Genomic DNA, 144,179 nt, shown 5'->3' with positions numbered 1-144,179 from the left:
GTAGGGGCAAATATTGTAAAAATTTGAATTATCACAACTTTCGTGCCGAAAATGTAAGGGCCGGGGTGGTTCAGCATTTTGGAGGAAAATATTATATTTTTGAATAGGCTAGTTTCCCCACAATGAATGTACATACATGCCATTAGATGGATCCTGACCCCCATATCCCTTTGAAAGGGGCGTAGGGCAAATATTGTAAAAATTTGAATTATCACAATTTCGGCCGAAATTAGAAGGGCCGGGGTGGTTCAGCATTTTGGAGGAAAATATATTTTTTTAATAGGCTAGTTTCCCCACAATGAATGTCCATACATGCCATTAGATGGATCCTGACCCCCATATCCCTTTGAAAGGGGCGTAGGGGCAAATATTGTAAAAATTTGAATTATCACAACTTTCGGGCCGAAATGGTAAGGGCCGGGGTGGTTCAGCATTTTGGAGGAAAAATATATTTTTTTAATAGGCTAGTTTCCCCACAATGAATGTACATACATGCCATTAGATGGATCTTGACCCCCATATCCCTTTGAAAGGGGCGTAGGGGCAAATATTGTGATAATTTGAATAAACACCAATTTCAGGCCGAAATGGTAAGGGCCGGGGTGGTTCAGCATTTTGGAGGAAAAATTATATTTTTGAATAGGCTAGTTTCCCCACAATGAATGTACATACATGCCATTAGATGGATCCTGACCCCCATATCCCTTTGAAAGGGGCGTAGGGGCAAATATTGTGATAATTTGAATAAACACAATTTCAGGCCGAAATGGTAAGGGCCGGGGTGGTTCAGCATTTTGGAGGAAATATTTTTTTTTTTAATAGGCTAGTTTCCCCACAATGAATGTACATACATGCCATTAGATGGATCCTGACCCCCATATCCCTTTGAAAGGGGCGTAGGGGCAAATATTGTAAAAATTTGAATTATCACAACTTTCGGGCCGAAATTAGAAGGTCCGGGGTGGTTCAGCATTTTGGAGGAAAATATATATATTTTTTTAATAGGCTAGTTTCCCCACAATGAATGTACATACATGCCATTAGATGGATCCTGACCCCCATATCCCTTTGAAAGGGGCGTAGGGGCAAATATTGTAAAAATTTGAATTATCACAACTTTCGTGCCGAAATTGTAAGGGCCGGGGTGGTTCAGCATTTTGGAGGAAAATATTTTTTTTTTTAATAGGCTAGTTTCCCCACAATGAATGTACATACATGCCATTAGATGGATCCTGACCCCCATATCCCTTTGAAAGGGGCGTAGGGGCAAATATTGTAAAATTTGAATTATCACAACTTTCGGCCGAAATTGTAAGGGCCGGGGTGGTTCAGCATTTTGGAGGAAAATATTTTTTTTTTTAATAGGCTAGTTTCCCACAATGAATGTACATACATGCCATTAGATGGATCCTGACCCCCATATCCCTTTGAAAGGGGCGTAGGGGCAAATATTGTAAAAATTTGAATTATCACAACTTTCGGGCCGAAATTAGAAGGTCCGGGGTGGTTCAGCATTTTGGAGGAAAATATATATTTTTTTAATAGGTTAGTTTCCCCACAATGAATGTACATACATGCCATTAGATGGATCCTGACCCCCATATCCCTTTGAAAGGGGCGTAGGGGCAAATATTGTAAAAATTTGAATTATCACAACTTTCGTGCCGAAATGGTAAGGGCCGGGGTGGTTCAGCATTTTGGAGGAAAATATTTTTTTTTTTAATAGGCTAGTTTCCCCACAATGAATGTACCTACATGCCATTAGATGGATCCTGACCCCCATATCCCTTTGAAAGGGGCGTAGGGGCAAATATTGTGATAATTTGAATAAACACCAATTTCAGGCCAAAATGGTAAGGGCCGGGTGGTTCAGCATTTTGGAGGAAAAAATTATATTTTTGAATAGGCTAGTTTCCCCACAATGAATGTACATACATGCCATTAGATGGATCCTGACCCCCATATCCCTTTGAAAGGGGCGTAGGGGCAAATATTGTGATAATTTGAATAAACACCAATTTCAGGCCGAAATGGTAAGGGCCGGGTGGTTCAGCATTTTGGAGGAAAATTATATTTTTTGAATAGGCTAGTTTCCCCACAATGAATGTACATACATGCCATTAGATGGATCCTGACCCCCATATCCCTTTGAAAGGGGCGTAGGGGCAAATATTGTAAAAATTTGAATTATCACAACTTTCGGCCGAAATTGTAAGGGCCGGGGTGGTTCAGCATTTTGGAGGAAAATATTTTTTTTTTTAATAGGCTAGTTTCCCCACAATGAATGTACCTACATGCCATTAGATGGATCCTGACCCCCATATCCCTTTGAAAGGGGCGTAGGGGCAAATATTGTGATAATTTGAATAATAAACACCAATTTCAGGCCGAAATGGTAAGGGCCGGGTGGTTCAGCATTTTGGAGGAAAATATTATATTTTTTGAATAGGCTAGTTTCCCCACAATGAATGTACATACATGCCATTAGATGGATCCTGACCCCCATATCCCTTTGAAAGGGGCGTAGGGGCAAATATTGTGATAATTTGAATAAACACCAATTTCAGGCCGAAATGGTAAGGGCCGGGGTGGTTCAGCATTTTGGAGGAAAATATTATATTTTTTGAATAGGCTAGTTTCCCCCACAATGAATGTACATACATGCCATTAGATGGATCCTGACCCCCATATCCCTTTGAAAGGGGCGTAGGGGCAAATATTGTGATAATTTGAATAAACAACAATTTCAGGCCGAAATGGTAAGGGCCGGGGTGGTTCAGCATTTTGGAGGAAAATAATTTTTTTTTTAATAGGCTAGTTTTCCACAATGAATGTACTACATGCCATTAGATGGATCCTGACCCCCATATCCCTTTGAAAGGGGCGTAGGGGCAAATATTGTGAAAATTTGAATAAACACCAATTTCAGGCCGAAATGGTAAGGGCCGGGGTGGTTCAGCATTTTGGAGGAAAAATTATATTTTTTGAATAGGCTAGTTTCCCCACAATGAATGTACATACATGCCATTAGATGGATCCTGACCCCCATACCTTTGAAAGGGGCGTAGGGGCAAATATTGTGATAATTTGAATAAACACCAATTTCAGGCCGAAATGGTAAGGGCCGGGGTGGTTCAGCATTTTGGAGGAAAATATTATTTTTTTGAATAGGCTAGTTTCCCCACAATGAATGTACATACATGCCATTAGATGGATCCTGACCCCCATATCCCTTTGGAAGGGGCGTAGTAGGGGCAAATATTGTAAAAATTTGAATTATCACAACTTTCGGGCCGAAATAGAAGGTTCGGGGTGGTTCAGCATTTTGGAGGAAAATATATTTTTATTGCCTCCGCCACCGAAGTGTGGTGCCGGAGGCATTATGTTTCGGGTGTCCGTCGTACATCCGTCCGTAGTCCGTCCCGTTTGACCGTTATCACAATATCTCAAGAACCATTTAGATTTAACTTAAGACTCGGGAATAGTATTTATCACCATAGGAAGACGATCTGATTAGATTTTGGAGTACGTAGGTCAAAGGTCACAGGTCACAGAGGTCAACTTATGAAATTCCTTGTATTGAGTTGTTAGCGCGATATCTCAAGAACCATGAGATTTGAACTTCAAACTTAAGGATAGTATGTATCACATAGGAAGACGATCTGATTAGATTTTGGAGCACGTTTGTCAAAGGTCAAGGGTCACAGAGGTCAACTTATGAAATTCCATACATTGAGATTGTTATCATGATATCTCAAGAACCACTGGAGATTTAAACTTCAACTTAGTGATAGTGTGTATCACTATAGGAAAACAATCTCATTACATTTTGGAGCACGTAGGTCAAGGTCAAGGGTCATAGAGGTCAACTTATGAAATTCCATACATTGAGATGTTTTATGATATCTCAAGAACCACTGGAGATGTAAAACTTCAAACTTAAGGATAGTATGTATTACCATAGGAAGACGATCTGATTAGATTTTGGAGCACGTAGGTCAAAGGTCAAGGGTCACAGAGGTCAACTCATGAAATTCCATACATTGAGATTGTTATCATAATATCTCAAGAACCACTGGAGATTTAAACTTTAAACTTAATGATAGTGTGTATCACCATAGGAAGACAATCTGATTAGATTTTGGAGCACGTAGGTCAAAGGTCAAGGGTCACAGAGGTCAACTTATGAAATTCCATACATTGAGATTGTTATCATGATATCTCAAGAACCACTGGAGATTTAAACTCCAAACTTGTTTAAATTGCTCTATGGCGGAGGCATCATTTTCGACTGCGCGCAGTCAAAATTCCATCTAGTTTAATAATAATATAATAATTATAATAATAATATAATGATTATAATAATAATGTGTCTTGGTCAACCAGTGCAGCCTCATCAGTATCAATACTCTTCTCACTGACGACCCTGCATTCATATTAGTCGAGCAAACTTTCTGTACCAAACTTGATCAAGTCCTGATTCGCACTTGTCCAAGTTTATGGCATGCTTTGTTGTTTGCAATGTTTTGTGACTACATATTATGGGGGGTGTTCACAAAGATCCTAAGTTATACCTTACTCTAAGTTGGACTTTAACATTATGGAGAGCCATTTGTAGCCTTACAATAGAATATATTCAAACTATATGCAAAAATTCAAGTATTTTAGACTTTTCATAAATTCCACACCAAGAACATGAAATCTCCTTGATAATAGAAAATATGAATGATTTGAATCAACATTTTATGCCTTTTAAAATAACTTTATATTTTAAAGATGCTAACAACTTTTCATAATTGTTAAGTCCAACTTAGAGGTAAGCAATGGGATCTTTGTGAAACACTCCCCTGATTCTACACTTGTACAAGTCTACATGTATGGCAAGCTTTGTAGCTTGCAATGCTCTATAACAATGCACCCTGACTCTCTTTTACAGCCAAAGAGCAGCTGCAGGAGAAGCCTTGTGGAATGCATGTCCAGCATCAACCACATGTATGACAGCTCTCAAGATGTGAGAGATGAAGATGATGATGGAGAGGAGAACGATGGAAGAGAGGTGGAAGAGGAGGAGGAGGAGGAGGAGGAGGAGGAGGGGGGTAGACTACCGGCCACACCTGCTCTGACCACCGAGATGATGACTTCCCAGATGTCCACATGGAGTACTCCGGGGAGTGGCACCAGGACACCCAGAACACCAAAGGTAGGTCATAATCAATGTAAGAGATATGAGTTCTGCAAGAGAGTGCAGAATGATGGAAGGGAGGAGGAGGAGGAGGAGGGTAGACTGCGGCCACGCCCGCTCTGACCATAGAGATGATGACTTCCCAGATGTCCACATGGAGTACTCCGGGGAGTGGCACCAGGACACCCAGAACACCAAAGGTAGGTCATAATCAATGTAAGAGATATGAGTTCTGCAAGAGAGTGCAGAATGATGGTAGAGAGGAGGAGGAGGAGGAGGGTAGACTGCCGGCCACGCCCGCTCTGACCATAGAGATGATGACTTCCCAGATGTCCACATGGAGTACTCTGGGGAGTGGCACCAGGACACCCAGAACACCAAAGGTAGGTCATAATCAATGTAAGAGATATGAGTTCAGCAAGAGAGTGCAGAATGATGGAAGGGAGGAGGAGGAGGAGGAGGAGGGTAGACTGCCGGCCACGCCCGCTCTGACCATCGAGATGATGACTTCCCAGATGTCCACATGGAGTACTCCGGGGAGTGGCACCAGGACACCCAGAACACCAAAGGTAGGTCATAATCAATGTAAGAGATATGAGTTCTGCAAGAGAGTGCAGAATGATGGAAGGGAGGAGGAGGAGGGTAGACTGCCGGCCACGCTCGCTCTGACCATAGAGATGATGACTTCCCAGATGTCCACATGGAGTACTCCAGGGAGTGGCACAAGGACACCCAGAACACCAAAGGTAGGTAATCAATGTAAGAGATATGAGTTCTGCAAGAGAGTGCAGAATGATGGTAGAGAGGAGGAGGAGGAGGAGGAGGGTAGACTGCTGGCCACGCCTGCTCTGACCATCGAGATGATGACTTCCCAGATGTCCACATGGAGTACTCCAGGGAGTGGCACAAGGACACCCAGAACACCAAAGGTAGGTCATAATCAATGTAAGAGATATGAGTTCTGCAAGAGAGTGCAGAATGATGGAAGGGAGGAGGAGGAGGAGGGTAGACTGCCGGCCACGCCCGCTCTGACCATCGAGATGATGACTTCCCAGATGTCCACATGGAGTACTCCAGGGAGTGGCACAAGGACACCCAGAACACCATAGGTAGGTCATAATCAATGTAAGAGATATGAGTTCTGCAAGAGAGTGCAGAATGATGGAAGGGAGGAGGAGGAGGAGGAGGGTAGACTGCCGGCCACGCCTGCTCTGACCATAGAGATGATGACTTCCCAGATGTCCACATGGAGTACTCCGGGGAGTGGCACAAGGACACCCAGAACACCAAAGGTAGGTCATAATCAATGTAAGAGATATGAGTTCTGCAAGAGAGTGCAGAATGATGGAAGGGAGGAGGAGGAGGGTAGACTGCCGGCCACGCCTGCTCTGACCATCGAGATGATGACTTCCCAGATGTCCACATGGAGTACTCCGGGGAGTGGCACAAGGACACCCAGAACACCAAAGGTAGGTCATAATCAATGTAAGAGATATGAGTTCTGCAAGAGAGTGCAGAATGATGGTAGAGAGGAGGAGGAGGAGGAGGAGGGTAGACTGCTGGCCACGCCTGCTCTGACCATCGAGATGATGACTTCCCAGATGTCCACATGGAGTACTCCAGGGAGTGGCACAAGGACACCCAGAACACCAAAGGTAGGTCATAATCAATGTAAGAGATATGAGTTCTGCAAGAGAGTGCAGAATGATGGAAGGGAGGAGGAGGAGGAGGAGGGTAGACTGCCGGCCACGCCCCGCTCTGACCATAGAGATGATGACTTCCCAGATGTCCACATGGAGTACTCCGGGGAGTGGCACCAGGACACCCAGAACACCAAAGGTAGGTCATAATCAATGTAAGAGATATGAGTTCTGCAAGAGAGTGCAGAATGATGGAAGGGAGGAGGAGGAGGAGGACGAGGAGGAGGAGGGTAGACTGCCGGCCACGCCCGCTCTGACCATCGAGATGATGACTTCCCAGATGTCCATACTGATTCAACATGTTATACACATGTAAATTATTTTGCAAAACAGTTCTAATTGCTGGTTCTTAGAAAAAAACAATGAGGGTGGAGAACAGGTGTTTCTAGCTACTGTAATTAAGTCATACTTAGAGCTGTTGAGGAGGGCTTGTCCAATGTCTTGATGAACTATAGCCTGATAGATAGATAGATAGATAGGTAGAGCTGTTGATTTAACTGAATTAAGGGGAGGGATGTTGGAGCAGTCACATTTGGGTAATTCCATAAATTAGGGACCCTTTGTGACATTTTTGGTGTCCCACTTACATAAGTAACCAAGACGTATTTGTGGCCCTGAGTAAAGACTTAGATAATGGAGCGAGATTGTTAAGTGATTCTATGTATGAGGATGCATTATTATGCTTGGAAAATCACTTTGCAATCTGTGATTTGGAATTCGTTACCAAAATATATTCTGCTTTGCAATAACCAAGATTATTCAAAAAATATCTGAAAATGTATTATTTGTCCAAATACTGACATAAAACATAACCATATTTTAGACTTTGCTGTTCCTCTGGCTTTTGTTGTTGTTTTTTTTTTTTTTTTTTTTAAATTTTTTATCCAGTGTTTGTTTTAAAATTTGTTTACATGTCTTTCAGTAACAGAATAAGTTGAAAAACCAAATGTTAATTTATACTTTTAGGGAATTTTTTTACAAGGCCCTTTGGGCTTATTTTAGTTCCCCTTTTCTCATTTCCGACTAGTAAATTCAGTATTTTTGATACTGTTAAGTTGTATGATTGCATGTAAGTTTTTATATAATGTATATTGTTGTTATGATCTTTGTTTTTATGGATATGGAAATAAATGAACAAATGAAAATGAAAATCTTACTCCACTATGTAAGTCTTAAATCAAGCCACAAATATGTGTGGGTTCCTTATGTAAGTGGGACACCAAAAATGTCACAAAGTGGGCCCCTAATTTATGGAATTACCCATTTATCTTGTTTATTCTTGTTATTGCAATATTTCAACAAAATTGGAGCCTTGAATTTAGGAATAGGCAAAGTGGATATGCTTGTTTTTTCTCTAAATTACGTCACTGTGATTGCAATTTTCAACATGTTCATTCATGTTAGTACCAGCATATCATTGCAAGGTTACTATAATCATTTTAATCACTCTTTATTCAAAGAAAACACATAACTGACTCTGATCAAGTCTAATTTTAGACGTAATGACTCTACATGGCCTCTACATGTACATCTAGATTTTGCTTGAATGTGAATTCCTCTTGCATGTGCATGTGCAGTGTCCATTTCCTTGTTTCATTCTAATAAATGTACATGTATGTGTAAATGGACACTCGTACCTATCTTTTGAGACCACACAGGGGAAGCGGAGAGACATGGCCACTGTGAACATGTGGCCTTAAAGAGAAGGTTGAGTTCTGGGAAGAGGTGAAAAATGATTTGTGAGCGTTATCATAGTTATTATGCAAGTGTGGAAGAATTACATCAGATAAATCATGTTCCCTGCAAAACATAGCTCTTTAACTACCTCAATATTTTAAGTATGGTATGTAACAGCATCAAATCGGGACAGAATTTTATGCCACATGTCCATGTAGGCCCATATACATCTCTCTGTGTACAGTGATTGTAACTTTACCAAGACTGGGGCCAAATTTCTGATCATTTTGATGATTCCAGAACCTTGATGTACACACCAATGCTTATATGCTAGATGATCAACCTTGATTGATTCCACACCGTTTCTTTACTATGCAATCGCATGACCAGAACTCAACTTTATCTTTAATAGAGAGGTTCTACAATACATATTTGAGTAAATACCAGTTCTTTTACCAATTGTTTACAGATATTGGTTAGTTTTTTTTGTCTCCTCTTTTTCCATTCCAACTGACATGCACGTGCACATAAACATGCTACATTTACTCTTGCTTGTAAAGATGCAAATTCATTTTTATGCCAACCACACAATGTAGGTATAAACTGTAAGTGTACCTACATGTATTTCTATTTTCTTGTTTTCTGCGTAGATGTAAATTCCTTGTGATAATAATAAAAATATGCAACAAAACTTTTATAGCACATACTAATACCATGTTTCTAAAGTGCATATTAAGATAATGGGAGTGAAAGGGAAAGGGAGGCGGGGGGGGGGGGGGGGGGGGGGGGGGGGGTGGGGGGGGGGGGGAAGAGAGAGAGAGAGAGAGAGAGAGGGAGGGAGGAAGGGAGAAAGGGAGATCATTAACCATACCCAAATTTCTACCATTATGTCTTTAAATAAATATTAGAAAGAGACATTGATGAACTCATTATTGGATGACAGAAATATCAAAGTATGTACATTGTAATCTTATGACATGATTAATAATATTAGAGCTACCGTATATGTTTGTTTGTTAGGGTACATATCCCTTGTGGAGAGCCAGGAGGGCGTTTACTCCACGTTAAAGTATATGAGATAATGCCCTTCTGGCTCCAAACAGATGATATGTTATGAATATTGTTCTTTATTTGTGGGAAAGCCCCCTCCCCTCCCCTTCCTTAGAAGCAGAAAACAATGATAACTAGATTTGTAATACTTGTTTGGTACAAGTATAGGTGGGCTGGTCCAGCTAACATTTTAGACAAAATGAAGGGCACATTTGAGATAGCTAATTGTCTCAGCTACATCATACTCGAAGTTCAGCGTAAATGAAGCTAAAATGACGTAGATGTTGCCCGCGAAAGACGGGAATGTAGAATCGAGTTTTGAGAAAAAGTCATGTCCCATAGAGAATACACGCAAAATGTGAAAAATTGACATGCCTCCTTTTTATCGCAAAAATACGCCATGATACCTTTGTCAAAATGAAGAATAGTACTGACTGCATTTGTAGAAATTTGTCTCAGCTAGAACATATTAAAATTTGGAAGAAAATTGATCAATATTTACAGAGATACAATCAATTTTCCATAAATATGCTGACGTCATAATATGCAAATTGGAATTTTGAGTTCGGAGGCCATTATGATGACGTCATGAGTTAATTGAGGGTCAAATGAGACATGAAACAATATTTCCGAATCATACTCTTTTAAAATATGAAAACAAATTGGGGTCACCTTGCATCCTAAAGAGCTACAATGGATTTTGTATAGGCGTGTTTTTGCCCATATATGCTATGTATTACAAGAGCTCGCGCGCATGGAGATTTATGTTAAACGGTCGATCATTCCGTTATTAATAGTCATAAAGAGACAAACATGGTATCAATATGTTTGTAAATATATGTGGTATATTATGAAAGAAAAAAAAAAGGCAATTCAATTTGTGCAAAAGTTTTACGCGCGAAAACGCGCGCGCATGCTCGTACGCGCGATTTTTTATAAAATGCTTAGAATGGCCTAAAACGTATGCAAAATGATTTTCAGACGATTTTGAGCATTTCAAAATTTTGCGCGCGCATTGACGCGCGGACGTACGCGCACACGCGCGCGTTATTTGACCTTTTATTGACCGGACGGATATTGACCTTGATCATGATAAATATGAACGAGAAATACCTTTTGGTTATGAAGATATGATCATGAGTTGATTTTCGTAAAATTTTACAAAATGGCGCCTAGATGACGTCATCAGTGAAGGTCAATGTTGAAAACGTTATTGTGCTTTGTACATATGTCTATACATATGTGTGCCAAATTTCTAGGCATTTGATTGAGCCATTTCCAAGTTATCTTGTTCACAAAAAAGTGGTTAGAAATAAGAAAAATATATAATAAATAAAGGCAATTCTAACGAAATTATAAGGTGGTCTGTACGTTATACAGCCCACCTGAAAATTGTCGGTCGCACTGAAAAGCACCATTTTTGATGCACATTTGACAATGTTTTTGTCTTTCCTTTTATATTTTCAGCAAGTTTCGTTTGTTGACGAGCTGGAAAGTTTGGGATCTGAAAGAGAAGGAGACTTTGAGATGGAATGTCCAGTTTCAGGTATCTAATTGCACATTTTTGGCTGCCCCCAAGCAGCCTGCTTCTGCCATTGACAATATGTAGCTTTTATGGACTCCTTGTGGGCAGCCAACAATATATTCAAATTTTTCTAATTAATTTACCCTAATGCATACCTGCCAACCCTTCCGAATAATCCAGAATATTCTGTTTTTCTGGATTTTTAGGACCCCAAAATCCAAAATTTCGATTTTTTTTTTTTCTTCTTCATGTTGTTGTTGCTTAAACCAAATTAAGCATGTTTTATCATATGCCGCGATGTGAGAGTTCACATATTGCGTGCGTTGAAGGGCTGCATGATTGAGCAGCGAATTTGTATTCGCTTTTTTGCACAGATTTACCGCATATTGCCAGTTACACTGCCGCTGCCTGATAAGGGTACATTTCTTATTTTCGAAGACATACCGTACTAAAAATTCTTAATTCTCATTTTCAAATGTTGGCAGGTATGTTAATGTTTGTCCAGTTTTAGGCATCTGATGATTATGATGATGATGATGATGGTGGTGATGACAATGATGATGATGATGATGATGGTGATGATGGTGATGATGATGATGATGATGGTGATGATGGTGATGATGGTGATGATGATGGTGATGATGGTGATGATGATGATGATGATGATGATGGTGATGATGGTGATGATGATGATGATGATGATGATGGTGATGATGGTGATGATGATGATGATGATGATGATGATGGTGATGATGGTGATGATGATGATGATGATGGTGATGATGATGATGGTGATGATGATGGTGATGATGATGATGATGATGATGATAAAAACACCAAGAACAACAAGAAAGATGACACTAACAACAACAGTAACAAAACAACAACAAAAACAACAATCATAACATTTATATAGCACTTGATATAATATTTAAGTTTCTGAGTGCTTTACTATTACTATCCCGGCATTAATTGAGCTACTCTAATAAGGTGCTCTTATATTCATGGAATTTTTTCCTACTGGGCACCCATTTACATCACCTGGTTTGAGAGTGGCGTATGTAGATTAATGTCTGATATAAAAATTGCTCGCATCATAGTTCCATAAATTTGGGCCATTCATCTGTTGCATAGCAAGTCCATGTCATGATAGCTCATATCAGGTAGTGTCTATGGGTAATGTGAGTTATACAAAACTAAACTATTATCAACCGGTTAAAATTACATCTGGCCCTGAAGGCTCGGATTGGGTTAGATACACCGAATCCCAATGATATTTATTATGGTCTACATGTAAGCTACGAAGAGAAAAAAAAAAGAAAAGAAAAGAAAAACATATTTGGACTTGATGAGGAACTAGGATCGAAGAAAACCAGTCATGAAAAAGCTCATCCATTTCTATTAGGAGCTTTGTGGCATTATTCAGTAGGTACCAGTTACAATCCCAAATTGTCTACATATGTCTACTTGATTGCAGTGTGGGTGTCAATCTAGCCGTCTAGATTGAAAGTGGAATTGATAGTCAGGTTGTGGTTTTCAACCCATATGAAACTGATACTGGATGTAAATTCCACAGGGTGTATTAAATGCCCAGGTCAGTGTTCATTACCAGGGCTTGTATGTACAAGGGACATACCATCTTTCCTGGATATACCTGGTATGTGTATCCAGGGTGCCATAAATTTCAAGGGCATGCAGGTAATGGTATTCTTACTTAACCCATTCCATGCCGTGAGTGTCAAATATCTCCCCAGAATTTTAGTGTTGAACTAAGAGGTTCGTGGTCCAGTGGTTTAAGTACATGACTTGAAAGTCAAAGGCTGTGGGTTTGTTCTCCTACACAGCACTGATATCATTTGGAAAGGCATTTATCTGCATTTGCCACCCAGGAGAGAAACGAGGACCTGGTAGGATGACGAAAGTCTTTGTGTTGGTAATTGCCATATATGCCCTCAAGGTGACCAAAAAGTAGGAATAATCCCCAGGGAGTGGAGATGGTGCACACTGTGAGTGCACGGATCCGATGACTGGGTAATAGTATCTGTAAAGCATTTAGAGACAGTATTTCATATTAAGTGCTATATAAATCCAGATACTTAATACTATTATTATTATCATATATGTTTGGACTATAGAGCGCTTTTTTTCTTTCAGAAAAAGAACAAAGGTTCATAATATTACGTCAGTCTATGGAGACTCAACTAATTACACGTTATGAAACGATGGATTGTTTAACTCATCTGGAAGTTAATTCCCATGCAGTATATTTTTTGCCCAATTTAAAGTGAGACAAAGTGTTTTTTATGTCAAAATCTAACTCGTTAAGTTAATCTATGATCATTGCCCCCCCCCCCCCCCCTCAACATGAAAAAAGGAAAAAAGGAAAAAAATTGAAAGGGCATTAGATAACCATTTTTATTTATCATATGACGTGTTTACAGGTCCATCTAAGAGTATAAGACCATCTGAATCCTCTCTGAAAAGGAAGTATGCCAACCTTCTCTTAGATGAAGACGATGATGAGGACAATGATGAGGATGTCGATCTCGAGGACGATGAGGAGGAGGAGGAGGATGCTGTTGTTGATCAAGGGGATGGCCAAAGAAGTAAGGACAAGCAGCGTGGATTGAATCTAAGCTTAGGACAGACCTCCTTCCTGGAACCCACAGTACTGTTCAAGGCTAATGAACCAAAAGGTAATTCTTTTTTACTGGCTTTTGTTATAATTTCAGCGCATAAATTTGTCTTGGTTTCATACCCCTGATATGGAATGGTGCAATCATTTAGAAGCTCTAGACTGCATGGATCCCATGATTCATTACACCATGTGATTTGTGTTCACCTGTTATCTTAGGCATGTTGTCAGACAAAGAGTCTTGTAGATATTCTCCCTCATTCATTCAAGTCCCTCTGCAAGTAAGACTCAAATCTGTAACACTGTTATCTTAATATATTATACACAGGTACAGCAATAAAGTAGGCCGGATATGAGTGATAAGATGTGGTTTGTTTATTTTACCTGACTGCTATTAAATAAAGCATGTGTATGCTTGGAAGTAAGTAAGTAACCAGGGGGCAGAAGACTTTAAGTCCTTTCCAAGTGATTTGGTAATGGGGATTAATGCCTTACTTAAGGGCACTACCGCATCAACTTGGTTACGAACCCAAGACCTCCCGGTTATGAGACCACTGCTCGCTACCTCTGAGCTATCGCTCCTCAAGGTTGTAAGGTGCTAGGATAAGAATGTACTAATTTTCATAAGGCCATGTGAACTATTTCTCATCACAAGATGTACTATGATCCAACCAATTGTATTAAATTCTTTTTCATGACAGATATGCAGTGAATCTTGATTATAAATACTAACAAGAAGGGTGTGTTTTATCTTATAGGTCTATGGTATTCATGTACACTGTACATGTATTAATGAGAAACAGGGCAAGGGAAGCATTACAGAATGTAGCCTTTACTGTACAGATCAGTGGTCCTTTCATACAGGTGGTTGCTGAAGCAGATTAGACTGTTTGACTGCTTTCATCTTATCCTAATCTTGTCCCATTCTCACTACAATTGATGATGGAGGCACGATAGCTCAGTCGGTAGAGTAGTGGTCTCGTAATACGGCGACCCAGTTTCGAAATCAAGTCGATGTGCTAGTATCCTTTGGTAAGGCATTAATCCTCATTACCAGGTCCCTCGGAGAGGACCTAAAGCCATCGGTCCTCTTGTTGATTACTAACAAGCATTTATGCTTTCTTAGCAGTCAGGTAAAATAACCACCACTACTACTAATTTGTCACAGGTGAAGCAGAGCTAAGTGAACACTCTGGTGAGGATGGCATCAGTGATCATTCATCTCATCTTAATCTTGTCCCATTCTCACTACTATTATTCACAGGTGAAGCAGAGCTAAGTGAACACTCTGGTGAGGATGGCATCAGTGATCATCCATCTCATCTTAATCTTGTCCCATTCTCACTACTATTTGTCACAGGTGAAGCAGAGCTGAGTGAACACTCCGGTGAGGATGGCATCAGTGATCATTCCATCTCATCGTCCTGGGGTCACAACATGGACTTCCCTGCCATGCAGATGCCTGAAATGTTTGGATTCATGAGAAACAGACTCAAGCAAAAGATGATGGTAAAGTTTGTACAAAGTGCTCTTGAATGATAGTGGTGGTGGTGATGTTGGTGGTTGAGATGGTGGTGGTGATGGTGATGGTGATGGTGATGGTGATGGTGAACTGATGGTGATGGTGATGGTGATGATGATGATGATGACGATGATGATGATGACGATGGTAATGGCAATGGCGATGATGATATTGGTGATGATGATGATGATGACGATGACGATGGTAATGGCAATGGTGATGATAGTGATGTTGAAGATGATGATTATGATTATGATTATGATGATGATGAAAATTATAATGATGGTGATGTTGTTGGTTGAGATGGTGATGATGATGATGATGATGATGTTAATGGTAATGGTTTCTTTCGCGGCCTGTCTGTCAATCAAATGGTGATGATAACAATGGAGAGGATGAAAACAGTGAACATGATATTGATGGTAATGAAAGCAGATGAAGGGAAGGATAATAATGATGATGCTGATGCTAATGATGGGTGGTGATGATTATGATGGTAACATAATTATTTATCATTGATAACAAATATATGCACTTTGTGTTTCTTATTTTATCAGGAGAAGAGAAACCAATCTCAGCAGCTCACAGAGTCTGCTATTCAATCAACTCAAAACCAGATGAACAAACTCTTTTTGGAACTCCACAAAGCAAGGTAAATCAAAATAAATATTTGATTCACTGATTTTCCATAATATATCATTGTATTTGAACTAGTTATTCAATCAGGAAGAAATTCCTTGAATGCTTAAGAACCTTTTCACGGTAGTTTGGCTAAAGCTGGGGTAATAATATGATTGCAGGGCCCTCAGGGAGAACAATATTAATACTGATGAGGCTACCCTGGATAAACAATTCATGGTATTATTATCAGCATAGATTTGTTTGCCGACCTGATTTTGAGATGTATATAAATTCTGCTCAAATTAAATACGAGGTGTGAAACAAAAATAGCAACTGCCGAAGGTGCTGCTGGTGTCCCTTGTACCTATGGTGTAAATACTTGGCCGGTGATACAACGGGTTCTAGGTTCAAGTCCTAGCAATTATTGTACTTGATGCTGATAATTTGCTCAAAACTCTTTGGAAACACACAAGGATAATGATAATAATAATAATATGGATATTTATATAGCGCCCGTATCCGCCAGGCTCTGAAGCTCTTGGTGCTTTACACATATTACCCTGGTTGTAGCTGAGCTGCCAAAGAAACTAGCACTTAAGCATATCAGGTACCAATCCACACCTGTGTGGAGAGTGGCAAATGTAGATTAAGGTCTTGCCAAAGGACATTAGTGCTGCGGCAGGGCTTGAACCTTGTACCTTGTGATCTGCAGTCGGGTGACTTATCCACCAGACCACAATACCTCTACAACGTGAAACAATCTCTATATGCACAGAATATTGTTGGTATTATCATTATGATTATTATCATTAAACATTTTTCTTAAATCAGACAAAGGAGCCAGAATGCGTTCCAGGACAAGCTGCTGACAGAGTTGGTCGGCATGGAGAGAAATCTGGAGAAACTCGACAAGATTCAAGCCCAGAATGAACAAATCCTCAAACAATACGCCAAGAAGTCCACGCAACACGTAGAACAGCAGTAAGTATATTGTTTAGATTGCTTAGGGTAGCTGCATGAAACATAGTGGTTTGCAGAGTTGGTAAATACATGTACTATCTCGATTAGGCTTAATTTTATGTAAATTTTCTTCAAGATGTGTCTGTATGTCATAAGATATAGAAAGGTTTCATTTTATTCATCTACATCAGTGGTTTTTAAGGTTGTTTACCTCAAAATGTAAGAACAAGGCTTTATATGCACTTCATGTAAATTGGATTGTGTAGAAAATTTAAAAGTCAACCTCCCAGTAATGTAAGAAATTTCTTATAACTTTAGAAATTGTTCAATCTTGCAGCTTGGTTAGGGAGTATGATCCATAAATGGAGAAACATCCTATTTACAGTACAAAAGAATCTAAGCTCATAACTCTTAGACTTTGATTTAAAAAAAAATTGGTTGTGAGATTGGTTTTATTGTAGAAATGAAAAAGGTTACGATTTTGTTTTAATTGAAAAATTCTGCATGATCTATTTATTTTCCCTACATTATGTAGCTGTCAAAATTGTTCTAACCGACTCCCACTCCATACTTGATCTAATTTTATTCCCTCAATGCCATAGCTGTCTAAAAGGTGTTATTAGGTCAACCACTAATCAATCCATTTGACACATGGTATCTATTCAATAACTAGCCCCTCCTTGTTTCAACTCCATCAATCAATATTCCTAGCATGACAGCTAAGCTGTAGGCCTTAACGCTTTAAAGATAAAGCTGAGTTCGTCATGCAATTGCATTGTGAAAGAAACGGTGTTGAATCGATCAGAAAAGGTTGATCATCTAGCACATAAGTATTGGTGTGTACTGCACGGTTCTAGAATCATCAAAATGATAAGAAATTTGGCCCAGTCTTGGTAAAGAAACTGTACACAGAAATATGTAAATGGGACTACATGAACATGTGGCATAAAATCCATCCCAATTCTTATGCTATATCACATGCCAAATTTAGAATATTAAGGCATTTGAAGAGCCATGCTTTTCAGGGAACAATTTTGTATCTGAAGTTCTTCCACACTTAATAAAAACAATGAAAACGCTCACAAATTATTTTTCACCTCTTCCCAGAACTCAACCTCGTCTTTAAATGCCACCCAAATAAGCACTGTGCCGCATAGAATTTTTCATGGGATAGATGAACCAAAGGCTTCAAGATTGTTTTACTGTTTCTAGTGCTAGATCAATCTGTAATGGTGGCGTAGAACTGGAACACTAATTATTCATTTCATTTCATTTCATTTCATTTCATTTTATTTCTTTCGTCATATAAAAAACATACATGATTATAACATTGATATTTACAGATAAGTAAAGAACATACAAATAACATAACGAAAGACAAACATAAAATAGAAATATATATACAAATGAGGAACCAGCAAGAAAGAACAAATAAGTCTTGTGTGGGGCTGGTCCCTAGCGACAATTTTAACCTATAACACTTAACACCTAACACCTAACAACTAACACCTAACATCTAACATCTAACACCTGATTGCATATATAAAAAAATTACCGGGTTATTTTTATGTCCAGTGAGCATAAAAAGAAAATATATATTTGCTTTGCTTACTTGTATTTGCAAAATGTCTAACTTCAAAGCAAGATCCAAACCAATGTCTACCCCTATGCCCAAACTAAGCCAAAGCTCAAACCACATAAAGCAAAGGTTGTCAAGAGTAGTTTCCAGATCATCTAACAAGGTGTTCAAAGAATATGTTATGCAGTGACTCTATATGTGTTGTAGGTCCTACTTGTATTGACCTTCATACAAGTATAAATTTTCAGCTTTTTCAAAACATTCTTCATAGCGAGGAGAGAGCTGATAGTACAATAGAGAATTCAATGGAATATCTTCAACAGGTTGTTAAAAACACAATAAAGAGCTTTTATAACACTGTTTTTACATCTACTGTAGAACTTAATCGTGATGACTTTCATCCATGTTTAAATCGTAAAGATCTTGAAAGTATCATTCCTGTAGAGGGCTGATATTGTTGAAGACAATGTGATAGCTTCCCTTTAAGCAGTCATTAATTAGGAGATAAGATATTTTGGGGGTGTTTTTACATCTTCTATAGATCATTGTCATGCAGATTTTGTTTCAATTTTCAGTTTGTCAAAATTTGGTGATTAAAATGCAGCCTTTCTTGAGAAGGGTGATATTTTATGAGAGAACTTGATATATTTTCTTTAACAGCTCATTAATTAAGAGATAAAGAACATTTTGTTGAGTTGTTTTATATCTTTAGATCATCATTCTATCGATCTTCATGTATTTTACTATTTAGCTTGTCCAGAGTTGAGGAGTTACATGTACATGCAGTTTTTCTTATGAAGGGTGATAATCTAGGAGAGAATGTGATAGATTCTCTTCAACAGCTCATTAATAAGGAGATGAGGAGACATATTGTTGGGTTGTTCTACATCTTCTTTAGATCTTCATTTTATAAATTTTCATGTATTTTAATATTTAGCTTGTTCAGAGTTAAGGAGTTACATGCAGCCTTTCTTTAAAAGGGTGATAGTATAAGAAAGAATGTTATAGATTGTCTTCAAAAGGTCAGATGATGAACAATCTATTAGGTTGCTTTACATCTTCTTTGGATCATCATTCTATCAATCTTCATCTATTTTACCTTTAAGCTTGTCCAGAGTGGAGGAGTTGCATGCAGGGTTCCTGGAGAAGAGTGCCTGCCTAGGAGAGAATGTTGTAGAATCTCTCCAGCACGTTGTAAATAAGGAGATGAAGAACATGCTCAAGAAAATGATGCAAGATATGGTAAGAGACAGTCAAGTCCAAGATATGAAATCTTTTTTTCTCCCTTTTTGTATACAGAGTAGTGCAAATGAAATGAAAATAAAACTGTTATTTAGTGTCATTCCAACTTTAATATCGGAGGCTGTCAACATGATACATGCAGAACCATTGGATATTTGTTAATCTATATTTGCCACTCTCCACCCAGGTGTAAATGGGTACCTGATATGAGCACTAGTTACTTTGGCAGCTCTGCTACAACCAGGGTTATATGTGTAAAGCGCCATGAGCCAATTATCTCAATTGTTCAGCAATGTGTGTAACTGGACGAAGGTGTTATCAAATTGGATAACGAATATATTCCAAATGATATATTTTTTTTCAAGTAAAATGGAATCTTGTGAAACAGCAATAAAGAAAAAAAAACATAAACAGCACAAAAAACAAAGCAACAACAGTACATGAAGATATTCTGATTTTGGTTTAACCAGTTTTTAACAGACAGTTTTCTTTTTGTTCCTATCTAGCAACAAGAACAGATGAAGAAAACCATGCAGTCTCTCTTTCTCTTGCGATGATCAGCAGCTGATGATATCAATACTTAACACCTTAGGAGGTATCTCTCTCTTCCTGTGTTCATAACGTTCCAACCTGATTCATTTCATCGCACAAATCAATGCACATTCATTTGAAGACGGTTGATTATATCTAGAGTATTTGCTTGTTTAAAGCTTCTAAATTTTGAATGAATTTGTATCTGCTTGTGTTATGATTTGAATTGAATGACAATGAAGTTGAAACACAGTCTTTCTTTCACCAGCGATGATCAAAAGCTAACGATATCAATGCTTTATATTTGACAAGTATTTTCCCTTTTTTTAATTGCTGAAGCAGCATCAAAATTGAAACCAGATTTATTTTCATCACTGTAAAAAATGGATGTACAGTCATATAAAGATAGTTTATTATACCTAGAGAATTTCTTTGTTTGATGCTTCTAAAGCAACTTTTTATGCCTCCGCCACCGAAGGTGGTGCCGGAGGCATCATGTTTTCGGGTTGTCCGTCCGTACGTCCGTCCGTCCGTCGTACCGTACGTCCGTCCGTACGTCCGTCCCGTTTGACCGTTATCACAATATCTCAAGAACCATTTAAGATTTAAACTTAAGACTCGGGAATAGTATTTATCACCATAGGAAGACGATCTGATTAGATTTTGGAGTACGTAGGTCAAAGGTCACAGGTCACAGAGGTCAACTTATGAAATTCCTTGTATTGAGATTGTTATCATGATATCTCAAGAACCACTGGAGATTTAAACTTCAAACTTAGTGATAGTGTGTATCACTATAGGAAAACAATCTGATTAGATTTTGGAGCACGTATGTCAAAGGTCAAGGGTCACAGAGGTCAACTTATGAAATTCCATACATTGAGATTGTTATCATGATATCTCAAGAACCACTGGAGATTTAATTTCAAACTTAGTGATAGTGTGTATCACTATAGGAAAACAATCTGATTAGATTTTGGAGCACGTAGGTCAAAGGTCAAGGGTCACAGAGGTCAACTTATGAAATTCCATACATTGAGATTGTTATCATGATATCTCAAGAACCACTGGAGATGTAAAAACTTCAAACTAAATGATAGTGTGTATCACCATAGGAAGACAATCTGATTAGATTTTGGAGCACGTAGGTCAAAGGTCAAAGGCTACAGCGCACATTATGAATGCAAAAACAGCTTGTGATCGCGTTATCTCAAGAACAGATTGATGGATTCATGCCAAAATTAGGTCATGTTTGTTACTTGCAGAGCCAATGAACTGAGTAGATTCTTGGTTCATAAGGTCAAAGGTCAAAGGTCATGGGCCCATTATGTATGCAAAAATAGCTTGTGAACGCATTCTCATTAGAACTGACAGATGGATTACTATTTAACTCAGAACATCTTGCAGAGCCAATGAACTGAGTAGATTTTATGGTCATGAGGTCAAAGATCAAAGGGTCATATATGTATATGAGAAATTGCTTGTAATCACAATATTCTGAGAACCTGTCAATGGATTACCATTGAACGTGAATTCAATTTTTTTTTTCTGTTTTGGTTTGTAAAATTGCTCTTTAACGGAGGCATCATTTTCGACTGCGCGCAGTCGAATTCCATCTAGTTTTCTTCTACTTGCATGGTGATTTGAATTTAAAGAAAATAGCAATAACCATGCAGTCCTCTTTCTTGTTCGATGATCAACAGCCGTAGATATGGACTCTTTCATGTCGAATTTGCACTGTTGATTTGTAGTTGTACTATCAACATTTCCTAACCTTCATTAATTTCATCACTGAAATAATTTAGTATATACATGTATATAGATGGTAAATTGTATCTTGACCTTGTAAATGTTTCTTTTCTTGTTTGAAGCTTCGTTTACTGTGTTATTCAATTCTAGCAACATTTCAAACTTAAAGTTTATTCATTTCATCACTGAAACTTATTATAAACATGTGTGATTATATAAGATAAACAAAATTACTATGTATTTTCTTGTTTGAACCTCCGTTTACTATACATACATTGTATCTAAATTTAAGTGGACATTCCAAAAGATACCAAGAAATCCTGAAAATTGCTGGTACCTGTGTGACATGATATCATTATGTCATAAGTACTTTAACCTTGGAATCAGGAACCTGTAGAAGTGGGTACTTTTTTCCCTTTACATGTCTTTATATAGCAATGGCATACATCTCTGATTCTTGTTTATGTTTATATTTTCATTGTTTGTTACAAATACCTGTATATGAAACTTTGATATATGTGGACGTTTTCATTGTTGCCTACAGATATCTATTTATGAAAAAGTTATCAATCTAAATATATATTATGAATTTGACAAATATTTATTACTTTGAAGTGATGGTACATGAAGTATTCTTTTGTACAGCTCTTTGAGAATTGAAATAATATAAATTGGCCAATGTGAGATATATATATGAAGATATAGTTATGCACAACCTTACCTATAGAGTTTTGAAGCTTATTTATTTTACAAGCAATATAGTTGGACGGGTTCATACAAGTGTATATTTTCGTTTCAAATACATAATTTATAATAATATATAGTTATAGTAATATATTATAATCTATAAATTGAGAAATATGGGAAATCCATAGATGTATTTATTACTTTAAATCGTTGCTGTATATTTCTGTACGTACACCTATATTTATGGCATGCTACATGTTTATGTATGTGGTCTTATACGAAGTGGCATCATATAATGTAGATTGATGAGGAATGCCTGAAGAAAATTACATGATTTTTGAAAATCCCTTTTCAATTACAGGGAGGCAGAAATACATGAACCGTGTGAGTCAAAAAAAAATTACACCTAGAAAATTGCTAATTATTAAAAAAGAATCATCTATGAACAGTAAACTATTATACATCTTATGAAAGAGTGTCGCAAACCTATGCCCCCTGTTCATCCAAGCGTGAACAAATACCACACAAATTGGTACTAAATAATTCGGGATTTAATTTTTTACTCGCGCTGTATAATAAAGATCTAGAGCTATGATATGTATCTATAGAGGCGTTGTAGTTCAAGCACTTGACTTGAAATGTAAAGGTCCTAGGTTCAATCCCTGACATTGCACTAATTTCTTTTAGCAAGGCACTAATCTATATTTGCCACTCAACACCCAAGAGAAACTAATTTATTTTACAAGCTGCAATATAGTTTTGATGGGTCCGTACATACATAGAGAAATGGGGACCTGGTAGGTATAATTGCCATATGCGCTCACGGTGACCATATGGTAGGAATACTCCCCAGGGTTGGATTGCACGATGAAGGTCCAGGTAAGCCTATTCAAGTGCAATGGGGATGTGAATCCAGGAGGAGGAGGGGGGGGGGGGGGGGGGGGGGGTGGTGTTTCACAAAGATCCTAAGATCGACTTTAAGTTAGACTTGACTATAGCAGGCCGTTCATGCCACTGGTTGCTGTCACAATGATGATCCTCAGATATTTTTTCCTGCAATAATAAATTATCAAAAAAGCTGAATTCTGTTGATAAATAATTACAGTGCTTATATAGCGCCTAACACTTACTGTGTCAGAAGTCTCTAAGCGCTCTACAATAATGCAGCATAATTACCCCGGCTGTGTGACCATGATTTGTACGTCCCTCGAGAGACCAATGCCAGGATTGATGAGAGCAACCAGTGGCATGAACAGCCTGACATAGTTAAGTCCAACTTAAAATCGATCTTAGTCTTTGTGAAACACCACCCAGGAGTTATGAGATGTGGGGTCATGATATATTGTATATAGTGTTATTTTCTATGGTAACGTTATGTGTTCTGGTTACAAAATATTTCAAAATTCAGTGTTAGTTCAACATTTTTGAATACTTTAAGTTCTTTGAGTTAACGAAAGATGCGATATTGGGGGATGATACATTTTAGGGTTGTGCTGTTGATGTGTAAAATCTGTGGATAAAATACATGTCTTCATTGAGTTCATGAAAGGTGAGAAAGTTAGGGTCATATGATGTAAATTGTTTTGTTGATAACCTTGCATTAAGTTCACCCAGTTTATGATATAAGTGGTTATTACTACATAAATCATTAGTTTCAATACCGGTACTTTAAAAATTCTGGCGGGTAAGGTTAGGGACCGCACCAATGTCTTAGGGTAGTATCGGCTACCAGCAGTAGTTTTGATACTTAGATTTTAAGACAGACACTTTGAGATGTAATACAATCTCCGGCCTTGTAGTAATTTGGCACCCCCATACTCAAATTTAATGGGATATTTTAAAGGATAACATGTCATTCCTGTTATATCAGACAATATTGATTCCTTGCGAGATATGGGGAGGGTTCATCTGTGACTGGAACCACCCCAAAACCACCAAAAAGGTTGCAAATCCGAAAACAAAGCAAATGGGAAAAGGGCTACGTTATGTCATAATAATAATAATGGGTTCTTGTATAACGCTCAGGTCAGTCAGATTTGACCCTCTGGCACTCCCGATTATTACCCTGGCTTTAGCACGGCTGCCATACGGCATTAGGTACATAAAGCTTTAAAGATAAAGTTGAGTTCTGGTCATGCGATTGCATTGTGAAAGAAACGGTGTGGAACCGACCAGAAAAGGTTGATCATCTAGCATACAAGAATTTCTGGAATCATCAAAATGATAAGAAATGTGGCCAAGTCTTGGTAAAGTTACAAACACTTGCACAGAAAGATGTAAATGGGACTACACGAACACGTGGCATAAAAAGCCGGCCCCCCCCCCCCCCCCCCCCCCCGATTTTTACGATGTTACATGCATATTTAGAATATGAAGGCATTTGAAGAGCCATGCTTTTCAGGGAACATGTCTTAACTGATGTTCTTCCACACTTGCATAATAAGAATGAGTAATGCTCACAAATTATTTTTCACCTCTTCCCAGAACTCAACCTTCTCTTTAATAGCAAAATGTCATGGCACAGAAAGATGCCTCTGGAATTAAAATGTATGATTGTTGAAAATCACAATTGTATTGTACAGAGGTACATGTAGAACCAACTCGATGGGATGTGGAGTTGATAAATGCATATGTCAGCTTAACTTCCATCAGATTTGTAAAAATTGAACTTATTAATGGACACCACTATTAGTATTTTGTGTTCTGGACGCTTCTTTCTTAGCTTATAGTTCTAAGGAGAACTATAGCGCTTGGACGTTTCGAACAGGTTGACTATCCGTCGTCAGGAGTGAATTGCTCTTTATATAACATATTTTATGTTTGGAGCCAGAAGGATGTTAACTCAAACATTTAAACAGAGTTAAAACCCTTCTGGCTCTCAACGAATGATATCCAAGATAGTTGCATCAGAGTTGTCTCCATGGAAAGCTTGGAAAATCTTTATATCAGAAAATGCATACCGGTAGTACAAAATATGCTTTCTGTTGACTTATGACTGGTTTTGAGTCAACGGGTCACATTTTTAACATGGGTATAGAATTTCTTAGACCGATTCCCACAGTTCATTGACAGGACTAGTCTAGAATCTGGCCAATATAATTGGTAATAATCTCCACCACGGGATTTCCCCCTACTTGCTGCAAGCCGAATATGACATAACCCCTGAATTTCTACGCCTGGTGCAAAAATCTTTGGCTGGGCGAGTTCGTTGATAACGTCATCTTGGGCGACTTGGTGAAGCAAGTGTAGGGAATACAGTATATTATAGACATAAAATGTAAGAACTGGCCAGATTCTGGCCTAGGACAGGACTAAAATGCAATTACCCATTAAAGGCATCGTTTAACAATGTTAAATCTGAGATGCACGGCCCCAAGTGTTATCATTGTCTGTGATATGGTGTAATATTGAAGCCAAAAAAACTTGCGCTTCAAAATAACCAAGAAGTTCCTCAAAAAAGTAAAAACCTTTTAGTGACCGGTTTTACCATACTCGTTTTCCCCAATAGACTGCAGTGTTATGAAAACCGTTAGGAAAACGCAAAACTTGATTTTGATTTCCAATCATAAATATCTTCATAATCAGATGGGCGATGGGCTTGTAAAAGTCATGGGATTCATGTATACCCTAAAGTTTTATAATAGTATGATTGGTGCATGAGCTAAATAAAGGATTTCTAAAAAGGATCTGAGACAAAGTTACCGAAACCTTGCTCCCGGTAAACTATTCACCTCATGAGTGAAAAATGCTGGTATCAACATTCTCTGGTACAGCCGGGGTTCATGCTAGATTAAGTGTCAGACTTTAGGTACTGTATGTTAGCTCCAGGATTAAAATAAGGAATTTGGTTATTGATGTTAGAAATATGGTATTTGATCACTTTAATTTTGCACCATTTAAAGAAAGAAAAAGAGCGGGATAAGTGAATGACACGTTTCAGACTTCAAGCATTTATATATTCCTGCCAAAAAAACAAATATGGATGTACAGTACATGCATTAATCTTTATATTGTACAGTGAATTGTATTGGCTTTTTGATCTTTCATTTTGTTCTATGCTGTTGCTCTGTGTTTCCTTCAAGTTTATATGCAAAAATTGCCATGTATGAACATTTCTGAATAAATGAGTTCAAGAAAACTAAGAACTGCAGTTTTTGTCTTCTCTTATTCTGCCTCACTTCCCTTATTTTTACATTTCAAACCCATGTTTCTGCTCTTCTGTGCCGATAGAAAGCATGTCAAATTACCTATATTTTTCACAATGAAAAATACAGTCAACTAATGTTGAAATTCTTAATACAATGTGAAACACGCTTAAAAATTCTCCTGTTCTATTTTGTTTTGCTTTGTTCCCCCCATTAATTTTGACAAATTTCACATTTTTTCTTCTTCAAATGACAGTTGCCTCTGTAGTGTTGGTTCAAGTAGGGTAGATGGATTTTCTACATGTACTTACATAATTCATAAACATTAACTTAATCAAATGCTTTACACATACAAACACTAGATTGTCAAAATTCTAATGTGACATAGAATATTTTATTGAATGTATGTGACAGTACATTGTGATATTGTGCGAGTAGTAATAGACATTTTACAACTTTTTACCATTTAGGGTTAGGGTTGGTTACAATAGGCCTGTCCTTACTATCTTGAGATTGCCAAATATCCAGCTATTTGAACTATCCCGATCGCAAACTATCCAGCTAATTTCAGACCGAAGTAGCAATTAGCGGGATATTTGGTCGTGATTGTCATCCCAAGATATCTTGGGATAGTTTGCAAAATATCCCACTATTTGGCAAAATATCCAGCTATTTGTCCGCTGCGTCCTCACCAGACCGAAGACTCGCGACTTCTAACCTCGGGATTATATCCCAAATCAGAAATAGCGGGCAATTGGGCAATCTCGAGATGATGAAGACGTGCCTTTTGTGTGTAAATCACTGTTGTACAGATAGTTGTACCCTCATCACAAATGAAATACATGTACATATCAAATTATATTCACATTTTTGTCATGCTAATACTTTATCATCCAATTTGAATAATTGATGGGCCCTTTCACATTTACAATGTAATACAAATATTTTACTTTGCTTGAAAATTTGACAGCCTCTTCTGAGAGCTACATGTATAATACGAATGCACCACCAAATGGAAGAAACGTGTTACGCCGTGTACGCACCATCTTTGCACATATACATGTAATGTACGTGTATATACATTTGTATATGGTTGCTCATGTTTGTCCAACTCCATCAAAAAGTGTAATCTGAGAGCTATAATACGAATGCACCACCAAATGGAAGAAACGTGTTTTGCCGTGTACGCACCATCTTTGCACATATACATGTAATGTACGTTGGTCATATACCGTTGGTCATGTTTGTCCAACTCCATCAGAAAGTGTTATCAGACTTATTTATCCGGTTGACAGTTTCTGTTCAATGTAATTCGTTAGAGGTAGCAGAGACAATGACAATACTGATCTTTGATTTACATAGCGCTTTTTAAAAAAAAAACGTCTCAAAGCACTTTAGATTCAGAAGCATGATATATACCTTGATCAATCCCATCCCCAAATTAACTGACTCTTCGCCATTTATAGAAATTTAATTTTTGTTCAGTCTATTGTCGGTATAGTGGGAGCAAATGGGATATTACATGAATGTACAGTATTTATTTCATTTTCAAACCAATGCTAGATTTCTACAATACTTTCAAATCAACAATTTTTCTATTAATAAACTTAACAGATACATTTTATTTTAGAGTTCTCATATTTCATATACAGAAAATAAGCTGCTACTTTTTTTTATCCAATTAGGAAAAATCTTTAAAAAATATATAAAATAGATACATCTGTATCACAAAATTTGCACCACAAATATGAACATGGAACACATTATGTGATGGAAGCAAATTGATCAGAAGATTCAAACAAAAGCAGATAACGATTAAGCAACATTTTCTTTGTTTTTTGCACCTTCTTCACAAATTGTGCACCCAGAAAAATTCAAACATCTATACAAACCCTCCACCAACTGTTACAACTTAAGGGTGCTCTGAAAATACATAATATAGGTACACATTTTAGTTTTAGTGCTTTGTGCATTTTCATGTCAATTTCTTTTTCAAAAAAATATATAGTATACGCAAACAAAGATTTTCAAATGTCATAACGTAACCAATACCCTGTAACAGAAAGAGTTATAATCGACTGTATCCCTTTCAATTTATGATTTTACTATGAATATTAACTTACAAATTAGTTTAGTGTTACAGATATATACAATTCATTGTAAAGTACAATTAATTGTAGGAAAAAAATGTACAATAGATTCTACCAGCAATTGTAGGCTGATTGTTACATTACAGAGCCTATAGTATGTCCAACAAAGCCATGCATCTTACAAGTACTTTTCTAAATAAGTTTTTATTTCAATTTTTTTATATTTCCACGCACATAATCAGCTGAAAAAAAACATAGATGCCACACACAGATTATCAACTGAGTGAAAAAGGCACCATCTGGCAGTGTTTCACCAAATGAGAAACTTGCAGACATCATGATAAAGATTCATTACATTTCATGAACAAATTTGTCAACACAATATTTCATTTTAACTTGAATTGATCAAATGTGATTTTTACTTTGCTATGTAGTGTAATAAGGAAATTCAGTCCATCTTGATGAATGGTATTTATGTACAAAACAACGACTCACTAGTAATTTCTAGTCAATATTCATAATTTTCCTTGTGTCTGATATCGTTTGGTGTCATCGTTCAAATACAGTAACAGGGAACAATGACTATTTCAATTTCAGCCAATAATAAAGTAAATATTCTTAACATCTATTCCACTTTATTTCATAAATGCACTTTGTTGTTTGTCTCGTCTTAATCCTCTTAAGTCCTCTTAATCCATTACAAATATTGTGCTTTTCTCACAACCTCATACATCACAGAAAACTGGAGAAAAAACAAAATGAAAAAGTCAAAAGCAAATTCTCCAGTGAATGAATCACAGAAAAATTCACTCGGCATCCTTCTATTAAGTATTCAATGCATCACTTTGGCCCATCTAACAAATAAGAGAGTGAATTTGGTCTCATCTCGAATACCCCCTGAGTCGTGTAACATAATGGATGATGAGATAGATAGTACTTGGAAAAGACCAATCACCCAAAAGAATGATTCGTACATCATAAGACATAATATTGTCTCAAAGAAAGAATACTTAAAGTATGCTCCAAAGAACATTGCTTACAATAATTGTAGCACTTTTCAAGGTGTATTAAAAACTTAGGAATGGAGTGAAAAATCAAGGATTCCTCTTGGTTTGTGCGATAATGTATAAATACACTCAATGAAACATGTTTTGCTGGATTTTTTTCACTTGCACTGAAAAAAGCCAGCAACTGTTCTTCCCATGAAACTTGCAAAAAATATACATGTGGATCAGATTGACAAGGAATTTTTAAAATCCACAATATCAGGTTCCATTTTATTTTGGTTATAGAGTAGTCCTAATTTGAAAAAAAATCATCAAGAAATCTCACACAGTTGCCCTTTGTTTTACAGATTTAAGATTGTCCATTGAACATGATTTAAACAAGGTGTAATTAGGCATAGTCATAAACTTTACCAAAACTCTTATAGAGCCAACATTCATTACATATGGAATACCCCCGGCCCCCCAACTCCGGGGTCGGAATGACCGCATGCGTGTTGCCAAAATGTCTGGTAAAGGGGTACTTTTCGTGCGACAAAGTCCGGCCCGAGAATCGTAAAAAAAGGGGTGTATTTCACTTTTTACCCGGAGATTTCTTTAAAAAGGGGGTGTTTTTTTCTTTTTTTTCTCTCATCTCTTTGGACTCCTGAGAAATTATTCCGAATTTAGGGGGGTCTCCAAGGCAGGAAAAGCCTGCAAAAAGCCCGCAAAAGGGGGGTTCGGAAATGTTGGCAGTCCTCAGATAGGGGGTGCTTTCAAAAAGAGGGAACGAGCATATGCGTACCCTAAATAACACTGAGTGGGGGGGCCGGGGGAATACCTGATTGCTTGTTATGCCGAAACAACAAAAGATGACCTGCAATTATGTTTAGCAGATATTGTTGATTTTCTGAAATATAGAAAAAGTATCTAATACTAACCGTTGTAAATGTTACACATATGATGAAATGCAATTATGTTTAGTAGATATTTAAGTATCTAATACTAACCGTTGTAAATGTTACACATTTTGGATAACAAATTTGTTTTTAACATGAACAACATGAATACTACTGACCGGATTCTTCTTCAAGAAGCTAAAAAAAGGATTGACAAAAGAAAATACTGAATGATTTGGAATACATAGACATGCATGCAGAATGTTTATTTGAACTATCAAAGGACCTTACATACACTGCCAATAGCCATATTGACACTCCGAAGACCATACAGACACTGCCTAAGGCTGCATTTTCACTGCCAATGACAACAATGATACTGCCAAAGGCTTCACTGACGATGCCAAATGACGATATTGACACTGTCAAAGACATCATTTACAATACCAAAGGCTACATTGTCTGCACAGATCAAGAAGGGCTGTAAGTCTGTGTTAACCCTATTTAGCCCGGGGGGGGGCTTGAGAAGCCCCCCCCTCGACATTTTTCGCGATAATTTTTTAACGCAAGAAAATCTTGCACTGAAATTTTGTGACTTTTTTCTTTCGAGTCTTGCGCAACTTTTGAAAGAAATTTTTCGAAAATCGGACCTACCATTACAAAGTCACGTGTCCTTTTGTCTTCGCATGTCAGCCCGAAAATCGCTCATTTTTGTGATTTGTGTACAAAACATATGGAAATCTCATTTTTCAAATAAAGAGGTAAAACATTGGTTATTTGGTCTTGTTTAGATTTTAGGTGTTTATTTTGGGGTCAAAATAGTTGAATTATAGTTGGAAATGAAATAAAACAACAAAAACAATAAAATACATAAGTTAAAAAAACAAAGAAATACATAAGAAATTATCAAAACAATAGATAACATAAGGAATAACCCTGGTTTTTCAAATTTTTGTGTTGTATTATTATTCCAAATGGTCTAACAAATATATGTAGTGAGAAAGAATGCTTAAATATGAATAATGTCTGATTTATGGGCAAAAATGTGAATTTAATGACCTTATTTGCATAAATTACCATAAATATGCAAATGAGTGAATTTTTCAAAAAAATTGAAATTACCATAGTATTCTATACACTTCACTTGACATGTATGCAAATTTTCGCGGCGATCGGGCGTTTCACGGCCGAGATCACAGGGGGGGGCCTGAGAAGCCCCCCCCTGGGCTATGCAGTTTCAAAATAGCCCGGGCTAAATAGGGTTAAAGCACATGGTTTAATGCCCTGCTGGCTCCAAACAGATGATGACATTGTCAAAGAAAACATTGACACTGTCAAAAACAGCGATGCTACTTGGCAAGGCCATACAGCTACTGTCAAAAAGCAACTAATACCTTGCCCAAAACCATACTGACATTGTTAAAGGCAACATAGATACAGTCAAACCTGCCTATTGAGGCCACCCAAGGGGAAAATGCAAACTGACCACTATAGACAGGTGGCCTTCATATACAGGTTCTGCAACACATAAAATTATTTTTTCCCCAGAAGAACATAATAAAGGTGACCATTATAAACAGGGGGCCACTAAGACAGGTTTGCCTGTCCTGTCAAAAACACACTGATACTGTAAAACTCCATGTAGACAACGTCATAGACCCACTGACCCTGTCACAAGACCATCTTGATGCTGCAAAAGACTTTGTTGACACTGTCAAAGACCACATGTGATCTATGCTTTGCCTAGTACCATGGCCAGGAGAGCCATCCTGACGTACATGCCACATTCCGCTTGTCTGAAGTACGCTGCACGAGGGTCCGTATCAACAGCAGGACTGCAAGAAACGGATATGGACAAGAATTTGTTACAATCTAAAATACAAAGTTCAAGTTTTATATATCTCTCCATTGCAGAGATATTAAAGTAGAAAAGTACATTTTGCTAGTTATACTCAGAATTCCATTTACAGCTGGAATTGACAGAATGTGACACTGCTCCCACATCAAACTCACTTCATCCATTATAAGAAACATTTTCATACCAGTTGGCAGATTAGGAGATATCTTCTTTTGAAAGACAAAAGAACATAGTTCTATGTTGAATTGCAGCAGATGAAATGAGGAAATGTTTCACCTCTAAGATTTAAAAAAAAAAGAAAAAAAAAAATCACTTTTACTGTTGAACTTGATTTCAAGAAAACTTGGGCAGATTTGATCCCACACACCCCCTGTTAAAATTGTTGTACTGGTGCCCCTAGTTGATAGTTGATTTGAACGTACCTGATTTCATTAACCCTGGGAAGAGGGTGAAGGACCACCATCTTTGCTTTGGCCTTGGTCATCGTGTGAGGGGTCAAGATGAATTGACCAGAGACCTAGCGGGAAAAAAGAGAGAGTAAACGACATCAAACATAAATGAGGCCTGTGTGAGAACGCTTGATGAACTGCCCAGAGCAGAGGTATTGTGGAAAGGGAATTAGGAAAGGAAAATTCAGCTTTGGTCATTTTGTGAGACAGCCCTTGCATTGTGGAAATAGAGTGAGCAATTAAAGGCCAATCCAACTGTTGTTATAAGTTCATTTGAATGACAGCAGAAAAATCAGAGAGAATCAGAATAGCGAAAGTTTGAAATAAATTGGACCAATAATAAGAGAAAGTTTACATGCATGATTGTATCGGGAGAAGTCAAGCTGTACATGTAATAACAATCACCTCTCGACAGCTACTGTTTATGTATACTACTTTCATTTTTAAAGCCCCACTGCACTACTTATAGCTAATTGCGCCATCTATATAGCAATAATGTATAATCGGTGACTGTTGGTCCCCTATGATCCCTGTTTTCTTATATTAATCGAGAGCTGATTTGATGAGACAATCATCTGTCAGTGACCTTGCAGGGAGGTCTAATCCCTCCTGGATAAACTAGTGTAGACCGGCTTTAAAGAGAAAAGAAAAGAAAAGAAAGAAAAAACAACAACCATGGCTTGGGTCAAACATAAAGCATATCATACCTTGTCGTAGTCTTCGACGCTTTCAAATCTTTCTCTCTGGATCCTGGTCATGTATAACACATCTGTTTCTGGCAAAGCCTCTTCAATGCTGCTGAATTCCTCCTAAATAAGGATAAGAGTGAAAACCATCATGTATTTTTGTTGTCGTTGAAATTGCACTTTAAATGCTCATAAACAGTTATCATAAATGAATGTTGGCACATAAGAAAAGTTTTAAGAATTTCTCTCAGGGAATAACCTACTCAATTAGTTGACAGGTGTGCTGTTACCTTAAATGTCCGAGGTACGATGTCGTCAACATCATTTGAAAGCTTGAGTTATGATATTTTGAATAAAGAAATCTCGTTAACAACAGATAATAAAATATGAATACAAAAGGGAATGAGCTAGATATGACTCCATCTTTTAAAACTCCTTGGTTCAACGAGAAGTTTACTACAAGTTGCCTCAAGAACCATTGAGATTCTCACGACTACCTTAGTCCTTTGGAATCATCTACGAGTGAGACTGACCTGTGGGATGCCTCTGCTCTGGACATACTCTCTGACCTTAGCCGGCATCTTGAGACTGTCCGGCGAGACGTAGCGAAGATTGACCCGATAAAGGGTCAAGAGTCTGGCCAGAGAGTGGACGGTGCGACCGTGCTTCAGATCGCCCACCATTGTGATCTGTATGGCATACGGTGAGTAAAACAAACAGTTGTTAATGAATCAAATAACACAATAATTTCAACAATTGTTATACAAAAATGAGTCAGTATCTGTTGCCTTTCATTAAATGGCATGATTGTTTAAAAATAAAATCCTGAAGAATTTGTATATTGGCATATCCCTTGCAATATGGAATGCATATATTCAATTCCTCCTCCTCCTTATCTTTAACTTTAAAGGTATCAAATGATTTTAACTTGGCAATAAACTGTAGAATCAAAGTCATTTAATTTCTTTTCTTGTAATATTCAATTATCAGTTTCAATGCAAATACAGATTTTGATGGAAAAGTGTCATTACCTTTAATAGGACGATTTCAGTGTTGCCAATTTGAATTAGAAAACCATGTTCATTTAATCCATCAGAGAAATTTTTCTTCTTAAAGGGAGTGTAGCTTGGCAAATAATGATTAACGCCATCTACGTCTTATTTTGGACAACTGAACTTAACAAATGGACTTGATTAGCGGTAGTCAGTGACTTTAATAATCTCTACACGGTCAGCTTTTGTGAAACTGATGATTGGCCCTCAGTCAGGCCACGGGAAAGAAACGTAGTCTCGTCAGGCTACACTCCCTTTAATTCGTTAAAGATTTTTAATGCCAATTTGAGAAGGTCGACCATCTTACCGTCATTCCATTGACGGTACCGATCTCCTCTCTTATGGTGAAGACATCCAGCAGGGCTTGGGTAGGATGCTCTCCAACCCCATCACCGGCATTGATGATGGGCTTGCGACAGGCCTTAGAGGCCGCCTCGACAGCCCCGGGCTCAGGGTGACGTAGGACTATCACATCGGCATAGCTGGCCATCATCTGCACGGTATCTGTTAACAAAAATATATTTGATTAATGGTTAAGTAATTTTATCACAATCAGTTCAAAATTATCATATTTTAGGAGTATATTGTCCAAGTCTGAAACAAAGTTGAATAATGTTTGAGTTCCGTCTGGCTTTCCAGGAATTAATAGTGCATTGTTCTACTTCATTTGATGTAACGGTACATGAATGACTGTTAAGCTTTCATGGAAATTACATCTGGACTGTCAAAGAAATTTATGAGAACCTGCGATATAAACGTACATATTAGTATGATTGAATCAACGATAATGACTAGTTTTGTCGAGTAGTTTAGCTCACCGCAAACAGATACAGACTGAACATAGACTAATGTATGTAGCTCAGCGTAAATATTCATAAATGAATGATACACACCATTAAAACTAAAACAACAACAAGTATGTACGATGATGATATGTGCTATTTATAGAGGCAAGTGAAAGATTCTGCTAGCTGATATCGGGACACCGGTTCCTGATTGGTGCAAGGTCGTCAGGACTCGGTTTATAAAATTCCCAACATTACTCAGGCCTAATTTGTCTAACTTTACATTTGTACATACATTAGTGAATACATCACATGCAATAACATACCTGACATTGATTCTCCTTTCTTGTGAGACGAGGTACTCTCGTTGAAGTTGATCACGCTACCTCCGAGACGCTGCATGGCTGCCAAGAAGGAGCATGAGGTCCTAGTGCTTGCCTCGTAGAACATCAGAGATACAACCTTACCCTAAACCAATGGAAGACAATATTAGACATCATCATCATGATACTAGGAGAGGTAGATCCTGTAATCCTCGGTCCCTTTTTCAGGGTTGGTTATGTTCTAGAGTTAACTTATTTGTACATGCGCAGGGTTGGGACTGTTATGATCATTTTAAATTAACTTAACTTGAATCAATCAGACCACCAGTGCTTATCCATTCTCATCTTGAAGATATCGATGGAGTTTGAGTCAACTATTTCTTGAGGGAGACTACACCACTCTGTTGCTGAAAAGCATTTCCTTATGTGTAGACGAGATCTTTCCTTGAAAATCGAGAATGTCCTCGAGTTCGAGTATTGAACAGGGCAAGTTTAAAACAAATTAAACGGCTAACTTACATGGCAAGATGTCTCTATATTGGTTTCCTACAACAATACCACTATTTTCTTTTCGAGGATAAATTTTAGCTCTAATTTTTTTAGGTTCTCGCGCTGGCTTCTTACATCATCAGACTTATCCTAGATTAATCACAAATGGTATAAGACAGGATTTATACAAGTTTTACCGACATCCAGGAGCTTATCAGTTATACATTTAAGGACAGGATTTATGTTTAGGGCTAAGTTTATTGCACATTGCCCTTCAAATTGGCAACAAACAACAATATTTTTCTTTTATAAAGGTGTAAAGGTGACTAAGTATGGAATAGTACAAATGAAGAATCCATTTAATTCTTGCTGAAGATCATTAACTTTGAGAAGCAATAGACACAGATATGGCTACATGAATGGTTTCTAACAATACTATTAAAACATAGTGATGATAATGTCATGACAAGAGAGATATGATCGATCATACTAGAAGTTTCAGACTTGTTGGGTTTATTGCGCTTACCTTTAGTATATAATCCATGCTCTTCTCTTTCTGGACATTCATTCTCATGTTGTGGGCCACGTTGAATAGCTGATGAAGCTGTGAATTTGAAAAAAAGGTTTTAATTTATAGCATTGTACACAGGATAACATCAAGTCTCGTTATCACATCACATCACAAGTGTGCTCAAGTGAACGCTAATCTATTCAAACTTCAGGGACAAATGATGACCTATTATGATGATGATGAGGAGGAGGAGGAGGATGACAATAGAGATAATGATGAGGAGGATGATGATGATGATATTACTAATAAAATGATACAGTATAACTATATCAATAACTTTGTCACTATAACAATAAAATTGAACATAATAAAGTCAAAATGAAGCAACAACATCAAACTTTTGTAGCAGTCAGTTGAAAATTTGAAAGGCACAGCATTTTCAAAGAAAAAAAAAATGATATCAAATAAATTGCGATTATTAAAGGTAAAACCATACATTTACTTCGTACACAGCTACACTTCTTAAAGCCTGTCTGTACTAGTTTGGCCAGGGGGATTAGACCTCCCTGCAAGGTCACTGGCAGGTGGTTATCTCATCAAATCAGCTCTCAATTAACATAAGAAAAAGACGATCATGGGGGACCAATGGTCACCGATTAGGCATTGTTTGCTATATAGAGGGCGCAAGCAGCTATAAGTAGTGCAGTGGGGCTTTAAAGAAAACACAAATTAACCTGTTCTTTGGTCATCTGTGCCGCACTGAGGATGTGTTTCCCCATCAACGAGACCCCACCGGTAGCCACACTGGGTACAGGGGTGAGAGGAGGGGGTGCATCCCCATACCCGAAGGGGGACATGAGGCCCTGCTGGGGCGAGGAAAAGAAGGTCCTAGTGGGCTGAGGGGGGTTTGTAGGGGGCGACATCAGGTTGGGATCTGGAATGGAAAAAAAACGGGTTGATGATTATTATTGGAGTATACAGTCTGTACTTTTATGACCAGGGGGTGTTTCACAAAGATCTTAAGTTGAACTTAACTCTAAGTTGGACGTAAACATTATGGAGAGCCATTTGTAAACTTAAAATAAAATATATTCAAAAGCAAGAAAACAAGTATTTTAGACTTTCCATAAATTCCATATCAAGAACATGAAATCTCCTTGATGACAGAAAATATAAATGATTTGAATCCACATTTTATGCCTTTTAAAATAACTTTTAAAAAATAGTTTCAAAGATGCTAACGGCTTTCCATAACTTTTATGTCCAACTTAGAATTTTTGTGAAACACCCTCAGGATGGTAGATCCCACAAGCAGCTGGAGGAAATGGAAAACGCTAACGGTTTAATCCATTTAGGTGATTCACCTTCCGTTCTTTCCACTCTCACGCCACCATCAAATTTCATGGTACAAAAACAAACATTTGGAAATTTAAGGAAGTTGGACTCAAAATTTCTTGAAGAAGAAAAGTCAAGCCAAGAAAACCAGCTATAAGTACACATTATGTGCTAATGTCACTCAAAAAATCCAAACAAAACAAAACAAAAAAAAATCAAACTGGTAACGGTTACCACCCCATGCCCTTATTAAAGCCTTTTTTCAAATTAAAACCATTAATCTATAGCAACCTCCTATATCTTAAGGCATGGCTTGAAACTAACATGTGTCCTTAATCCTCAAAATAAGAACATTTAAACAAGGGCCTAGTGTACATGGACATCTCACAGATATTCTGAACCCCCCCCCCCCCCAAAAAAAAAAAAAAAAAAAAAAAAATAATAATAATAATAATAATCAATAAATCATTATCAATCAATCAATAAATAAATTAAAAAATATATATAAAAAATAAAAATAAAATGAAATGAAAAGCCATGTCTTGAAGGCATTCTTACCACCAGATTCCGACAGGCGATGGATCCTGGCAGGCAACAGGAAGCGCGTCTCACCCTCTTTACCCAGCCTGTGGGGCGAGGAGGGGCGTGAGGTAGGTCGGGAGGAGGGCTGTCCCAACACCTGGGGGTTAAGGGCAACCTGGACCGACAGGGGTGCGGGCGTCGGTACGCCCTCCAGCATGGTACGTACGTCCTTACCAAAGCCTGGTTCCACCACCACCTGTTGAACAAACATAATAGGACCATTCAGATTTGGCTTTGTGTTGATGAAATCCTTAACTGTATGACCTAAATATTCCAAAAACAGTGAAACCTGTCTATAAAGACCACCCAAGGGAGGCGAGAAAAAGTGGTCTTTATAGGCAGGTGGTCTTTAAGTACAGGTTCCTTTTGTACATGCTTCACTAAAGCAGGTTTGACTGTATCTCTTAGGTTAAAGTAAAAGTTATGGCCTAGATATTACACCACATTTTACATTGTCTGTTTGGAGCTAAAAGGGCTTTGACTCAACTACTTTTGAAGTAGAGTCAACACCTTTCTGGCTCTAAACAGACAACATTTACACTCTGTAGGTAATGTTAATTCCATGTATGAAGGTTTATACAGTGTATACTAATTTTGAATATGGTGGCACATATGATGTCATATGTTCTATGGTAAGTCCAATGTAATTTGTTCCATGCGTGTATATAAACCAAACTTATTAGTATACCCATAGATTTCATTAGGGTGACATCCTTAATAGAGATTGAATGAGACAAAAAAACAAGGGAAAATGAAACCTGGGGGTGTTTCACAAAGATCCTTAAAGTTGAACTTATATCTAAGTTGGACTTTAACAATTATGGAAAGCTGTTAGCATCTTTGAAAATGTTTTTTGTAAAAGTTATTTTAAAAGGCATAAATTGTTCATTCAAATCATTCATATTTTCTATAATCAACGAGATTTCATGTTCTTGATGTGGAATTTACGAAAAGTCTAAAATACTTGAATTTTTGTTTTTTGAATATATTTTATTTGAGGCTACAAATGGCTCTCCATAATGTTTAAGTCCAACTGAGAGTTAAGTTTGACTAGGGATCTTTGTGAAACACCCCCCAGCAGTATCAATGTTTGCTTGTCTTTCTCAATTCTTGGTTAAATTTACAAAGGACCCAAGATCTTTGCCCTGATCTTTGGCCCTCCTCACCTGCCCATCTACGTAGGCCAGCTCTCCTCTCAGCACGACCCTTCGCACCGCCCCTTTGACCTTGCGACCTGCAAACGGGGTCCACTTGCTCTTGGTGTGGGTCATGGCCTCAGGGATGGTCCAGATGTGGTCCAGGTCCACCTCGATGTAGGTCTCCTTCTGCTCCGGGAGGCTGAAGATCTTCCGGGGGTTTGTGTAGAGACGGAGGACTATGTCCTGGGAAACGGGTCAAAGGTCAAAGATTAGATATTGGTAATGAGAGAGAGAGAGAGAGAAAATATGAATACAGTCAAACCCGTCTATAGCGACCTCCCAAGGGAAACACAAAAAGTCATCTTCGTAGATAGGTGGTCTTTGTAGACAGGTTCCTTTAGTACATGATTAAATGAGAAATCGTTTTCAAGGGAAGCATCAAATGTGGCCTTTGTAGACAGGTAGTCACTAAAGCAGGTTTGACTGTATCATGACAATACTTACATGTAGGTTCCAAAGTGTAAGCACAATTGGCCAATATAATTGAAATTGAAATAATAATATATATTTAAAAATAACTATCTGAAAAATGAGTTACACCTAAAGATTTCAATTTCATATCAGCACACACAGCATGGTGGCTGCTTCATCCAGTAGTACTAAAATTGACATCACTGTAGGAATGTGTAGAATGCACTTTTAAAATTCATTTACATCCACTTCAACTTCAGAGACACTGCTCTTTATTTTATATACAAATTGTGGCGAGTTGTAATTTTTTAAAACCAATTATCGTACAGTTCAGGGACAGAGAATGCTTTGATTAATGGTAATGTCAAACCAGTCCTGTCGTGTCACTTTTAGTTAGAGCTTTTGTGCCTATGTTATACCTTTTTGTAAGTTGAATATAAACATAATTTACATTATTGTCTGCTGAGAACTAGAAGGACATAACCAACATCATCCTACACAGACTTAAAGAGAAGGTAGAGTTCTGGGAAGAGGTGAAAAATAATTAGTGAGCTTTATCACTGTATTATGCAAGTGTGGAAGAACATCAGATAAAAAGTGTTCCCTGAAAAGCATGGCTCTTCAAATGCCTTAATATTTTAAATATAGCATGTAACATCATAAAAAATGGGACAGTTTGACACACATCTTTCTGTGTATAGTGCTTGTAACTTTACCAAGACTTGGCCAAACTTTCTTATCATTTTGATGATTCCAGATCATTGCAGTACACACCAATACTTATATGCTAGAAGATCAACCTTTTCTGATTGTTTCCACAATGTTTCTTTCACAATGCAATCGCATGACCAGAACTCAACTTTATCTTCTTTAACTTCTGGCTTTCAGCACACCACGTGGTGCATAATAAGATTATTTACCTCAATGGTGAGCCTGCCCTCATTGACGGCCGTCAGTAAGAGAGGTAGCATGGTCTCAAGACCTGGGAAGCCTGGGGGAGGGTTCTCACTGTTCTTCTCTTCTACCGTATGGGGGGCTGTCAGAAATAATAAGTAGTAATGATAACAATAATATAGAATATTTAGGAGCGCTAAAAACAATAAGTACCATAGCGCTTACCGTAAATCTCTGTGTACAAGACGTACTTTTTTGCCGCCAAACAAAATTGAAAGTCGGGTGCGTCTTATACACAGGTACACATTTTGTTTTTTTTTAGTTTCGATTTATGGCACTATGCCTGGCTCAGTAATTGGTGTGTTGACTCACCACTCGAAAACTAGAACAACACTCAAATTTGTCTGTCATCTTGGTTTAAAAGTAATCTTTCTAATAGATCTTAAAGGTAAAGACCAGTAATGGTCATGCGATTGCATTGTGAAAGAAACGTTGTGGAATCGATCAGAAAAGGTTGATCATCTAGCATCTAGCATCTGCAAGGTTCTGGAATCATCAAAATGATAAGAAATTTGGCCCATTCTTCGTAAAGTTACAAGCACTATACACAGAAAGATGTATATGGGACTACCCTATCTCTCTCACACGACCATGAGAGAGATAAATTTACCAAATATATGAATTAGTAGGCGGTTTCCCGTCAAATTTTTTATCATCATGTATTAGTCAAAACATATTCTTTCACATGATTGGTAATGAGAGCTTCCATTTCATTTTTTGAAATTGGGGCGTTACCAATACTGGTCTTTACCTTTAATATGTAGTTTATAATAATGATTCCTCCAAGTTTTCTTCTATTACACACGGCGTACCACAAGGTTCTATCCTAGGTCCTCTACTGTTTTTGATTTACATTAATGATCTTACACATTCTTCTAAAAACGACATTGTTACTATTATTTGTGACAAGTTCACAAGCACAAATCAGCGCCTTCAACTGCACGCTGTTAAATGAAAGTCCTTCCCCGCATGGATTTTCGGCAAAAAAAACAACAAACTATTTAGGAGTGGAAAATAAGATCAATTGTTGACAATTTGAGGAGAGGAAACCGATTAATTTAGAAAATGAGAAAACTGCTATGGGGTAATAGATAGATGAAAAATCGAAAAGTGTATGTCTGAAAGCTTACCATGGTCGGTCGCAAAGCAATCAATGATGTCCATGTTATCCCATAATGCTTGCTGGTCATCAGCAGTCACCAGACAAGGCTTGACCTGACCCCTGGCATGACCTATGTCATCAAGGTCATCCTCGGTCAGGAACAGGTGATGAGGTGTGACCTCGCAGGTGACCTGCATGCCGGATTCCTTGGCCATCCTGATGCACTCAATCTGAAGAGACAACAAAATACAAGATAGGGATGAGCTAAGAATTAAGATTAAAGGCATCGTTTAACAATGTTAATATCTGAGATGCATGGCCCTACGTGTTATCAGTGTCTGTGATATGGTGCAATAATGAAGCCCTACAAAAACTGTGCTTCAAAAAAGTAAAAATCTTTGAGTGACCGGTTTTACCATACTCATTTTCCCCGATAGACTGTAGTGTTATAAAAACTGTTAGAAAAACGATAAATGAAATTTTTTTTTGCATAAGTTCCTACATACAGGAAGTAATTTTTTAATGGACGAATGGTTGAATAAGCATGATTTTGTCACGACTGATAAGTTCGATGAACCAATGAACATTCCCAAATTGCCGATGTTAAATACTTGTCGGATACTTTACAAGAGAGAATGGGCTATGAGAATGTGTTGGGCACACACACACACACCCTCACACACACTGTCGTATTTACTTCTAAAAAAATTGTACGAAATACGATAAAATCGTACTGGTTGGCAGCTCTGGCTTTGGATCAATCGTAACCGTTATATGCAGGTTAAGGAAATGTGAGTTTTCCAACAAAATAAAGTTTTAAAGAATGACAAAGAAACAAGATGTTAGGAGGTTATTTTATAAAAAACGATATGTGAACCGACCTCCTCTCTCCTGGCGACATGCGCGATGTGTATGGGTCTGTTGAGAGACTGAGCAATGAAGAGGATAGCTGCGGTTGTTCTTCCCTCAGCATGGGCTACCAGGGGCAGGTGACGAGGCCAGTTTTGAAGATGCTGTGAAAACAGATGTACATGCCATGATTGAATAAGGGAGTTTACAGATAGCACAATGGTACAAATGACCCCAAATATCCACAGACCTTTTACACATGGAAGAAGTTCCACTTTGCGCATCTTAGAATAATAACTGCCAACCTAGATGTGCTTCATGAATACCTTTTGTTTGCCCTCTTGAAAAGAATACTTCGACCTGCGTATCTTAGAATGTACCGTTGGTGCATAAATGAATAATGTTACATAACTTTCATGAGCCCATATCCAGTATTCATCTCTGTGGGTTTTACCTTTTTGGTACAAATGACCTTTATCTGCCCATGCGCACATTGTATCCATGAACTGGCTTATTATGGTCACTAAATTTGGTAGAAACAAAGACCATTCTAAGCACTGAACACAGCAGCAAAATTTGAGCCATTTTAAATGCAGAGCATTTTAGAATGAATTCTTACCATGTGGCATTCTCCCAAATAAAAGCAAAAGAGATTGAGAAAACTCACATATTACTTTCACTTTTACCAGTACTCAACCTTCACTTCAAATCTAACAAGATGAGAGGTAACAAAGGCTATGTTAAGTGGAAAACGCACCGTCCCTTAGATAGGATGTTAAATGGAGGCCCTGTGTAGCGGTTCACCTTTACAGCCCCAAGCAGTTAAACGGGGGAGGAGAGACCCGATGGTTTATGATTCAGTTCGCTTTTCGCCTCCCAGGCACAGGTGATGCCAAATTAAAAATAATAAATTTATTATTGTTATATTAATAGATTTGGGCACTTTAAACTGCAAACAGTAACACAAGAATCAATACCTCAATCCAAGTTGATACACTGTCCAACCTGAGTGATGTGAATGTCTTGTTGAGGTAACACAAAGGAGTACATTGTCTAATTAAATAGGTTTATTGCTATATCAATAGATTTGGGCATGGTAAATGGCAAACGGTATTAAACACAAGAGTCAATACCTCAATCCAAGTCGATACACTGTCCAATCTGAGTGATGTGAATGTCTTGTTGAGGTACATCTTCATCCCCATGGCGGCGTTACCGATGATCGGGAGCTCGTTGAAGTTATCAGGTCCCGCTCCGACATAGATGGCGTAGTCACATCTGGCCCCGAGTTGAGCAAGCTGTGAACGTTCAAATCGTAAAGTAGATTGGTGAACAATAGTGAATGGAGAAGAGCAAACAGAGCTAAAACAAACATTTCATTTTAAAGGAGTCTTTGAGGAAAGAACAAGGTAATTCAGAGAGTGCCATCATGAGGACCATACAGCTAAGAAGCATTGGGGCAGGAACGTTCCTTCTGAAAAAAAATGAGGTACTGATGATCAGGACCTCATTGAAATCTTCCGGACCTGATCTAACATAGGTGGCATAGTCACATATAGCTGAGGGGAAGAGCTGTGCCTATTTAATGCAAAGTCTTGTGAATATGCATACTCCATATAAGATGATGTCATCAAGTCGATAGCTACTTCTTAGATCTACAACATCTGATTTTCAAAGCTTTTGATTTGGACTTTTCAGAGAGCTGCTACTTCTAAAAGATACTAAAATGGCATGGGATGATATCATTATAATATATGGCTTATAAGCTTTACTTTGATATGTAAGTAATCTTTTTCATTTTTCACTTCCAACAGGGTCAAATCAACTTTCTCCTCCGTTTACCTTCTTGACAAGTTGGAACGAGGACTGGTCAGTGATGGACGGCGTCGTGTTAGGCATGGCACCGACCATCGTGATTCCTCCAGCCAAAGCTGCGGCCGTACCAGAGGCAAAGTCCTCCTTGTGCGTGGCTCCCGGTTCTCGGAGATGCACGTGGACGTCGATGAGACCCGGGAGACGTATCGTCCGGTTGGAGGTGAGACAGTCGATGTGGGTCTTCATGCGTGGAGCACCTCCAATGCGACGCAAAGCCTGAAAGAAGTCATGAGGAGATGAATGATTAACGATCATTGTTAATTTACCACGAGAGTATAAAAACAAACACAGCACGATAAGATTCTTAAACCCGACATACTTCACTTAGCCCCCAACTATCCAGCATGTACAAATCTATTTTGCAAAGACAGTACCCACTGAGTAGAAAATAATGTATGGTGGGCATCAAAGTCAAATAAAATAGAAATGTGTGCTCTTATGCCTCAGTCACACACTTGCGTATTTGGCTTGCGTGTTGCTGCATATTAATGGCAAGCCGTTTTAACATTTATTCGTATTTCTTGATATCAAGAAATCGTATTCTTGATATCAAGAAATCAAATTCTTGATATCAAGAATTACCATTGCTTTACAACAGAAAACTATTTCTTGATATCAAGAAATAGGAATAAATGTTAAAACGGCTTGCCATAAATATGCAGTGATACGCAAGCCAAATATGCAAAGGCATGACTGAGGCATTTGTCAACATAATTGCTCACCTCAATGAACATCTTAGCTTTCTTGATGTCCGTAATGAGCGGAATCTCCTTATCGATGGCCATGCGTCGGGTCCGGTATCCCCTGGTGATGAACGACGAGGCTCTACGGGCTCCGCTGTTCCTCATTGGTAGATTGATGACCATGTCAAAGTGCTTCTCCGAGAGGTAGTCCATCATGCTCAAAGGGGCGTCGCCGTTGGCTTTCTTCTGCTCAGGCGTCTCCTCTTCAAAAGGCCAGTCGACTGGCTTGATCTGAGGGGAAGAGGTATGAAAGATGTGTGATTTAATATCTTAGGTTGTCTTTATAACTGAATATATAAATACCATAATTAAGGTGATGTTTTCTTAATACAGGTAGCCTGAATTGGAGGTAGAAGAAATCTTCTAAGCCCGGCGAGTGAAAGACTTCTAAAATTTTCATCACTTCCATTGTAGCCCTTCTCATTTATCAGCAATAAACACCCTCAGGTTCACTTTGCGACTTCTCATTTTGATTCGCAGCTCCTCCTTACCACCATCACCACCCCATCAGCAGGTAGTCACCCCGCCCCCCTGTAACTATCAGCATAATTATGACCAGCTAACCCCTCCCCCCCCTCCCCTACCACCACTACCACCAACATAACTGAGTCATTGATTGCAACCCTTGTCATTGGTCAGTTTCATCAGCAATGAACACCCTCGTGTCCACTTTTTGACCACTCATTTTTATTCGCCGCTCGTCGGAATCCTTACCCCCATCACCACCACCAGGTACCCCTTCATCCCCTGCACTACCACCACAATTATGACCAGCTACCCCCCCCCCCCCTCTACATCCCTCTACCACCACCACCACCACCAAAACCCAGTCAAGTTACGCTTACCTTGATGCCGTGTTCATTGTAGAAGTCAGCTGTACCTATGCTGGCATACAGGCTGTAGTTCATTGCAGCCAGTGTTCTCACGGCAGGAAGAAGTTCCATTTTCCCCTGAAACACAAAGTAAGTTCGATTGAAAGTTTGTTTTTTCTAATTTTTGTCCTGATAAAAACAGTGTTCCAATGTAATTTAATGTAATATTGTGTGTTCCTTAACCCTTACTGTACTAGGGGGGGGGGGGGGCCTGGGAGGCCCCCCCCCTCGACATTTTCGGAGATCGCGCTGCAACCGCTTGGAATTTTGAATTGTCGTTTCATGACTTTTTTCCCTCAAGTCTTGCACACATTTTGATACCATTTTCGTCAAAATCGGATATACCTGTAAGGTGTTACATAACAATTAGTATGCGCATGTCATCAAAAAAGTGCTATAATTGAATATATTCATGTACAAGCAGAAATGTGAAGATATGAATTGATATCAAATTGCTTTTATATGTTTCTCAGAGTAACTTGATGTATTCCAGAACAAAAGAATACATTAGAAATAAAACAATAGATATAATGAGAAATAAAAAACAATAAAATACATAATAAAAATAAATAGTTGAAAATCGCATCAAATTTGCATAAATTATCATTATTAATTACATCAAATAACTATTTTGTGTTAGTAGAAATGTTTCATATAAATAATGAGTTAAAACATTCAAAAAGTGGAGTCTGACAATTTTTGTAATGATCCTAGTTCCCTAAATATAGTTCCAGATATGATATTCATGAATGCGTATTCATAAATTATGCAAATTAACCTATGTATTTTCAAATATCATAAAAATAATGAAACCTCATGAATTTGAGATGAAGGAAACATCTATTCAATACATTTTCAAGATTCTTCACAAGTCTACGGACAAATTTGTAGAGTTTTCTGTAAAATGCATAAAATTAGCATTTTGCATAATTAATTAGGCTATAACGACAAAAATTTGCATATTAGGAAAAAACTAATTATACCGTCTTGTTCCTTACGTAAATATCTACAAATATGCAAATTTTCGATTTCATCGGACATTCGACGGCCGAGATCATGGGGGGGGGGGGGCCTCCCAGCCCCCCCCCCCCCCCCCCCAGTCAGAGGGTGCTCAAAATAGCCCAGTACAGTAAGGGTTAATAGGGGCCTCAAGTTGCTTGTTAGAGGTCCTCGCCTCTAACATACGTAAGTTTCTGGAGTCATCAAAATGATAAGGAATTTGGTCCAGTCTTGGTAAAGTAACAGGCACTGTACACAGAAAGATGTATGTGGGACTACACAAACATAAGGCATAAATCAGGCTCATTTTTAAGCTGTTACTTGTTATACTTAGAACATGAAGGCATTTGAAGAGCCATGATTTTCAGGAAACACTTTTTTTCTGAAGTTCTTCCACATTCGCATCAAAACAATGATAACGCTCACAAATTATTTTTCACCTCTTCCCAGAACTCAACCTTCTCTTTACCGGTAAGTATAAATTTGCTTACATTATAAAAATGGCCTATTGTCTGGCACAGGTGATGCCAAATACTTTGTAACAAAAATACTAATCACTGAAGACGGGTTCCTATACCTTGTAGCTTCCTATCGAGAGGAGGATGTTATTCTTGGGGATACGGAATCCTGTGCTGAGCATGGCCTTCATGTAAGCTTCGAACCGGTCTTCACCAAAGCACGCCACCTCGCCTGTGCTCGCCATCTCGACACCCAGGAGCATGTCCGCACCGGCCAGACGGGAGAAGGAGAACTGCGGGACCTGGCAATTAAAATTTCATTAAAATTAAATAGATCAAAATTAAATTAATTGAATTGAATTAAATTAAATTAAATTACAATCAAATATTAAATTGAGGTGAGGTGAGTCAGAAGAAGGGGAAGGATAAATAAAAGGAAAGAGAGCTGAGAAAAGGGGTACCTGGTGATAAGATGGAGAGACAATGATTTACAGACGGTAATGAGTGAAAGGTCGCGAACCTTCCACAACAAAAATAATCTCCCAAGGATAAATAAATTTGCCTTACAAAGCAAGAAAAGGGTAATCTAGAGGTAGAATTGGCTTACCTGGTGGTAAGATGGAGAGACGATGGTATTTAACAGATGGTAACGAGTCGAAGGTCGCAACCCTTCCACAACAAAAATAATCTCCCAAGGATAAATGAAAACCCTGCGTAATTTGAATGATTTACGAACAAGGGTAATCTAGGGTTCAAAACATTAGTTTGAATGCTTGAAATAGGAAATATTCATCTTAAGCAGGAATGGCCGGCAGCTCAATCACTTGCACAATATAAGGACAATTTGGTTAAAATTTTGCAGGGCACAACTGGTGCGATGTTTCCACTGATTGATAAAACTGTTGTACGGTGGGGTGATATACTTTCTACCATATATAGCAATAACAACTAGATGGAACTTCGACTGCGCGCAGTCGAAATGATGCCTCCGTCATAGAGCAATTTTACAAACCAAAACAGAAGAAATTGTTCAAATTCAAGTTCAATTGTAATCCATTTACAGGTTCTCAGAATATTGTGATTACAAGCAATTTCTCATATACATATATGACCCTTTGATCTTTGACCACATGACCCTAACATCTACTCAGTTCATTGGCTCTGCAAGATGTCCCGAGTTAAATAGTAATCCATCTGTCAGTTCTAATGAGAATGCGTTCACAAGCTATTTTTGCATACATAATGAGTTCATGACCTTTGACCTTTGACCTCATGACCCAAGAATCTACTCAGTTCATTGGCTCTGCAAGATACATACATGATCTAAGTTTGGGAGGAATCCATCAATCTGTTCTAATGATAATGCGATCACAAGCTATTTTTGCATGCATAATGAGCCGCATGACCTTTGACCTTGACCTCATGACCCCAAAATTTAATCAGTTCATCGGCTCTGCAAGTAACATACATGACCTAAGTTTGGCAGGAATCCATCAATCGGTTCTTCAGATAACGCGATCACGAGCTGTTTCAGCATACATAATGAGCCCTGTGACCTTTGACCTTTGACCTCGTGACCCCAAAATCTAATCAGTTCATCGTCTCTGCAAGATACATACATGACCTAAGTTTGGCAGGAATCCATCAATCAGTTCTTCAGATAACGCGATCACGAGCTGTTATTGCATACATAATGAGCCCTGTGACCTTTGACCTCGTGACCCCAAAATCTAATCAGTTCATCGGCTCTGCAAGATACATACATGACCAAAGTTTGGCAGGAATCCATGAATCGGTTCTTCAGATAACGCGATCACGAGAACGGGACGTACGTACGTACGGACGGACGGACAACCCGAAAACATAATGCCTCCGGCTACTTCGTAACGGAGGCATAAAAATGCCATTTCTTCCCATCGCTGTACGAGAAAGATTACAGATGGTGGTCCCAATAGACAGATGGTCAATATGTATCAATGAGAAGCAGTTATCTTACGAGTCAAAATAGGGTTTGTGACAAGCAGATAGATGTATTCTTTCTACAAAGGTGGTCGCTATAGAAGTTTGGACATTACTACATGGTAAAAATTTCACATTGACCGATTTAGTTACGCATACATTGATGCTGTCTTGCTTACCTTGACCCCCACCCTGCCTGTGCCATTCAGCTTGCCGAGGGCTTCCACCGGAATACCTAAGATGATCTTTGTTGCCAAGGCGATCAGGTCAACGTCCAAGGTCTTTGAGACGAAGGGGAAGGAACGGGAAACTCTCAGGTTGCATTCTATCACCTTCAGTTGATTGTCCTGTGGGTGGAGGCAAAATACAGGTGGTTCAAAATTCACTTCTAATTATTCTTCTTTAAAGCGGGACTGTACTACTTGTAGCTACGTGCAAATCTAAAAGTCCCTATTAATTAATGATGGACAAAGATCTATATTTCTTTCTAATATCAAGTGAAAGTACTTATCAGAACACCACCTGACTTCTTCGACAACAGTACAACTTTATAAATGACTCTTACCTTTGCGATGAGCTGTAGATTGTATGGGCCGTTAACCTCTAGACTTGCTCCGATGGCCGCAGTGATGGCCGTTATCTTGTCGATCGTCTCTTGGTTCAGATCCTGCGGAGGTGTCACCAGGGTGGCGTCTCCAGAGTGAACTCCGGCATTCTCCACGTGCTCCGAGATCGCTATGGCAACGATCTTACCATCCTGAGCAACAGCGTCCACATCAATTTCCTGCAACATGGAGAAAAATTGAAGAAACTTGTAATTTTGCTTTTATAGATGTGTTTCAATCAATTATCAACTACATCCGTGGACAGACCTTTAACGTCTCCATCCTGAAGACGAGACTCGGTTTTGAACTAGGTTTCTTCAGAATTAGTTTGTACATAAAAACAAAGAGCTGACTAGTAGGCCATTTCATCATATCCCTTGATAACTTGAATATTTACATGTAAGCCACTTTCTAAAAACTTTACTTCAGAAGAGGGGATAATTCAAATTTCCAAAGCAATTGAAAAAAAAATGCAAATCACATTGTATCTTTTCTTTATAAGAGTAGTGTGCATCATGTTTCTAGACCTTTTGACACACAGGTAAGTGTACAGCTTCCTTTTTTCCTTTTACACGTTCACACATAAAACAGTTTTAAAAATCTTTTGCTAGTGTTTTTTAAAAGCAGTTTACCACGTCTAGTGTAAACGAGTCTTTACAGTAACTTACCTTGGCTTCCTGGATGAACTTTGAGATAACGACGGGATGATCCTTGCCGAGCGCTACGGCACTGCTGAGGTATCCCTCAAGGTTGTCGGGAGTGTGGGCCACATTCATGGCAGCACCGCTCAAGACGTACGACGGTCGCACCAGGCACGGGTAGCCGACCCTCTGGCAGAACTCCTTGGCAGCCTGGAAGATAAGAAAAGAGAGATTAGGGATACAATCAAACCTGCTTCAGTGACCACCTGTCTACAAAGGCCACATTTTTTGTTTCCCTTGAACACGGTTTCTCATTGAAACATGGACTAAAGGAACTTGTCTAAAAAGACTGCCTGTCTATAAAGATCACTTTTTGTGTTTTCCATGGACGGTCGCTATAGACGATTTGACTGTATCTTTCAGGTCATTGTGTGTGTCTTGCGTTCATGGGCAGCACCTCACAAAAAATGAGATGGGATGTGAACCCTAAACCCTTTATAAGTCTCTTAAATAAACTACAGCATAAACCTGTATATGAAGCAAACTTTCGAATGACACGATAGGGAAATGGTTTTTCTGTGCAGGCTTTTCGAGAAAAAAAAAAATTTAATGAAAAAACACTATTCAAAGGGTAGAAGGGTGGGGGTACAATATTTGATAAATATCTTTATCATTATCTAATGTTTTAATACATACCCAACTATGATTTAGTTTTAACGTAGGAAACCATGTTTTACAACCCACTCTGGAATATGTTTATCTTTTTACAGAGACATCAATTTATAATTATGTACTTACCATTGATGAAAAGGCAACATAGAGCAACATTTTGCTGACTCTTAATTTTCAATGAATATGAATTGTTAAAGACACAGGTGCAATAATTTCAGTATTAGCTTTTTACTTATTTGTATGTTATGTATTGTATTGCTTTTGATCAATTATTGTTATTACTATTGTGAAGTTTAATAGATTTTAAAAGGGTAAATAATACATAGTGATTGATTTTAAATGTTACACATTAATACTGTTAAATGTTACCAATACTGTTTGAATGAATGATTGTAACAAATGAAATATAATGTTATGTAATGAAGCTCATGTATACATGTAAACATGCACAATTCAGCATTTTGGCTGCGAGGCATTGTTTTTTAATAAAACCATTATTGACTTGACTTGACTTGACTATCAGATGATTGCTAAATCAGATCTCACTGTACTATTCCCTGATAATAGCCACACTTGTTGTAGCGCTTAAAGGCCCACTGCACTACTTGTAGCTACTTGCGCCCTCTATATAACAAACAATGCCTAATCGGTGACCATTGGTCCCCCATGATCCTCTTTTTCTTATGTTAACTGAGAGCTGAGTTGATGAGATAACCACCTGTCCAGTGACCTTGCAGGGCATTCTAATCCCTCCTATAAACTACGGCAGATAAGCTTTAATACTACGTTTTTAAGTGCGTTACATTGTAAATATTATTACTCTGGCTACTTGATTCTATTACAAATCCACATTACACATGATAGTGCACACGCTCTGCTCCCTGGGGAGTATTGTCTATGCAAAGATCTTACCTGTATGTCGGTGAGTTCCTTCCACTGTGGCTGGTTGAGCCCAATCAGATCCAGCATGCGAGAGAACTTGAATCGATTCTCCGCGTTGTCGATCGACTCGGGGGAGGAACCCAGAATACGACACTACGGGCGAAAAATAAATGAGTGACAGACATCAAAAGACAGTAAAAACATAATTGATTGAATCTTGTGTGAAAAAAACACTCTTTATTGTGACTTTTGGTTCTCATGTCATAGTTCATCTTAAAGATGTTCATGCGTGGGTATATAGTCATTCGTGAAGTAGGCAACTTGGCAATCACTACATAACACTAAGCCAACGGGTATTACGCTCCTTTGTGTACATCTGTGTGCTGCCCTCTATATACAAACGCATGAGCAACTTGAATACAAGTCGTGTTTGGCAATTTAAGTTCACAATCAATGAATTCAAATTGAATGCCAACAAGAAATATAAGCTTTCCTTCATTTAAAAATATTTCATAGGTTTCTATTAGGCGGTTATAAAAAATTGGACAACTGTGTGAATGGAATCAACATATTGATCAAATGGATCATGTGCACCATCTCCACTCACCTGTTGCCTATGCAGAGCCATAGCGATGTTGTTGGGTAGCTGGCCTCCCATGGAGAGGACGATACCGGTGGGATCCTCGCTCTCGTAGATGTCCATCACCGTCTCGAAAGAGATCTCGTCAAAGTAGAGCCGATCGCACATGTCGTAGTCCGTGCTCACCGTCTCAGGGTTGTAGTTGAGCATGATGGTCTTCCGTCCATGCTGCGACGAAGAAGAAATGCAGATGAGAGGAAGGGATGCAATCATTCTACATTTTAAACTAAGTTGAATTTCTTTATTGTCATGCACAAAATAAAAGGAAGGCATAAAAATTGTCTTTCGACTCACATTTGTATAAAATATAACAATACATTAACATATCACAGACAAATAACATTAACAATGAAAGCTCCTCGAAGCTCCTCGAAGTAGAGCTTAGGAGTGTTTTAACCAAGACTCACATTGACCTAAGTTGGACTTGAACTATGGCAGGCCGTTCCTGCCACTAGTTCCTCTAACCATTCCTGGCATTGGTTTCTCAAGGGACCTACCAATTGTGGTAAAAAAATCTACAGAATATACATTTTTTGAAAGTTCATTATTGTAGGAAAAAATAATATCTAGAGATTGTAATTGAGAGACCAATGATGAGAGCAGCCAGTGGCATGAATGGCCTCCCATAGTTCAAGTCAAACGTAGATCCATCTTAGTCTTTATGAAACACCCCCCCCCCCCTCCCCCAGGTCACACATGGCATAGAACATGCACACTGTCTCGGGTTGCAATTAACCATAACGAACATACAGACTACATGGTAAAGAGCATCATTATTCTCTGCATAAATATAAATCTTCTTAAAGCAGAGACAATCACACATGTTAGAGTCTATGTGAATGGTCTCAGGGTTGCATTTCACCATGATGCTAAAAGATGGTCTTCCAATGATGCTGATTACCAATGATGCACATATTTTTAGCTATACTTCAGACTAAGATTCCAGACCAAAAAGTGACAATTTCTTTTGGAATTCCACAGTTAATTCCATAATTGTAACAGAACCCAAATCCAGTCCAAATATCATGCATAATGAGTGTCTTATGACAGAATCTTGCTAAACTGACATTTCAAAGAAAAAACAGGGGGAAAAGTGTCTGTTTATATGCTACAAAAAAGTCATGAGAGCATCTACTCAAAATCTGTGGCTTTCACCAAAACCAGGGGTGATAGTGAGCACTAAAGCAAGATAGAAGAGGATTAGGGGGAAAAATGGCATCAAACAACATTCCCCCCTTTAGAGTAAGAAAAATTGGGAAATAATAGGGAAGAATAGGGAAAATAAGGGAAAAATCAGGAAAATCGGGAGAAAAAAAAATTAGGAAAAAAAAAAAAAAAAGAATTGGGAAAAAATCAAAAAAATCTGGAAACCGATTTAAATCAGGTTTTTATCAGGCCTTTAAAACCCGCCTGTAAGAATGTTAAGTTCCTTACATTTCTCATTTCAGTGATGCATCGAACAGCGCACCAATCAAACTCCACGCTGCTACCGATGCGGTATACCCCCGACCCGATCACCATCACGTGACCTCCAGGAAAGTCCAGGTCGTGAGTGTCGCCGTTGTAGGTCAGGTAGAGATAGTTGGTGCTGGCGGGCCACTCGGCAGCGACCGTGTCAATCTGCTTCACAAACGGCTTCAGACCGTAGCTCTGTCGAAGTGTGCGGATTGCTAGCTCAGTGCTAGAAATTAAAGCATATTCCAAGTTATGGTGGCTTAAATGTTAAATCCATCAATATAGCCAATTTCAAAGGGTTACAAATAAGTATCTCTGATTGACTTTGAAAACACCTATTTAACTGCTGGACTAGGCAAACCAATATATTGTTTGTGTAAAGTTTTAATAATCACATTTTTCAAAATTTAAGCAATAAATATATAGATATCCTTTACTACATACCTGACAATGCCAGTTCCTTATAGGCAATCATGTGAAAAGCATTTAAAATGTCATGTTACCTAAACACTCAACCACATTGTCATAAAAATAAAACTATAAATCAAATAAATTCATCTACACTGGCTAGAGATTTGGACAATACCCTAAGAGGTCAAATAAATTATAATTCTGGATTTATCTCTTCTCAAGAAAGCAACTACAGTCAAACCTGCCTTAGTGACCACCTCTCTATAAAGACCAGCTGTCTATAGCGGGCATGCATTTTGTCTCCCATGAGAGAGAGAAATGTGTGTTGTAGAACCTGTCCTGACAGGCCACCTGTCTACAGTGGCCACTTTGTCTGTTTCCCTTTAGGTGGTCTTTATAGACAGGTTTGACTGTTCATGGAAGATCCAAAAAACAAACCTCAGGACGCATTTAGAGATTTGCATATCCGAGAAACCCAACTTCTTTGCGGCAAGACATTTGGACAGTACCCTAAGAGGTCAAATAAATTCTATTTCTGGATTTATCTCTCTTCGAGAAAGCAACCACATGGAAGATCAAGGAAACAAACCTCAGGACGCATTTAGAGATCTGCTTATCCGAGAATCCCAACTTCTTCGCCTGGAGTATGAGTTCCTTCGAAGGCTCTATGGGAGATGCCTCTAGGGCCGTGGTGCAGTTGATGATGTTGTTGAACTTGTGGAGGAACCAGGGGTCGATTCGGGTCAGCTCGTAAAGCTTGTCGATTGTGTAGCCAGCCTTGAGGGCAGCAGCCACCACGAAGATGCGCTCGTCGGTCGGAAGGTTGAGAACCTGTAGGGGTGACACAGATGCATGATGGGAAGCACAAATAAAATAAGAAACAAGACAAATGTGACTGCTTCTCCAATATGCCTCTGCGTAGTTACTTAAAAAAAGGGTAATTATGCTGCATTATTGTAGAGCGCTTAGAGACTTCTGACAAAGTAAGTGTTAGGCGCTATATAAGCACTGTAATTATTAATTATTATTAAAAATCGAATCAGTTTGTTCTAATCTGTTGATACGACTATCATCAAGTTTGAAGTTGATATCTCAAGCGGTTCTTGAGATATGGGAGAAAGAAAGTGGGATGGATGGATGGTCAACACAACAAAAAAATGCCTCCAGCACCACATTCGGTGGGCAAAGGCATAAAAGTTGATAAAAAGTACAACGCTCTGATGCCAGGTGCTCATTCATTCAAGCCAACTGGTATTGAATCTAAGGGTCACTTCACAACTGAATAGACCCCAGCATTAATATGCAATAAGTACTATCATTGTGGGAATCAATTTTTATACATATTTACTTTCACAGCAACATACAATGGTACAGATTTGTGTTTAAGAATTGAATCGCTTTAGTAACAGATTTTATCCACTCACCAAAATAGGGAATGAGAGAATCATAAGATCTACACCTACCCGCTTGTCTCCTAACCAACAAGATTCCATAAGTAAACTAGATGGAACTTCGACTGCGCGCAGTCGAAAGTGATGCCTCCGTCATAGAGCAATTTTACAAACCAAAACGGAAGAAATATTTCAAATTCAAGTTTGGTTGTAATCCATAACAGGTTCTCAGAATATCGTGATTATACAAGCTATTTCTCATATACATGTATGACCCTTTGATCTTTGAACTCATGACCTCAAATGCAAAATACATATATATGCATGTCTTGAGTTTGATGGTAATCCATCCATCGGTTCTAATGATAATGCAATCACAAGCCCCATGACCTTTGACCTTGACCCCAAAATCTAATCAATTCATTGGCTCTGCAAGATACATACATAACCTAAGTTTGGCAGGAATCCATCAATCGGTTCTTGAGATAATGCGATCACAAGCTATTTTTGCATACATATTGAGCCCTGTGACCTTTGACCTCGTGACCCCAAAGTCTAATCAGTTCATTGGCTCTGCAAGTTACATACATGACCAAATTTTGGTAGGAATCCATCAGTCAGTTCTTGAGATAACGTGATCACAAGCTTTTTTTGCATACATAATGAGCCCTGTGACCTTTGACCTCGTGACCCCAAAATCTAATCAGTTCATAGGCTCGGCAAGTTACATACATGACCAAAGTTTGGTAGGAATCCATCAGTCGGTTCTTGAGATAACGCGATCACAAGCTATTTTTGCATACATAATGAGCTCTGTGACCTTTGACCTCGTGACCCCAAAATCTAATCAGTTCATTGACTCTGCAAGTTACATACATGACCAAAGTTTGGTAGGAATCCATCAGTCGTTTCTTGAGATAACGCGATCACAATCTATTTTTGCATACATAATGAGCCCTGTGACCTTTGACCTCGTGACCCCAAAATCTATTCAGTTCATTGGCTCGGCAAGTTACATACATGACCAAAGTTTGGTAGGAATCCATCAGTCGGTTCTTGAGATAACGCGATCACAAGCTATTTTTGCATACATAATGAGCTCTGTGACCTTTGACCTCGTGACCCCAAAATCTAATCAGTTCATTGACTCTGCAAGTTACATACATGACCAAAGTTTGGTAGGAATCCATCAGTCGTTTCTTGAGATAACGCGTTCACAATCTATTTTTGCATACATAATGAGCCCTGTGACCTTTGACCTCGTGACCCCAAAATCTATTCAGTTCATTGGCTCTGCAAGTTACATACATGACCAAAGTTTGGTAGGAATCCATCAGTCGGTTCTTGAGATAACGCGATCACAATCTATTTTTGCATACATAATGAGCCCTGTGACCTTTGACCTCGTGACCCCAAAGTCTATTCAGTTCATTGGCTCTGCAAGTTACATACATGACCAAGTACCGGAGTGTTGGCTCAGTCAGTAGAGCGTCCGCCTCACAACCGGGAGGTCATGGGTTCGAACCCCGGCCGCGTCATACCAAAAGACGTTAAAAGATGGGAGTTGTTGCTACCTTGTTTGGCGTTCAACAATAAGGGATAGAGCAACGTCGATCTGGCGCTGCTCAGTGGCTGCCGGGCTCACGATCAATTGGGCAAAAAGAATTTCCGTTTCGGTTTAATAAAATTTGGAGTGGACTATTAGGCTATTATTATTATATTATTATATTATTATTAAAGTTTGGTAGGAATCCATCAGTCGTTTCTTGAGATAACGCGTTCACAATCTATTTTTGCATACATAATGAGCCCTGTGACCTTTGACCTCGTGACCCCAAAATCTATTCAGTTCATTGGCTCTGCAAGTTACATACATGACCAAAGTTTGGTAGGAATCCATCAGTCGGTTCTTGAGATAACGCGATCACGAGAACGGGACGTACGTACGTACAGACGTACGAACAACGTAAATAGACAACCCGAAAACATAATGCCTCCGGCTACTTCGTAACGGAGGCATAATAAAGATGTATTCCTTTCTCATCCCAAAATAGGAGCTACCCAAATCCAAAATAATCCAGAAGTATTAAATGCAAATCCAAAATGATTAATTTCATCACAAAACTTCATTCACAAGGAAAGTATTTATTTCTCTTTGCAAAATAGGAGCTAAGCAAATTAAAGATGATCCAGAAATAAAACTGTATCTAAAGTGTTTAATTTTATCCAAAAATTTCATTTACAAGGTTTACTGACTGGAGGATTCAAACAATTATCTCAGGATGCTACTTACCTCTTCAGAGACTTTCTCTTTGTCATGGTCAAATCCCGTCACGTTTTCATCCACCATGCGGAGTGCTTTCTGGAATGCTTCTTCAAACTTCCTACCCACCGCCATCACCTCGCCAACGCTCTTCATCGAACTCCCAATCTAACGGAAGAAAAGCAAAATAACTTTTAACTACATGGGTAAATTGGATTGAGAAGCAATGGGATGTGGAGAGATATGGAAATTATTAATTTTTCTTTTTCAGTAGGATATAACTGTGCATATATTCATCACAAAATGCGTTTTGGGAGGACTTTTCTGGAATGTTTCTTCAAACATCCTACCCACTGCCATATCTTCGCCGATGCTATGGCATGATGCAAACTGCACCACACTATCTGTCTAATATGCCAACTACTCTCCCAGCTTCCAGATACCATCTGCTTTCACGGAACGATCAGACACTGTTACTGATCCCACGCACCAACACCAAGGCAACCGAACGCTCATTCTCATATGCATGACCATCCATCTGGAACACTCTACCACAACACCTCTGCCTATGTAGTACAGAAGACACTTTCAAAAAGGAACTTAAAACCCAACTCTTTGCATCTGAATCCATAATGTATGTTTTGAGTACCGGGTATATAAATTTCATTTCATTAATAATATTTTAATTACTGTTCCTTATTTGATTGTTATGATTTGTATGTTTCTTTTCTGTTGTAATAGCGCTCTGATCAGTTTGTCTGTAAAGGCGCTCAATATGAATCAATTATTATTATTAATTTTATTATTATTCATTTTACTTTAGTAAACTTTTTGAGATCCCAGCAAGAATACTAAGGCTATCTGATCTAACAATTTCTGATATCACAAACGATCAAATAAACTTAATCTGAGGAACTTCAATAATTGTTGTGTTACCTTCTTGCTGACTTTGGTGAACTTCTTAAGGTCCCAGCGAGGTATCTTCACCACGCAGTAGTCTAGACTAGGCTCAAAGCAAGCCGTGGTGGAGTTCGTGACCGAGTTCTTCAGCTTGGGCAGAGGGATCCCCAGGGCGAGCTTGGCAGCAATGTAGGCCAGAGGGTACCCTGTAGCCTTGCTGGCCAAGGCAGAGCTGCGGGACAGTCTGGCGTTCACCTCGATGATGAAAAACTGAGAAGCAAACCAAACAAGACAAATATGAAAGAACAAAGGAATACATCAGTTTTTATAGTCATTCTTTTGCAATTTCCAGTTTTCAAACTCTTTAGATTATAAATATGTATTTGACATAGCACACCTAATATAGTGTTTTCCTAGACAAGAATTTGAATTCTTAACATTAGGTCTGGACTAAGAATGGCGCCGTTATTCATCCTGACACAAAGAAAGGTACCCCATTGTGACGCTGATTCCTATGAAACAGTTTTTTTTATGCCCTATTCAAGAATAAATAGGCATGTCAGGTCACAATTTTTAACACCTTTTTTAAGGTTAAAAGTTAATTTATGACATTTGTTTATAAATTTGTTGGCAAAGAAGGAATCAAAGCTCTCCTGAGGTCCTACCTCATGTGACTCTGGGTTGAGGGCATACTGTATGTTGCATTCTCCGACGACACCTAGATGTCTGATGACCTTGATGGCCGTCTTCCGTAGCATGTTGTACTCTATGTTGGTCAGGGTCTGGCTAGGTGCTACTACGATAGATTCACCCGTATGGATTCCCAGAGGGTCAATGTTCTCCATGTTGCAAACCTGAAAAGAAGAGGGAAATTCCACATGGGCATGCAATTTGCGAAAATCATCTTTTTTTTTCCTGTTGGGATACAAAATGCTTACCTTAGCATGTTGCATTCTATGTTGGATAGGGTAGTAATAATAATTGCGGTCCTGAAAAGGGCTATACAAGAACTAGCTATTATTATTATTATTATATAGGCCTTCTGAACTATGTAAAAAAAAAGGCCCGACTACATCACATTAACTGCCATTATACAACACCTACTAAGATTCTTGCAACCTCATTGGTCAATTCTTGATCACATGACATGCGCTAAAAGTACCATTGAACGGCATCATTCTCCAGCCGTGCAATTCCGTTTGATCCTTTCGCACCATTGCACTCTGACGTCACTAACTATATACAAAGTATATGGTGAGCTAAGTGACGTCAGAGTGCACTCTACGTCACATTAAACATAAAGGTCGGTAATCGCGGCGCATGGTACGCGCGTGGTTTGCTGCCTGCTTAATAGTGCGCGCTCACTATCAGCAATTTCATCAATTGAAAACAAACAAAATATCGTAGAGATTTAGGCCTAGGAAAACTGTTTTAAGCCTGTTAACGTCCGAGGTGTTGTATAAAACAAATAATGAATGGTCTTTATTCGTGCAATGGAACAATATTTTGCATTCGGTGAAAGATGAGACGCTCCATATAGCGTCTCTTATCTTTCACCTCGTGCAAAATCTTGTACCATTGCACTCATGACCATTCACTATTTGTATATTAGTATGGGTAAACTATTTACTGATGTTTTCTAGTATATGGTCACAAAGAAAGAATGTTGAGGACTCACGGTGATGCAATTGTCGTAAGCGTCTCGTACGACCTCGTACTCTACCTCCTTCCATCCTTTCAGTGACTTGTCGACGAGGACCTGGGTGGTGTGGGCGAACGCAGCGTTGGCCAGTATGAGGAGCTCATCGTTGTTGTTGGCGAACCCTGACCCCAGTCCTCCAAGGGCATAGGCGGCTCGGACAAGCACAGGATAGCCAATGTGATTGGCTGCTTCGATGACCTTTAAACAGTGGAATGTAGAAAAAAGGGGATGAATACATTGAAGCCACACTGCACTACTTATAGCTACTTGCGCCCTCTATTTAGAAAACAATGCCTAAGTGGTGACCTTTGGTCCTCCGTGGTCCCTTTTCTCTTATGTTAACTGAGAGCTGATTTGCTGAGATAATCACCGGTCTGTCAGTGACCATGCAGAAAGGTCTAATCCCTCCTAGCTAAAGTAGTGCAGATAGGCTTTAACCTCTCACATCAGCAATGAGTGGTATTTTCAAATCTCTTTACTTCTCCCGTATGATATATTTCCACATACATTCTTATACCGGCACAGAATAAATTAGGCACTAGACTACTTTGAAGGCCTTGACGGAGGATAAATATAAATTTCAAAACTATTGTCGTAAAAAACATGGGATATCATCATAGATTCACTAAATTTATCCATTCATTAAATGTTGTTTACCTCTGTGAATAACACTTTCAGTTTTTTTTTTCTGTGAACAAACATACAATTCACTGTTTGATTGAATGTCGTCCTATATTAAAAAAGAGCATAAAAACATGACCTCTTCATTCAAGAACAGGTGCATCACATGATATATGATACCACTGCAAAACTTCTTTAGGGTGGGACTACGCACCTCATCGACAGAATAAGCAGCCGAGCTAGGAGCCACCTGCTCCCCGATCTCCTGCATACGATCAGCAAAGATCTTCCTGTCCTCCGTGTCTTCGATGGACTTGACGGGGGTTCCCAAGACCTTGACGTTGTAGCGTTGCAGGACACCGCTCTTCTCGAGCTTGACCCCGCAGTTCAGACCAGTCTGACCTCCGAAGGTCAAGAGGATGCCGTCCGGTCGCTCACTCTCTATGACCTGCAGGGCAAACAATAGATATTCTTGGAAATAATATAGCTAGTGATATTCGTTTGTCTCGCAATGTATGGTCAACAAGGGATCTAAAAGATCACAACATTTTGTGCGCTGCTGCAAAACTTCCTCATATCCGATACTATATCCGCAATGAGTAATATATTTTGCAATAGATATTCTGATAACTTCCCCATTCACAATTTATCTCATATATCAGCCAAATAAAGGTTTTATAAAATGAGGATTATTCTCAAATCCAATTAATTTTATCGTCTTGAATAGTGGAATAAATTGACCATTACAATGTACTTCTACCAAATATGGAGAACACAGTTCATATTCAGATCGAGAGCAAAGAGCTTTAGAATGCAAATCCAAGAAGACATCTATGTGTATGTTTAAGAATATTTCTACAGTGTTTATCTTGGATGCTGCTTTACAAGTATTGGCTTGCATGGTGATGTAGATATACAGTAGGCTTACGGTTGCACATGAGAGAGAGGGGGAGGATTGGGGAGTCATGAAAAGGACTGTCGGTAATCTTTCTTTCTTGAGCGTGTGTGTAGTCCTGAAAAGGACTGTTGGTAATCTTTCTTGAGCTTACAGTTCTAAAGAAACTATAGCGCCGGTTGGAGAGGATGGGTAGTAGAAGGGGGTGTTGATCTTATCTCTTAGGATCTTTGGTGGCTAACTTGAATCTGGCATCAAATATGATAGAAGTTTATGGTTAGTTTATTTCTCTATCTTTTACCAAGTGCCTGCAAGTGTCCAATTGGATCAGATGACGAGTATGTCAAGAGAGAAAAGAAAGCTGATGGAGACTGATCAAAAACAGAAAGAAGAAGCATTACAGCCATGCAAAACTTCTGGAGTGAAACACTTCATTTTCAGTTGCACTGGTATAGACTGGAATAGTCTCCTTGATTCCTTCGGATTCATTCGACACTGAATGTACATGTACACCAAACTTACCTTCTACCCAAGACTCAATTTATTTCATACATACTGCCGGATTACCCTACTCACCTGTGTCACATAGTCTGGTGTTATGGGGAGAAAGTAAACCTTGTCAGCCAAGCCTTTAGACGTCTGAACCGTTGCAATGTTGGGGTTGATAAGAACGGTGTGTATGCCTTCCTCTTTCAGTGCTTTGATGGCCTTGTAGGAATAAAATGTAAAGAAGAAAAAAAATGAAGGAAATAAAGTTTACTCATGTCATTTGGCAAGTAGGAAATGTTACAAGAATTCCTTAAATAGCTTGATCACGAGCTCTTTTTGCATAAATAATGAGCCCTTTGACATTTGACCTTGTGACCCCCAAATCTAATCAATTCATCGGCTCTGCAAGATACATACATGAACTAAGTTTGGCAAGAATCCATCAATCGGTTCTTAAGATAACGCGATCACGAAAACGGGACGTACGGACGGACGTACAACCTGAAAATATAATGCCTCCGGCTACTTCGTAACAGAGGCATAAAAATGGATGTGTGTGAAAGTCTTACCTGTGAACCCGAGTAATCAAACTCCCCTGCTTGACCGATGGATAGACCCCCTGACCCCAGGATGAGTACCTTCTGAGGTTGGGTGTCTGGGGTCGGGGTACCTGGTAAGGCCTTGAAGTTCAGGATGTCCTGAATCCTCTGCTTAACGGTCACTCTGTGACAAAGAATAAAAACAACATAATAGTACAGTCAAACCTGCTTTAGTGACCAACTGTCTCCAAAGGCCACCTGTCTATAAAGACCACATTATTAATTCCTTTGAAAATGGTTTCTCATTGAAACATGTAATAAAGGAACCTGTCTACAAAAACCACTTTTTGTGTTTCCCTTGGACGTTGCTATAGACAGGTTTGACTGTATCTGCAAGTTAAGTGCTACTCACACTGGCTAAGAATATCTTGAATACTTTGGGAAACAGTCACTGGGTGTAACAGAATGATAAAGGCAGAGAGTTATCTACCAAAAAATTAAAAATTAAAAAATCCACAAATAACCTGCTGATTACTAAATTCTCAGATTTCTATAGGCATGATACAGAAGCCACCTAGTTACCATCGACAATGGACTGTGTAGACCTATAACACTAGCTGAAGCTCAACATTTCTTGCTTTATCTCTGTTGTACAGACGTAGACAATAATAATTGAAATACTCTACACCCTATACATTCAATGATGCTCGTCAGCACTCCTTTTTTTCTCCAGCCATGAATGGCAGAAGAGATACAAAGGCCCTCCTTCCCTTTCAATTTCATGTTTATTTTGTTAATGTAATGTATTGTGCATATTGATCTATATGTATATCAATATGTGAATATGTTAAAATGTACCATCATTGTAAATATGAACAATTGAAAGAGGAAAAATAAATGAATTAAATTTAATTGAAATGAAGAAGAGACTTATGGCAGTAGAAAACTTACATCTCGCTTTTGCCCGCCTTGAAGTCCTTCACCGTATCCATGAAGACATCGAACAGAACCTCAAGATCCTGCGGCCCGCCCATGTGCTCCGGGTGGAACTGGACGGTGTAGAATGGTTTGGTGTCGTGGATGATCCCCTCGTTGGTCTTGTCGTTCTCATTGGTGAAGAGCACCGACCAGCCCTCGGGGAGCTTGCTGGTGTCGATGGCGAAGCCGTGGTTCTGGGTGGTGATGTAGCACCGGCCGGTTCCGTTGTGGGTGCACGGCTGGTTGTGACCGCGGTTGCCGTACCTGAAGAAAACAAACGTGACACCAGATTAGCTCTTTGTTTGCTATTTCGTCTTCTACATAGAACCGTTTGGACAAATACTTTCACTTATTTTGGGATTTCCTGTGTAGTGAAAATGTGTTTTAAAAATTGTTTAGGTTATGGATAAAACCCATAATGAGTCATTAGGTATTGGAGTCGCAAATTCAGCTGGTGAAGCTCATTGTTAAATGCTGTCCATTTTGTATGCCAATCGGCCTTCATGAAAATAAAAGGTTAAAAACACACCAAATGAGTATGGTAAAACTGGTCACTCAAAGATTTTTACCTTTTTGAGGCACATCTTGATCATTTTGAAGCGCAAATTTTTTTAGGGCTTCAATATTACACCATATTACACTGATAACACGTAGGGCCATGCATCTCAGATTTAACATTATTAATGCCTTTAAAGGGTTTGGGTATCTTTGTTTCATATTCTAAACAAAATTTTGAAGCGCAACTTTTTTAGGGCTTCAATATTAACCCATATCACAGACATTGAGGGCCATGCATCTCAGATTTGTAAAACTGGAAACATTGTTAAACGATCCCTTTAACATACTTCATCTTGTAAGCCTTTGTTCCGACAGCGAGGGACAAAAGCTGATGCCCCATACAGATACCAAAGACCGGTTTGATCTTTGTCGTCGTCTCGTTCAGGATGGAGCGGATGTTGTTGATGGTGACTTCCGCCATCTTGGGGTCACCGGGACCGTTGCTGATGAACAGACCGTCAAAATCTGGAGACACAAAAAGAAAAGGTTTTTGATAAATTCACGTTTATGGAGACTTTTTCCAGATTCTTAATAATAATAATAATAATAATGTTTTATTTACCCAGGGTAGCCACTTCAGTTATGAAACTGCTCTTCCAGCGGGCCCTGCATAACATAATATGTTATTACTACCCTTCTCCAATCTAATATGCCGAGCGCCTAGCTAGAAGGCAGAAGGTCCCATTGTTATAAGTCTCTGGTATGACTCGGCAGGGGTTCGAACCCACGACCTCCCGTTCATGAGGCGAGCATCTAACCACTGAGCCACCATGCCTGGCATATCAAACATACTAACAGGGTGTGCGACTGCAGAATTCCTTTCATCTTCTTTTTATTTTATTTTTCCTCCTCTCCCTTACTTTCTCTTTTTTGTATTTCATCTTATTCTTTTTTTCTACAGGCTTGAAAGTCAGCAACAGTTTAATAATCATTCTCACACTAAATTATTTTATGAATTATTAGTCATAAAATGACTTTGAAAATGCTACAAATACACTCAGATTGCACCAAAGTCCATCTAAGAACATCGGGGGGGGGGGGTGTTTCACAAAGATCCTAAGTTGAACTTATCGCTAAGTTGGACTTAACAATTATGGCAAGCCTTTAGCATCTTTGAAAATAATTTGTAAAAGTTATTTAAAAAAAGCATAAAATGTTGATTCAAATCTTTCATATTTTCTATTTTAAAGGAGATTTCATGTTACTGATGTGGAATTTATAAAACAGTCTAAAATACTTGATTTTTTGCTTTTGAATATATTTCATTTTAAAGCTACAAATGGCTCTCCATAACTTTTAAGCCCAACTTAGAGTTAAGTTCGTCTTAGAATCTTTGTGAAACACCCAAAGAGTCCTTAATCAAGGCCTGGAGTCACGGCATCAAGGGACTTTGCACTTCTTATACATCACTTCATACTCCTTCCACATTCCAATTTTACATGTTTTCGTTTGTAGACTATCCTTTGCAGGCTTAATCAATAAGTTGGGCTTTTTCTCGCTCTCCAATTATGCATGCTTTTATCCAAATACCAAGTATTTGACGGCTATTCCTTTATCACAGGTCAAAGTCCTAACCTAACACCTTTTGTATGCTCACAGAGCTCCTCGCTTCAAGGTCTGTCTGTATGAACAACAAAATGATCCCAAGTTGGGGTAACACACAACAGCAGTGGCTTGAAATCTATTTAATACCACCAACTGCTTATGACCCAAATCTGACCATTACTCCTTTTTTTTTCTGCTTGTAAATAAAAACAAGGTCTTTTCCTTGGGCCGGCAATGAAATGAACTTTTAGCTCAGCACAGTCAACACACTAAAGCACTGGCTTGAAACCTATTCAAAACCACCAACTGATTATGACCCAAATCTGACCATTACTCCTTTTTTTCTGCTACATGTACATGTAGTACATATAAACAAAGTCTTTTCTTTGCGCAGGCAATGAAATAAACTTTTAGCTCACGCACATTCAACACACTAAAGCAGTGACTTGAGGCATATTCAAAACCACCTACTGCTTATGACCAAATTCTGGCCAATGGTAAGTTTCATGCAACGGAGCCCTGATGCAAGAGCGGTCAATGTTACCTGCGATATTGAGAGGATGGTCCCAAGGGACCACGGTAACCTGGGCCCCCCGCTGGGCCAGGAGGCGGATCTGGTTGTACTTCATGCCGCAATCGATTGACGTGATTCGAATTGGTGCTCCCTTGTTATACACGATCGGTTTCTTTGGAAAAAACACACATAGTAAATGTTTATTGAATTGGTTTCTTTGAAAAAGACACATAGTACATGTTTATTGAATTGATTTCTTTGAAAAAGACACACAGTACATGTTTATTGAATTGGTTTCTTCGACAAAGACACATAGTACATGGTTATTGCAATTTATTGGTTAACATCAAGTTTGTTTTTTTGGTTTGCCATATCTTTACTGATTTTGATTTTCGGTTGCAGATTAGTCAAATACATCCCCCCCCCCCCCAATACAATAACATTGATCCTTTTCAGGGAGAATTGCATACCTGCCAACATTTGAAAATAACAATTAGGAATGTTTAGCACGGTATGCCTTAAAAAATAAGAAATCGCACTTGCAGTCGCAGTGTAACTGGCAATATGAATCTGTACCAAAAGCGAATACAAATTCGCTGCTCGATCATGCAGCCATTCAACGCACGCAATACACAAACTTTCAAATCGCGGCGCATGATAAAACAAGCTTAATTTGGCTTTAGCACCCCAAAAAAGAAAAAAAAAAAAAAAAAAAAAATCGAAATTTTGAAAAATCAGAATATTCTGAATTTTCAGGTCCTAAAAATCCAGAAAATCAGGATATTCCTGATTTTTCGGTAGGGTTTCAGTTATGGAATTGGAGAGGTATTCTACTCATTTGTGGGTGAACTTGAAGATCTGCATTACCTTATAACCCACAAGCAAAAAAATAATAATTACAACAACAAAAGATTTACATTTGTATTAAAGGGATTGGATATCTGAATTTAGCTTATGTAATCATAATTGTAAACCTTTAGATCAGTCAAGATCCCATGACATTTACAAGCCCATCCCCTGTCTGATTATCAAGATATTTATGATTGGAAATCAAAATTTCAAAACACATCTTCCTAATGGTTTTCATAACACTACTGTCTACTGGGGAAAATGAGTATGGTAAAACCGGTCACTCAAAGATTTTTACTTTCTTGAGGCACTTCATTATCATTTTGAAGCGCAATTTTATGAGGGTTTCAATATTAGGCCATATCACAGACACTGATAACATGTATGGCCATACATATTAAACTTGTAAAACTGGAAACATAGTTAAACAATGCCTTTTATGAAACTTTGCACTGTTCCATCATTAATTTGAGACAAATGACTCACAGAACCCCATCTGATTTACAGTAAATATTGCAGAATATCAAGCTTTGCTTACTTTGTCAACCCTCCTGTTTGATGTTTTCGATTAGTTACAGCCAGCCTTACTTTATTCTACATATATTCTTTTGTCATGTGTCAATTTGCAATATTTGTTTGTTATATATTTGTTAAAATGCAAAAGAAAAAGAAAATCAAACAGAAATAAATAAATAAAATCAAATCAAATCAAATATACAGATGGATACATACGGTCGTAGAAGCTTCGGCGATGAGATTGCGAAGGTTTGGATCTTCAAATGGAATGGCCTCTGGTTTAGTACCTTCAACAATCACCTAAGTGAAAAAGAGAGGAGAATTGGATGATAATCTTTCAAATGGATAACAAAAAATGTGTGAGCCCTATGTAAGAACTTCAAAATTCGAAAGCCTCACGTAATTATATTATGATTTTTAGAGCCATTTGGAACGATTAATAATGCTTGTTTCACTTACTAAATATTGACCATTTCTTCTTCTTCTGAGAATAGGTGTTTCGTGACATTCTAAAACAAATTACTTAAATGATTCACCTTTTTCATGCCCATGTCAAACTGTTAAAGCATTTTTTTTTCAAAACTTTATTCTTGTCTCATGATGAGATGAGAAGTTTGATAAATTAGGGATGGGAAAAATTCTAAATGAGATGAATTTCTCATCCCATTTACAAGTTTGTTCATTATCAATATATTTGCATCCCAGAAGAATGCAATTTTTAAAAGGAGCGAGTCGTCAGTCTCCTTGTACAGAAGGTCATAATTCACAGACACCATACTTGGTTGAAATACCATTAATGGATGTACACATGAAACCTGTAGGTCAATCAAGAAATACCCCCTTCTTCTCGTAGAGTCTTCGGGGATGCAAATGTCATATTGGAAAACAACAAAGCATTGTATAAAGCATGTTGGTCATAAAATTGAAGGCTAATCTCTGTGATTGACAACACCTGTTATTGGGTAAACACCAGAATGGCCCGGGTGTCGAATTCCAAATGAGAACCCACTTCTATTTGTCTTTAAACATCTTCTTTTTCTTTTAATCGATGAAATAAATGCTAATTATTACCTTTCCCAACATAGTTCCATGCTCTCTGATCTTCTTTGTGAGAGCTCTTGTATCGATACCTGAAAGAAATAAAGGCAGGAATAACAATTAATTCAAGGTTCGGTTATACCCCTTATTTTCTAAATCAATAAGTTTTCCATCCCCAAATTGACAACAATTATTATTGTATTATTTTTTTTGTCCCTTTTTTGGGGGTGTGAATTAGTGCATTTGGTGTATACCTACAATGTTTAAGTTTCTGTAACTTTTTTGATTATCCAACCATTTCGTACTTTCCTTTAGTGTAATTTCCATTTTATTGGCTTACCGTAAATCTCCGTGTATAAGGCACACTTTTTTCCATCGGCAAAAATCTTAAGTCGGAGGTGCGTCTTATACAAAAAGAGGATTCGGGAAAAAAAAGCATCCAACAACATTTCCCTCTTTTGAGTAAGAAAAATTGGGAAATAATAGGGAAAAATCTAGAAAATTGGGATAATATCAGGAAGATAAAAAAAAAAATCAAAAAAATAGGGAAGAAAAAAATAATTAGGAAAAAAATTGGGAAACGATTTAAATCAGATTTTTATCAGGCCTGTGAAACACTCACCTTGTATAGCAGGAATGTTATGTTCTTTCAACCAGTCGCTGAGCGACTTGGCAGCTGCCCAGTGATTGTAGTACTCGGACAGCTCTCCGACGATGAGCGCCGACACGTGAATCTTCTCCGACTCGAACCAGAGAGGGAGGCCAAACTCATCCTTGTCGTTGGGCGGGATGCCATAGTTTCCAATGAGAGGGTAGGTTAGGATGAGAATCTGATACTTGTAGGAGGGGTCAGTCAGGGACTCTGGATAGCCTACCATGCCAGTCTGAAACACTGAATATAAAAGAAAAAGTAAGGATCATTGATGACGATGAATCCTGAGACTTCAAGGGGTGGGATAATAATAATAATACATGAGATTTATATAGTGCCATTATCCATTTTAATTAAATGCTAAAGGCACTTCAAAATATTAGGGAACACATTTCATTATGACAAAGAATCGTGTACATTTACATAAGACAGAAAATGCAAAAATTAAAGAATGAATGAATGTCTGTCATCAAAATGCAAAATTAAACAAATGGGATTTAAGGTTGCTTTTAAAAGATGTTGAAGAGATGGAGTTCTTCAGCTCCTGTGGATGTGTTGATAAGGTATCTTATATTATATTCATCTATGTAAATTTGTTTTCCTGAGAAGTGTTTACTGGTAGTGCACTTTTTGAAAGTACAGTTGTACATGTAAATGATGTATAAAAGATCAACACACATCAAGCTTGAACATAATTCACTTTCTGATCTGGGATAGCCTTGAGGGCTTGGTGATAATATTTTTATGATATTGATATCACCAAGCCTTAAACGGCTCCCATACAAGCATGCGGAGAGGCATGTAAACAAACCCTAAAATGTGTCCAAAATCAAACCTTCTCACACCCGACGGATTGTCCTAAATTTTGGAGAAAAAAAGTAGTCTCTATTCTCTAAGCCTTTCTGAAAAAAAGGCCATCACTTACAGTTTGTGAAGTTTCATGCGAAAATTCAAACCCTAAAAATATATTGACAAGAATACAGTACTGACAAAACAGACTCTAAGGTGGAAACAGCTATTTTCGTGTAGACTACACCATCATTGCATCATCATGTGTATTTATAAAGTAGGCTTGCGGGTGCACAGTGTGAGAGAGAGAGGGAGGATTGAGGAGTCCTGATGTGTATTTGCAATTTGGATAGAACCAAAAAATGCAAACTCTCGTGAGAAGTAAGCATTTAAAAAAATGTGTATTGCATGTTATTTATTATCATCAAGAACACATGGAAGGTGAGAGAACACGTGGAAGGTAAGCAAACTTGCTGTCACTCAGGAATCAAATTGTCACATTTTTGGTTTAATTCTTAACCAATTTTCAAGTGCTTAGTACGACTACGAGTAGAAAAAAAAAATAGTCTTGGAAAACGATTCAATCAGCGGGTTGGGTCACATTATTTTGAAATGTAAAGAAGTAAGTTAGACTCTAGTAGGGTCTAATTACAATTTTGACTTCTAAGGCCTACATTGTTTTTCGACTCCTCCTGGGCATCCGTTCAACCACTTGAAATTACTTCTTCAAATTATAATTTCAAGTGGTGGAAAGGATGCCCAGAGGAGTTGAAAAACATGGTAGATCTAGGTCAAAATTGTAATTACTTCTTCTTTACATTTCGAAAAAAATGTGACCCAACTCGCTGTTTGAATCGTTTTTCTATGCAGGCCCTCAAGAGCTGGTGGAGTTATCAGAGAGTCAGAGTCGGACTCAGACTCAGCTCAGTACTCAGTCAGAGAAAAACAAACTGCACAGAGTACAGACCGACAAATAAAGACACTGCATGTAAAAATGTGCAATGTAGCCTAGACTATATCATTGGTAGCCTCTAATCGGGCACATCTACAAGGAGGTCAATGAATATGCATATCAGTGACGTCATGTCAATTTATGAATATTGATGTTCTTGACTGCGCGCGTACGATCGTACGTACGTGCAGAATTGGGGTCATGACTGTACAATGAAGGTAATACGTGCAACACAGTGGTTCAGCCAAATCAGGGCAAAATCTTACCATTATACAGTTGTATTGTCCGTGATTATGAGGTAGAAGTGTTTGAGTGTTAAGTAAATTTATTTAGTGTGGATTTTGATACATTTTTGATACAGTTTATACAAAATTGGCGATTCTTTTGGTCGTTTTTTAACTCCAAAAAACAAGTGACCAACTCGGTCGTCGGCTAAACCACCTCCCTGTAGATGTGCCCGTCTACCTCTACATGTGCCCGATCAAGATAGGGATCGAGTTAGTGTAATAAAATAGTATTCTATATTCAATATCCGAGAGTTCACGGATGTAACATTAAAGCTCAGTCAGTAGAGCGTCCGCCTCACAACCGGGAGGTCGTGGGTTCAAACCCCGGCCGCGTCATACCAAAAGACGTTAAAAGATGGGAGTTGTTGCTACCTTGTTTGGCGTTCAACAATAAGGGATAGAGCAACGTCGATCTGGCGCTGCTCAGTGGCTGCCGGGCTCACGATCAATTGGGCAAAAAGAATTTCCGTTTCGGTTTAATAAAATTTGGAGTGGACTATTAGGCTATTATTATTATTATTTATTACAGTATTATATATGAGTTTCACAAATATCAATTTATCTTCTTTTCATGGATTTTCTTTGGATTCTACGTGTTTTACGTTGTCAAACAACCACCTCCCTGTAGATGTGCCCGCCTCCCGCTACATGTGCCCAAGATAAAGGATAATAGTAAGGCATACAACTTAGTGTTGTAGCCTATATTGAATTTCCGACATGTCATGAATATAATAAAGCTTCCTAAGATACAAATGAGTTTCATAAATATCAATTTATCTTCTTTTCATGGATTTTCTTTGGATTCTACGTGTTTTACGTTGTCAAATAACCACCTCCCTGTAGATGTGCCCGCCTCCCGCTACATGTGCCCGAGATAGGGGATATGTAGTAAAGCATACAACTTAGTGTTGTAGCCTATATTGAATTTCCGACATGTCATGAATATAATAAAGCTTCCTAAGATACAAATGAGTTTCATAAATATCAATTTATCTTCTTTTCATTGATTTTCGTTGAATTTTACGTGTTTTAAGTTATCAAAACATGCACCTCCCTGTAGATGTGCCCGCCTCCCGCTACATGTGCCCGAGATAGGGGAAATGTAGTGAGGCATACAACCAGTGTTGTATATTGAATTTCCGTCATGTCATGGATATAATAAAGCTTCCTAAGATACAATTGAGTTTCACAAATATCAATTTATCTTCTTTTCATGGATTTTCTTTGGATTCTACGTGTTTTACGTTGTCTAACAATCACCTCCCTGTAGATGTGCCCGCCTCCCGCTACATGTGCCCGAGATAATGGTGTAGCCAGACATTATATTATATTATATATATTATATCTATGCGTATCTTTCTTGCTCCCTCGACGTGGCGACTCCACCAAACATACCCCCTCTTTCTTACTCACCCCCCCCTCTCTCTCTCTCTCTCTCTTTCACCCCCTGTTTCTTTTGTTTTCTTTTTCTCTTTTTTCTTCTTCTTTTGCTCCTTTTCTTCCTTTTCTTTCTTTTCCTTTCTTTCCTATCCTTCCTCTTTATCTCTTCTTCTTTCTTTTCCTTTCTTTCCTATCCTCCCTCTTTTTCTCTTTCTTCCTCCTTTTCCGGACAATATCCTGACAGGCGGGGGTGTCGCACCCCCACACCCCATTTGGGGACGCCCCTGGTTGTAGGGAGTTAGATAATATTCAAACTTTTCGTAAATATACAATATTGCACGATTTTTTTTCCTCCTCATAATAATGTAAGGAAGTAATATTTTCAAGATTTTAAGTCAAATAAGATACGATTTTGCGATCGTAAGGCATTAAGCAAACGGTAGTGTCCCCTATTTTATGTCTTTTTAAAAGTAGGCCTTTATTTTCTTTAAGCTTTGATAATTATATAAAAACATCCCCATAATCTAGCTAATATATTTCCCCCGCTCCAGTGGTGACAAAAAGGGAAACATAACACACACGTAATCCTATCGTAATTTGTCCCCCTTGTGTGAAATATCCCCCCCCCCCTCAACTGATTGGCTAATCTTTGGTGACAAGACGATATATTTTACAAGGAAACCACCTCGACCGAAAAAAAAAGACAGATTTAGAACGTGACAGTAAGACAATATATATATATGCTTTATGATTACCAACCTCTCCTACGAGATGACCCCGACAATAAGACACTATTTCAAACTCGTGGGAGACAGTGAGCATATAGGATGACAATATATAATGCTTTTTCACAAAAACATAACAAAAAACACAACAATATATTCCTGTTCTCAATGTGTATGATGAATTGACAGGTGATATGTATATTATGATGTGTTTGTTCTATAATTATCTATCTTGTTTCATGACAACTTACATCAGCCTTAATTTTCGTTCTATGTGTTCCCTTTGTTGTATTTTCTTTCTTTTTATTATGGTTTGGTTATTGAAATTAATTGATTATATATATTTCGTGTGTGAACCTTTAAGCATGTATATATCGACTCGAATAACTATTACATTTATTTTCTGTGTTTGCTTTGAATTTACCATGTCTCGAATGAATTAATCAATGATTATTTTTTATTGAACCTGCATTCAAATTTATGTTTACATTCCGTATTTTTCATGTGTTTGTTCTGTGTTTATCATTATATCAGGCCCCCTTGTTGCTACGAGGGCTAGATATCCCACCCCAAAATAAAAACGAAGACAAATTTCTCACGGCATTTTTTACTTTAATTGTGTTGCACTAAAAAGACCTTATCAGACCTCCTTACCCATCACCATCACCCTCACCCCAACAAAAAAGACAATAAATGTTTGATTCATATTTGGATTGCATTATCTCTTTGTACGATACATGACGCGAAAACCGTCAAGGTCCGAAAGTGTTCAAGCCCCCTATCCCCCAAAGTCTCAAACAAATCACAATTCCGAAGTGCCCCCCCCCTACCTCTCACCCCTCTCCGGACAGTAAGTAGGCTCGTGTTCCGGCCCAACCCCGCGTGTCTTTCTTGCTCCCTCGACGAGACAACTCCACCCAACAACCCCCTCTCTCGTTTACTCCCACCCCTCCTCTATCAGGCTCTTAACTCCACTTGTTTCCTTTTTCTCTTTTTGTTTTCTTCTTCCTTTTTCCTTTTTTTCTTTTCTTTCTTTTCCTTCCTTTCCTCTCCTCCCTCTTTTTCTCTCTCATTTCTTTTCCCTTTTTTCCTTTCTTTTCCTTTCTTTCCTTTCTTTTCCTTTTCCTATTTTCTTTTCTTTTCTTTCCCTCTCTTTCTTCCCCTCCCCCTTATTTCTTTTTTCGACGGCAGCGCAATTTTACCGACAATATCCTGACAGGTGGGGGGGGGGGGGGGGTTATCGCACCCCCACACTCCCCTCTTTGGAGACGCCCCTGCTCGTATGCACTATTTCGTTCTTGAAACACTGTTATATTATATTTACACAAACAAATTACCTTACAGAAAACATTAACATACCCAAAGAAAGTAGTCCGTCAAATGAATCGTTATCAAACAAATAAATTACTCAAAAGTATACTGAGTAATAATCAACAATCATATTAAAGGATACTGATTTTAAATACAGGCCTCTACACTGTTAAACAAAGTTAAAAGGTAGGTGTTACCAAGCGCGGATCAAGGGAGGGCCGAGCCCCCCAGCCAAAAAAAAAAAAAAAAAGGAGAGAGCGAGAAGGAAAAGAAGGGAAAGGGAAAGAGAGAAAGGGAAAAAAGAAGAGGAAGAAGAAAAGAAAAGAGGGAAGAAGGAGATCGGGGGGGGGGGGACTTGCCTTCCAGGCTGTTCCCCCCCCCCCCCCAATCAAAAAATAAAAGAGAAGGAAGGAAAGGGAAAGAAAAAAGGAAAAGAGGAGACAAAGGAAGGAAAAAGAGGAAGAAGAAAACAAAAGAAGGGGGATATCAGTTGCAATTTTCCCGCCAACAAGTTGTGGATAGGGGGGAAGGCCCTTGCCCCCCCCCCCCCCCCCCCCCCCCCCCCCCCCGTCCCTGCTAAAAAAAGAGAAAAGGAATGAAAAGGAAAAGAGGAGAGCTAAAAGGGAACCAAAAAAGGAAGAAGAAAAGAAAAGGGAGAAAAGAAGGGAGATCAGTTGCGGTTAATCCCGCCAACAATGTGTGGAGCGGGTGGGGTCAAAATGACCTTGCCCCCACCCCCAGCAAATCTAAAAGAGAGAGAGGGAAGGAAGGGAAGGGAAAGGGAAAGAGGAGAGAAAGAAAAAGAAGAAAAAAAGAGAATGAAGATAGGTAAGGGATATCAGTTGCAATTCCAACAAGGTGTAGATCGGGGGGGGGGGGGGGGGGGCTTTGGGGAAATAAAATTCAAACGTGGTTTATTTCTAATTCCATAACGGTTGTTTACAAATAATGGTGAAATGACATCCTTTACATTCATGTCGGAAATTCAATTTACAACAGTAGTTGTATGCCTATTTTCTACACCAGGGTGCTACAAGAATTTTTTTCACCACTTGCCCTGTCGGGCAAGTGGGTTTTCAATTTACTTGCCCAAACAATATTTCCACTTGCCCAAAACTTTAAAGCGAAAAAGGACTCGAGGTTAAAGCATTTATTATCTCGTAATGATAAGTTAGTGTTTTAGATAGCAAATTAATGCACATACATGTACAGTGTAACTGTACTGAATAATAACCTAATATGTCAAAGAAAATGGTCAACAAAGGATGGTTGAAGGTTTAAAAAACGCATTTTATTGATTCTCCATAAATAATCAGATTCACATGAATCTCGGCAAGGTAGAATGGTTCAAGCAGGTTTAAGTTTTTAATATTCAGTCATGTAAAAAAGCATAATGACCCTGTTGTAAAAAATATGATACAAACATGTCATTAATGGTAGCCACATGTACCATGGTGCAACATCACATGTGTGTCTGTGCAAGCCGCTGTCATTTGGAAACGTAGGCTAATTTTCAGCTGTTAATAATTTGGGTCAACTCTTCCATCAAGAAACGTCATGTAAATAATGGGTAATCAACTATTTTAAATAAAGTACGGACATTTTTATTTCATCATTCACTGCTATAAATATCATGCCAAAATTTGTAAATTCTTACTAAATAATAATATTGAAGATATTTTACGATAAATCTCGGATAAGTATGCGAAAACTAGACTAAACAACGTCGCTAAAACCATGAAAACAAAACAACAACGGCTTATATTCTGGGGGTCTCGATACTATTATCAAAATGACTCGCTCGGTCGGATCTTGAGACCGCAGTAATAAATTGAAAACGAGACAAAAACATTCATCTGATTTATATGAGCAGCGAGTTTTAAATAATATGTTCACAATCATTAACAGTCATTATGAATAAATATCAAACATTTGACTTTTTGTACTTACTAGAAAATCCCTGTTGTTTATTCCATTCCGATTCGCACGTGTTCATTTCCCTAGAATAATGACGTCATATTTGGCGTAATTCAACCAATCGGCAATCAGAGAATAGCAAAGGCCTGTCGGTGCGGCCTGCAGAGCTAGAGAGAGAGAGCGCGAATAAGCTCGCAGCTGGTACGATCGCGCTAGCTGTCTCTAGCTAGCTCACGGCCGGCCGTGCGTGGAGGCGGAGCGGCATTCATGGCTTGAAGTGTCACTGTTGCATGCGCGCTGAGCTAGCTGAGCTGGCTAGCTGTCTGTGAAGTTTTTTTCGAAATCGGAACGATCGCTTTTTTGCTTCTGGATTTTGACGACGGGTAAGAAGTTGACGGGTGAATGGTAGAGTTCTTGGACACTAGGAAATTACTGTAAAAGTATCACTTGCCCGAATCGGGCAAGTGATAATTTGATTTACTTGCCCGAAGGCTCAATTTGGTTGCCCCGGGACGTCGGGCAAGCGGTTTGTCGCGCCCTGTACACTCCCCCTATATCGGGCACATGTAGCGGGAGGCGGGCACATCTACAGGGAGGTGGTTATTTGACAACGTAAAACACGTAGAATCCAAAGAAAATCCATGAAAAGAAGATTGATATTTGTGAAACTCAATTGTATCTTAGGAAACTTTATTATATCCATGACACGACGGAAATTCAATATACAACACTATTTGTATGCCTCACTACATTTCCCCTATCTCGGGCACATGTAGCGGGAGGCGGGCACATCTACAGGGAGGTGCATGTTTTGATAACTTAAAACACGTAAAATCCAACGAAAATCAATGAAAAGAAGATAAATTGATATTTATGAAACTCATTTGTATCTTAGGAAGCTTTATTATATTCATGACATGTCGGAAATTCAATATAGGCTACAACACTAAGTTGTATGCTTTATATCCCCTATCTCGGGCACATGTAGAGGGAGGCGGGCACATCTACAGGGAGGTGGTTATTTGACAACGTAAAACACGTAGAATCCAAAGAAAATCCATGAAAAGAAGATAAATTGATATTTATGAAACTTATTTGTATCTTAGGAAGCTTTATTATATTCATGACATGTCGGAAATTCAATATAGGCTACAACACAGTCACTTAAGTTGTATGCCTTACTACATATCCCCTATCTCGGGCACATGTAGCGGGAGGCGGGCACATCTACAAGGAGGTGATGTATTGACAACGTTAAACACGTATACCTCAAAGAAAATCAATGCAAAGATGTTGAATTGATAGTTGTAAACTCATATATAAGGGAGCTTTAATGTTACATCCGTTAACTCTCGGATATTGAATATAGAATACTATTTTATTACACAACTCGATCCCTATCTCGATCGGGCACATGTAGAGGTAGGCGGGCACATCTACAGGGAGGTGGTTTAGCCGACGACCGAGTTGGTCACTTGTTTTATGGAGTTAAACAACGACCAAAAGAATCGCCAATTTTGTATAAACTGTATCAAAAATGTATCAAAATCCACACTAAATAAATTTACTTAACACTCAAACACTTCTACCTCATAATCACGGACAATACAACTGTATAATGGTAAGATTTTGCCCTGATTTGGCTGAACCGCTGTGTTGCACGTATTACCTTCATGTACAGTCATGACCCCAATTCTGCACGCACGTACGTACGATCGTACGCGCGCAGTCAAGAACATCAATATTCATAAATTGACACGACGTCACTGATATGCATATTCATTGCCTCCTTGTACATGTGCCCGATTAGAGGCTACCTATATCATTAGCCTTGCCATTCTGTTATCATGCCTTAGTTATAGGTCTAGATCTAGATATCTAGATAAATATGGTCATGGTTCAAATAAAAAAAATAAAAAAACACAAAAACAAACAAGCATAGATCTAGGCCTACAAACATGAGTAAAGTCAAGACATCATTTGCATTTGCCACTTTGCCAGGGCCAAACATTGCAACTTGTAATAATGTATTTGCTGATGACCATGATCTGATGATGACTGTCTGACTTGAGTCTTGATTACCTAACCTAGATCTAGACCCCTAGTTAAACAGTTAAAAGGTTAATTGATGAAATCAATTCTTACCAACTTCTCCCGAAACACTGCAGTTAGCTCCAAACAACTTCCCAGTGTACTTGGTGCCATCTTCTAAGCAGAGAGTGGCCGACATTCTGAAATCTGAATGTGAAAACCGTCTCCAAACTTCACAACGCAACGGTCGACGAATCGGGGGTGCAGCTCACTCTCACCAAACGGGAGAGTTTCGGCGGCCTGGCCTGTCTGCGTTAATCACGCACGTCAATGCACCTATTCAAAGTTTCCCGCGGGCGCGCTTCGCTCTCGAATGTACGATGTCGGCGCAAGCTCAACTGAATCTGGATGTGTAACACGTGGGCTCCACGGGTGTAACACTAACAGTCACACTCGGTCAAAACGACGTGAATTTTCTTTTCCCGAGAACTCTACCACTGAATGTCACTCATATCATCAATGAAAGGCCAATCCAGTTTCCTCACTGATGATGGATTCAATTACGTTGACAATGCTGGAAAGTCCGAAATTGAAAAGATTACCAAAAATAAATGGACTTGCTGTTCAAGATGGTGTTGATGGTGCAACGAGAAGCAACCATTATGGCTCAAAACGCGGGCGCTCGCGTATATAACGTATGGCAAGCCAAAAGGGGATATATTCATCTCTTGTATTAATTTGAATAAATATATTCATCTTTTGAATTTTTTTATATTCATCTCTAAATAAATATATTTATCTTTTTAAATTATCATTCATCTGTTAAATGTAGACTATTCATCTTTATTTTAAAGGTAATACAAAGTTTTGTGAAATTTTGAAAATTGGGTGATTCTTTACAATTTTGATATATTTGGATGCCCCTGTAGATGTATTAGAAGCACTAGAAAAATTAGCCTCAAAAACACTGCTGCTTTCGAGAAAAATTGATTATAAAAATTTACCGGTGCTCAGTCGGTAAATTTTTGATAAATTTCAAATAGCGCCTACGGCCATATAATAGTAGCTGCGACGAAGAATAGTTGTGATTTCCAAATGGGAATAGCTAATCGGTCGATTTTAGTCAACAAACATTGTTTTATAGCTTAAATAATATCTTGACCTCGAGAGGGAGCTTTGGGGGTTCAAACCCCCCCCCCCTTTGGTATTTTTATGTGTGTAAACCCCCCTAAAAAACTATAAAAAAAACCCCCTTTTTCAAATTTATAGACAAAAAAAAGAAAAGAAAAAAAGTGTCCGCTTGCCCCCCCCCCCCCCCCCCCCCCCCCACTGAGCGACTTTTCGGCCGGCGCGATTTTCAAATTTTCGGGAGCAAAATATTTTGGGCCAGATTTTAAACCCCCCCCCCCCCTTGAAAAAATCCTGCGTACGCCCCTGCATCATCAAGGGATTATTATTTATAATTTCATAACTTTAGGCTCGATTTCAACCGCGACAACGATCACTGAATATTGTAGGATCGCATATGCTTCCAATAATGTGCATTTGAACCAAATTCATGACCCTATACTAAAACTTTGTATTACCTTTAAATATATGTTTCAATTTATATATTCATCTTCTCATTATGTTCGTCTTTTTGATATATTCATCATTTGAATTATATTCATCTTATCACTATTTTGTCTTTTTTATTTAATCATTCTTAACTATATTCATCTATTCAATATATTCATTTTATCACTATTTTTTCTTTTTTATTTATTTATCTCTTCAATATTTCATCTTTTCAATTTTCGTCTTGAACTTATAGGGTGGTATTCCGGTAGCGCGTACTAAGTTAGCGCGTACTTAGTTAGTTCACACTTTTATGGAGTGCCTGTTGCAAACTAATTTATCCTGTACAGATTATTTTAATCCTTCAATGAAAAGTGTCCAAAAAATTAATTTTGCAATGAAATGGGAAGAAAAAGATAATATGAGTATGAACTGAATTTCAACAAAGTCTTTGGTAGATTATCTTTATCATGAATATTTAAGGAGGAAGATGAAACCTAGCATTCCATAGAAGTGTGAACTAAAAATCTTGTTTAGTCTGGACTTAGTCCCGGCTTAACTTATGAGAATACGACCCATAGTCCTCCTGTTCATTAGGCCTCCTGGGTTCCCCTATACATGGGTGTTGAGTAAAAAGAAATACAATGCAAAATTATGTGCTTACCATCTTTTTCGCTAAATATTTTCTCACAAATTGGGCCCCCACCCTTGCCGCCGGCTGGATCCGCCCCTGGATATGCCCCTTATCTTTAGCCCAAAAATCCTGGATCCGCCACTGTCAACATCTCTCTCTCCCTCTCTCTCCCCCTCTCTCTCTCTCTCTTTCACTCTCTCTCTCTCTCTCTCTTGCTCTATTTCGTTCTCTCACTGCTCTCTCTCTCTCCCCTACCTTTGATGGATTATCATTTATCACGTTATCATAATCACAGAAGATACAACAAACTATGCACTTGTTTTACTTTCTTCTTCAATTTATTTTAATTTACTCAGACGAACGATCAGCAAACTACAATGATTATACCCGTTTGTCATGGAATGAAAAAAACTTCATTATTTTAAATATGACGTGACATGTAATTTGTACGGGGACTTCTTAGTCTTCACAATTTTTTCAAGCTGCATTCTTAAAAAGAGGGTGGAAGCGGCGGGTTTTGATATTTATATACCCACGATGATCACTAAAATGTCAAGTCATTCACAAATCCCTTTCCGTTACGCAAATACTGTAAGCTTTAAAAGATTATTGGAATAATAACATACATTTTATTTTGAAGCGAAAACAAAAAAATGAATCAAGAACTGCAGTGACTTTGCTTATCGGTAAATCAACTGCGATCGGGCATCATATCTGTCTAAGTATATAAGAAAAATGATAAACAGATGATAATTATTGTTGATGAATTTAAATGAGGAAGGTGAGCTTCATGACATGTGTTTCCTTTCGATCGTCCTTGTCCTCTTTGCTGTACATCCTGCAATAACAAATATAAATAATGATTATCGATATTACTTCATAATATGACAGGAGTGACCCCGGAGTGACAGCCACATGAAAGGAAAAATTACATCCAACATGTCCACATAAAAAGTCAAAAAATGAATATAGACTGTAAAGGCGCTATGATTATTGTTGCATAAAAAACTTAATTTGGAAACAAACAAAAAGTACTGATTAAGGTGAAATTTACCGTAAAGTACGATAATTTTGTTGGGGTAAAATATAGAGAAAGATCAGTCGTAATTAAGGATGGGGAGTGGAATAAAGAGAGAGAGAGGGGGTCGGGCGGGGAGAACGAGAGAGAGAGAGAGAGACACACACACACACACAGAGCGTGGGATGAAGTGAGGGAGGGAGAGAGCGAGTGGAGGGGTGGAGTGAGGGAGAGTGAGTGAGAGAGAGAGAGAGAGAGAGAGTAGAAGAGAGAGAGAGAGAAAGAGAGAGAGAAAGAGAGAGAGAGAGAGAGAGAGAGATCTGAGGATCATGACAGTGTGGCGCACAAATAGTATTTTAAATTTCTTTTTGGCACTTGTATTCTATATCAGTAACACATATTATCAACACTTTAAACATTATATCAGATGCAAATGAAGCGTCATTTTTGACTCCATTGTGAAGCTACTAAAGGCAAATTAGCCCGATACAATGAGGTAATATAATAATTTGATTTAAAATGTTTATTTACATTTACTTTGAGTAGGATTACACTCCAACATGGTGTGCGTCAATGACTGCCGCATCAGTCAGCAATAGACGCTTCGTGTCTAACGGCCATAATTCTACTAATCATTAGACTTTATGAAAAAAGAAGGGGGATATACTTACTGGTATTTAACCCAACATATTGCAGGCATTCTTTAGGTTCTTGTAACCTCCGTACACAGCGGCAATCTGGTCTTCACTGATCCCACGTTTGCGGAGGACCTCATCCCTACGCATCACTGTCGTGAAATCAAGAGAAAAGGTATTAATCAAAACAGCAGTACTGTGGTGGATTGAAGGGAGGCATGGTGGTACGTGTCACCTCCCCCTTCATCTACATTAAGCTTCTTTTTTTTTAAATGACATCTGCATTTGTACCCCCCCCCCCCTTGCAGGAAATTTGAATCCCAAAAGGGCAAATATAAATCTAAAGACCTTTCACTTTTTGTCCAAAAAAAAATGTTTGTCATTCCTCTTTCTTTGTTATAATCTCAATACCCCCTCTCTCTCTCTCTCCCTCTCTCTCTCTCTCTTTCTCTATCTCTCTCTCTCTCTCTCTCTCTATTTCTCCCTCTCTCTCTCGCTCTCTCTCTCTCTCTCTCTCTCACTCACACACACACACACACACACACATCTCGATGAATAAAACCAATCAACCAATCAACCAATCAATCAATTATTCATTAATTCATCTAATCACCCACCCACCCACCCACTCACTCACTCAATCTACTTACTTAGCTCCATCTCCTTTCCAGGCAGCGAGTTGACCACACCGCATCCCTTCTTGACAGTATCCGCAACATCACTGGCGGCTTTCTTGGTCCAATCCCCGGCATCTTTGACCGCCTTCTTAGTCCAAGAACCGGCATCGTGGATCGCTTTGGAGAACCAGCTCGCAGCCAGGACGTCGCCTATGGCCTCCTCATCCAGAACTAGAAATGTATACGTAATAGGGGGAAACAAATGCAATGATTGCGTGTAATCTTGTTATAAAAGACACTAAAATAACATCAAAATACAACACTCTAAATAATATGTTACTACAAAAGGACACTTTATTATTGATGACAATAGCAAATTCTAAACTTTTATCTGAATGGAGATTGCATGTTTTAAACTTTAATAAAAGATGTCAATATTATTTGGAGTAGGTTTTATTTTAATATGCCAGTGTTTTGTAAAAATTATTGCTTTCTCCATCACCTACCCTCTCTAATATATATATATATATATCTCTCTCTCTCCCTCTCTCTCTCTCTCTCTTTCTTCCCCTCTTTCGCTTTATTTCTCTATCCCTTTCAATTTTACATCCCCCAGTTTCCCTGTCTCTCTCTTTCTCTCCCCCCTCTCTCTCTCTCTTTCTCTCTCACTCTCTCTTGTTCAATCTCGTCATTAGAACTTACACATTTGGAGGTCCCCTTCATCATCGAAGAGATGTTCCAAGTTAGCTGCAGTCACGTGAGGGGTCACCAAGCCAATTAGGACCACCAGGGTAACGAGTATTGTGCCTTTCATTTTCAAAGATAATCTGTGAAAAAGTATTAAAATATAAATTTAAAAAAAACAATCAATGGAAAGCTTAAATTAAGTACTTGGCGTAGACGTATGAGGCGGGAAGGGGCTGGAGCCGCCATCCAAGAATTTTAAAATTATAAATATCCGAACAATCATCGCCTTATACATTAGGCTGCAAGATAATCTATTTATAATTTTCTTGTATAATATGTCTCGACATTATGATAACAATCATGTCATGATTCTTTTTTTTAAATGGAGGGGCGGTTTGCAAATAATTCTTAGTAATCCAGTTAAAAAATGTGAAAACTTTCCATTATAACGCGTTTATTATAACGCGTTTATCATAAATAATTTTCTTAACACTCCAAGAAATGTTTTTAATGCAACCTAAGCCAATATCATTAAAAATTCAATCATTCTCACGACTATATCAAAATAGTCAACAAATTGTACACATGTTTAAAAGGCTGAATACAATGTAAAATGTCAGAATGAAATTAAAGATAAACTTGAGTACTGGTAATGCGATTGCATTGTGAAAGAAAAGGTGTGGAATGGATCAGAAAAGTTGATCATATAGCATGTAAGTAATGGTGTGTAATGCAAGGTTCTAGAGTCATCAAAATCATCATAAATTTGGCAGAGTCTTGGTAAAGTAACAATCACTTACACAGATAGATGAATATGGGACAACACACATGGTGTCGGGGCTAGTACTACCCTGATTTCCTTATCTTTCTATGCTCATTACTCAGCCAGTATACATTTTCTTCCAAAATTGTTTGGCACATGACATTTATTTGTAATCTTGAACATTCAGTGTAAGTTTCGTTAGATTCTGTGAGAATTCATTTTCTTTTTTTACCAGAACTCAAGTTTATCTTTAAGATGGGTCATAGAAACACAGACCAGTTTCATCAACACATCAAAGAGGTGAAGTTAAAAGAACATCGATCTGACGCCTGAAACCCCCATGATGTAGAGGGCGCTCTATTATAACCCAACCGATTGAATTCTTAGTTTTACACTTGCCACTTGATTCGAACCCTCAACCCTTGGATTGAGTGTCACGTGAATGAACCACAGCACCTCCATTGACAGGTATCACTTACCAATACAGGAACGGTCAGATGAAGAGTGTTGAAGACGATGGGTCAGATCTCTAGAGTATGGTGCAGGGAATGATCCTGTTGGTTGATTCTGTTGCTCTTGTCGATGACCAGGCTGGAGAATGATTGGTCTCCTTTACAGGACCCCCTTTTATGAATTTTCTCTCGGTACAAACTCTTGCATAGCCATACGACAGGATGTGGGGCACGCATGACCGTATGGTCACAGGTAACATGCAGGACCGTATGGTCACAGGTAAGGTGATCTTGCCTTAACCAATACGGTCGTCGGTCAGTCCTTGCCATTACAAATCTTAGTCATTTGTTTTCAGAAATCAGAAGTTAGTGACTCGAACCGCGGTCCCTGTGATCGACAGTCTGGTGACGTATCCACTCGACCACAACACCTCTACCATTAATGTATCAGTTATCATTCTATTAACACAGTAGGCTCACTAATATAATATAGGTCGAACCTGTTTTGATTTTTGTAAATGTTTATCATGTTGATTTCCTCAGGTTTTTATACCGTAATGTTAAGAAGAAAAATGTTAAGAAAAATTTAATTTTATCACTTGACGAAGTGTTGAAGCGGCGCATGAAACGTCGTGATCTTTAGATCCCTTGTTGACCATACATTGCGATACAATTACGAATATCACTAGCGATATTATTTATTTGATTGACTTATCAGATTACGTTAGAGGTCTTTCTTCAATAATGATGGAGTAAATGATTCACAGTAGCAGATTCAAAAGGGAACGCCCCCCCCCCACCAAAAGAACATATAATACATATGCTCAAAAAGTGTGTTAGTGAGTCACCCCGTCCAAATAGGGACCAGAACCTAAACAATACAAAAAAAAAACTTTTCTTTTGTAATGCTTGCTTACTTGACAGAGATATGTATTTTGTATTGTATTGAATAAATTTCATTGATGTGCATCAATATTCTGTTTATAAACATAATTATAAATCAATTTACCATGCAATGTAACAAATCAATATTCTGTTTGTAAATATGACATTATGAGATATGAGATTTTTGGAATTGAGCCCCCTCCTACTTCACAATAGAATCATTAAAGTGCCACTTTATTGAGTCCTTAAACAAAATTCCTCCTTATAATTCAATGCCTCTTGCCGGACTGACTGTTTTCCGGTGTCAGCGATATTCTTATCTGTCATTTATATAGTGACGTAACTCGCGACACCATACTGGTATATCCTCTGTTATACTAGCAGTCTGCTACTTGATAACAAACAATATGGTTCTAATGCTCAATATATTACTCATTGCAGATGTAGTATCGAAAATAATATGGTTGATTCATTTACTCAATGTGGTATTTAATCCCGCTCTACAACACTGCAATTCCTGATGATTTGATATAAAATTGCAGTTGCGTTTTTAATGACTATGTAAATGTTAGGATGCAAGAATCGACATTGATGGATCAATACTTTCAGTACCACCATTATCCCCCTTCCACAGGGTTCTTCCATCTTCCATCGTTTACATATCCATAAATTATATACACATAATTTAATTAATTTACATACATAATGGCTAAACAAAGATAATAATCATTACGACTGAAAACTTTGTGGTAGATTAAAACAAATATTTATGTCAGAATACCCTTTAAGTAACCATTTTTACATAGGATAGATGCCCCCTTTTAATTCAGATAAATGTCCTATTTTATTTCTAACAGGTGCCCTTTCCACATTCCTATCATTGTCTCTAACCCCTCTGATAAGTGCCCCTTCACTTATAACTATTGCCCATATTCAAATCTGAGAGGTGCCCACTTTACTTCAACAAGTCCCATTTTCTTTTTGAATAAGTTCTCCTTCCTCTTTTGATAAGAACCCCTTTTCATCTTTGATGAGTGCTTCTTTTCACCTCTGATAAGACTAGTGCTCTCTTTTCTCTCTAATAAGTGCCATTTTTCCTTTTGATAAAATGTCCCTTTTCTTTTTTAATAAGGGCCAGTTCCCGCTCTGACACCTTTGATAGATGCCTCTATTCAAATCTCATAGGTCCTCCTTTTCGTTCGACAAATTAGTGACCATTTTCATTTGTAAAAGGCCCCTATTCATCTCATGTGAGTACTTCTTTTCAGGTACAAGAAGTGCCCCTTACCATCTCTTAAGTGCAACCTTTCACCCCTTATAATTGCCCCTTTTGAAATCTGAGAGGACCAGGTGTCCCTTATATTTTTACAACTGAATGCCTCTTTTTCTTTGTATGCCTTCTTTTCATTCTTATAAGTGCCCCTTTTCATCTCCGATGAGTGCCCTTATTTAAATTTGAGAGGAGCCCTTTTTGACTCTGTAATAAGTCCCCCTTTTATTTCGACAAGTGCCCCTTATCTTTTCGAATGAATGCCATTTTCCTTCTGATAATTTAACTCTTTAATTCCTTTGTAATAAGTGCCCCTTTTCCGTACAAATAAGTGCCCCTTTTTCGTGCTAATAAGTGCCCTTTTTCATCATTGATGAAAGCCTCTCATCTGGTGCAAGAAGTGACCCATTTTCACTTTGTCAGCCCCCTGTCTTCCCAACAAACTGGCCCAAGCCATGACGAAAACTCGTCGTTTAAAATTGAAACCCCCATTTGACTTTCACCATTTCTACTTGTACTAGAGCTGAGATTGTGATAAGCCCTAAGTAAACACTAACGCTGTAATCCACCCCCACCGAGACCTTGATGAGGTGATAGCGAGAGAGAGATAAGCATGATACAAGGGGAAAGGAAGGGAGAAGGGAGAAAGAGACACATGCAGGGGTTCGCTGCCAGAGTTAAAATTGTTGTTATATCGCCAATTATGGGTCATTTTGCTTCGTTCGAACTTTCATTTTGGTCTTCATCTAAATTATTAGTGACTTTAGGACATGAAAATATCTTAAAACAAGTAAAATACTTATTTCCTACTTCTCATTTCCTTTCAGGCAGACCCCAGTAAGAGTTTGTTTACACTAGTATTACGTAAGATGATGTAGAGTCCAGCTGCAATCCAATATCTTAATCTCTCACTCAAAGCCTCGAGGCTCTGTCCAAGTTTTTAACGAGAGAATTGAAAGTGGGGTAGTGAGACCCCATCAGATTCCCATTGGTGCCTGTGTAATAGTAGTAGCTCTCTCAAAGTTTTAACGAGAGAAACGAAACTGGGGTATTGCTACCCCACCAGATTACAAAGTTTTAACGAGAGAAACGAATCTGGGGTAGTGCTACCCCACCAGATTACATTGACTGCTGTGCTATAGTGGTGGGGTATAGTTTTAACGAGAGCTTTTCGTAATGCGACCCCGGTTCGAAACTGAGTCACGTCTTTCGGATGGTGACGGTCCCCAGACGTAAATAATAATTTATAATTGATACGCGTCTGTAACCCCAAATACACACACACGCACACACGCAAGCACACGCACACACACGCACACAAACGCACGCACACACACGCTCACACACGCTCACACACGCGCACACAAACACACACATACACACACTTCTCCCCCTACCCAAAAATAAAAAGGAAAACAATTCCGATATAAATAGGAAGTTATTTCAAATGTATATAATAATGAAACTGGTCTCAAGACATTTCCTCAGAAAGAAACATCTCTCTTTCTTGTCCAATAAATAAAAATCGTTTCCCTTTGGAGATGGGCGAGCAGGAACTGATTTTCTGCTGGGGAGTTTCGATTTAACCGGCCTACTGCATCTATAAAATAAATATCAACCGGCCCTCACACCACATAATTATTGTTACAACAAGGTGGGAATCGAGCAAAACCTTGCGACTGGGATATTTTGCTATCGTTGGTGCTGCCACTAAGACTCTGGTTACCTTGCGAACAGAAGAATAATTAACACAATTAATTAGGTTGAATGAATCTTTTTAATGCAAACTATTCTAAACAACGGTTACAACAGAATTCATAAAAGAATTACAAACATATGAGACAAAAAAGAAGATTAATATAGCTCACTGATTAATGTAGATCCTTAGCTTTGTCTTCAGTTTGGGTAACCCCTGCTTCAGGACCCTGTTTCATAATACCATAGTCATTAATAACGAATGCCACAGATCGGTGACGAATCTGCCCACAGCCAATCAAACGCAAGGATCTTTAGTAGCTTAAAACCATTACAGTAACTTGTTTCTGACATCAAGTTTTATGAAACAGGGTCCTGGAGTATCCTGACGATGACCTGTCTGTCTGGCGTCACCCCTTGTCGCTGAATAGACCTGGACAAATGGTTTTGTCATGTCCTTCTGATCCAATCACAGTACAGCTACATAAGTCCTAAATACCACAGTTACAGTACAGCTACATAAGTCCTAAATACCACAGTTACAGTACAGCTACATAAATCCTAAATACCACAGTTACAGTACAGCTACATAAGTCCTAAATACCACAGTTACAGTACAGCTACATAAGTCCTAAATACCACAGTTACAGTACAGCTACATAAGTCCTAAATACCACAGTTACAGTACAGCTACATAAATCCTAAATACCACAGTTACAGTACAGCTACATAAGTCCTAAATACCACAGTTACAGTACAGCTACATAAGTCCTAAATACCACAGTTACAGTACAGCTACATAAGTCCTAAATACCACAGTTACAGTACAGCTACATAAATCCTAGATACCACAGTTACAGTACAGCTACATAAATCCTAAATACCTAAGGTACAGTACAGCTACATAGATCCTAAATACTAGAGTTAAAGTACAGCTACATACGTTCTAATTAATATCAACTTCTCGTTGGTGTTCTCAGATTTACACCGATTCCATGTTGTCCAATGTGATATCACAAAACCCGCACTATGAGGTTGTCCTATACAACACCTATATTGTATTTCTCCTTCGAATTGCAACAGCATCTATATTGGAATGTGTTTCTAGTTGAATTTATACCAATTTTCCACCATAGACACAATGGTAAAGATATGGGGTGACTAACATTCTTAGAAACAGTTTTTAAGTCGACGATCCACTAAATGTTATTGATTCGATTTGATTTATTTATTTTCCACTCATTTATCCAAAATTGAAATGACGTTATTATATAAACCATACAGTTTTACAACATATAAAATAACAAATGAATTATACAAGTAACGAATACTGATAAATATCTACGAAACAAAATAAGTTTACAGAGTACATTTAAGTTTGAGAATACGATAATGATAACGCTAAGAAATTATATTTCACCTCTCCCCAGAACTCAACCTTCCCTTTAAGTTTGAGAATAATACAAAATATTTTATATTGAGGCAAAAAATGGAATCTCAGAATAGCTAGGCTTATCGAGCGCGATTCCCAGTACAAATTAAGCATTAGACCATCGTCAGCGTGCGTTAAATATTGCGCATGTCAGCTCCCATAATTGTACGTATGATACAATAAATAGTCTTTTTACATTCTACATACAAATATGCAAAGTCATCTCTTAATAGCCCGTGCGAAATATTCCCCAAACTCGCACCTCCACATAGCCGTCCAGCCCGGCATTTGTGACAGTTTCTTCTCCAATGAAAATATATGACCATTCCGCGCTAGAACCCCAATATTTCACATCTCAAGACGGGATAACCGTGATAGGCTTTGGGGTAGATCTTGACGAATTGTGCAGAAAGCGGGCTTGGAAGTAAATTGGTCACCGGCGTACCCCCGTCGAAATTGGCGGGAAATTCCTAAAGATACGGAGGAAATAGAATATTCACATTTATTCATTTTTTAGAAATACATGAATTTCCTCTGTGTATTAGAATTTCCGTCTTTTTTGTATACCTTTTTCCATCCAAAATTCATCTTTGATCACTTCGACTTGTTTCTAGGAATCCGGGATCACCCAAATGTCAAAATGAATTTAGTCATTTGTCATTCAAGTTAGGCAATGAGTAATAAATTTCAACATTTGTCCATTCGTTTTCGTCAGATTTCCTTTGAATTCGTCTCACTTGGCGGTCCGCTACAGAATGTCATACTCAAATTCGTCTTTTTGCGATCCATTTCCAGTGACGAATTTAGATGACGCTTTGACGAAATCGATTGCAACGGAACGAAGTTTAATTATACAATTGTACGTTGGCAGTTGAGGAGAACAAATTTGATTTGACTTGACGAAAATGGATGCCAAATATTGAAATTGATTGGCAAAAAAAAACATTAAAAAAACATTAAAAAAAAAAAAAAATCGAAAATGAATGATCAAAGACGAATTGACTATGAAATGTGTGAGTTTATAAAGTTTTGGGACGAAATTGAATGAAAAAAGTATTTATTGAAAAATCAAATGCAGAATAATCAAACTATAATTAAAGTATATAATGTATTAAATTGATTTACATAAAACGTGACAACTGAAGAAAAATACGTAGGGTAGGTGTAGGGAATTGGAGACCACCAAGCTTGAACCCATCACTGTCTGTCCGTGGTGGCTCCGATATTGCTATAGCGCTATTTGTGGCCTTTAACAACACCACTGCATATATCCAATTCATTTCGAAGACTACTATGCGTTCTTTCTCCGAGAAAATTGGCAAAATTGACCAATATTCTAATTTAGTATGTCTAGGAGAATTTCGAATTTTGTTTTTCGGTTTATTGTTTGTTCTTTCTCATGTCTGTTACATATACTTTCTCTAAGCGCCATGAGCACCGAAAGGTGGACATGTGCGCTTTACAAGTAGCCACTTTTATTATTATTATTATTATTAAGATAAACAATTTTGATCGTAAAATTTTGCTCTGATATAAAAACACAATTTTCACTGAATGTTGTGGTGTATGCAGATATTGAGGGGTGGCTCTTAAAGAGTAGTTTTAAAAGGAAGTTTATGAAGTGTGCCAACCATCACAGAAATCTTATGGCCATTGTGTGATGTGAATGGGTGTTGCAATGCACATTATGAACGGTGTCTGATCATAAATGTGTGTAGGCAATGGGGGACACCAGGTCCAAGATGGGGGTCGTTTGTTGTGAATGTCGAGTATGCCGAGAACAGTCAATGATCCGATGCTGGTTGGTTAATTGAAGTTTATTTATTCCTCATTTTACATTAAAAAACAGTTTAAATTCTTTTTAAACAGGCGCATGATAGTAGATTTCACACAAGAAAAAAAAAAGAAAAACAATATTTCAAATCAAGTATGATGTACTGAAAATAAGTACGACATTTCGAAATATATAGATAAGACAGGCAAGGTAAAAAACACAATGAAAATGTGGGGAGCCTAAATAAAAAGCATAGCTTGTATGTCAATAGGCTCCCGAACTGAGTAACACAATATAGTAGGTCTGAATTTAAAAGGTATTATAGGAGGCGAAGACGGAGTAGTATAGTATGATATTCTAAAGACGTATAAGGAGAGTGAATTTGAGAAGAAAAGACAAATAGAATAAAGAGTAAAGAAAATAATATAATAATGATAGGTAGGAGAAGGTGAAGAAGAGAAGAAAGAAGAAGAAGAGAAAGACGAAAAAGAAGTGGAAGAAGGAGAGGCAGAAGAAGAAGAAGAAGAAGAAGAGAAAGCAAATTGATGAAATCAATGGCATTGTATAATAACATGAACAGAAATAGTTTGGGCCACATCGTTTTAAAATCGTTTCAAAATTACAATAGGCCTAATTTTTTTTGTTTATTTAGTTATGCATGTTCACAATTTCACAATTCATTAAAGTTAACATCACATGAAAAATGAATATAATATAACAAATCATTTCGATTTTACAATCCATTTGAATTGACTTCACGTGAAAAAGCATATCACAATGTTTTATCAAAGACAAGTTGCAACTAATATACAGTTTGAAGAATGAACATACAAAGGTGATGAAACATAAGCAAATAGAGCTTGAATCGTTACACCTTTCAAATATATAAAATATGACAAATAAAATTCCTAAAGTTTTGTAGTTAACTATTCACACTATTTACAGAGGAAAAAAAAAAAAATTGTTAAGCCTAGTAAAAAAAAAAATTGGTTTGATGTAATTAGAACTGATATATAGATTATATAATGTAAGTAATATCTTACATCTGTGAAAAGATAATACATTTGAGTGCTCTTTTAAAGGAGTTTATTGATTTCATATTTCGAATATCATTAGGTACAGAATTCCATACATCTCACCCTCTATGTCTGATTGATTTCTGGGCTAATGAGTGTGAGGATTGACCACATGTAAATTCGATGACTGCCTTGTTGAATACGAATGAACCATGTTATTAGGTTGGAACATTGAAGATAACGACGTAGGTAATGATTTGATATTGAAACGGAACATAAATATGGCAATTTGGAGGAAGTTAATATCATCAATCTTAAAGCATTTCAGTTTAACAAATAGTGGGGTAGCATGGTCTCGATAACCAGCTCGGGTGCATATGCGTACAGCTTTCTTTTGCAGCAGAAGAATATTATTAGTCACACACTTGGATGTTGCCCACAAAATATTACAATAAGAGATGTGTGGTAAAATTAGACTATTATATAGCATAACTAATATTCTATCAGAAACAAAACATTTATTCTATACAGTACGCCAATATTTCTGGAGATTGGTGTAACAATGTGTTTTACGTGGTCGCTCCAATCAAGCTTTTCATTGATATAGACACCAAGGAACTTTGTACATGTCTTTCTCTTTTAAGAAATATTATCTAGTTTAATATTAAGAGCAAGGTTGTCATTACATTTTCTATATACCTCTAAAATGAATATAATTTGTTATAAGCACATTGAGAGAGAGAGCACATTACTTCTAAACCATAAAGTTTACTTTGGCAGTTCAGAATTTAGTTTCTGTTCAAGAGTGTTGATTTCACGATGAGACAAGAAAACACTCGTATCATCTGCAAATAAAGTATAATTTAAAGTTTTAGATACATTACAAATATCATTGATATAAACAAGAAATAATAATGGGCCCAGGATGGATCCCTGCGGAACACCACATTGAACATCCACATTGAACATCCAAGTTCATTGGCTGCATGTATCTCTTTAAAAAAAGTGTTTGAACTAACTATAACAATCCCATTTTAATTCAAATTGTATTTAAAGTGTCTTGATTTGTAACTGTCCCTTATTACCTACTCATGTAGGTAATGAGAGACCTTTGGTGATGACGTCATTAGGTGATACGTAACGAAGTCAACGTATCACCTTTTGATTTCGTCAAGATTTTTCTTTATTATTAGGTGATACGTACGTAGACGTATCACCTTTTGATTTCGTCAAGATTTTTATTATTATTTAGGTGATACGTAACGAAGTCAACGTATCACCTTTTGATTTCGTCAAGATTTTTCTTTATTATTATTATTATTATTATTATTTATTTTTATTATTCTTCCTCGAATTTGTTCGCAGGATATCTCAAGACTGAATAAAGCCATTATCATGAAACTTTCAATGATGATAGATCTTAGTCTAACTTAGAACTGTGTGACTTTTCAGACAGTCAAGGTCATCGTGACGTCATCCAGGCGCCATTTTGTGAAAATCAACTTATGATCATATCTTCATAAAGGAAAGCCATTTTTCATTCATATTTATCATGATTAAACTCAATATCCGTCCGGTCAATTTCAAGTCAATAAATGCGCGCAAAAATGCGCGTACGCTTATGTCCGCGCGTTTACGCGCGCGAAAAAAATTAAAATGCTCCAAATCATCCCAATTTTTTTTTACATCCGTTTCAGGCCATATGGAGCATTTGATAAAAAAATTACGCACACGCGCATGCGCGCGCGTTTTCGCGCGTACTGGCATTTTGCAATATAGAATCGCCGAATTTTTTCTGTCATTATATTTGGTACATTTTTCCAAGCATTTTGATAACTTGTTCACCTTTTATTAACGCAATGAGCGTCCGTCAAAGTTGACAGCACGCGTGGATTTGCGTTATCTTTATCTACAATACATGGGCAAAAACATGCCTATATAAAAGTCATTGTAACTCTTTAGAATAGATAGAAACTCCTAATATTTTTTCATATTTGGATAGATTATGAGTCGGAGATATGATTTCATGTCTCATTTGATCCTCAATTAACTCATGACGTCATCATAATGGCCTCCAAACTCAAATTTTTAATTTGCATATTATGACGTCAGCATATTTTTGGAAAATTGATTGTATCTCTGTAAATATGGATTAATTTTCTTTTTTTAATTTTGATAAGTTCTAGCTGAGACAATTTTCTACAAATGTAATATTCACAATTTTTATTTTTGACAAAAGTATCATGGTGTATTTTTGCAATTAAAGGAGGCATGTCAATTGTTCGCATTTTGCGTGTATTCTCTATGGGACATGACTTTTTCTCAAAACTGGATTCTACACTCCTGTCTTTCGCGATCAAAATCTCCGTTGTTTTAGCTTCGTCTTCGCTGAGCTTCGGATATGTTGTAGCTGAGACAATGAGCTATCAAAAGTGTGTCCTTTATTTTTCGATTAGATGCCGGGATCATGCTCATATTTCACTTGCAAAGTGGGATTTCTGAATTCCATTTCCCGTTTACGTGTAATCGCTATGGGAGATGTTTTGGTATATCGGTAACGCACTTGACTTCCAACCTCGAGATCCCTGGTTCGAGTCCGGGTGTCTCCAACACTTTTTTTTCACTTTTTTTTCCTTTTGACCTTCACTGTACCATCTCCTTTGATTATTTAAACACGTAGATTCGCAAATAATGTCATAAATAACCCTTTTTACTTTATTATTACCCTATTTTCACTTAATCCATTACTTTTTGCGTGTAATCCCTATGGGAAATGACTTTTTCTCAAATCTGGAGTCTACATTCCTGTCTTTGGCGAGCAATATCGCCGTTATTTCGGCTTGGATTTTGTTGATTTTTGAGTATGTTGTAGCTGAGACTATATGCTATCTAAATCAACCCTCATTTTTTCAATAAGATGTCATGATCGTGCTCATGATCATGATCATGATCATCACGATCATCATTATCATAATGATGCTAATCATTTATCAATTACATTTTCATTTCTTTGAATAAGATAAAATCGTCAAAAGGTGTTCTTCATGATGTAAATTAGAGTCAAATGTGTAACTGGTTACTGCACAGGGTCAAAGGTCATATATTGTTTCAATCTATCTTCCCTAGATCCATGATGATCAAGGAGACACAATTTAATCTTGACATATGAATAGATCATAATGGGAGAAGCATATGAATGGGAGAAGCAAAATAATATATCGTGTAATGCATTATTCGTTATGTAAACCATTATCATACGTATCACCTAATTCGTCTAAGTGACGAATTAAAGTCTAGTTATTTATTTATTTATTTATTATTATTCTTCCTCGAATTTGTTCGCAGGATATCTCAAGACTGAACGAAGCCATTGTTATGAATCTTTCAATGATGATAGATCTTAGTCTAACTTAGAACTGCGTGACTTTTCAAAGACTCAAAGTCATCGTGACGTCATCCAGGCGCCATTTTGTGAAAATCAACTAATGATCATATCTTTATAACGAATAATAATTTTTCATTCATATTTATCATGATTAAGATCAATATCCGTCCGGTCAAGTTGAGGTCAATAAACGTGCGTAAATGCGCGCGGGCGCGTTCGTCCGCGCGTTTACGCGCGCGCAAAAATTAAAAATGCTCTAAATCATCTCAAATTTTTTTTGCATACGTTTCAGGCCATATGGAGCATTTGACAAAAAATCATGCACACGCGCATGCGCGCGCGTTTTTTGTGCGCACTAGCATTTTGTAACATAGAATTGCCAAATTTTCTATTTCAGCGTATTTGGCACATTTTTCCAAGCATTTTGATAATTTGTTCACCTTTTAATAACGCAATGAGCGTCCGTCAAAGTTGACAGCGCGCGCGGATCTGCGTTATCTTTATCCACAATATATGGGCAAAAACATACCTATACAAAATTCATTGTAACTCTTCAGAATAGATATGAACTCCCAATATGTTTTCATATGTTGATAGATCATGAGTTGGAGATATGATTTCATGTCTCATTTGATCCTCAATTAACTCATGATGTCATCATAATGGCCTCCGAACTCAAAATTTAAATTTGCATATTATGCATATTTTTGGAAAATTGATTGTATCTCTGTAAATATGGATCAATTTTCTTTTTAATTTTGATATCTTCTAGCTGAGACAATTTTCTACAAATGTAATGTTCACAATTTTTATTTTTGACAAAAGTATCATGGTGTATTTTTGCGATTAAAGGAGGCATGTCAATTTTTCGCATTTTGCGTGTATTCTCTATGGGACATGACTTTTTCTCAAAACTGGATTCTACACTCCTGTCTTTCGCGAGCAAAATCTCCGTTGTTTTAGCTTCGTTTTCGCTGAGCTTCGGATATGTTGTAGCTGAGACAATGAGCTATCACAAGTGTGCCCTTTATTTTTCGATTAGATGCCGGGATCATGCTCATATTTCACTTGCAAAGTAGGATTTCTGAATTCCATTTCCTGTTTACGTGTAATCGCTATGGGAGATGTTTTGGTATATCGATAACGCACTTGACTTCCAACCTCGAGATCCCTGGTTCGAGTCCGGGTGTCTCCAACACTTTTTTTTCCACTTTTTTTTCCTTTTGACCTTCACTGTACCATCTCCTTTGATTATTTAAACACGTAGATTCGCAAATAATGTCATAAATAACCCTTTTTACTTTATTATTACCCTATTTTCACTTAATCCATTACTTTTTGCGTGTAATCCCTATGGGAAATGACTTTTTCTCAAATCTGGAGTCTACATTCCTGTCTTTTGCGAGCAATATCGCCGTTATTTCGGCTTGGATTTTGTTGATTTTTGAGTATGTTGTAGCTGAGATTATATGCTATCTAAATCAACCCTCATTTTTTCAATAAGATGTCATGATCGCGCTCATGATTATGATCATGATCATCATTATCATAATGATGCTAATCATTTATCAATTACATTTTCATTTCTTTGAATAAGATAAAATCGTCAAAAGGTGTTCTTCATGATGTAAATTAGAGTCAAATGTGTAACTGGTTACTGCACAGGGTCAAAGGTCATATATTGTTTCAATCTGTCTTCCCTAGATCCATGATGATCAAGGAGACACAATTTAATCTTGACATATGAATAGATCATAATGGGAGAAGCATATGAATGGGAGAAGCAAAATAATATATCGTGTAATGCATTATTCGTTATGTAAACCATTATCATACGTATCACCTAATTCGTCTAAGTGACGAATTAAAGTCTAGTTAGGTGATACGTAACGAAGTCTACGTATCACCTATTGATTTCGTCAAGATTTTTATTTATTTTTAGGTGATACGTAACGAAGTCAACGTATCACCTTTTGATTTCGTCAAGATTTTTCTTTATTATTATTATTATTATTATTATTTATTTTTATTATTCTTCCTCGAATTTGTTCGCAGGATATCTCAAGACTGAATAAAGCCATTATCATGAAACTTTCAATGATGATAGATCTTAGTCTAACTTAGAACTGTGTGACTTTTCAGACAGTCAAGGTCATCGTGACGTCATCCAGGCGCCATTTTGTGAAAATCAACTTATGATCATATCTTCATAAAGGAAAGCCATTTTTCATTCATATTTATCATGATTAAACTCAATATCCGTCCGGTCAATTTCAAGTCAATAAATGCGCGCAAAAATGCGCGTACGCTTATGTCCGCGCGTTTACGCGCGCGAAAAAAATTAAAATGCTCCAAATCATCCCAATTTTTTTTTATATCCGTTTCAGGCCATATGGAGCATTTGATAAAAAAATTACGCACACGCGCATGCGCGCGCGTTTTCGCGCGTACTGGCATTTTGCAATATAGAATCGCCGAATTTTTTCTGTCATTATATTTGGTACATTTTTCCAAGCATTTTGATAACTTGTTCACCTTTTATTAACGCAATGAGCGTCCGTCAAAGTTGACAGCACGCGTGGATTTGCGTTATCTTTATCTACAATACATGGGCAAAAACATGCCTATATAAAAGTCATTGTAACTCTTTAGAATAGATAGAAACTCCTAATATTTTTTCATATTTGGATAGATTATGAGTCGGAGATATGATTTCATGTCTCATTTGATCCTCAATTAACTCATGACGTCATCATAATGGCCTCCAAACTCAAATTTTTAATTTGCATATTATGACGTCAGCATATTTTTGGAAAATTGATTGTATCTCTGTAAATATGGATTAATTTTCTTTTTTTAATTTTGATAAGTTCTAGCTGAGACAATTTTCTACAAATGTAATATTCACAATTTTTATTTTTGACAAAAGTATCATGGTGTATTTTTGCAATTAAAGGAGGCATGTCAATTGTTCGCATTTTGCGTGTATTCTCTATGGGACATGACTTTTTCTCAAAACTGGATTCTACACTCCTGTCTTTCGCGATCAAAATCTCCGTTGTTTTAGCTTCGTCTTCGCTGAGCTTCGGATATGTTGTAGCTGAGACAATGAGCTATCAAAAGTGTGCCCTTTATTTTTCGATTAGATGCCGGGATCATGCTCATATTTCACTTGCAAAGTGGGATTTCTGAATTCCATTTCCCGTTTACGTGTAATCGCTATGGGAGATGTTTTGGTATATCGGTAACGCACTTGATGCTAGGAGTCCACTGGGCCGGCGCCAGTTGGTGCCAGTTCGCGCCAAAGATTATGTGATTGGCGCGTAGTGGCTCGCTGTGGCGCCGAATTAATGTCCGCTCGGCATGTGTCGCCAAGAGGAATAAACTGGGTGCCATATGGCGTGCGCCAAATGCCACCCGGCTTGCTCCAAAATGATGCGCCAGTTCGCGCCAGTTCGCGCCATTACACGGCCATTTGATTCCAAAATTCACCCTGTTGGCGCCATTCGCGCCAATAGACGGCTACTTTGCGCCACTTGGTGATTAGTTTGTGCCAAAGGTCGCCAAATTGGTTTGAACTTGCCGCCGCTTGGCGCTACTTGCCGACTAAATAAATACCGGCCATTGGCTACCTGGTTCAGACCCTCCTCAGCTGCTGTATGAACAACATCTCTACTAAATATTTACAATTTTGATATGTCCGAGGCTTTTGATAATGTTGGAGTGATGATGCTGCTCCATCAGAAGATGATGAGAGATGCTGAGGTGGCCACTGCCTATCAACTTATGCTGGCCAATCCTGAAGAAGAAGAGCCTCCTAAGAAGAAAAGGAAGCACAACTGGTGGTTTAGACCCATGCTCCACCCACATTTGAGGACCGAACGTGGACAGTACCACACTTTGATGGAAGAGCTGAGTGAGAATGACAGGAGGAAGTTCAAGAACTACACCAGGGTGTCCCCAGAGATGTTTGATGACCTGTTGGTCAGGCTTACACCCCACTTGCAGAAAAAGGACACCCACATCAGGAAGGCCATTCCCTTGGTCTCAAGTTGTCCGTCTTCCTGCGCCATCTCGCCAATGGGGCCACCTATGCCGAGCTGTCTTTCAACTTCCGAATGGGCAAGGAAACCATCCAGAAGTTTGTCCCTGATGTAGCCAGAGCGGTAGTGGATGAGTATGCTGCAGAAGTCATCTAACTCACCACAACCAATGAAGGCTGGCTTGAGGTTGCAGGTAATTTTGAAGCCAGATGGAATCTTCCTCACTGTCTGGGAGGCTATGATGGAAAGCACATCCGTCTCCAGAAGCCCAACAAATCAGGCAGCCTTTAATAATAATAATAATAATAATGTCAATTTATATAGCGCACATATCCATTCTAAAAGACTGCTCAAGGCGCTCTTGTACAACATCAAAAATAATTATACAATATTAAAACTACGACATAATTATACACTATACAAACTACGACATAATTTTACAATATTAAAACTACGACATAAACAAATGGTGCTTAAGTTTCTTCTTAAATGTTTCGACTGATGATGATTGTCTTATTTCTAGTGGTAAAGTGTTCCATAGTTTGGGTGCAACGTTAGCAAAAAGCCCTTTACTTCAACTACAAGCAGTTCTTCTCGGTTGTCAGAAGATGGCTCTGGTAGATTCAAAGTACCAGTTCCTGGATCGATGTGGGTGGGGTTGGCCATCAGTCTGATGCCCAGATCTACAACAACAGTGAACTGAAGGAGTGCATTGAAGCTGGCGCTTTAGGCATCCCAGATCCAGCTCCTCTTCCCCATGATGATGAAGAGCACGCTATGCCGTACTTCTTCGTGGGAGACTATGCCTTCGCCATGAGGACGTACATGATGAAGCCTTATGGCCGGCGTAGCATGGACCAACAGCAGAAGATCTTCAACTACAGGCTGTCCAGGGCAAGGCGTGTGGATGAAAATGCCTTTGGTATTCTGGCTCTGCGGTTCCAGTGCTTCCTTGGCCAGATGAGACAGGAACCAGACACAGTCCGCCTGCTCATTGAAGCTGCCGTCATGCTGCACAACCTCATCAGGAAGCACTATCAGGCATGGGACATCCGCATGTTGGACCAGGAGGATGCCCAGCACAACCTCATCCCTAGAGCTTGGAGAACTGCCGCCATCACTGTGAGAAAGTCCTGCGATGCCGCCCTGCTGTTATAGGCGGCAAGTGGCGCCGAATGGCGGGCAATCAGGTGGCATTTGGCGCGAAGTAGTCACCAATCGGGTGCCGTTTGGCTCGCGTAGTGGCGCAAACAAGGTGCCCCTTGGCGCCAAGTGGCGCCATGTGGCGCGAAATCTCATTGGCGCAACTTAGCGCGCGCCATTACATTCCAGTGGATTCCAATAGGCGGATTGTTTGCGCCAAAGGGCGATATGTTCGCGCCATTTGGTGCCACTTGGCGGACACTTGGCGCTGATTGCTCGATGCAAGTGGCGCGACGAAAATTTCAAACATTTTGAAATTTTCTTGCCGCCACATTCAAATTTGGTGCCGTTACGGGCCACCACGAGCCAGTTGGGAGGCAGTTTGAGCCACTACACGCCACTAGGCACCTTATTGGCGACACTAGGCGCCACAGTAAATTGCATTGGCGCAAACTGGCGCCAACTGGCGCGGCCCAGTGGACTCCTAGCATGACTTCCAACCTCGAGATCCCTGGTTCGAGTCCGGGTGTCTCCAACACTTTTTTTTCACTTTTTTTTCCTTTTGACCTTCACTGTACCATCTCCTTTGATTATTTAAACACGTAGATTCGCAAATAATGTCATAAATAACCCTTTTTACTTTATTATTACCCTATTTTCACTTAATCCATTACTTTTTGCGTGTAATCCCTATGGGAAATGACTTTTTCTCAAATCTGGAGTCTACATTCCTGTCTTTGGCGAGCAATATCGCCGTTATTTCGGCTTGGATTTTGTTGATTTTTGAGTATGTTGTAGCTGAGACTATATGCTATCTAAATCAACCCTCATTTTTTCAATAAGATGTCATGATCGTGCTCATGATCATGATCATGATCATCACGATCATCATTATCATAATGATGCTAATCATTTATCAATTACATTTTCATTTCTTTGAATAAGATAAAATCGTCAAAAGGTGTTCTTCATGATGTAAATTAGAGTCAAATGTGTAACTGGTTACTGCACAGGGTCAAAGGTCATATATTGTTTCAATCTATCTTCCCTAGATCCATGATGATCAAGGAGACACAATTTAATCTTGACATATGAATAGATCATAATGGGAGAAGCATATGAATGGGAGAAGCAAAATAATATATCGTGTAATGCATTATTCGTTATGTAAACCATTATCATACGTATCACCTAATTCGTCTAAGTGACGAATTAAAGTCTAGTATTTATTTTGTGTCTGTATAGAAGAAATTATTATTATTCTTCCTTAATTTTGTTCGCAGGATATCTCAAGAATGGCTTAAGCCATTATCATGAAACTTGCCATGATGATAGATCTTAGCCTAACTTAGAACTGCGTGACTTTTCAAAAACTCAAAATCATCGTGACGTCATCCAAGCGCCATTTTGTGAAAATAAACTTATGATCATATCTTCATAACGGAAAAGTATTTCTTATTCATAATTATCACGATTAAGATCAATATCCTTCCGGTCAGTTTGAGGTCAGAAAAAAGTGCGCTAATGCGCGCGTGCGTGCTCGTCTGCGCGTTTACGCGCGCGCAAAAAATTAAAATGCCCTAAATTATCCCAAATTTTTTTTGCATACGTTTCAGGCCATATGGAGCAGTTGTTAAAAAAAATTACGCACACGCGCATGCGCGCGCGTTTTCGCGCGTACTGGCATTTTGCAACATAGAATCGTCGAATTTTTTCTGTCATCATATTTGGTACATTTTTCCAAGCATTTTGATAATTTGTTCACCTTTTATTAACGCAATGAGCGTCCGTCAAAGTTGACAGCACGCGCGGATTTGCGTTATCTTTATCCACAATACATGGGCAAAAACATGCCTATATAAAATTCATTGTAACTCTTTCGAATAGATAGAAACTCCTAATATCTTTTCATATTTGGATAGATTATGAGTCGGAGATATGATTTCATGTCTCATTTTATCCTCAATTAACTCATGACGTCATCATAATGGCCTCCAAACTCAAAATTTTAATTTGCATATTATGACGTCAGCATATTTTTGGAAAATTTATTGTATCTCTAGAAATATTGATAAATTTTCTTTTCAATTTTGATATGTTCTAGCTGAGACAATTTTCTACAAATGTAGTATTCACAATTTTTATTTTTGACAAATATATCATGGGGTATTTTTGCGATTAAAGGAGGCATGTCAATTTTTCGCATTTTGCGTGTATTCTCTATGGGACATGACTTTTTCTCAAAACTGGATTCTACACTCCTGTCTTTCGCGAGCAAAATCTCCGTTGTTTTAGCTTTGTTTTCGCTGAGCTTCGGATCTGTTGTAGCTGAGACAATGAGCTATCAAAAGTGCGTCCTTTGTTTTTCGATTAGATGCCGGGATCATGCTCATATTTCACTTGCAAAGTAGGATTTCTGAATTCCATTTCCCGTTTACGTGTAATCGCTATGGGAGATGTTTTGGTATATAGGTAACGCACTTGACTTCCAACCTCGAGATCCCTGGTTCGAGTCCGGGTGTCTCCAACACTTTTTTTTCACTTTTTTTTCCTTTTGACCTTCACTGTACCATCTCCTTTGATTATTTAAACACGTAGATTCGCAAATAATGTCATAAATAACCCTTTTACTTTATTATTACCCTATTTTCACTTAATCCATTACTTTTTGCGTGTAATCCCTATGGGAAATGACTTTTTCTCAAATCTGGAGTCTACATTCCTGTCTTTTGCGAGCAATATCGCCGTTATTTCGGCTTGGATTTTGTTGATTTTTCGAGTATGTTGTAGCTGAGACTATATGCTATCTAAATCAACCCTCATTTTTTCAATAAGATGTCATGATCGCGCTCATGATCATGATCATCACGATCATCATTATCATAATGATGCTAATCATTTATCAATTACATTTTCATTTCTTTGAATAAGATAAAATCGTCAAAAGGTGTTCTTCATGATGTAAATTAGAGTCAAATGTGTAACTGGTTACTGCACAGGGTCAAAGGTCATATATTGTTTCAATCTATCTTCCCTAGATCCATGATGATCAAGGAGACACAATTTAATCTTGACATATGAATAGATCATAATGGGAGAAGCATATGAATGGGAGAAGCAAAATAATATATCGTGTAATGCATTATTCGTTATGTAAACCATTATCATACGTATCACCTAATTCGTCTAAGTGACGAATTAAAGTCTAGTTTATTTATTATTATTCTTCCTCGAATTTGTTCGCAGGATATCTCAAGACTGAATAAAGCCATTATCATGAAACTTGCCATGATGATAGATCTTAGTCTAACTTAGAACTGCGTGACTTTTCAAAGACTCAAAATTATCGTGACGTCATCCAGGCGCCATTTTGTGAAAATAAACTTATGATCATATCTTCATAACGGAAAGGAATTTTTCATTCATATTTATCAGGAAGAAGATCAATATCCATCCGGTCAATTTCAGATCAATAAACGTGCGCAAATGCGCGCGTGCGCGTTCGTACGCGCGTTTACGCGCGCGAAAAAAATTAAAATGCTCCAAATCATCCCAAATTTTTTTGCATACGTTTCAGGCCATATGGAGCATTTGACAAAAAATCACGCAAACGCGCATGCGCGCGCGTTTTTTGCGCGTACTAGCATTTTGCAACATAGAATCGCCGAATGTTCTCTATCATCATATTTGGTACATCTTTCCAAGCATTTTGATAACTTGTTCACCTTTTAATAACGCAATGAGCGTCCGTCAAAGTTGACAGCGCGCGCGGACCTGCGTTATCTTTATCCACAATACATGAGCAAAAACATGTCTATACAAAATTCTTTGTAACTCTTCAGAATAGATAGAAACTCCCAATATTTTTTCATATTTAGATAGGTTATAAGTTGGAGATATGATTTCATGTCTCATTTGACCCTCAATTAACTCATAACGTCATCATAATGGCCTCCAAACTCAAAATTTCAATTTGCATATTATGACGTCAGCATAATTTTGGAAAATTGATTGTATCTCTGTAAATATTGATTGATTTTCTTTTAAATTTTGATATGTTCTACCTGAGACAATTTTCTACAAATAAATAATCCACAATTTTCCATTTTGACAAAGGCATCATGGCGTATTTTTGCAATTAAAGAAGGCATGTCAATTTTTCACATTTTACGTGTATTCTCTATGGGACATGACTTTTTCTCAAAACTGGATTCTACACTCCTGTCTTTCGCGAGCAAAATCTCTGTTGTTTTAGCTTCGTTTTCGCTGAACTTCGGATATGTTGTAGCTGAGACAATGAGCTATCACAAGTACGCCCTTTATTTTTCGATTAGATGCCGGGATCATGCTCATATTTCACTTGCAAAGTAGGATTTCAGAATTCCATTTCCCGTTTACGTGTAATCGCTATGGGAAATGTTTTGGTATATCGGTAACGCACTTGACTTCCAATCTCGAGATCCCTGGTTCGAGTCCGGGTGTCTCCAACAATTTTTTTCTTCACTTTTTTTTCCTTTTGACCTTCACTGTACCATCTCCTTTGATTATTAAAACACGTAGAATCGCAAATAATGTCACAAACAACCCTTTTTACTTTATTATTACCCTATTTTCACTTAATCCATTACTTTTTGCGTGTAATCTCTATGGGAGATGACTTTTTCTCAAATCTGGAGTCTACATTCCTGTCTTTTGCGAGCAATATCGTCGTTATTTCTGCTTGGATTTTGTTGACTTTTGAGTAAGTTGTAGCTGAGACTATATGCTATCTAAATCAACCCTCATTTTTTCAATAAGATGTCATGATCGCGCTCATGATCATGATCATTATCATCATGATCATCATTATCATAATGATGATAATCATTTATCAATTACATTTTCATTTCTTTGAATAAGATAAAAATCGTCAAAAGGTGTTCTTCATGATGTAAATTAGAGTCAAATGTGTAACTGGTTACTGCACAGGGTCAAAGGTCATATATTGTTTCAATCTATCTTCCCTAGATCCATGATGATCAAGGAGACACAATTTAATCTTGACATATGAATAGATCATAATGGGAGAAGCATATAAATGGGAGAAGCATTTTACAAAATAATATATCGTGTAATGCATTATTCGTTATGTAAACCATTATCATACGTATCACCTAATTCGTCTAAGTGACGAATTAAAGTCTAGTTTTTATTTATTATTCTTCCTCAAATTTGTTCGCAGGATATCTCAAGACTGAATGAAGCCATTGTTATGAATCTTTCAATGATGATAGATCTTAGTCTAACTTAGAACTGCGTGACTTTTCAAAGACTCAAAGTCATCGTGACGTCATCCAGGCGCCATTTTGTGAAAATCAACTAATGATCATATCTTCATAACGGATAGTAATTTTTCATTCATATTTATCATGATTAAGATCAATATCCGTCCGGTCAATTTTAGGTCAATAAACGTGCGTAAACGCGCGCGTACGCATTCGTGCGCGCGTTAATGCGCGCGCAAAAATTTAAAATGCTCCAAATCGTCTTAAAATTTTTTTGCATACGTTTTAGGCCATTTAAAGCATTTCACACAAAAATCGCGCACACGCGCATGCGTGCGCGTTTCCGCGCGTACTGGCATTTTGCAACATAGAATCGCCAAATTTTCTCTGTCATCATATTTGGCACATTTTTCCAAGCATTTTGATAATTTGTTCACCTTTTATTAACGCAATGAGCGTCCGTCAAAGTTGACAGCACGCGCGGATTTGCGTTATCTTTATCCACAATACATGGGCAAAAACATGCCTATATAAAATTTATTGTAACTCTTTAGAATAGGTAGAAACTCCCAATATTTTTTTCATATTTGGATAGATTATGAAATGGAAATATGATTTCATGTCTCATTTGACCCTCAATTAAGTCATAATGTCATCATAATGGCCTCCAAACTCAAAATTTTAATTTGCATATTATGACGTCAGCTTATTTTTTGAAAATTGATTGTATCTCTGTAAATATTGATCGATTTTTTTTTAAATTTTGATATGTTCTAGCTGAGACAATTTTATACAAATGTAGTATTCACAATTTTTATTTTTGACAAAAGTATCATGGTGTATTTTTGCGATTAAAGGAGGCATGTCAATTTTTCGTATTTTGCGTGTATTCTCTATGGGACATGACTTTTTCTCAAAACTGGATTCTACACTCCTGTCTTTCGCGAGCAAAATCTCTGTTGTTTTAGCTTTGTTTTCGCTTAGCTTTGGATATGTTGTAGCTGAGACAATGAGCTATCAAAAGTGTTTTCTTTATCTTTCGATTAGATGCCGGGATCATGCTCATATTTCACTTGCAAAGTAGGATTTCTGAATTCCATTTCCCGTTTACGTGTAATCGCTAAGGGAGATGTTTTGGTATATCGGTAACGCACTTGACTTCCAACCTCGAGATCCCTGGTTCGAGTCCGGGTGTCTCCAACACTTTTTTTTTCTCACTTTTTTTTCCTTTTGACCTTCACTGTACCATCTCCTTTGATTATTTAAACACGTAGATTCGCAGATAATGTCATAAATAACCCTTTTTACTTTATTATTACCCTATTTTCACTTAATCCATTACTTTTTGCGTGTAATCCCTATGGGAGATGACTTTTTCTAAAATCTGGAGTCTACATTCCTGTCTTTTGCGAGCAATATCGCCGTTATTTCGGCTTGGATTTTGTTGATTTTTGAGTATGTTGTAGCTGAGACTATATGCTATCTAAATCAACCCTCATTTTTTCGATAAGATGTGATCGCGCTCATGATCATGATCATGATCATCATGATCATCATTAACATAATGATGATAATCATTTATCAATTACATTTTCATTTCTTTGAATAAGATAAAAATCGTCAAAAGGTGTTCTTCATGATGTAAATTAGAGTCAAATGTGTAACTGGTTACTGCACAGGGTCAAAGGTCATATATTGTTTCAATCTATCTTCCCTAGATCCATGATGATCAAGGAGACACAATTTAATCTTGACATATGAATAGATCATAATTGGAGAAGCATATGAATGGGAGAAGCATTTTACAAAATAATATATCGTGTAATGCATTATTCGTTATGTAGACCATTATCATACGTATCACCTAATTCGTCTAAGTGACGAATTAAAGTCTAGTTAGGTGATACGTACGTAGACGTATCACCTTTTGATTTCGTCAAGATTTTTATTATTATTTATTTATTTATTTATTATTATTCTTCCTCGAATTTGTTCGCAGGATATCTCAAGACTGAATAAAGCCATTATCATGAAACTTGCCATGATGATAGATCTTAGTCTAACTTAGAACTGCGTGACTTTTTAGAGAGTCAAAATTATCGTGACGTCATCCAGGCGCCATTTTGTGAAAATCAACTAATGATCATATCTTCATAACGAAAAAGTATTTCTCATTCATAATTAACACGATTAAGATAAATATCCGTCCGGTCAAGTTGAGGTCAATAAAAGTGCGCAAATGCGCGCGTGCGCGTTCGTCCGCGCGTTTACGCGCGCGCAAAATTTTTAAATGCTCTAAATCATCCTAAATTTTTTTTGCATACGTTTCAGGCCATATGGAGCATTTGATAAAAAATTACGCACACGCGCATGCGCGCGCGTTTTCGCGCGTACTGGCATTTTGCAACGTAGAATCGCCGATTTTTTTCGGTCATCATATTCGGTACATTTTTCCAAGCATTTTGATAATTTGTTCACCTTTTATTAACGCAATGAGCGTCCGTCAAAGTTGACAGCACGCGCGGATTTGCGTTATCTTTATCCACAATACATGGGCAAAAACATGCCTATATAAAACTCATTGTAACTCTTTAGAATAGATAGAAACTCCTAATATTTTTTCATATTTAGATAGATTATGAGTTGGAAATATGATTTCATGTCTCATTTTATCCTCAATTAACTCATGACGTCATCATAATGGCCTCCAAACTCAAAATTTCAATTTGCATATTATGACGTCAGCATATTTTTGGAAAATTGATTGTATCTCTGTAAATATGGATCAATTTTCTTTTTAATTTTGATATGTTCTAGCTGAGACAATTTTCTACAAATGTAGTATTCAAAATTTTATTTTTGACAAAAGTATCATGGTGCATTTTTGCGATTAAAGGAGGCATGCCAATTTTTCGCATTTTGCGTGTATTCTCTATGGGACATGACTTTTTCTCAAAACTGGATTCTACACTCCTGTCTTCCGCGAGCAAAATCTCCGTTGTTTTATCTTTGTTTTCGCTGAGCTTTGGATATGTTGTAGCTGAGACAATGAGCTATCAAAAGTGTGCCTTTTATTTTTCGATTAGATGCCGGGATCATGCTCACATTTCACTTGCAAAGTAGGATTTCTGAATTCCATTTCCCGTTTACGTGTAATCGCTATGGGAGATGTTTTGGTATATCGGTAACGCACTTGACTTCCAACCTCGAGATCCCTGGTTCGAGTCCGGGTGTCTCCAACACTTTTTTTCCCACTTTTTTTTTTCCTTTTGACCTTCACTGTGGTACCATCTCCTTTGATTATTTAAACACGTAGATTCGCAAATAATGTCATAAATAACCCTTTTTACTTTATTATTACCCTATTTCCACTTAATCCATTACTTTTTGCGTGTAATCCCTAGGAGAGATGACTTTTTCTAAAATCTGGAGTCTACATTCCTGTCTTTTGCGAGCAATATCGCCGTTATTTTGGCTTAGATTTTGTTGATTTTTGAGTATGTTGTAGCTGAGACTATATGCTATCTAAATCAACCCTCATTTTTTCAATAAGATGTCATGATCGCGCTCATGATCATCATAATCATAATGATGATAATCATTTATCAGTTACATTTTCATTTCTTTGAATAAGATAAAAATCGTCAAAAGGTGTTCTTCATGATGTAAATTAGAGTCAAATGTGTAACTGGTTACTGCACAGGGTCAAAGGTCATATATTGTTTCAATCTATCTTCCCTAGATCCATGATGATCAAGGAGACACGATTTAATCTTGACATATGAATAGATCATAATGGGAGAAGCATATGAATGGGAGAAGCATTTTACAAAATAATATATCGTGTAATGCATTATTCGTTATGTAGACCACTATCATACGTATCACCTAATTCGTCTAAGTGACGAATTAAAGTCTAGTTAGGTGATACGTACGTAGACGTATCACCTTTTGATTTCGTCAAGATTTTTATTATTTATTTATTTATTATTATTCTTCCTCGAATTTGTTCGCAGGATATCTCAAGACTGAATGAAGCCATTGTTATGAATCTTTCAATGATGATAGATCTTAGTCTAACTTAGAACTGCGTGACTTTTCAAAGACTCAAAGTCATCGTGACGTCATCCAGGCGCCATTTTGTGAAAATCAACTAATGATCATATCTTTATAACGAATAATAATTTTTCATTCATATTTATCATGATTAAGATCAATATCCGTCCGGTCAAGTTGAGGTCAATAAACGTGCGTAAATGCGCGCGTGCGCGCTCGTCCGCGCGTTTACGCGCGCGCAAAAATTAAAAATGCTCTAAATCATCCCAAATTTTTTTTGCATACGTTTCAGGCCATATGAAGCATTTGATAAAAAAATTACGCACACGCGCATGCGCGCGCGTTTTCGCGCTTACTGGCATTTTGCAACATAGAATCGCCGATTTTTTTCTGTCATCATATTCGGTACATTTTTCCAAGCATTTTGATAATTTGTTCACCTTTTATTAACGCAATGAGCGTCCGTCAAAGTTGACAGCACGCGCGGATTTGCGTTATCTTTATCCACAATACATGGGCAAAAACATGCCTATATAAAATTCATTGTAACTCTTTAGAATAGATAGAAACTCCTAATATTTTGTCATATTTTGATAGATTATGAGTCGGAGATATGATTTCATGTCTCATTTAATCCTCAATTAACTCATGACGTCATCATAATGGCCTCCAAACTCAAAATTTTAATTTGCATATTATGACGTCAGCATATTTTTGGAAAATTGATTGTATCTCTGTAAATATGGATCAATTTTCTTTTTAGTTTTGATATGTTCTAGCTGAGACAATTTTCTACAAATGTAATGATCACACTTTTTATTTTTGACAAAAGTATCATGGTGTATTTTTGCGATTAAAGGAGGCATGTCAATTTTTCGCATTTTGCGTGTATTCTCTATGGGACATGACTTTTTCTCAAAACTGGATTCTACACTCCTGTCTTTCGCGAGCAAAATCTCCGTTGTTTTAGCTTCGTTTTCGCTGAGCTTCGGATATGTTCTAGCTGAGACAATGAGCTATCACAATGTGCCCTTTTTTTTCGATTAGATGCCGGGATCATGCTCATATTTCACTTGCAAAGTAGGATTTCTGAATTCCATTTCCTGTTTACGTGTAATCGCTATGGGAGATGTTTTGGTATATCGGTAACGCACTTGACTTCCAACCTCGAGATCCCTGGTTCGAGTCCGGGTGTCTCCAACACTTTTTTTTTCACTTTTTTTTCCTTTTGACCTTTACTGTACCATCTCCTTTGATTATTTAAACACGTAGATTCGCAAATAATGTCATAAATAACCCTTTTTACTTTATTATTACCCTATTTTCACTTAATCCATTACTTTTTGCGTGTAATCCCTATGGGAAATGACTTTTTCTCAAATCTGGAGTCTACATTCCTTTCTTTTGCGAGCAATATCGCCGTTATTTCGGCTTGGATTTTGTTGATGTTTGAGTATGTTGTAGCTGAGATTATATGCTATCTAAATCAACCCTCATTTTTTTCAATAAGATGTCATGATCGCGCTCATGATCATGATCATGATCATCACGATCATCATTATCATAATGATGCTAATCATTTATCAATTACATTTTCATTTCTTTGAATAAGATAAAATCGTCAAAAGGTGTTCTTCATGATGTAAATTAGAGTCAAATGTGTAACTGGTTACTGCACAGGGTCAAAGGTCATATATTGTTTCAATCTATCTTCCCTAGATCCATGATGATCAAGGAGACACAATTTAATCTTGACATATGAATAGATCATAATGGGAGAAGCATATGAATGGGAGAAGCAAAATAATATATCGTGTAATGCATTATTCGTTATGTAAACCATTATCATACGTATCACCTAATTCGTCTAAGTGACGAATTAAAGTCTAGTTTATTTTTATTATTCTTCCTCGAATTTGTTCGCAGGATATCTCAAGACTGAATAAAGCCATTATCATGAAACTTTCAATGATGATAGATCTTAGTCTAACTTAGAACTGTGTGACTTTTCAGACAGTCAAGGTCATCGTGACGTCATCCAGGCGCCATTTTGTGAAAATCAACTAATGATCATATCTTCATAACGAATAGGAATTTTTCATTTATATTTATCATGATTATGATCAATATCCGTCCAGTCAATTTCAAGTCAATAAACGTCCGTAAAAGCGCGCGTGCGCGCTCGTCCGCGCGTTTACGCGCGCGCAAAAAATTAAAATGCTCTAAATCATCCCAAATTTTTTTTGCATACGTTTCAGGCCATATGAAGCATTTGATAAAAAAATTACGCACACGCGCATGCGCGCGCGTTTTCGCGCGTACTGGCATTTTGCAACATAGAATCGCCGATTTTTTTCTGTCATCATATTCGGTACATTTTCCAAGCATTTTGATAATTTGTTCACCTTTTATTAACGCAATGAGCGTCCGTCAAAGTTGACAGCACGCGCGGATTTGCGTTATCTTTATCTACAATACATGGGCAAAAACATGCCTATATAAAATTCATTGTAACTCTTTAGAATAGATAGAAACTCCTAATATTTTGTCATATTTGGATAGATGATGAGTTGGAAATATGATTTCATGTCTCATTTTATCCTCAATTAACTCATGACGTCATCATAATGGCCTCCAAACTCAAAATTTCAATTTGCATGTTATGACGTCAGCATATTTTTGGAAAATTGATTGTATCTCTTTAAATATTGATCAATTTTCTTTTTAATTTTGATATGTTCTAGCTGAGACAATTTTCTACAAATGTATTATTCACAATTTTTATTTTTGACAAAAGTATCATGGTGTATTTTTGCGATTAAAGGAGGCATGTCAATTTTTCGCATTTTGCGTGTATTCTCTACGGGACATGACTTTTTCTCAAAACTGGATTCTACACTCCTGTCTTTCGCGAGCAAAATCTCCGTTGTTTTAGCTTTGTTTTCGCTGAGCTTTAGATATGTTGTAGCTGAGACAATAAGCTAACAAAAGTGTGTCCATTATTTTTTCGATTAGATGTCGGAATCAGGCTCATATTTCACTTGCAAAGTAGGATTTCTGAATTCCATTTCCCGTTTACGTGTAATCGCTATGGGAGATGTTTTGGTATATAGGTAACGCACTTGACTTCCAACCTCGAGATCCCTGGTTCGAGTCCGGGTGTCTCCAACACTTTTTTTTTCACTTTTTTTTCCTTTTGACCTTCACTGTACCATCTCCTTTGATTATTTAAACACGTAGATTCGCAAATAATGTCATAAATAACCCTTTTTACTTTATTATTACCCTATTTTCACTTAATCCATTACTTTTTGCGTGTAATCCCTATTGGAGAAGACTTTTTCTAAAATCTGGAGTCTACATTCCTGTCTTTTGCGAGCAATATCGCCGTTATTTCGGCTTGGATTTTGTTGATTTTTGAGTATGTTGTAGCTGAGACTATATGCTATCTAAATCAACCCTCATTTTTTCAATAAGATGTCATGATCGCGCTCATGATCATGATCATGATCATCATGATCATCATTATCATAATGATGATAATCATTTATCAATTACATTTTCATTTCTTTGAATAAGATAAAAATCGTCAAAAGGTGTTCTTCATGATGTAAATTAGAGTCAAATGTGTAACTGGTTACTGCACAGGGTCAAAGGTCATATATTGTTTCAATCTATCTTCCCTAGATCCATGATGATCAAGGAGACATAATTTAATCTTGACATATGAATAGATCATAATGGGAGAAGCATATGAATGGGAGAAGCATTTTACAAAATAATATATCGTGTAATGCATTATTCGTTATGTAGACCATTATCATACGTATCACCTAATTCGTCTAAGTGACGAATTAAAGTCTAGTTAATCATTGTTATCTTATTAATCAGTAACATCATGACCACAATTTTGTTACCAAATAAAGAGAAGAAGTTACTGAAGAGAATTCAAAACTTTCTGTATGTGTAACATCTTTCATGTTTATGTAAATTATGGAAATGTGCTTAAGGGTTTACAATTCCCGACACATACCCTAGGTATAGATATGATTGAATATTTGAAAGTACGAAGGTAAATCAAAGAATCGAGACAAATACAGAGGCCGACTATCATAGCCATGAATGCTTGAATCGATAGCAGCCAATCATAATTATGATTGAAATGATTGAAAAGCCTGAATACAAATTTTTTTTCCGCCGGTTCATACTATTTGATTTTGCATATGCTTATGTTTTGGTACGTTATAGAAATTCTACATACTTATTCATCATTATTTTCCTCCTCCTCCTCCTCCTCTTCCCCTTCCTCTTCTTTCTCCTCCTCCTCCTCTTTTTCTTCTTCTTCTTCTTCTTCTTTTTGTTCTTGTACTTATTCTCATTTCTATCATCAATTTAATGTTGTTATTATTATCATCATTATTATCTTTATTAATTTTTTTTGCTTATCTGTCTGTAAATTACTACTTTAACTCATTAATTTTGTACATGACTGTTGGGGACCCCACTGAAAATAAGCTCTCTAGCTTTCGTGGGCTATCCTGTTCAAGCTAACTAATTTTGATCTGTTATTCTTGTATATTGTTGTATGTTGGAAGCATGGCGAATAAAAATCAATCAATCAATCAATCTTTCAATCAGGTGTATATTCCTCGTGGTGTTTTAGTCCCGTCCTATGGGAAATTTGATGACCTTAACACGCAAAGGGGACTCGTACCACGAGGAATATATAAACAGTTTTATAGTGTTTTGAGTCAGATTTATTTTGATGTTAGTGATAAACTATAACAGCAAATATTCATAAAGAATAAAATGATTCACGATTTTATTATACTAATTTCTGTCATCATTACAACGTATCCTTTGAATGGATGGCAGGCAGGGACTAAACTATATTAACTAACCTTCAAGAATCCACAATGCTCTTCCGAAACACCGACCCACGTCCCACTATCGATTGAGAGTGACAGCGTGTAGGTTGTTATCCATTGCTGTTTATCGCTCGGTCTACCCTGTGTCATGACCCCAGTCACGTGGTACACAGTGCCGAGGTCAACCTGAGTGTGCATGTCGTAAATAATGACAATAATGATAATTATAATAATGATATTCAATAATAATAACAAAAACAACAGTAATGATAATAATAACAAGTCAACGCCAAGCGTAGTATCCTCTCTCCAACAAATGGCCTATATTTAGCAAATTTTGCATATTTAATTAGCTGTGACCTTTGACCTATGACGTACATACTCGCAACATTACTTACGTCATTGAATGAAAACCATAGTTTTGCATATATAATTAGATACTTTCGCATATATAATGAGCTATGACCTTTGACCTTTGACCTACCTACTCCGAATTCGAACTGAAGCTGTATTTTGATTCCATGTACCTTCATATAAAATTTCATTAAAATCCGTAAAATATTACAAATGTTATCGAGTAATTAGCTATTTTTGCATATTTAATCAGCTATGACCTTTGACCTTTGACCTACATACTACATACGTTTTACTGTGTTTTGTCCATTTGACTGTGTTTTGTCCATGTACCTTCATATCCAGTTTCATTAAAATCCGTGAAAGTTATCGAGCGGAACCAGATTTATTACGGACGGAAGGACGACAGTACGGACGGACGGACGGAAGCACGGACGGCAGCGTCACTATATCCCCTCCGAATTCGTCGGTGAGGGGATAATAATAATGATAACAATAATAACAACATTGATATAAATAATATTAACATTGATAATAACAACGACAACAATAATAACAATGAGTCGTTCTATAATATCTCTGATAGTTAATTCCATTCGTAAACAATAAATGCAAAGTAGGCCTACCTAATCCCCCCCCCCCCCTGTGTTGCAATCCTCTCCATTGCACCCCGCCCCCTATATCAATACTGGACTGGCGCCACTACTTTTGTTGAATGTACAATAAAAAAAGAACTAATTATACCAAATTATACCATAAGAGTAAATTCCATACCTGCCACCAGGATGATGTGCGTGAAGAGGGCCCCCATACATAATTTCCAAAAAGACGTGCATGGTAAGCCCTATATTGGGATCCGTAGATGGCGGTTGAAGAAAATGAACTATCGGGGATGATGCTGCTATTAGCCACTCCTAATCTTTTCCCCAAAGGTGGGGCACATCTCAAATTCGGCTTGTAGATATCTCCTTTAGAGAACAAGAAAGAAGGACTACTATATACTTGATACCGATATTGAGAATGGGTACACAGGAAATAAATATCGAACACAATCGCAAAGACTCCGATACAACCAAAGGGGAGGACAGAACGGGTAGGTGTGGGGTTGTTTAGCAAAAAAAAATGACGAAAGCATGATTCTTAAATGTCCTTGTTTTCTGACATCGGTAGAAAAGACGGACGCTTTATAGACATATATATAAGCCTACGTTGGATTTGCAAACAGAATGAGAAATAATTCAGGAAACTGAAGAAAAAAAATGTTTTAAAAAAAAGCGTTTAAAAATCACACAATCTAAAAACAAAATGGTTCTTGACAACGAGAAGCACTGACAATTTGTATATGACGAATTAAATATCTTTACACCACATTGAAAGTGCTATTTTTTCTCTCTTTGCTTGCTTGTATAGTAATGAAAATACTTTTGGAAGAGGGCTCAATTTCATTGCTTGCTCCAGGCGCTGTAATGCCTAGATACGCCACTGTAAATGGATATGACAACAATAGTGTTAATACAGAAAACAAACATTATTTTACCTGTGTAATCAGCGAGTGGTCCATAACCTATAAGCTCGAAACGAAGACTTGGTGACCCAACGTACGTGCGAGGGTGAAGTCTAATGAAGCGCGCCATCAACGGGGGATGAAAGGAATGCTCAACAGGGGTCGTATGTCTAAAATTCCCTTGAAATACCTGACAAAGTTTTCAACCAGATTATCAAAATGGAAAAAGACATCGAAACGGATTTTTTTTTTTTAATGAGACACAAGTTTGAAAATAATGGTGAAGAATTATATTGCCCGGCTTTGCAATAATGATCCATAGAGGGGTTGTTCCGGGATGGATCATAATAAGGAGACTCAGTTCACGCCGTGCCAGATTAGTAGTTATAGCAGTGAGTACCGGGACGGCTATAGGTTTTGTACACGAATTTTTTCGTACTTATACTATTTCTAATTGACTCGTGTACATTAACTTTGACATAGTCTATTTTCGAGTAAAAACGGACTTATAACACGCGTGTCTATGGGGTTTTGACGAGGTCCTGACTTTTTGAATTTAATTAGGGATTTGTCATTTTGGACTTGTAAATTTTTTCGATAAAAACTGACTTATAACACGCGTGTCAATGGGATTGTGACTTTATGAATTTTACTTAGTGATTTTCTCTGTTGGACTTAGTTTTTTTTCAAGCAAAAAGTGAATTACAACACGTGTTTCTATGTGAATTTTGACATTTTGAATTTTACTTAGAGATCTTTAGGAATTATTGACGTTTTGAATAGTGGATAGGTATTTTATTTGTGGAACTGACTTTTAACACGAGTGTCTATGTAATTTTGACTTTTTGACTTTCTTTCTACCGGGATAATTTGTGTTTTACTTTCTAAGGAACGTTTACAACTCCGTTGTATAGGTTGGATCAATATCTATTGTTCGATCAACTAAATAAAGGAACGTGTATTTACCCATACTGTGATCCTCGCATGGCAACACGGGGAAGCGTATTGCAGTCTATGTGTATAAAAGGTATTGACTTTGTATAGGTCTAGTTTCTTTTGTATTTGAATTACCTCTTTTCAACAATAGAACCGGTGTTTCTTATTGATCGTGTATTGAGTTTATGAACCTCTCAACAGCCTTTCGACAAATGAAGCTCGTTTTATTCCGCCCTGTTCGTACCGTCGAGTTCTTTGGACTTTCACACAACACTTTGATACTTATAGTCAGGGCTCAAATTAATTTTTTGTCCACGGGGGCTCTTTTTTATACAAATATCCATTGAATTGGTACCTATGATACTCCTCAATTATGTGCTATTTCATCATTATCATTCCAATCAACATTTTCCCTCTTACAAATTTACAAGCTACATAGCTGTTACTGGTCTGTGTATATAATATATACGCATACAACACTGATCTTTATGATGTCTTTAACGTGACATATCTTCTTCTCCCCTTGCAAACGAGAAAGAAAACAAGGTCATTAAAAGGGATTAAGCGACAAATAATGATTGTGATTCAAATTGATGCGAATATTTTTTTGAATAAGCACTGCTATTCACCCGAATCTTCTTTGTAAAAACAACTTTTACAAATCTCAGCCATGCTTACTGAGTTGAGACGTTCCATTCAATGTAAAACATATTGACTTTGTATAGGTCTAGTTTCTTTTGTATTTGAATTACCTCTTTTCAACAATAGAACCGTTGTTTCTTATTGATCGTGTATTGAGTTTATGAACCTCTCAACAGCCTTTCAACAAATGAAGCTCGTTTTATTCCGCCCTGTTCGTACCGTCGAGTTCTTTGGACTTTCACACAACACTTTGATACTTATAGTTCAGGGTTATGTTTGGACTCTCTCAAAACATCATCAAATAGATTTGAATACACAGATAACAATTGCAATTTAGTCATGTTACTAGAGAACAGAGATAAAATATACAAAACATTTTTAACTAGAGAAATAGAACCCAAGTCACATTATTGTATTTTTTCATCGGTAAACAAAAAGTTAACACAATTGTACAGCAAACATACACGCCGTAAATCCGTAGTTTAGCGTCGTAACATGCCGTAACGCCGTATATAACGCCGTAACGCCGTATCGTTATATCCACAACGCATTTGACGGATCATTCATCTCTATGCTAAATCACCAAGTTTTCTAGAGCACCCACTTCTCTTGTTGAGGTTTAACACTCTATTATTAACTCCGTAACTCTATTTCATACTTTCACCATCTCGACTCTATTTCAATCTCGACTCTATTTCCATACTTTCAACATCTCGACTCTATTTCACACTTTCACCATTTCGACTCTATTTCACACGTTCACCATCTCGACTTTATTCCATACTTTCATTAATCTCGACTCTATTTCCATACTTTCACCATCTCGACTCTATTTCCATACTTTCAACATCTCGACTCTATTTCATACTTTCACCATCTCGACTCTATTTCATACTTTCAACATCTCGACTCTATTCATTCTGGACATACTTTGTATGTTGTACGACTATTGTGACGTAGAATACACACATCCATGAAATAAAACACTATGTAGTACATAATTATATTTTACTTTATTTTACTATATTTGTTTCCGTTTCAATGTGGACAACTTTATGCAAAACCAGATTTGAATACAAAGATAAGAATTGCTATTTAGTCATGTTACTAGGGAACAGAGATAAAATATACAAAACATTTCTAACTAGAGAAATAGAACCCAAGTCAGATTATTGTATAACTTCATCGTGAATATTATTGTTTATTATTATTATTATTATTATTATTTAATTTGTTGTAATAATAATAATAATAATAGTTAGCTCTTATATAGCGCATTTAATTACCGAAGGTAATACCAATGCGCTTTACAAATGTAGAAGACAATAGAAATAAAGACATATATAGAAATAATTACATATAATTATAATCAAAACTTACAAGTAGGCATACATTATACATCAGAAAAATCGAAAATAGCTTAAATTAAAGGTGATACATGTAATATTTGAAAATGATTATAATTATACAACAATATAAATATGAATAGATAAATAAAACATCAGCATTCAGTCAGTCACAAAGATGGTATGTGCTGCACCAACCCTTTGGAACCAGTACAAAATTAAAAGGAAATGTTAAACAAATATGTCTTGAGCTCTTTCTGGAACATGTCTTTGTCTGATTGAGCACGTAGAGTGCTAGGAAGAGAGTTCCAAAGGGTTGGTGCAGCACATTCAAATGACCTGTCACCGAAAGTTTTGGTTCTGCTTCTATTTATTACTAGCAGATTTTGCGAGGCAGATCTGAGTGATCTGGTTGGTAGATATTGGGCTATCAACTCGGATAGGTAAGTAGGAGCAAGGCCATGGATTGCTTTAAATGTGAGCAGGATAACTTTGTAGTGGATGCGTGCGGGAATAGGTAACCAATGGAGCTCCTTTAAGATGGGAGTGATGTGATTGTATTTACTAGACATAGATACAAGACGGGCGGCAGAGTTCTGAATTCGTTGGAGTTTGGAAATGTCTTTGTCCGGAACGCCGAAGAGAAGACTGTTACAGTTGTCCAGCAGTGATGTGACAAACGCATGGATCAGTATTTCTGTTGTCTTCTGGTTAAGGAGATGGCGAATACCACCAATTCTTCTTAAGGCGAACGAAGCTCTGCGACACACCAAATTTATGTGGCGACGAAGAGATAGATGTTTGTCGATGACTACCCCTAGGTCCCGGACAGCTTCAGCGGGCTTGATTTCTCCAAAGCAGAAAGGTGGCAGTTCCTGGTTGCTCTTCATGTGAGATGATACATGTAATACTTCCGTCTTGTTGTCATTTAAGAAGAGATGGTTACCTCCCATCCACGTTCGGACCTCCTTAAGACACACATCAAGCTTTCTGATTGCTCGATTTCTGTCATCGGAGTTCATAGAGATGTACAGCTGTGTGTCATCTGCATACATCATGCAGGACAGGCCATGTGCATGAATTATCTGTTGAACTGGAGTTGTATAGCATACAAATAGCAACGGGCCAATTACTGATCCTTGGGGGACGCCCCATCGAAGACTAATTGGATCAGATGTTGCTTGATCAACCAACACTCGCTGTTGCCGATTGGAAAGATATGACGCTAACCAGTCAGCAGCAATGCCTGTGATACCAAATCTTTCTTTCAGCCCAGTTAGAAGAATATGATGGTCGACCGTATCAAATGCGGAGGTAAGGTCCAATAAGACAAGGATTGCTTCATTTCTGCTATCCAAAGTTTGGAGAAGATCATTTTGGACTCTTACTAGGGCTGTTTCCACACTGTGATACTGCCTGTAGGCAGACTGCCTAGACGCCAGAAGAGAGTTTCCATCAAGGTATGACATTAGTTGCTTACAGACGACACGTTCAATCACTTTTCCAAGAAATGGTAGATTAGATATGGGGCGGTAGTGATTGAGGCTCTCTGGTTCTAAACTGGGTTTTTTCAGTGTGGGAATGACGAGCGAGGACTTGAGGGAAGCTGGAAAGATGCCCGTCTGCAAGGACTGATTGTACTCATCTTGCAAATTTTTCCAACAAACATTTTTCTGTTAATGTGTAAGAGCCTTCATGATCAATCATTATCTTTTTTAGAACATCCAGTCTATTGCATCTCCCCTGTATACCCCTTCCTCCTTCTCCTCCGAGAAGAAAAAAGAAAACTTCGAGAATAATTATGTAACAGAGATTTTACGGTATTACATGTGAGTAGATAATTATGTCTTTATTCCTGTTGCTATAAAGCAAATGTGACTTACTTCTTCTTCTTTTCCATTCTTTCCTTCAGCATGATCAGTTAGTTTAACCGTGCATTTAACCTATCGAGTTGACTTTGTTGAATGGTACAAATTAATTTGTACCTTTGAGATTCCCAAATATTGTCATACGTCCTTATTTGAACCACAAGTTCATTGTCCATAGTTTGTGTTATCACCATTGACTGGATGTTATCACCATTGACTGGATGTTACATAATTATTCTCGAAGTTTTCTTTTTTCTTCTCGGAGGAGGAGGAAGGTGTATACAGGGGAGATGCAATAGACTGGATGTTCTAAAAAAAAATAATGATTGATCATGAAGCTGAGATGAATAATAGTTAATAATAGAATGTTAGACCATAAATAGAGAGTGGGTGCTCTAGAAAAGTTGGTGATGAAGCATAAAGCTGAATGATCCGTCAAATGCGTTGTGTATAATACGATACGGCGTTGTGGCGTTACATTGCGGTGTTACGGAATGTTACGGCGCTTAACTGCGGATTTACGGCGTTACATTACGGATTTACGACGTTATCTACGGCGTTACGTATCAAATAACAAAATATATCAAATGAAAAACTATAATTATACAGATTCAATTTTCTTTGAATCAAATCCGAGTTAAACATCAACGAGTCAACACGAACACTTTCGATATGTCCAAGCGTTACGCTTTTTCACTATGCGATAAGACCTATAGTCGCAAGTTCGACATGAAGAGGCACGCACAGAATGTACATCCTGATATGAAAGACCATGGGTACGAGACTGAAAATTCCAACGCTGGTGAAGAAACTAGTGAAGATGATTACTCCGAACCACCCTCTAAAAAGCAAAGAGTTGTAGAATCTAGCGATGAATCTGAAACAAGTGATTCAGAAAGTGAAGGAGAGGATGAATCGTCAAAGTCAGAGACACCTGACATGAAAGAACCTGAGGACAACCCTGCTTATCAAGAATGGTTAGAACAGGCCATGGCAAACACCGAGGACCTCAGGGACGAAAAATATCAAAAATATATCTCCGATGGTATGGATGAAGAAGAAGCTAAAGAAAAGGCTCACGTGAAAGTTCTATGGGCTGTCAAACGCAGCTTTTTCGATCTTTACTCCAACTTCTTGCAGCAGAATGTGTACCTTGGAAGCGCTGACATCAATGATGAAATTATGTCTGATCTCACGGAAAAAGTAGAAAATGGCATGAATCTTCGGAAAGCCGTGAAAAGAGTCTTAGCAAGACACGGTGCACAATTCGAGGGGTTATTCCAGTATCAGGATGAGAATGACGATGATAGTGAAGAAGAGACGGAGACGGAGGGTGCAGATGGAAGCGACAACTAAGGCTTGACATCACCCTGAAAAAGAACACTTCGTAGACAACCCTAATAATAGATGACAAATTTACTCTATTTCAACATGTTGTACATCAATCAACCTTTCTGAGAAAAAAAAACACTTTCTATTGTGTTTTATGTTTTAAAGATATTTATTTATAAACACTAATTGTTTGTTGTACAATTATGTTAACAGTTTTTACATATTCACGATGAAGTAATACAATAATCTGACTTGGGTTCTATTTCTCTAGTTAGAAATGTTTTGTATATTTTATCTCTGTTCCCTAGTAACATGACTAAATAGCAATTCTTATCTTTGTATTCAAATCAGGGCCCCGTCTTACAAAGAGTTGATATCAATCGTAACTTATTTGCGATTGATATCAATCGTAACTATGTACATAAGAGATAGGAGACTGCAAACTTGCGATTGATTGGAGGATTTACGATTGATTTGGATCGATCGTAACTCTTTGTAAGACGGGGCCCTGGTTTTGCATAAAGTTGTCCACATTGAAACGGAAACAAATATAGTAAAATAAAGTAAAATATAATTATGTACTACATAGTGTTTTATTTCATGGATGTGTGTATTCTACGTCACAATAGTCGTACAACATACAAAGTATGTCCAGAATGAATAGAGTCGAGATGGTGAAAGTATGAAATAGAGTCGAGATGTTGAAAGTATGGAAATAGAGTCGAGATGGTGAAAGTATGGAAATAGAGTCGAGATTAATGAAAGTATGGAATAAAGTCGAGATGGTGAACGTGTGAAATAGAGTCGAAATGGTGAAAGTGTGAAATAGAGTCGAGATGTTGAAAGTATGGAAATAGAGTCGAGATTGAAATAGAGTCGAGATGGTGAAAGTATGAAATAGAGTTACGGAGTTAATAATAGAGTGTTAAACCTCAACAAGAGAGTGGGTGCTCTAGAAAACTTGGTGATTTAGCATAGAGATGAATGATCCGTCAAATGCGTTGTGGATATAACGATACGGCGTTACGGCGTTATATACGGCGTTACGGCATGTTACGACGTTAAACTACGGATTTACGGCGTGTATGTTTGCTGTACAATTGTGTTAACTTTTTGTTTACCGATGAAAAAATACAATAATGTGACTTGGGTTCTATTTCTCTAGTTAAAAATGTTTTGTATATTTTATCTCTGTTCTCTAGTAACATGACTAAATTGCAATTGTTATCTGTGTATTCAAATCTATTTTGATGATGTTTTGAGAGAGTCCAAACATAACCCTGAACTATAAGTATCAAAGTGTTGTGTGAAAGTCCAAAGAACTCGACGGTACGAACAGGGCGGAATAAAACGAGCTTCATTTGTCGAAAGGCTGTTGAGAGGTTCATAAACTCAATACACGATCAATAAGAAACAACGGTTCTATTGTTGAAAAGAGGTAATTCAAATACAAAAGAAACTAGACCTATACAAAGTCAATATGTTTTACATTGAATGGAACGTCTCAACTCAGTAAGCATGGCTGAGATTTGTAAAAGTTGTTTTTACAAAGAAGATTCGGGTGAATAGCAGTGCTTATTCAAAAAAATGTTCGCATCAATTTGAATCACAATCATTATTTGTCGCTTAATCCCTTTTAATGACCTTGTTTTCTTTCTCGTTTGCAAGGGGAGAAGAAGGGTAAATACACGTTCCTTTATTTAGTTGATCGAACAATAGATATTGATCCAACCTATACAACGGCGTTGTAAACGTTCCTTAGAAAGTAAAACACAAATTATCCCGGTAGAAAGAAAGTCAAAAAGTCAAAATTACATAGACACTCGTGTTAAAAGTCAGTTCCACAAATAAAATACCTATCCACTATTCAAAACGTCAATAATTCCTAAAGATCTCTAAGTAAAATTCAAAATGTCAAAATTCACATAGAAACACGTGTTGTAATTCACTTTTTGCTTGAAAAAAAACTAAGTCCAACAGAGAAAATCACTAAGTAAAATTCATAAAGTCACAATCCCATTGACACGCGTGTTATAAGTCAGTTTTTATCGAAAAAATTTACAAGTCCAAAATGACAAATCCCTAATTAAATTCAAAAAGTCAGGACCTCGTCAAAACCCCATAGACACGCGTGTTATAAGTCCGTTTTTACTCGAAAATAGACTATGTCAAAGTTAATGTACACGAGTCAATTAGAAATAGTATAAGTACGAAAAAATTCGTGTACAAAACCTATGGCCGTCCCGGTACTCACTGCTATAACTACTCAGATTGCCACTTGAAACAGGATATTTTATTGTATACAAATTTCCTAGTCAACAATCTGGAGCCACAAGTAAATGATTCGTCTCTCGGCAACTGCTGTGACTTCTACTTCTGTATTCTGTCAAGTAGCGTAATACGGTATCTTTGAAGACCGAAAAAGTTAGCGATTTTAAACTTGCTTCTTCTGACTCCCGAATCTACGGTGTCTTAAAAACGACTTTAAATGGAATTATGAACTATGGTTTGTTCAACAAACCACGGATTACAGCAAATGCTACCATAAATGAATAAATCCTAATTGGCCCTTTTGATTCTTGCATTTGGAAGAAATGTTTGGATTGATTAATTTTGTAAGGTGGTCTAGAAGGAAACGATAACGTGCAAATTAAAAGTCTATAAGTGAAGTAAAACACCAGAGTGTTCATATTTGAATATTAAAAACATATTTTCAATTCAGTATTTATGGGCTAATCAACTCTTCAACCGGACTACCACCTTGGATTTTTTTTTAAAGTGGACATTCGAAGAAAATCACAAATATGTCAACTAATGCATCACTAGAAACTGGTAAGCTAACAATGGCCATCGTACAAGTTTTAGGTCAACTACACATGGTGTGATTTATAAAAATACAAATAAGACCACCTCCATAGCATCTGGGATATATGAGAGATTCGCCAGAAAAATAACGACGTTTTAATGGCGTCACATAATACACCAATACTGCCCTAGCAGACGATATCCCATAAAGAATAAACATAATTGCAAAGCTATTATTCCTCAAATTATAATGAGTTTAGTGTATATAATGTGATGGCATTTCAAACCATTCAAAAGATGATATGAAACCGATTCTGATAACTAAAATATTTTGTTTGTAAATACACAGGATAGGGGTTAATTAACAATCAAAGAAACCCGACTTTCAAATTGAAAACCCCCCGGAATGATATTAAGGACGGCATTTGTTCACTCTTGAAACGCCAAACATACCGCGGTGTGTGCAGCTGAAAATACAATGGCGTCTGATTTTGTTTACAAGCGACAGATCCCTTTATTTTTGTATCGCTGAATTTGTCATTAAAATTAAACCAACCGCGGGGTTTGGAGTGAGGCCATAGATTATACATTTAGCCTGACGGTAGTGAAGTAAGAGAAAGAACTCAAGAGAAGTTGAAAAAACAGGCACTGAAAATGTGTGAGATGTCATGGGACATCGTCTGCTTGTGCAAATCATGTCCATCCTGTGATGTCACACATCTCAGCAGCCTAGCGTTCGGAGAGCTCTGTATTTAAGCGTTTTGTAATTTATAATAATCACTACTTCGAATGTTTCCGAGCATTGAAGTTTGATAACCTTGTGGGGTCAAAGTTTCAACTTTGCAATAATGAAAATAAAGTTAGTTTTTAAAATCAATGAATATCTACTTTAAAGCAGGTAAAGAATTTCAAAAACGGTTAATCATCCGTGAAATGAAAGAAAAACAAAATCGGACGCAGAGATTTTCGAACAGTCAGTACTAGATAATTCAATGGCCATGCAGATAAATCACCTATTCCAGTGTGTGAACATTACGTGGACTATTACGTAATTCAAAGACGATTTCTGCAGGAACTTACAATAGGGCCGGTGTTAAGATTGTTGCCCGTGTGCTGATTTCTCGAAAGTCTTTACAATATTGTCAACCCCCCCCCCCATCCAACTTCAACTTAATTAATATTCGCCTACCGTAGAATTAGAATACGTGTAAACATCCCTGTAGGGTAGCCAGGTGTCGGTATCCAAACTGAATGATATTGTATACGAAGTAATACCCTTATCCAAGGAATGGTGACTCTGGGTGACAAACCCGGTGACCAAGTGCAAAGATTCCAAAGAGATCTGAATCCAAGGGCTGGTGTAGTCGTTTGTAGCCGGTATCCAGGTCGCGTTGGAGTGTAGGCGCCCTGCGGTGCAGTCACAATCAAGCGATGCATCACAACTTGATTTAGTAATGGCCGAATCGGGAATAATGCCGGAACTAATCCCCAGAGACTCCCCTTTAGGTCCGCATACAAGAGCTGTACGCACATTGTGTGGAGAATAATATCATGCCAAATATTTCTTTACATTTTGTGTAACACCAATTAACAATGTACTGTTTGTAATTGGACAGAATACATGAATGAATTATACAATTAAAGTGATATACGGAAGTTGAGGGGCTCACCAAGATATGCAAATATATTTGTTAAGTTATATACTTATCGTAAATCAATAAAGTCAGTTTCATGTCGAACGAACTTTAACAAAGTATATATTGCAACTTCGACAGTTAAACAACTGAAAAGACTGTAGAGCTGCTAGATGCAGTAAAAATGGGCTTGTTCGATATTAAAGCAATACTCAATCAGGAAACCTGAAACGAATTAACAAAACGCGTTTTGAAAAGAGAGAGAAATCTTTTTCTATGTACATGTAGATAGGATCCGGTTTATAAAAAAAGAAGATTCGAAAAAGGAAAAGAAGATGATGAAGAATGATGATGATGATGATGAAGGATAAGAGGAAGAAGAAGGTGGAGGAGGAGAAGGTGTGATTCGGATAGCAAGTGACACAATCCGAATATAACGCCTCGTGTGCATCAGCTATGAAGCATAATACTCACATGTACAGCAAACCACTGCAATGATCATATCACTGCTTACACCATCCCTTGGTCTGGATTCGTACCAGCATTCTGATATGTTCCTCGCATCCTGATCACACCGTATAGCACCGTACTCTAGACTGGCGTTGGAATCAGTAGTGTTGTACACATTGCCGCTCAGTGTAGCATAGGCTCCCCGACTATACCCAAGGTGCTGGCAGACCAGATGGGACGTATTCATGGACCAGGCCTCATTTGTAAATAGTTTAACTTGGGATGGAGAATCATGGCTGGTGAAGCCCACACTCCCTTCGCTGGTACTATGATCAGATCCATAGAAACTTACAGATAGGATCACAGAAACTGAATTAAAGAAAATAAGATGTAGCGTATAAAGAAGAAGTCGAAGTGTACTTCATATAGTGGTTTTAAATCGAAGAGCAATTTTTTTTTTTATCTCAATGGTCCACTTGCGACCTGTAGTTCTTCTTGGTTAAACATAAACTACCCAATTTTACCTTCTTGAATATACTACCCTATTATACCGGTATGGCGCACTATTGTCATTGTTCTGGATGGGTGCATGTATTCGGGTATTAATAGGGACTTTTAGATTTGCACGATGAGAACGTGGACTGCTAGGTGTGAGTCCTATTAAGGCAAATCTAAAAGTCTGTAATATATCAATGAGAACAGTGACGATTAGGATAGGAATACTCTCGTTGACAATTGTTATGGATGGTGCTTATTTCAGTATGCGGGCTGGAAACTCAGTGACCAGAGGTATTTATTATCCAGGCGAACGTCCTCTCCAAACACCACCTTTAATATTCTTTAAGACAATTCTGTCTGAAAACTAAGATTTAATAAGAGCATCCTTTTGGCTTGCTGGCAGATTTCGTAGGACCCATCCCCACACACACACGCACGCACACACACACAGACACACGCAAACACGCACACACACACACACACACACACACAAAGAAGCCTATGCCCCTGCATGGAAAGTTCCTGATTCAGGGAATGAAAAGAAAAGGAACTTACATGTTTCGCAACTGTTGCCGCTATATCCGTCTGGACATGAACAAGCAAATCCTTCAAAGGTTTCATGGCATGACCCTCCATTGAAGCAAGGATTGCAGAGACATGCTGTGGGAGAAGGGGGTATGGATGTGATATAATGCATCTTGTACACGATGCGTAAGTTTGGAACCTCTCGAGGAGTTTAGTCTATACGCCAGAAATTTATCGCAGTACTAGTGTGTGAATTGTTGATTTAGCAATTATTTTTTGTACCATTGACCATCACATTGCGCGTCACAGACCCCACAAGTCACTGACACAGCTCGACGTCAGGCCTCATTATAATAGGCTTGATTCGCAGAGGTCATAACGCAATCTATGCCTTTGATGACGAAGATGATGATGTTGATGGTGAATAATATCGAATTGAAATGGTATTTATTTTCAAAAATCCACAAGGTAGCCAAAGGGCTGAATTACCTAGAGTTTACAAAGTAAAACTAGATTTGTAATACTTGTTTGGAACAAGTATAGGTGGGCTGATCCAACACAAAATTGAGACAAAATGAAGGATACATTTGAGATGGCTTTTTGTCTCAGCTACAACATACTCGAAGTTCAGCGTAAATGAACCTAAAACGACGTAGATATTGCTCGCGAAAGACGGGAATGTAGAATCAAGTTTTGAGAAAAAGTCATGTCCCATAGAGAATACACGCAAAATTAGAAAAATTGACATGCCTCCTTTAATTGCAAAAATACGTCATGATGCTTTTGTCAAAATGAAATATCGTGAAATACAGCATTTGTTACAAATTGTTTCAGCTAAAACATATCAAAATTTGGAAGAAATTCGATCAATATTTACAGAGATACAATCAATTTTCCATAAATATGCTGACGTCATAATATGCAAATTGGAATTTTGAGTTCGGAGGCCATTGTGATGACGTCATGAGTTAATTGAGGGTCAAATGAGACATGAAACAATATCTCCGAATCATACTCTATTAAAATATGAAAACAAATTGGGGTCACCTTGCATCCTTAAGAGCTACAATGGATTTTGTATAGGCATGTTTTTGCCCATATTTGCTATGTATTACAAGAGCTCGCGCGCACGGAAATTTTTGTTAAACGGTCGATCAATCCGTTATTAATAGTCATAAAGAAACAAACGTGGTATCAATTTGTTTGTAAATATATGTGGAATATTATGAAAGAAAAAAAAAGGCAATTCAATGTTGTGCAAAAGTTTTACGCGCGAAAAAGCACGCGCATGCGCGTGTGCGCAATTTTTTATAAAATGCTTAGAATGGCCTAAAACGTATGCAAAATGATTTTGAGATGATTTTGAGCATTTCAAAATTTTGCGCGCGCATTGACGCGCGGACGTACGCGCACGCGCGCGTTATTTGACTTTTTATTGACCGGACAGATATTGACCTTGATCATGATAAATATGAATGAGAAATACCTTTTGGTTATGAAGATATGATCAAGAGTTGTTTTTCGTAAAATTTTACAAAATGGCGCCTAGATGACGTCATCAGTGAAGGTCAATGTTGAAAACGTTATTGTGCTTTGTACATATGCCTATACATATGTGTGCCAAATTTCTAGGCATTTGATAGAGCCATTTCCAAGTTATCTTGCCAACAAAAAAGTGGTTAGAAATAAGAAAAATATACTAGATTTGTAATACTTGTTTGAAACAAGTATAGGTGGGCTGGTCCAACTAAAATTTAAGACAAAATAAAGGGCACATTTGAGATAGCGTATTGTCTCAGCTACAACATACTCGAAGTTCAGCGTAAACAAAGCTAAAACGACAGAGATATTGCTCGCGAAAGACGGAAATGTAGAATCCAGTTTCGAGAAAAACTCATGTCCCTTAGAGAATACACGCAAAAAGTGAAAAATTGACATGCCTCCTTTAATCGCACAAATACGTCCTGATGCCTTTGTCAAAATGAAAATTTATGGCAGCCATATTTGTAGAACATTGTCTCAGGTAGAACATATCAAAATTTGGAAGAAAATTGATCAATATTTTTAGAGATACAGTCAATTTAAAAAAAATATGCTGACATCATAATATGCAAATTGAAATTTTGAGTTCGGAGGTCATTATGATGACGTCATGAGTTAATTGAGGGTCAAATGAAACATGAAATCATATCTCCAATTTATTTTCTATCAAAATATGAAAACAAAATTGGGGTCACCTTGCAGCCTAAAGAGCTACAATGGATTTTGTATAGGCATGTTTTTGCCCATATATGCTATGTATTCGGGAGCTCGCGCGCACTGAAATTTATGTTAAACGGTCGATCATTCCGTTATTAATAGTCATTAAGAGACAAACATGGTATCAATTTGTTTGTAAAAATATGTGGAATATTATGAAAGAAAAAAAATGGCGATTCTATGTTGTGTAAAAGTTTTACGCGCGAAAACGCGCGCGCATGCGCGTGTGAGCAACTTTTTATAAAATGCTTAGAATGGCCTAAAACGTATGCAAAATGATTTTGAGACGATTTTGAGCATTTTAAAATTTTGCGCGCGCATTTACGCGCGGACGTACGCGCACGCGCGCGTTATTTGACCTGAAATTGACCGGACGGATATTGACCTTGATCATAATAAATATGAATGAGAAATACCTTTTGGTTATGAAGATATGATCATGAGTTGATTTTCGTAAAATTTTACAAAATGGCGCCTAGATGACGTCATCAGTGAAGGATAATGTTGAAAACGTTATTGTGCTTTGTACATATGCCTATACATATGTGTGCCAAATTTCAAGGCATTTGATCGAGCCATTTCCAAGTTATCTTGCCAACAAAAAAGTGGTTAGAAATAAGAAAAATATATAATAATAAATAAATGAATAAATAAACTAGAAATTTAATTCGTCATGGGGACGAATTAGGTGGTCTGTTTTCAATTTTATGATCATTGAAAAGTCAAAAAAGAAAAAAAAATGAAGAAAAAAAATTGTTGGAGACTCCCGGACTCGAACCAGGGATCTCGAGGTCCGAAGTCAAGTGCGTTACCGATATACCAAAACATATCCCATAGCGATTACACGTAAACGGAAAATGAAATTCTCAAATCCCACTTTGCAAGTGAAATATGAGCATGATCCCGGCATCTGATCGAGAAATAAATGGCACACTCGTTAAAGCTTATTGTCTCAGCTACAACATACTCGATGCTCAGCGAAAACGAAGCTAAAACGACGGAGATATTGCTCGTGAAAGAAGGGAATGTAGAATCCAGTTTTCAGAAAAAGTCATGTCCCTTAGAGAATACACGCAAAATGTAAAAAATTGACATGCCTCCTTTAATCGCAAAAATACGCCATGATGCTTTCGTCTAAATGAAATTTGTGGTCAATGCATCTGTAGAGAATTGTCCAAGCTAAAACATATCAAAATTTGGATGAAAATTGATCAATATTTACAAAGATACAATCAATTTTCCAAAAATATGATGACGTCATAATATGCAAATTGAAATTTTGAATTCGGAGGCCATTATGATGACGTCATGAGTCAATTGAGGGTCAAATGAGACATGGGATCATATCTCCAATTCATACTCTATCAAAATATGAAAACAAAATTGGGTTCATCTTGCATCCTAAAGCGCTACAATGGATTTTGTATAGGCATATTTTTGCCCATGTATGCTATGTATTACAAGAGCTCGCACGCACGGACATTATCTTAAACGGACGCTCATTCCGTTATTAATGGGCAGAAAAAGGTGAACAAGGTATCAAAATGCTTGGAAAAAAATGCCAATATGATGACAGAGAAAATTTTGCGATTTTATGTGGGCAAATACCAGTACGCGCGAAAACGCGCGCGCACGCGCGTGCGAGCTTTTTTTTGCGAAACGTTTAAAATGGCCTTAAACGTATGCAAAATTAATTTTAAACGATTTGGAGCATTTTTATTTTTTGCGCGCGCGCTGACACGCGGACGTACGCATGCGCGCGCATTTTTTGACCTGAAATTGACCGGACGGACATTGACCTTAATCATGATAAATATGAATGAGAAATGATTTTCCGTTAAGAAGATATGATCATGAGTAAAAAGTACCAAAAAAAAACACAAAATGGCGCCTGGATGACGTCATGAAGATTTGATGACCTTGAAAATGTTACTGTCACGTCTCATGACAATGACCTATGACTGTGCCGAAATTGAAGGAAATTGATCGAACCGATCTTGAGTTATCCTGTTAACAAAAAAGTGGGAACAATAAATAAAAAATAAAGAATAAATAAATAATAAAGAAAGAAAATTCTGACGAAAACAATAGGTGATCTGTTTTCAACAGACCACCTAATAATAATAATAATCTTTTAGTCCACTCCAAATTTTATTAAACCGAAAATGGAAATTCTTTTTGCCCAATTGATCGTGAGCCCGGCAGCCACTGAGTACGAGTAGCGACCCTCATTTAGTATTATGAATAGCGGTCCTTATGAGTAGTGACCCCTAATGTAAATTATGAATAGCGACCCTCTACTCGTATTATAAAATAGCGACCCCAATTTCGTATTATGAATAGCGGTCCTTATGATTAATGACACTCAATATGAATTATGAATAGCGACCCTCATCTCACGTTATGAATAGCGGTCCTTATGATTAACGGTCCTTACGAATAACGAATAGCGAATAGACCCGGTGAGATGGGGGTAACTGTCTCTCTGGCACATTTCATGTTGGGAATGGTGTTTTGCAAGGAGGTATATTTGTCTCCATACTTATTTAATTTGTATTTGGATGATTTATCTGTAAAATTGAATAACTGTGGTACTGGCTGTTCTGTTGGTAGTACCAAAGTTAATCATTTTGATGATCTTGTTATTTTTAGTCCATCATCTGTTTACAGAGCTCGCTAAATGTTTGTTCTCAGTTTGGTATAGAAAATTATGTTAAATGTAATGCGAAAAAGAATCACGTTATGATTGTGAATTGTAAAGAACATTGTAAGTTGATATTTCAAAAATTTTATTTGTGTGGGGCTAAACTTAATTGTAAAGAGGCTAAGTACGTAGGTCATTATTTAAATGAGGATCTTTGTGATGATAGAGATATTTATAGACAGTTTCGTAAACATTATGCACAGGGTAACACATCGTGCAGAGAGTTTCATATGTGCTATCGTAAAGTCAAGGTTGAATTAGTTCGAGCTTATTGTACACCGTTTATACTACACATCTTTTGAGTTGGTATAAAGCTGGTATAAAAAGAGCAGTATGCCTATAAAGAAGCTCACGGTAGCCTTTAATGATGCTATGAGGATGCTCTTACGAATACCTATATGTGAATATACCTGTATGTCAAGCTGTTGTAAGAAATTTAATTTTCAAGTTTATTCAGAGAATTGACTGACACTTCAGAAAATATGATTGTTAAAATGTCGGTTAACCCATTGCAAAGCAGTACAAGGTTCACCTCAGATTTGTGGAAGTTCAGGGCCCTGTTTCATAAAACTTGATATCAATAACAAGTTACAAGCTACTGTTATAAGCTACTGAAATCATGGCCGCATCTGATTGGCTGAGACCAAATTTGTCATAGAAATTTAGCATTTGTTATAGATAACAAGTTTTATGAAACGGACCCCTGCAGTGGTTCAGGGGTCTCAGTCAAATATGAATACTGTAAGCATGCGTGACCAAGAAAATGCGTATAAAGAGGTGTTTATATATGATTGTCAATTGGTTAAAAAACGTCAATTTTCAAGAAAAAGGGTAGTTTTCAAAATACTGCTGTACGCGTTTTGGGGTATTTTTCTAGATCCCGACTCCGAATTTAAAGCTGGTTATCTATAACCTTCGGTAACGGAAGCTTGCCAATGTCAAGAAACCACTATAATTTCCGTACCAGCATGTGAATAATTGCTTGTTTACGACCGGGGTTTACGACGACCCCGAAATGTAATCATTTTTTCGAAGCCAAGGACATTATGGTGGCTGTGCATTAAATCCAATGCCATTTGGAAGTGGAAAAGTAGATGATATTGCTTCTATACTGGAATAGATGTTTACATTGTGAATTTTACATCTGAAGCGCAATTTGATTTGTGTATATTTTGTACATTGTTTACAACTTAAATGGTAATCCCTATATCGCGCCGTTCAAAATGCTCAAGGCCGGGGTTACACTTTTACAATACTTGTTTAGGAGTACACTTTTGTGAAATACCCGTTTAGGGTGTGAGTTCGGGGGAAAAAACACGCGAAATCCTCATTGAGGGTGTATTTTGGCTTCAAAAGAAATCCTCGTATAGAGGGTGTCTGGAAAACATATTTCTATATGGCTCAGACCCCTGGGGCTTGTTGTCACAGTCGGCAGAGGTTGTTTAAAGTAGTTTAATTTTGTTTCTCTTGTATCTGTATGCATGTGTTCCCCTCTTATTTGTGTTCATTGTTTATATCCACAAATTTGTTTTCATTTCATTTCGTTTTTTTCAATTTCCAACAACATGAATAAAGCACAATGGATTGCATTGTACATAGTAAAACAGTGAAACTTAACAATATATTTGTAATTGGTCCACATTGTACAACAGGCATATAAAACAGGTCGGTCATGGAGGAGACTGCTGAAAAGCTGGGCTTGTAGATTGCAGCCCCTATAACTTATAGTTGCAAAAATAGTATCTCAATAATAAAGGAACGCACAAATACATAAACCAAATTAACATAACAAAGAAGGAGTGAAAGGGACATGGAAAGAAGAGAGACAAGGAACGAGAGAGGGCAGTATTCTTACCTATAACACACACAACACAACACGGACCGATTGGAATACGGATGGCCAGTACGAAATGAATCACAATATAAAAAAAGTATTTTATTGAGTGAAATAAATTTAATGAGGGAGAGCTAACGCTTGATAATCAGGCAAAAAGATTTTTTAAATTTGAATTTAAAAGAATTTAAGCTGGGGGCATTCTTGATGCTAACATCAAGAATAGTCCATAGCTTCGGGCCTGCGTAAGTGAATATGGATTTAGCAAGTAAAGTTCTAGTTAATGGCAGATAGAATTCGTCAGATTGGCGCGTAGGGTATTTGGGTATAGTTTTATTTTTGATGAATATTAAATTGAAGACTGAGGGTAGCGTATTATTACTGGTACATAAACTGACCGAGGCTATGACGATATAAATAATTTATTTTCAACACATTTTTTTCAACAAATAAAACATCAGTATGGGATCTCCAGGAAGTGTTACAAATAACACGCATAGCCTTTTTTTTGTAGAAGTAGTATTCTATGAAGATAAGAATCGTTTGTATTACCCCAAACAATAATACCATAATTTAAGTAGGGCAAAATTAATGTCGAGTAAAGCGTTAGCAGGGAGGAGGTTGGCAGAAAAACTTAACCTTATTTACAATCACTTAACCTTATTTACAATCACATAGCTGCATTACTATCCTGGCTGAGTATTATTTGCTGTGCTATTGATTCTCAACATTTCAAACACCACTGTACAAAACTAGACTGATTGCATTCATAATCGGTACTTTAGTGACAATTGACGACACCTAAATAGCAGTAAAATACAATTTTTTTTCAACTTACCGATGTCCAAAAGAATAATTAAAAAAATTATATTGTTAGTCTACTGTCAAACTTGCCGATCAGCCATATTGGCATAATTGTGTGCATTTGTGTATTATAAGTGTATTGACTATTCGTGTGTGCAAAAGCTGACTATACAAATGTTCAAAAGAATAATTAAAAAAAATATATTGTTAGTCTACTGTCAAACTTGCCGATCAGCCACATTGGCATAATTGTGTGCATTTGTGTATTATAAGTGTATTGACTATTCGTGTGTGCAAAAGCTGACTATACAATGTGAGTCCAAAAAAAGTTTACACCTAGAAAATTGATAATTATTTTAAAAATCATCTATGAACAGTAAATGGTTGTATATCTTATGAAAGATTGTTTTATCTCAAATCATTAGGTGTCACTTTTGTGTAGTATGTGTTCACGCTTGGATGAACAGGAGGCATTGTTTGCAACAGTGCAAAAATCGACTTGCGCCAAAGTTGCTTATGTGATGTTAAATAAAACAGTTGGGATTTGGGTTTGAAATCGGTTTTTGCAGATCCAAATAACATCACTTCCAAATGTAATCATGCCACACATATCAAATATCGAATATCAAATATCAACGAACATGTGTGCGCGCGTATGTGTGTGCGTGTGTGACTTTGCTTCTACAAAAGCATTGGCAATGCATTTCATTTGATACGTTCAATTAATTATGTCACTCTGCTAATCCCAACATAATACATGCTGTAGGCATCACTTTCATTGAACAATCCCTCTTTCAAACAAGTATCTATCAAATATAGTTTTTCCATTTATACATATATTCCGATTATTAAAAATAATTGGATTAATATAACCCTCCAAATATCTTAAATTTCTTGTCTCTTGCCATGCTAGCAACATTTCCATATAGTATGGTGGAATATCTAAAACGGTTTTAATCTTTTTATATCATAATCACATTTTTTTTTTAAATCTACCACCCACAAACTGTAAGCAATGATCAAAAACAATTTACATCCCAAATGTTTCTTTCCCATATGGAAACGTTTGCTTGTATTTGTCTCATAAAAGAATTTGACCACGAACTGACTCCCACACGATGTTGAGTGCTCAGGGGTCACAGGCCACTGGCTTCATCGGGCAGGTAGTTCCATTATGTGAATGGGTAAATTAACTATTACAAAATGAGGGGACACATTACATTGTACAATAGGGACACACATTGTTTTTATTGTGCAGAACATACTCTTTTATTGACTTACTTATTGCATGAAACCATAAAACCAAAATGCTTCAACAGCAACACAAACACCTGGGGAGCTAGGAAGCATCCATTAATTTGAATAATTTAGTTGCTAAACGACTCCGCATGTGGACGTTTGTTGGAGCAGAAAGCAGTGGATTTTTAACAACACGAACCCATTTAACAGAATGTCGGAACGTAAATTAAATTTGGCGCGGTTGGAAAATGGAAAATTCTACCCTGCGACTTTAATGGTACGATCCAGTAAATTAAAAAAGTAAAATGGCTCTTATTTTAAAATTACTCAAATAAATAATAATAATAAAATAACTAGAAATTTAATTCGTCATGGAGACGATTTAGGTGGTCTGTCTTCAATTCTTATGATCATGCTCATCATCAATTCAATTACTTTATGAATTGATGTTAATGTAAAATGATGTATTAAGATATTAATTGATGAATGAAGTACTGATAAACTCATGAACTGATAAATTGAACTGATGTAAAATGAACTGAATTGATGAGCTAAACGGATGAACTGATGAACTGAACTAAACTGATGAGCTGAACTGATGAACGAAATATTGAGCAATTATGATGATGCATAATTAAGTAATATTGACTGCCTTCTGGGCAATATGACGTATATCGCCTGAACCTAAGGTGAGGATGATATATGGCAAGTCGTATTGCCCTGAATTAGGCAGTAAATATTACTATTATTAACCACATCAGATATTTAGAGCAAACAAGAAACTCTTACTATCTTATTCTATCTTATCAATTATAAATTACTATCTTATAAATTATGTAGCCTACACTCCACAGGATTTCCTAGCATTAGAAGTTGCAAAAACATCGTCAAACAAGCACTGTGCATCCAGTGCTTGACGAATTTTCGATACACTGCAAATAGTGTGCAAAGGGTCTGATTGTGACGTCACAATAGAGTTCGTGCATGGTGCGCATTACATTGTCATTGTCACCAGCAGCTGGTGCGCGATGTTATTTACAACTGGCTCGATTATTTCTCACGAGTTTGACACGCAAAAAAAGTGGGGTCAACTTGCATCCTTAAGAGCTATAATGTATTTCGTATAGGCATGTTTTTGACCATATATGCTATGTATTACAAGAGCTCGCACGCACAGACATTTACCTTAAACGGACGCTCATTTCGTTATTAATGGTCATAAAGAGATAAACATGGTATCAAATTGTTCGGGAAAAAATGGGCAATACTATGAGAGACAAAAAATGACGATTTTAGTTTGCGTTCGATCATTACGAACAAAAACGTGCGCGCAAATTTATGCGCGCGCAAAGGTGTGCGCACGCAAAATTTTCGAAATGCTTAAAATGGCCTAAAACGTACTCTAATTTGATTAAAAAGTGATTATGAGCATTTTTTATTTTTACGCGCACCAACGTACGAACGTACGCGTACGCGCGCGTTTATTGACCTCAAGTTGACCGGACGGATATTGACCTTAATCGTTATAAATATGAATGAGAAATGATTTACGGTTATGAAGATATGATCACGAATTGATTTTCAGAGTACTTCACAAAATGGCGCCTGGATGACGTCACGATATTTTGATGAACTTGAAAATGTTCCTGTCACGTCTTAAGATGATGACCTCTGACTGTGTCAAATTTGAAAGAAATTGGACGGTTCAATTTTGAGTAATCGTGCACACAAAATAGTGGTCACAAATTTATTTTAATTGAATTGTGTTTTTGTACAAATTCAATTAAAATACTAGAAATTTAATTCGTCATGGGGACGAATTAGGTGGTCTGTTTTCAATTTTATGATCATTAAAAAGTCAACAACAACAAAAAATGGAAGAAAAAAATTGTTGGAGACTCCCGGACTCGAACCAGGGACCTCGAGGTCGGGAGTCAAGTGCGTTACCGATATACCAAAACATTTCCCATAGAGATTACACGTAAACGGAAAATTTAATTCTCAAATCCCACATTGTAAGTGAAATATGAGCATGATCTTGGCATCTGATCGAAAAATAAAGGGCACACTTATGATAGCTTATTGTCTCAGCTACAACATACTCAAAGCTCAGCGTAAACAAAGATAAAACGACGGAGATATTGCTCGCGAAAGATGAGAATGTAGAATCCAGTTTGAGGAAAAGTCATGTCCCATAGAGAATACACGCAAAATGTGAAAAATTGACATGCCTCCTTTAATCGCAAAAATACGCCATAATACCATTGTCAAAATGAAATATCATTGTGACTGCATTTGTAGAGAATATACTCAGGTAGAACATATCAAAATTCGAAAGAAAATTGATCAATATTTACAGAGATACAATCAATTTTACAAAAATATGCTGACGTCATAATATGCAAATTGAAATTTTGAGTTTGGAGGCCATTATGATGACGTCATGAGTTAATTGAGGGTCAAATGAGACATGAAATCATATTTCCAACTCATGCTTTTTCTAACCATGATATAAAAGTTGGGGTGAATGGACTATCTGAAGAGCTATTTTGATTTTTAAAATGGCATGTTTTTGATCAAATTTGCATTATATTGCCCATAGCAGCACGCGCGGATTTTGATCTTTGACGCGCGCTCACGGCCTTATGAAAAGTCAAGAGTGACTGAAATTAATGTAAATTGTCATTTACAGTAAGAGGAAGCTAAATCATGTGAAAAAAATGAATTTGACCTTTAACGCGCATTGTGAACGCGCGCACCGCGCGCGGGGACAATTACGGACGGAAAATTTCGAAATGCTTAAAATGACCTGATTCGTACTCTCCTTTAATAGTTAAGTGATTTTGAGCATTTTAAAATTTTGACGCACGCGTACGCGCGCGTCATGACCTTTATGTGACCTTTGATGACATGACCTGTTGACCCTTGACCTGAAGTATATGTGATATGAATATGAATGACCTTTGCTTATGCATTATGAAGATATGATGGATAACGTGATTTCACAAAATGGCGCCTGGATGACGTCACGATAACCTGATGACCTTGAAAATGTTCCTGTCACGTCTCATGACAATGACCTATAACTGTGTTAAAATTGAAAGAAATTAACACAACTGATCTTGAGTTAACCGATAAACAAAAAACGGGAAGAAATAAATAAAAATAAAGAATAAATAATAATAATAATAAAGAAAATTCTGACGAAAACAATAGGTGATCTGTCGAACGACAGACCACCTAATAAAGGCAATTCTAACGAAATTATAAGGTGGTCTGTACGTTATACAGCCCACCTGATAACAACAAATAAAACGTCTTACAAATCCATACATTTATCATCGTCATACAGCATTGAATAAGAGTGACGCTGATGATGATGATGATGATGATGACGGTGATGATGATGGTACTGATGATGATAATGTTGACAATGATGATGATGTTGACAATGATAATGACGAAAATGATAATGGATAATGATATTGTGATGATGATGATGATGATGATGATGTTGGCAATGATAAGGACGATAATAATAATGAATAATGAAATAATGATGATGGTGGTGCATGGTGACGATAATATTATGAATATGGAGATAATCTACAAACGATCTGCAACATGGTGTCAGTTGTATTTTAAAGGTACAGTAGCCATCATGGCCGTCTTCTAACATCGATAGCTTCCTACCTGGTTCTCTGCAAACGTGATGGTAGACGGTCCTCTTGTCTAAGAGGCTGAACAGAGTCTGTAGTTCTTTTGGAGCCTCTTTCAGTACGTACTCTATCACATCGCCTTCATCAGAGATCCGGGTTGGGCAATTTATGTTTGT

At 37.6% G+C, this 144,179-nt stretch overlaps 4 protein-coding genes and 1 long non-coding RNA gene across 6 annotated transcripts; 2 read left to right on the top strand and 3 right to left on the bottom strand.

The window, feature by feature from the left end:
- Positions 1–6,749: 6,749 nt before the first annotated feature.
- Positions 6,750–20,665, top strand: LOC105439615 (serine/threonine-protein kinase rio2-like). Of its 2 annotated transcripts, none has more exons than XM_030983160.1 (8): positions 6,750–6,837; positions 11,077–11,155; positions 13,576–13,830; positions 15,130–15,278; positions 15,849–15,943; positions 16,744–16,893; positions 19,558–19,693; positions 20,200–20,664. In XM_030983160.1, the coding sequence occupies exons 1-8, from the start codon at positions 6,769–6,771 to the stop codon at positions 20,248–20,250; spliced, it is 984 nt and encodes a 327-aa protein (XP_030839020.1). In that variant the 5' UTR covers positions 6,750–6,768; the 3' UTR covers positions 20,251–20,664. The 2 variants fall into 2 exon arrangements, with proteins under 2 accessions (XP_030839020.1, XP_030839021.1); XM_030983161.1 differs by lacking the exon at positions 6,750–6,837 and adding an exon at positions 6,957–7,021 and having other exon boundaries at positions 20,200–20,665.
- Positions 20,666–31,198: 10,533 nt separating this feature from the next.
- Positions 31,199–32,095, top strand: LOC115923049. The gene is made up of 2 exons (XR_004063742.1): positions 31,199–31,268; positions 32,038–32,095. It is a non-coding gene; the product is annotated as an uncharacterized LOC115923049 (long non-coding RNA).
- Positions 32,045–81,074, bottom strand: LOC580997 (CAD protein). The gene is made up of 39 exons (XM_030983159.1): positions 80,531–81,074; positions 70,995–71,264; positions 70,406–70,464; positions 69,551–69,634; positions 68,000–68,141; positions 66,198–66,375; positions 65,326–65,616; positions 64,405–64,558; positions 63,923–64,054; positions 62,666–62,899; positions 61,807–62,028; positions 60,794–60,982; positions 60,165–60,398; positions 59,259–59,396; positions 56,164–56,405; positions 55,143–55,389; positions 53,676–53,876; positions 53,099–53,221; positions 51,542–51,724; positions 50,834–51,052; positions 50,448–50,615; positions 48,429–48,611; positions 46,826–46,930; positions 45,960–46,211; positions 45,205–45,453; positions 44,496–44,660; positions 43,395–43,526; positions 42,542–42,743; positions 41,378–41,493; positions 40,014–40,229; positions 38,824–39,043; positions 37,665–37,864; positions 36,946–37,023; positions 35,934–36,075; positions 35,130–35,326; positions 34,304–34,459; positions 33,792–33,893; positions 33,058–33,152; positions 32,045–32,612 (listed from the first exon to the last, which is right to left on the bottom strand). Exons 1-39 carry the CDS (start codon positions 80,613–80,615, stop codon positions 32,510–32,512), a joined length of 6,708 nt encoding a protein of 2,235 aa, XP_030839019.1. The 5' UTR covers positions 80,616–81,074; the 3' UTR covers positions 32,045–32,509.
- A 1,866-nt stretch (positions 81,075–82,940) lies between these two features.
- On the bottom strand, positions 82,941–86,921 carry LOC105437174. Its single transcript, XM_030983777.1, has 5 exons — positions 86,807–86,921; positions 85,580–85,704; positions 84,911–85,108; positions 84,297–84,412; positions 82,941–83,445 (listed from the first exon to the last, which is right to left on the bottom strand). The coding sequence occupies exons 2-4, from the start codon at positions 85,689–85,691 to the stop codon at positions 84,303–84,305; spliced, it is 420 nt and encodes a 139-aa protein (XP_030839637.1). The 5' UTR covers positions 85,692–85,704; positions 86,807–86,921; the 3' UTR covers positions 82,941–83,445; positions 84,297–84,302.
- A 42,650-nt stretch (positions 86,922–129,571) lies between these two features.
- LOC115923227 lies at positions 129,572–130,858 on the bottom strand. Its single transcript, XM_030983615.1, has 2 exons — positions 130,506–130,858; positions 129,572–129,918 (listed from the first exon to the last, which is right to left on the bottom strand). Exons 1-2 carry the CDS (start codon positions 130,726–130,728, stop codon positions 129,572–129,574), a joined length of 570 nt encoding a protein of 189 aa, XP_030839475.1. The 5' UTR covers positions 130,729–130,858.
- Positions 130,859–144,179: the final 13,321 nt, after the last annotated feature.

This window comes from Strongylocentrotus purpuratus, unplaced genomic scaffold (assembly GCF_000002235.5).
Source record: "Strongylocentrotus purpuratus isolate Spur 01 unplaced genomic scaffold, Spur_5.0 spur5_scaffold_13, whole genome shotgun sequence".
NCBI classification, from domain to species: Eukaryota; Metazoa; Echinodermata; class Echinoidea; order Camarodonta; family Strongylocentrotidae; genus Strongylocentrotus; species Strongylocentrotus purpuratus.
Note: the sequence above shows the minus strand (reverse complement) of the source record. Positions and strands in the feature narration are given on the sequence as shown.

Bases quoted from the DNA above. Each gene is read 5' to 3' on its own strand.
- LOC115923227 (XM_030983615.1), bottom strand. From the start codon at position 130,728: ATGAATACGTCCCATCTGGTCTGCCAGCACCTTGGGTATAGTCGGGGA. The intron at 129,919-130,505 runs GTGAGTATTATG...ATGTGCGTACAG, and splicing joins TGCAGTGGTTTGCTGTACAT to CTCTTGTATGCGGACCTAAA.
- LOC105437174 (XM_030983777.1), bottom strand. From the start codon at position 85,691: ATGAAAGGCACAATACTCGTTACCCTGGTGGTCCTAATTGGCTTGGTG. The intron at 85,109-85,579 runs GTAAGTTCTAAT...ATACATTTCTAG, and splicing joins TGAAGGGGACCTCCAAATGT to TTCTGGATGAGGAGGCCATA. The intron at 84,413-84,910 runs GTAAGTAGATTG...ATTTCACGACAG, and splicing joins TGGAAAGGAGATGGAGCTAA to TGATGCGTAGGGATGAGGTC.
- LOC580997 (XM_030983159.1), bottom strand. From the start codon at position 80,615: ATGTCGGCCACTCTCTGCTTAGAAGATGGCACCAAGTACACTGGGAAG. The intron at 62,900-63,922 runs GTGAGTAGGGTA...TTTGCCCTGCAG, and splicing joins CACCAGACTATGTGACACAG to GTCATAGAGAGTGAGCGACC. The intron at 46,212-46,825 runs GTAAGCGTAACT...TCTTCCCCTCAG, and splicing joins ACAATGAACACGGCATCAAG to ATCAAGCCAGTCGACTGGCC.
- LOC105439615 (XM_030983160.1), top strand. From the start codon at position 6,769: ATGATGACTTCCCAGATGTCCACATGGAGTACTCCAGGGAGTGGCACA. The intron at 15,279-15,848 runs GTAAAGTTTGTA...TTATTTTATCAG, and splicing joins GACTCAAGCAAAAGATGATG to GAGAAGAGAAACCAATCTCA. The intron at 19,694-20,199 runs GTAAGAGACAGT...GTTCCTATCTAG, and splicing joins AGAAAATGATGCAAGATATG to CAACAAGAACAGATGAAGAA.